This window comes from Macrosteles quadrilineatus, unplaced genomic scaffold (genome assembly GCF_028750875.1).
Source record: "Macrosteles quadrilineatus isolate MER2022 unplaced genomic scaffold, UCM_ALF_1.0 Scaffold_4__1_contigs__length_99947679, whole genome shotgun sequence".
NCBI classification, from domain to species: Eukaryota; Metazoa; Arthropoda; class Insecta; order Hemiptera; family Cicadellidae; genus Macrosteles; species Macrosteles quadrilineatus.
Window position 1 is genome coordinate 23,959,196 of NW_026542597.1, and position 106,461 is coordinate 24,065,656.

At 35.5% G+C, this 106,461-nt stretch overlaps 3 protein-coding genes and 1 long non-coding RNA gene across 5 annotated transcripts in view; 3 read left to right on the forward strand and 1 right to left on the reverse strand.

The window, feature by feature from the left end:
• The window catches only part of LOC128993256 (uncharacterized), an 80,451-nt gene extending 78,677 nt beyond the window's left edge, over nucleotides 1–1,774 (forward strand). The window contains exon 6 of the mRNA XM_054417042.1: nucleotides 1,395–1,774. Coding sequence (XP_054273017.1) covers nucleotides 1,395–1,715 — 321 coding nt within the window. The 3' untranslated portion in view covers nucleotides 1,716–1,774. The remainder of the gene's footprint in view (nucleotides 1–1,394) is intronic.
• A 4,776-nt stretch (nucleotides 1,775–6,550) lies between these two features.
• On the forward strand, nucleotides 6,551–28,517 carry LOC128993417 (uncharacterized). The gene is made up of 7 exons (XM_054417308.1): nucleotides 6,551–6,587; nucleotides 7,041–7,071; nucleotides 8,636–8,701; nucleotides 10,627–10,674; nucleotides 12,193–12,344; nucleotides 23,509–23,835; nucleotides 28,191–28,517. Exons 1-7 carry the CDS (start codon nucleotides 6,561–6,563, stop codon nucleotides 28,290–28,292), a joined length of 753 nt encoding a protein of 250 aa, XP_054273283.1. The 5' UTR covers nucleotides 6,551–6,560; the 3' UTR covers nucleotides 28,293–28,517.
• Nucleotides 28,518–42,571: 14,054 nt separating this feature from the next.
• On the reverse strand, nucleotides 42,572–60,918 carry LOC128993418 (uncharacterized). Of its 2 annotated transcripts, XR_008490756.1 has the most exons (8): nucleotides 60,531–60,918; nucleotides 57,713–57,850; nucleotides 55,669–55,824; nucleotides 53,518–53,800; nucleotides 49,157–49,430; nucleotides 44,531–44,676; nucleotides 44,034–44,162; nucleotides 42,572–42,659 (listed from the first exon to the last, which is right to left on the reverse strand). It is a non-coding gene; the product is annotated as an uncharacterized LOC128993418 (long non-coding RNA). The 2 variants fall into 2 exon arrangements; XR_008490755.1 differs by lacking the exon at nucleotides 53,518–53,800.
• Nucleotides 60,919–94,901: 33,983 nt separating this feature from the next.
• LOC128993408 (uncharacterized) lies at nucleotides 94,902–99,312 on the forward strand. The gene is made up of 6 exons (XM_054417299.1): nucleotides 94,902–94,944; nucleotides 95,381–95,531; nucleotides 96,543–96,667; nucleotides 97,812–97,873; nucleotides 98,062–98,139; nucleotides 98,996–99,312. The coding sequence occupies exons 2-6, from the start codon at nucleotides 95,385–95,387 to the stop codon at nucleotides 99,130–99,132; spliced, it is 549 nt and encodes a 182-aa protein (XP_054273274.1). The 5' UTR covers nucleotides 94,902–94,944; nucleotides 95,381–95,384; the 3' UTR covers nucleotides 99,133–99,312.
• The last annotated feature ends 7,149 nt before the right edge of the window (nucleotides 99,313–106,461 follow it).

Below are 106,461 nucleotides of genomic sequence, written 5' to 3' on the forward strand. Positions count from 1 at the left end.
TATTCATCTACCAAAAGAACCACATAGAAACTACAATTAAGTTTTGGTTTCATTAGTGTTTGTAGATTTGTTGGATGATTTTAGATCCTGTGTTGTAATAAGGCTAACTGTAATATTAAATATTCTAGATGAAACAATAATGCACTTATCAGCATATAATCAATATCCAATCGTCAATGTAGGATTGATATTTACAGGATATCTGTTCGTAGATATCTAGTACTTAATTACAATATTTTTAGGGTGTGCAATATTTTTAGGATATTGCATCTAAACATTATATAAATATCTACTGAGAAACTTTTAATATATAATCTATAGAATATACTCATATCATTTTACTGATTTCTTGAATAAGATATTTTAAAAATATATTTACAGTAATTACATTTAGATATCTTTAGACATATTTCAACCACTCTGAATATTCAATGGATATCTGTTGCTGTTAGGGAAGAATCATTTTTACGTACCAACACATCTCTGTAATTTTCAAATTAGTTATCGTTGGTGTTGCACCTTATTTATTAGAGCCCTATTCAATTTAATATAAGAAGGTTTTAACTGACTACTATAGGATCCCTGTGCGTAGAACGGGCACGCAGCTAGTTTGATATAAACGTGTAAACCTACATTTATTCGATCCAGTTCACGAACCAGCATGATCGGATCATGGGAACGGGGGGTTTATGGGGGGTTTTACGGGGTAAAAATGGGTTTTCCCATTTTTGACCCTAAAAACATAAAATTTTGGAATTTCTAAAAAAAGAAATAATTTAGTATATTGAACATTACTATATGCCTAATGGTTAAGGAAAAAATTCAAAAAAGTATTCCCATGTCATTCTTATGGAGAAAAATGAAACCTTTTTTAGTTTACTTATGTATGGGCAAATATTTGTTGATAAAATTTTGCAATTTTTATTTCGGCCTATACTATTGATTTTTAGTCAAAAACACTTTTAACCTTCCCCGTAGCAGCAAACCTAAGCACTCTTTAAATCTAATGCTATTTAAATTTAGAATAATTATGTCTTATTTATGGAAATATTTTAGTAAAAATGTAATCAGACAAGTTGACATTCGCTTAGTTTGCAGGTTTGCTGTGACGGGGGTATCTATATCTATATAGTTATATATATGTATATATGATATATATATATATATATGCATTTGAACGGATGATGTTTTTAGCCTCTAGGGACCTCAAAACGAAAAAGTAAATCCGTCCTGGGTCCAGATTTTACCAGGAGTACTACGGTAATAGCTTACTCCCTATATGGGAAATTCGCTAAAATGGATTCAAGGTGGTAAATCCTAAAAATATACAATGTTATATTGAATAACAATCATATGAAGCTGTGTCAATATTCTTACTTTTTTCTTTCTTTCAGGGATTGGCCACAGCCGTTCCTTTGGCTACATACTGCACGTTCCAGGCATACCAGGGACCACAACCAGATGACGCAATCACTCAAGACACAGTACTCTTCATCAGAGAAGATAGTAATGAAAAGAAAGTATTGGTGACGCTCAAAACGTATTCAACAGGAAAATGGGTACTCAGTTCCAAAGACATTGATTCCAAATTTTACGCGTTAGACATAACGTATGATGAAGACGGGCGTCCTGTAATCAAAAGCAGTGACAATCGACAGTCATCTGAAAAAAAGTTTAAGCCAGTTGATAAAATGTGTGCAGAGAAGGTAGGCTGAAGCTGCAAAACCTCAACTGTAATTCTTAATAGGATTTTAATAAACATGCTTCTGATTTCCATGGCTGCAACTTATTGACTAACATGCGAAATGTTCCTTACAAAATGGTGAGCAAATATCAACAAAATTTAAGATTGATTAATTAACCTAACCTTCCACACGTTTATGAGGAAAAATAAAGCACGTAATCTATGAAGTCGTTAAATCAAAACGTGGCAAATATAATTCAGTTCTATGGTAACACATGAGACGCGTTTTGATGTGTGTTTCATATACGGTTACACCTTAACTGTGCTTAATAGTTTTAATTTATTTACAGGCACGAGATTTTTTTTCGTAATTGAGTTTTTTTTATCTGGAGTTAAAGTCCCAGAGAAAAAAAAACATTGGTTAGAAAATAGTAAATTGCATCACTAGGGCCTAAAGTGACTCTTTTTGACCAGAGGTCAAGTTTTACGATCGAGGTGAGGCCGAAGCCGGAAACTGAGCGAGGGTTAAAAAGTCACTTTTTGCCCGAGTGGTGAACTATATTTATCGTAATACTGTACCATTATTTGAAAAAAAACTATGTTACAAAAGTTCATTTAGAGTAACCTCACAAAACTACTTCTAACTTGTTTTTAATTAAATTTGCTAATGGAAACAAGCAGCTGTTTAGTAAGTGAATCAATCTTTTCGTCTATTAAGATTGTGTCACAGTAGGGTGAGTTTCTACTGACGCCCATAACTTCGCCAGTGGATTCTACTGATCAAAATGAACAAAAAAGTTGCTATAAACCCTAGTCCGATTCCGAACCGTTTGGTCGTATTTGAGAATTTTGTGTTTTCTAAAAATATTGGACTTTCTGTCACTATTTACTTTATAAAAATAAAACCAATTACTCTAGCGATTTATATCAAAAACCTATTGGGTCTGATGATGATTGGAGTGTCCAATTGAAATCGATCACCACTTACCATCTGTTTTGTATATTTACCGTCTTGTGAGTAACAGTATAAGCGTAAATATATGTTTTAAGTGTTATAAGACGTTTCTTTTATTTACTTTCCGTAAATTTAATAACACGTACAATGCTGATCAAGAAGTTATTTTGTTATATAAATAATATTTTTAAATTACTGATAAAAAAAACTAGTGAAAAGTTGATTCATTTTGGTATGTTTAGTAATGTATGATAACAACTTAATTGGCGTTGCTATCATATAGGTTCGCTAGTTCTCCCGTTCACCACTAGAGTATCGCAGCTGTCGAGGCTCGCAACAGTTCTCCCAATCTCCGCTAGGTGTCTCTGAGAGCGACTTATCCAATCCACATATTTGTTTGTTCATTTATTAAGAATTATTTAAAACCGTTTAACAATATTGTAACATAATTAGCTGAAGATAAAAAGACAATTAGCTACACATTTGAATTAAAGCACAAACTTTGATTTAAAGCAGTGCTAATCAACTAAGAAACCTTTTTATTCGTTGCTTCTCGCGGTGATTATTGGGTTGCTGGTACAAGACTACCTCATCTGGACTCGAGCTCTAATAGATATAGCTTCAATAGAAATCCTACTATCATCTATTCTTTAAAAAGCCGAAAGATGTGTCTCTTACCTGAGACCAATGATTGGCTTATTATTACGGATGAATATCATTGATCGTCTATACAAACCCAACCATCATGATCACAGAAAGCAAAGAAAGAAACCAGTGATTTTTCATTAAAACAATGCATTACTAAATAATAAGATTGTTTCGTCAAATAACACTTCAAAATACAATAAAATATCTACTAAAAAAGCTAAAAAAACACACTTGCTGGGCTGGCAGATTTCATGTTTATTATATTAATACGAAATATTTTATTCTCTACCCTATTTTCTATATTCCTGCAACACTTTAGGATGGCAAACAAAGTATTTTTTTTCAGTTTTTTCTTTATGAAAAATTAAATTTTGACACGATTTTATAACTATATTTCCATGCATTAATTAAATAAAATTCTAGACTTTGCCAGTCCCTACCATTTAAATGTGAGAGGAAATCTTCCATAGTAAGCTCTTTTTTATGAAGATAACGTTTTCTTAGGATTGGAACAAATATAATGAAATACATCCTCATATGTTGCCCTAAATTAACTGCACACATCAGTTTAATTCACCTATCCAAGGCTTGTTATATTTAGATAAATGACTCCAACTAGTGTTTTGTAAATCCATTTTTGCCCTTTAGAGATAAGTTAGCATTCATATAGGACGAGTTACCCAATTCCTAGTTCAAGGGCGCATATGTTTGGTGATAACGCGATCCTACTAGGCTGAGTCACACGTGTAATTTTTTACCAGCGAGATTGTTTTCTTCATTTTCACGTGCGGCGCACGTGGCCCTGTTTGACGTGGGCACACTCGTCGATATAGGTTTTTCGGGCTAACCAGCGAGAGTGACTGATAGAGCATGCCACACTAGCAATAAAATTGTCCGTGATTGATCCGCACCCCCCCCCCTCCACGACCTGCACAGTAAGGTCAGTCAGGTTAAAACTAGAAATATAGTGAAAAAGAATTTAGCGAGATAAGTTGAGCGGGTTCACTCCCATAAGCCGCAATGTCCCGCGACTAGTTTTACGAGGAATGTTAGTAGTGAATACACGTGCGAATCTGTTAATCGCGTGTAGGAAGATTTTACTCTAGTGTGGCCTGCCCCATATACCGTAATGCATCTCCCAAACCCACGGGTAACGCCTGTGGAAAAAAATCAGGTTAAGATGAGGGTGGCCCCGGCAAAAAAAGCCGCCTCCATAGTCAACCAATTTTCTGCTTCTGACCACGTTTCCTGTGCTCTGACTGATTCTAGGACACCTGTAGCGTGTAAAATGCCGATTGCACATTCACCGTATGCATCCATTTCCACCACTATACCATGCGCACGCTCTAGCTTCCGACATTCTTCACACCTTACACATTCTTTTCAATTACCTGTTTCGCAAGTACAGGGTGTGTTTTTTTACTTGCATCTTTATTTATGTAAAAACTGCAATAGATGGAAATATGCAGTTTGCGGGAATCATCTATTGACGTAGGGGGCCAAATTGTTTTGAATTCAACGTTACATACACATTCCCCATGCCTCCAACTTATTACTTTCTCCCCCTATCCCATAGTATATGGAGAAAGTATTGTTTTCGTCAAAATTTTCGAGTTTGAGTTTTGAGTGGATATATTCGTTTTGGGCCCCCCTGGACCCAAAAAAAGTGCTTTTCGAAGTGATGTCTGTGTGTGCGTGTGTGTGTGTGTGTGTGTAGCTAGCCTTTCTTTAGAAGTGATGCAGCTCCTCAGTTTAGTATTTCGTTAAGCAATTGTAGCTTTTATTTTCTGGTATAATTCATCAAAGGACGCAGCAGACATTCTGAAGTAGTTGAAAAACGCAGAAGTTCATCAAAAAGAGTTTGAAATTATCCTGTGTGATCCCTACTTTGATTAATAGGGTGAATCCAATACTTCCGCTTAATCCTATGACGCTTAATTTATTCTGCGCCAAAGCAGCAACATAGCATTATAGCAACAACACGTAACTTATTCATTGTTTGACACAAAAACCATTGTTAAGATATTGCGCAACACACTCACTCCTCCACGGCTACCGAGCAGCTGGCCATTTATCCGATAAAGTGTCGTATAGTGGGGGAGGACCCATCGATATTATCGATGGGAGGACCACACATACGATAAGAATATCGTACGACACAGTGTCGTACGACCGAAATCGTATAGTATGCGAGAGGCCTTCGCAAACTATGGAGCTATTGATGTACGGCCCTCGTAATGACAACCCAGTCTGCTTATATTTCGATAAGGACACGTATTTTATTTTCTTAAACTGCTGATTGAAGACATAATTTCCATTTAAAAGTATAACAATCGAACTGTATCAGCGGTTGTTTTAGGACTAGATTTCATTCTGTTCGTTTGAGGTCCTTGAGTTAGAATGTCTAAGTGGGATATGTGGAATGAATTTTAGAATTCATGCCTTGAATTTTTTTTGTTTCAGTGATCTGCTGTAATAAAATGAACTCTATTATCAAATTTTATATCGCATGGAATAGCTGTAGAGTATGCTTAAAAATGGAGATAAAATATTAGTATTACAGATTATACCAATACGATCGATGCTAAGTCCAAATTATAATAAGTCTGTAAAGCAACAGTTGTCGATTCAAAAATATTGATTGAGTTTTGTTTCTTTGTGTTGGAATGTATATTTCATGTAATAAAACAACCAGGATAAATCTAGATTACATTGCGAAACCTACCATACAAAACCAGAACCAAAAATCGTTTAGTATGGCCGAAATCCAATCTTAAAAAGTAACAGCTAAGCCATTATACTCTGGTATACATTTTTTTACAGATTCCAAAGAAATAAAAAATATATTTAATTTTAAAAGGTTTCAACAAAAGCTCAAAGAGTTTTTGTATAAAAAGTCGTTTATACAGTAGTTGAATTGTGTGCAAACGTCTACAGCTATGGACGGTTTCATTTGTATAGATTGAATATTATATTTATATGGTGGCTCTATTTATTGTACATTTTTATAGCATAAATAAAGATAGTTTTAATTATCTTCTCATCCCTATTCTACTTGTTATTCTGTGTTAAAAACAAATTTATTTGACTTAACAGATAATTTTTTCTAAAACATGAAGAGCGTAAATTATAATTTTTGGTTGATTTTCCTTAACCCGAGACATATGATACCACCAATACCTAGATCAATATCATCATCGCTCTAGAACTAATTTGCCTAATTATTGAACAGCTGTAACTACATACACTTGGTGAACACTCTCACTGCTCACCATGTTCCTAGCCAGTGCTATTTTATTAGTAAGTATAAATTATTTTGTTTAGAATTTTTTTATTAGCTATAAAAGAGTTGCGTTCACACAAAAATATGCACTGATATGCACAGTAAAACTTTTTACTGTGACATAAAAGTTTTTTTTATGTCTGTTTGATACATAAGATGGAGGATTGATGCAGAACATTGCGCTACACGGGTCCTCTAGTATAATATTGTTAATCTACAACTGTAACTATAATTAAAAAAATTTTGTTTATCTTTTAAATTTGGTTTATTTGTTTTGAAGTATTTAAATTTTTGTTTATTTTGGTTATTTTTGGTAAGTTTCTAACTGCAAAAGTGTTAAAGGTTTACAGCACAATTTTAAAATAAAATATTTCGCCATATATTCCTTGGGTTTTGTTTCCTTTGATACAATTCTTTAGATACTTTATTTGGGTCTTCAGGAAAATAAAAGCAATATTGTTTGTCTTTAGGTTTTCATCTACAATGAAGCTGTTCGTCCAGGTACATAACATTTTACTTATTTATAGAAATAAATTCAATTTAGACATACCAAACTCAAAACATCTGTGCTAAACGATTTCAATTTTTACTTTGATAAAACTGTGCAGTATTTGTGATTTATCAATAAGGAGTGTGTCTGGTTGAAACTACTGTACTACAGTACTACTGTTCTTTGATCCTTATTCATCAAATATTTTTTTAAATTTTTCATAACAAAAAATTGTCTTTTTACATTGGATGAATATATAGGTATTTACATGTTAATCTCAATAAAAGGATAATAAATATATAAATTAAACTTATAAACTGCTTTACAGCATTAAATTTCACACGAGTAAAACTAAAATAAAATAACGCTGTAGCAATAATTCAACCGCAACAAACCTGCATACTAAGCGAATTACTATTTTCCTGGTTGAATTTCCAAAAAAATATTTCCTAAAACATACATTCTTTTGGCCCCTAGGAATACTGAATAGAAAAGTAAATTGGTCCCAGACTTGTGGTAATACTAAGCTGTGGTAATACTATCGCAAAAATGATAGCTCAAAATCGTAAAATATTGAAATTAAGAAGTGTAATGAAAAAAATCAAGGGCAGCAAATCATCTAAGTCATATAAAACATTCCAAAGACCAAAATATATCTTAGGGGGTATTACCTTTAGTACATAATTTTCCCGACTCACTAAGTTTAATTTTATTTTATTCTATGACATTTAAATTTAAATTTTTACTGCCTAGTATTAACAGCTAGTACTAATATTTTTTTTATTTTATATTCTGTTATTTGAATTATGAAACTTATGCCATAAAGGATTTGAAGACCAGGCTCCAAGACACACACAGAACTATTTTTTAATTTTACAGCAACTGCAACAATAATTTAATATGATAGAAAGGACAAACATACATAGCCAAAATTGTATTTCCCATGAAATTATATGCTGAATTAATGGAAAATGAAGTTTTGCCGTCTCGAGATAGTTTTTAAGCTCGAGACGAAGTCGAGGACTTGAAACGATCGAGAGCTGCAAAACCATTTCGGTCCGTGGTACGAACGCTATTTTTCACCACACTAAACTCTATTACCACTATTCACCACAATAATAATGCACAATGATAGTCAACACAATTACAACTTTAAGGTTATGTGAAGAAATAATTTGAGGAATCGGCAAAAATAGTAATAAATAGTTGCTAGGCAGCGGTGACAATAAAACAATTCTATTGCAATTCTATGGATACTGATTGTGTATTTAATATGCATTCATGTTTTAAGAAAGCAAGAGCGCAGCTAAAACAGATAAAAACATCATAGTGTGGTGAAAATGTATTTCGACCATTATTGCCATCTTAAAAAATAAACTTTCTTGATTTAACGGTTTTAAATTTTCGCACTATTACATGCCATTTCCGTTGAACTATTTTAAACTGAGAAGTACTAATGCAGTACTGTACACTCGAATACTTAAAATCTAGATATTTTTAAAGTAAAGTAGATGTAAAAAATCGTGTGTAAAATATTTTTGATGAGATGTTTATAAATCTATTCCTTCAATGCAGTTGAATGTCCAGCTACTAGTGACAAGAACAATCTTGTCGACACATATGCTCCACTCAAATCAGAATGTAAGTATGCATTCGTATTTGGTAGTTTTAAAGCAGAAATATAAGAGCTGTTAGGAATGTTCTAAATTTAGCAACAAATATACGTCAAAATACATTTGTAATACTGCTACAAATATAACACAGTATATGCTAACAGTATATGTATGTGCTAACAGTATATGTTTACTGTTATACTGTTTGCTCTACTCACAAGATGGTAAGTGGTGATCGATTTCGATTGGACAAACGAATCTCGAATCATCATCAGACCCAATAGGCGAATCTTAAGAGTGAAAAGTGTAAGTGTAAATATATTATTACAAGTCTGTTATATGACGTATTTTTTTCGTACTTTCATCTAATCCATTGTAATCCAGCTGCTAGGAGGTCACGAATTGTGGATATTTATAGGTATGCACTGTGATGCGATACTAACTGGTTAGGATTAACGTCCGCCCTAGTGAGTACTACGACTTAGCAGTACTATCCTTATAATTGAGAGTTCATAAGAGCTGTGTCTAATGGACTAAGGCACATGCCGGCCTTAGTCAGTAACAAGACTACAAGATCGCCATCGCGCCACTCACCCTCTACTCATCTCCATTCAAACTTGGCCTATAACTACATTCGTATGGACGCTATTTCAAAGTAAAGTAATAAAGTACTTTCAGGTAATTAAACAAGATGCTGATCACGAAGCTATTTAAATTTAGCAACCAGATAGATTTGGGTGCACCACACGATCGAGATGTTGAAACTTTAATACTTTTTCAATGAAATGGCGACCATACAAAGTAGCTATTTTGAGCCAAGTATGAATGGAGATGAGTGTAGGATGAGTGGCGCGATCTTGAAATCTTGTTAGTGACTAAGACCGACTTATTCCTTAGACACAGGTGTTAATTAATAGCCCATACAGCTAATGGTAACTAAGAGACTTACAGTTTATAGTGGAATCCGAACCACATTGTTGCCTTGGTATATCCCTCACGAGTAGAAATCCCACCCTACCAGCATACCTAAATTGGGGGATGTGGAATACTACCCCGCTAGCACATTGTGATTTTATATATTTAAGTTAATTTTATACTTAATAATTAATATTGTAACTTCCTTCGAGTAATTCCGTTTGATAATAGAAAAGGCATGTGGGAAATATCAAAACAGAATTTTGAAATGTTACAGCAAGTTTGGTCATGACGTAGGAACCTTCTTGAGGGGTTAGTTGTCCGGGAGGCAGTCTTCCGGTCACTCCTAAATTGCCTAGAAACTCTTAGAATTCTCGGATTTTAGATCTTAGAATTCACTAAAACTATAGTGAACTATATTACTATAACAAATTTATTTACTATATACTTTATTAATATAGCTTTGTCTACTGAAACCTAATTTTTAAGCACCTCGTTGATTGCAGAATAAGATTGTGATTAGCACACAGCTTTATACAGTATGTATTATACATTTATCATTAAATAGTTACAAGAGTTAATAATCATCCGAAACATGATGAAACCAACCATAGTTTTGAGATACTTATTTTTGAACAACACCTTCAGTCTGACAGTCATTTTACATTGCAGTATAAACTATGGAAGTATATCAGTATAGAACTATCTTCTTAAATTTGGTACTGTAGCTATTAATTATCGTCACACTCCATTAACTTTTGTACTTACACAAAAAAAAATGTAACACTAATAACCAGCCACTCTGTATATATGTATACATTAATATATTTAATATTTATTTAGTCCGTGTGAATTCGAACGGATGGTGTTTTTTGGCCTCTGGGGCTAGAAACGGAAAAGTAATTTGCTCCTGGGTCTAGTTCTTACCATACCACGAGACCAAAGGTAAAAGCGTATTCCCTATATGGGAAATTCGCTAATATTATGGTGTTATCTGTTCAATGTTTTATGTAATATTTCTTTTTTGCTCTATTGCAGTGAACAGTGCTATATTCTATGTCTTCGAGCAGAGTCAGGATTGGGCAAGTGAGTTTGATATGGGTTAATCTTGTTTTTAATTTGTAATAAACCTTTTGATCAATTTTTGGAATATACATAAATGAATGTGAATTCTTGTAATTTAGACTATATGAGGTAACGTACCACATTTTAAGGGGACCATCTCATTGGCAACCCTGCAGTACTGCCAACATTGTCATTGCTGCCAACCCTAAGACTTTCATTCACCGGGTGTACACTACTGTACAGCCCACATCCATCGCCGTCGTCTATTTTTCTTTACGCGCAAATAGGTATAAACCAATAAACAAGGATCCATCTTAAGTCACTGACGATGGAAAAATGAACAAAGTTGGCAGCAATGACCACCCCCACCGCGGGCGTCATAAAAAACTAGCAGATTCCGCTCGGCGGAGAAACTGCAAAGGGACAACAATTCCGCCCGACGATTTCACCCGACCGAAAACGTGCATAAAAGAGGCCTAATCCTGGAATAAAAATTCAGCCGCCAGCACCTATGGTAACCATGGTATCCACAGCATGGCCGACAGTCTATATTTAATTCTTTTTGTCTATGGTAAAAGTAAACTTATTATTTTGTCAAGTTATGATACAACATGCAAATAATTACCAATCACAAAACAATAGAATAGTTAGTGGTTTGTGATTGGTTATTATTTGCATGTTGTATCATGACTTGACTGCTATACTGTGCATATTTTTTGACTGCTACCCTTTGTGGTGTATTCCAAATTGGGTTGGGCGTTTGTGTATTGTTAATTGTAATGTGTTAGTTAAGTTGTTTACCTGAGGACGGGATCAGATTCCAGATCCCAAAACATTGTGTATTGTTTTTTACCATCGTGATGGAAAATGTCCGCAATAAACCTTTGAACAATATTAACTCACCATCGCCAACAATTAACTTCCTACGTATGTCTTTTCATTTTTATCCAAATGATGAATTTGTATCACACACGCTGAATGTTTACAGCTACAGCTGTAATCTTAAGCAAATTATATTACACCATTGTACCAAAAGCTAGTTTAGAATCTTAGCGTCAGGTGCTAGACTTTAAAAAGTTTTTAACTTAATAAAAAAAAAAAAAAAACTGGAACCCTTAACAAGCATAATTCATGAACTTCCCTAGTTCGCAAAAATTATCTTTCTTTCAACACAGAAATCATGAAAATTCGTCGTCAAGTGGTTGAGTCAGAATCGTGAAATAAAAAAAAAAACCCTGTCACCTTTTAATACATACGATTATGATGATGGTGATGGTGATGATGATGATAAATAGAATACCTTATTTATTAATTTTTACAAGAATATTAATATAATTTGTTATCAAAACAAACAGTTCGTTTTTTAAGCTGAGATTTTCAGTACATTTGAATTAATTGTGTTCAATTATTCTGTAAGATTGAATTCCATAAGACCCATAAATCGTTCAACAAGGGCAATACATATTTTATACATTTCACAAAATGAGCCAAACAGATATTACTAAATTTTACTGCAATGATATAATGTTTATTTTCTAGGGGCCAGGAATTATGAACCACTAGAGGAGGTCCCAACCAGAGAAACTTACGTATGTAACGCAGAGGTCTATAGTAGTTTAATATCCAAACTCCAAATAGTGAAAATAAAGAAAGCAGAAAAAGAATTCGTTCGCCTGGAAATCAAATTCGACGTAAGTTTGGTAGAGAAGTTGTTTTTTTTGTGAATAGATAGCTAGACATCTGATCTCATATTATTTCCGTCTTACCGATAAGTGCTAGGATATTATTTGTTCGTTAGTGAAATTCTTTATAAATAGCAGTGTCTGAGACTTTTTAAAAGCATAATGCTTTTTAGTTAATAGTCTATCCCAGAAATTATTAGATTACATCAGTGGCCATTGAATAATAATTAAAATATTGTATTATTTAAAATATTGTATCGTGTTATAATAAAATTAACAGTGTAACCTTAGTATTGCATGAAAAATGAAGATATTCTGTTGAAACCCCAATCTAGGTTTAGAGAGAACTAACTTAGTTGTCCGCTGTAGAATAACAGTTATACACACTTACCATGCGAATTATACAGGCAAATCTCAATCATACTTATTGATTTTTAAACTAAAATCTCTAGTGTATTTGCATACAACTGTGTGGCAGAATCAAAAGATTAACTGGTCAAAATAACTTTTAATAACCATTGTCTTAACAATATTTTGCTACCATTTTGTTAGTTAGTATAGTAGTTCAATGTCAATCTATCTAGTTCAATTTTCTCTATGTTAATTGTTTAGTTTTGTAAGTACCTGTAAAATGATACCAAACTTGACTATACTTCCTATTTAAAAGTTTTGACCTACCCCACCCCCCTTGCACTACCCTCAAGGGCAAAAAAAGGTTGCTGCAAACCGATTTCAAATATCTAAAATAGTAAAAAGGTTAAGGAGGGTGCAATTTAATTTTCAGCCACCCTCATCGTTATTATGATTTGATACATTTAAGGGTACCATTTTGTTTTTAGTGGCCCAATTTTTGGTTTCTTTATGTCAATTGTTTAGTTTTGTTAAGACCTGTAAAATGTTACCAAACTCGACTATACTTGCCATTTGAAAATTATGAACTACCCCCTACCCCCACACCCCTAAGGGCAAAATTTAAAAAAAAAATAGCCTTAATTACTTATTGTAGCCCTCATTTCAAAGAAGGTTGCCGCAAAACGATTTCAAATATCTCCAAAGGCTCAAAAGTTAAGGGGGGTGCAAGTTACTTTTCAGCCACCCTGTATATACCGGGTTATTCAAAAAGGACTTTACAACTTAGAAAATTCATATAAATTTTATAAAAACAAGGTACATAACTGGTTTTGGTGTCATTTTAAAAGAAAACAATTCAAGTTTTTTTTTACCTTAAACTAAAGATGTTCTATGTGACTTCCGTTGGATTTGGGAAAAATAATTGTTTAGGTATGAACAAATAGTGAAAACCGTTAAAAATTTGAGATAAATTTACAACATTTTGAAAGTAGTTCGTTTTTTGGCGGTGAAGGAGTGCGATTTTCGAAAAACGCATAATAGTGTCTTGTAGGAAAGTTAATTCCGAACCTACGTTTTTCCTCAAATCTTTTCTAGCTCTTACCGTTTTCGAGCTATGGCCGTTTGAAAAAAACGTGTTTTGTCGTTTTCAGAGGTCCGCCATTTTGGATTTTTGGTGGGGTTAAAATTATAAAATGGGGCTTTTTGGAATTTTATGGGTGGTTTGGGACCAAGAACTACAAGTGTGCGAAATTTCAACTCCCTAGCACATCCAGAAGTAGGTAAACATTTGTATCCCCAGTCAGTTACACACATGTTCGTACCTCCTTTGCCAGCCACTCTACCTGATCTTAGAGCAAGGATTTACGCTGCTGTTGAGCAAGTTACACCTGAAATGCTAGTGCGAGTCTGGGAAGAAATCGACTATCGATGGGATGTCTGTAGGATAACCAACGGAAGTCACATAGAACATCTTTAGTTCAAGGTAAAACAACTTGAAGTGTTTTCCTTTAAAACAACACCAAAACCAGGTCTGTATCTTGTTTAATAAAATTTATATGAACTTTCAAAGTTGTAAAGTCCTTTTTGAATCACCCGGTATAAAATAAAAATATGAGGCGTCCAGGTCCAAAGTGGCCTATTGCAAAATGTTGGAAAATGGCGGTTGAAGAGATTGCCTCATAAGATGGCTATTGGATTTCCAGTGTTTTTAACTATATTTGGTTGGGTTAATATGTTCCAAATATGCTTATTCTGACAAAAAAAGTAGCACTTAGCTTACTTTGATATGCCTGACTACTCATTTACATGGCACTTAGACCATATTCAGCAGGTGGATAGCTCACTAAGGCGTTACAAAATCTTACTGTGTTTTTTTTATTTGAAATTTGTTGATAAAAGCCATTTTTAGGTCTATTTCAACATCAAATGTCTCTAAAAGAAAGTAGTATTGACCATTTATAACAATAAAACAGGAAATATTGCAAAAGCAGCTGTAAAGCCAAAGTAGTCTAGTCAAGATATGAAAATAAACCCCTTAACCTTAAAAAAATTGCTCTAAAAGGTTTTTTGATGGTTTTCATTTCCAAAAAGTATGTTAAATTACATACTAAAAGTCTAATAAAATCGGAGTCTCGGAAATTGGGTTTTTCCAATATGGCGTCCAAACATTTGAAAAAATAATAAACCATACTATTTTCCCAGTAAATTTTCTTCTGAACCTCCAATTTAGACCGAATTTGGTACAAACCTTTGAAACTGTATCATCTATAAACTATTCATGATTTAAGATAAATAATATACAGTAAACGTGTTGTATGGGGTTGAAAATAGGTAAAAATCTCTCTTAAATTGTTAGTAATAAATAACTTATTTCAATATTGGTCACTATAGGGAACAAAACTTTTTATCTCTAGTCTGTGCTATACCCATGTTGTAAATCCTTAAAAAATATATGCAATTTAGTATTTTTAATCATTAAATTATTTTAAGTGGTGGTGGGATAACTATAAAAAAAACTATGTAATTCTTAAGGAAATTCGGAAAATTACCATATCTTAATTGTTAATTGGATAACAAATCATCGTGGCCTGTATCGTCTCCACAGATACAAACACACACATATTTGTCATAAGCGAATTATATTCTGAGTTGAGATAAGTAATAGAATTTGTTTCAATACCTTTTTTTACGCTCATTCAATTCTTTTATTTTGTAATAGTTCACAAGTAGTTTATAAAAAGAATTATATGTTTAATGTTTACAGGTTTATTTTGGCAATACTGCTGTTAACCAGATGCTTTTTTGACTTCATATGATTCCAATCGTATTGTTGTTCATGTTTACAGTTATTTAGATCAAATTTAGTCTAGTCAAGATATTAAATAAAACCCCTTAACCTTAAACAAATTGCTTTAAAAGATTTTTTATGTACATTTCCAATAAGTAAGTTTTATGTGAAATAATATACTAAAAGTCTAATAAAATCGGAGTCTCGGAAATCGGGTTTTTTTCAATATGGCCAAAATTTCCAAATTTCACTAAAATATTTCCATAGACAAGCAAGCTTTAACACTTTATTTATTCTCCATCCATAAGAATAACATGGTAATTTTAAATGTACACTTTTTTATTTTCTCCGTAACCGTTAGGCATACAAGAACGCTTCTGTAAACTAAATTATTTGTTTTTATGATCTCTTCAAAATGGTATGGAAATAAATTGCAACTTTTTACAGTGAAAAATGGGAAAATCCCATTTTTACCCCGTACAAAATAGGAGATCTTAAGCATACTCAATTTTTGGGCTTAGCCTAGACAAAAATCTTAAATATACACAAATCATAACACAACAACTTTCTTCAGGATTATATGTTTTAGGCCAGTGTCAATAATGTAACCTGGGCATTCTAAAATAACAATATTTTATCTTATGTTCTGGCAATCTATGGAGGAACGCCCAAAAAATTTAGATTCAGTTCTGAAACTCTAAAAATACTATAAGAATCATGCTATGGGCCTACTTAGACAAATGATAACTGTAAAAAATCAATTTTCAAAACTACACATTTTGACTGTCTGATCAATAAATATGTACTATAACTAGTGGCCTGTAGGGGCCATAGCCCCTAATTTAGACTACAATAAAAAACCTTATATAAAAAGACAAATATTCGAAATATGTTTTTAAAATTATCAATTTTATGTTACTTAAAATTAACAGTGTTTCTTTTTTATATCTTTGGTTTCCTTCCGTTGGAGTCGTATATTAGTTGCTTCTGATGTGTCAATGAAATACAATTGTAAAATAATGATTAAATCAATAACACAACATAACAAATGGAAACGTGAACACGGTTTGGCCTGAGCCCGGAGAATGACGAATCAGAGCTGAAATCGTACTGCCAAACATTGCACATCTTTTTTATTTTAAAATTGAAGATTTGTTTTGTAATCTTACGAATTCTGTTATAGTTTCCATTTTGAGAACCAAATGTATGTAAAGGTTAAAATTATTATTAATTATTATGAAGTCAACTCCCCATTTCGCGGTAGTAAGTCAGAAATATATCTATGAATTTGTCCCTGAATTTTAAAACAAAATTTGGAAATTTGAAAAAATGTCCATTCATATGAAACTAGAAATAAAATTTATATAAATTTATCAATCTCAGCTTCTATGAAAAAACTAAAATACCCCCGCCACAGCAAACCTGCAGACTAAGCGAATTTCCATATACACAGCTGGAATTCCACTAAATTATTCCCTTAAAATTGTCAGATTTATTTCCTATTTAAACATCATTAATATTAATGAGTACTTAAGTTTGCTGCTACAGGGAAGAAAATAGGGGTTTTTTATTGAAATATTAATAGCTCAGTATGAAGTAAACAAAATTTCAAAATTTCATTAATATATGTCCATACACAAGCAAGCTACAACTCTGTATTTATTCTCCATATGAATAACATGGCAATTTTAAATTTACATTATTTTGTGATTTTTCCGTAACCGTTAGGCATGCAATAATGCTTCAATATACTAAATTATTTGTTTTTTTGTGCTCTACAAACTGATTTAGAAAGAAATTGCGAAATTTTATGTTTTCAGGGTGAAAAAATAGAAAAACCCATTTTTACCCCATAAAACCCCCCATAAACCCCTGTTCCCATAGTCCGATCATGCTGGTTCGCGAACTCGTTCGAATAAATGTAGGTTTACACGTTTATACCAAATTTCATCAAAATCGGATCATTTTTGCTCGAGTTATCGCGCTAACGGGTGAATAAAAAGTCAAGACCCCCCCCCCTCTAATATTTTTCCAAGTAAATATACAGAGATATCCTTTTGGTGGTCGAGCAATCTTAGCAGGAAGTTTCATTTTATCATTTTGAAATGTTTGAGTGTCTCCCCAAAAGGGGGGATTTGGGGGGCAACTCAAATATTTTAAATGTAAACCCCCTTCAAGTGACACCTCATTTTGAAGTGTTTACAAAACCTTAAAGAATGGTGAAAACTAGAGGTCGCTATCTCTTCTCTATCCAAAATGGTAGCCCGTGAAATGTTGTGGAAAATCAATGGTAAAATTGTTAATATTGGCTGCGATTTTGGATAGAGAAGAGATAGCAAGCTCTGGTTTTCACCATTCTTTAAGTTTTTGTAAACACTTCAAAATGAGGTGTCACTTGATAGGGGTTTCTATTGAAACATTTTTAGTTGTCCCCCGAATCCCCCCTTTTGGGGGGACACTCAAAATTTTTAAATGTAAACCCCCTTCAAGTGACACCTTATTTTGAAGTGTTTACAAAAACTTCAAGAATGGTGAAAACCAGAGCTCGCTATCTCTTCTCTATCCAAAATGGCAGCCAATATTAACAATTTTACCATTGATTTTCCACAACATTTGACGGGCTACCATTTTGGATAGAGAAGAGATAGCGACCTCTAGTTTTCACCATTCTTTAAGTTTTTGTAAACACTTTAAAATGAAGTGTCAGTTGAAGGGGGTTTACTTTTAAATATTTGAGTTGCCCCCCAAATCCCCCCTTTTGGGGAGACACTCAAAAATTTCAAGATGATAAAATGAAACTTCCTGCTAAGGTTGCTCGACCACCAAAAGGATATCTCTGTATATTTACTTGGAAAAATATTAGAGGAGGGGGGTGTTGACTTTTTATTCACCCTGTATATAAATATATAAATATATATATATATATATATATATAAATATATATATATATATAAATATATATATATATATATATATATATATATATACTAGCTGACCCGGCGAACTTCGTATAGCCTAAGTTATAGGTTTCCCCTAAGACAGACCGATGGAAAGAAAGTACCGTTACGTTTAATTTTCAAGATGATCTCGTTCGCATCGCTCAATCACGTCCAAGTTGAAGTTCGTTCGCTACGCTCACTCACCTTTTGGTTGGAGCTCGTTCGCTACGCTCACTCACCTTTAGGTTGGAGCTCGTTCGCTGCGCTTACTTGCCTTCAGGTTAGCTCGTTCGCTACGCTAACTCGCCTCCAGGTTGAAGTTCGTTCGCTACGCTCAGTCACCTTTTGGTTGCAAATTAGCTGTTGTCATAAATTTAAAAGAAATAATAGTGCTGCACCCTGTTGGTAATCCTTGTAACTTTAATGCTATTGAACATCAAAGAACAGAACCAACTTGTTTAATTGAAACAGCTGTTAAGATTCATTAATTCCATTTCTCATAAGGTTAACATGGGAAACTCCAGAGCCACTGGGGCGGAGCCCTTTTAAGAATTTCGAAACGGGAAATAGTTTACGTCCGATTCGCATACCTACAGAATTTACACACCAAATTTCATAACGATCGGTGAAGTCGTTCCGGAGGAGTTTGCAGACAAACACTGTGACACGAGAATTTTATATATTAGATATATATGAATTTGAACGGATGGTGTTTTTGGCCTCTGGGGACCTCAAAACGAAAAACTAAATCGGTCCCGGGTCCAGGTCTTACCATGAAACCTACGGTAATAGCTTATTCCCTATATGGGAAATTCGCTAAAAAAGAAACCTTCATTGAATCAACATTTTTGAATCATTTTCCTACCAAATTAAAAAGTAAAATAAACCAAAATTATTTCATAAATCTAGTGTATCAACTTCTAAAAAAATAAAAGAACTATTATTCATTTGAAGATTTTTTTTTCAATTAATGAAAAAAAATAATGTTGAGATGCTCTGCTGGAAAATATTAAACAATAAAAACGACTCGATGACCCAAAGTGCCGCTCCAGAGATTCTTTTAAGATTTGTTCACTGCAACTACTCCAAGAACGCAATGCAAGAATTTGCAATGCTCCTGCAACAATGTATGGGTTACCTTGTACTACAGCTTGTGGACTTTACCAGCTTTGAGAACAATGTGACAGTTCGTAAAATGATCATAACAGTGTACAACTTGATGAAAATTATGAATTATTATTTGTATAATGCTCTACTACTAACCACAAGAAAGTGTGACTATATTATACTATTACTAATATTATAAATGTCACAGTTTGTTTGTTTAAAGTTCAATCACGCATTAACTACTCGTCGGATTGGGCTGAAATGTGGCTTTATAATAGGTCAGATTCCCTATTAATACAAGCCTATTCTTATCTCAAAAAATCCTTTCGGGCTAAAAATTTATAGATATTTATTTAAGTAAATAAAATATGTATGTTGAATTTTAGCAAGCTTGTGATCTTTATTTTAAGACCTATTATTGGATTTTTTAAGCAAAAAATAGTCCTAAATTAAAATACCCCCGCCGCAGCAAACCTGCACCCTAAGTGAATTTTAATTTGCCTGATTGAATTGCAGGCTAACTACAACAAGTTTTCTTTTTCTCCGTAAAAATAACATAGGCATTTTAAATTTTAATTTTTTGGAATTTTCTCCGTAACTAGGTATTAGGCTCATGACAACGCTTCAATGTACTAAATGGTTTTTTTTCTGAGCCCTAAAATGGTTTCGAAATAAATTGCAAAATTTTACGTTTTTAGGGTCAAAAATGGGGAAAACCAATTTTTGCCACATAAAACCCCCCATGAACCCCTGTTCCCATGGTCCGATCATGCTGATTCGCGAACTCGTTCAAATAAATGTAGGTTTACATGTTTGTACCAAATTTCATCGAATTCGGATCAATTTTGCTTGAGTTATTGTGCTAACGGACAAATTTGACCAAAATCTTGGTCGCCATCTTGAATTTTGGACTTCCGAGACTCCGATTTCATTAGACTTTTTTTCATGGAAAATACACATAATTCTAAGTCAAAATAACAAATAAAACTAAATATTTTTAGGGTTCTCGTACGGATTTACTCGACTAAAAGGAGCTTAAGTGCCACTGTATCAGTCTTAGCTGTTTTTTTACAAAATATCACATCAGAGTTTTCATGTAAAATTATATTATGACTTAAAAGGTAAAAATATACCATTATTGATACAGTTTGGACACTACTAACATGGTACAATAGAGCTATTAGGTGAAAATAACTATCCAGGATGCCACTAACGCAAATAGCCTCTAAAACTTGGTATGATTATTTTCCAATTTATTGTAAATGGAATTCAAAAATTATCTTTTGTATTATTATTTTTCAATTTATTGTAAATATAATTCAAAAACGAACTTTACAATAATAAAATTTGAAAAAAAGTTAATTTGTTTTCATATCTTACACCTCAATTAATAAGAGGATTATAGAACAAAAATATCAAAACAAAAACACTACTTAACACCCATAAAATCTGCATTGCTAACGTTATCTTTTTATTGTAAATCAAGTAAACCCATGGAACTGAACTTTTCACAAAAACTGGTAATCGGAGCACAATCTTCCAATATTTTGTTAGTTCTGTTCTTAAATATTGATTTAGTATGAGTAATATATTATATAACGTTTATCTGACGGCTTGCTGGCCATTTGGAAATCCACATGTATTCTAGGTACTTGAGTCAGTGTGGCACTAGTAGTGCCCAAAGTAAACTTTTCAAAAAAATAATTTTCCCATATTTTTCATAGCTCTAAGGCTATTTTGGCATGGTAATTTAACTCTCAAAGGTTTCAACAGCATCGAAATTTGAATTTGACATGTTTTGGCACTTAAGTCACTTTGGCTCTGGATGCCTCGTATATATACATGCCGTTCAAATGCACATTTATATATATATGTAATAAAATAATTATTAAAAGGGTACTTTGTTAACTATGTTTTTGATTTTTATTATATTAGTAGCCCTAAACATGCGAGAAAATAATATATATATATGAATTTGAACGGTTGGTGTTTTTAGCCTCTAGGACCTCAAAAAAATGTAAATCCGTCCTGGGTCCAGATTTTACCATGAGTACTACGGTAATAGCTTATTATATGGGAAATTCGCTAAAATGGATTCAAGGTAGTAAATCTCAAAGATATACAGGGTGTTCATTTGAAAACTTTCCATATCTGTTGTGTGCAAAGGTAAGGCTTTTAACACTTGTTTGTTCTCATTTCCCCCTAATTTGGACATGCCAAATCCAATAAAATTATTTTCAATTTTGAAAAATGCCCCAAAAGGGCCCAATTTGGGGGGTAGGGGTGTTTTTTGAGAAATTTTCAAATGTAAACATGGGTTGTGTGATACATCAATTTAAAGCTCTAATCACCCCGATTATTTTGGTGCAAAAAAAGTTTAATTATCTTTAACCGTATTTACAGGGTGGGTCAAAACGTTTTAAAAAAGGACTTTGAAGTTAAGTACCGTATTACCCTAACTACTGAACGGAACAGCGCCAAATTTCTTTCCAAGCTTATTCTTGAGCTACTCTTTAAGATAACTTGTAGTAAGGGCATTTTCCATGTTATTTTCTAATTTTAATAAAATCTCAAATTTAAAGAATAAAAGAAAGCTGAAAACTTAAAATTCTTAAATAGCAAGGTATGACAAATTCCATACCACGTGAAAGGTCCTTTTTTAACAAACATTTTACGTATTTAAGTTTTCTTTCTATCTCTTACCGTTTAAAAATTGCAGTAGAAAAACATAATTTTCTATGGAAAAATTGTAACTAGTTTTATAATAAAACAGCCAAAATTCGTCTCTAGACACATTAAATGGTGCAATAACTGAAGGAAACAATTTATAATTATTTTTAGGCAGATAGGCAAACAAGTCATTACGTTTTACTTTGTGAAAAACAAGTTTTATAGCTGATGAGAAAAACCCAAGCGTGGGCCGCTTTCTGTAGTACCATTGACTAGTCAATGGTAGTACTAATTTCAAAAGTACCATTTCCTGTAGTACCTAATCAAATATGGTGTAAACTTAAAAAATAGACTTTATTTTTACTTATTGGTCATAACAAAAGTGTTCCAGGATAACTGCAAAGTGTTTAACAATAGATATCCAGGTATAACATTGAGTCATATGGCTGTAAATGATTTAGTTAGGAAGTTTTCTGAAACTGGCTCAGTTACCAATGAGAAAAGAACAGGATGAAGGGTCCAAGATGAATTCTGACACACGTAAAAGTAGTCGATCAATTTTTTATGAATCCTACTACATCGTTGTACAAAGTGCAATGTGTTTTATTAGAAAACTAGTTATAATTTTACCATAGAAAATTATGTTTTTCCACTGCAATTTTTAAACGGTAAGAGATAGAAAGAAAACTTAAATACGTAAAATGTTTGTTAAAAAAGGACCTTTCACGTGATATGAAATTTGTTATACCTTGCTATTTAAGAATTTTTAGTTTTCAGCTTTCATTTATTCTTAAAATTTGAGATTTTTTTTAAATTAGATAATAACTTGGAAAATGCCCTTACTACAAGTTATCTTAAAGAGTAGCTCAAGAATAAGCTTGGAAAGAAATTTGGCGCTGTTCCGTTCAGTAGTTAGGGTAATACGGTACTTGACTTCAAAGTCCTTTTTTAAAACGTTTTGACCCACCCTGTAAATACGGTTAAAGATAATTAAACTTTTTTTGCACCAAAATGATCGGGGTGATTAGAGCTTTAAATTGATGTATCACACAACCCATGTTTACATTTGAAAATTTCTCATAAAGCACCCCTACCCCCCAAATTGGGCCCTTTTGGGGCATTTTTCAAAATTGAAAATAATTTTATTGGATTTGGCATGTCCAAATTAGGGGGAAATGAGAACAAACAAGTGTTAAAAGCCTTACCTTTGCACACAACAGATATGGAAAGTTTTCAAATGAACACCCTGTATAATGCTATATTGAATAATATATGAAGCTGTGTCAATATTCTTATTTTTATTTTTTATTTCTTTTAGAAATGGACCAAAGCCGTTCCTTTGGTTACATACTGCACGTTCCAGGCATACCAGGGATATCCAGATGACGTAATCACTCAAGACACAGTACTCTTCATCAGTAAAAATAGTATACCAACTAAAATCTCGGTGATGCTCAAAACGTATGTTACAAGAACATTGATAGGAAAAACGTCTAGAAAAATTGAATACATAGTTAACACGTTGACGTTAGAGATGAAGGATGATGAAGACGGACGTCCTGAAGTCGGTATAGAAAGAACATCTCCATCACCAGACAAACTAGGAGAAATGTTTATGCCAGTTGATAAAATGTGTGCAAAGCAGGTAAGGTGAAGGTACAAAACCTCAACTGCAATTCTTGATCGGATTTTAATAAATACGCTTCTGATTTCCATGTTTGCAACTTATTGACTAACATGCGAAATGTTCCTTACAAAATGGTGAGCAAATAAGATTGATTAATTAACCTAACCTTCCACACGTTTATGAGGAAAAATAAAGCACGTAATCTATGAAGTCGTTAAATCAAAACGTGGCAAATATAATTCAGTTCTATGGTAACACATGAGACGTATTTTGATGTGTGTTTCATATACGGTTACGCCTTAACTGTGCTTAATAGTTTTTATTTATTTACAGGCACGAGATTTTTTTCGTAATTCAGCGATCATTAATTAGTGAGAGTAAAATCTGAAGTTAAAGTCCCAGAGAAAAAAAATAGTTAGAAAATAGTAAATTGCAACACTAGGGCCTAAAGTGACTCTTTTTGAACAGAGGTCAATACCCTTCAGATAAAGCTCCGCTTCTCTTACGTAGCTGGTCTGCGTGTTTTCGCTTCAGAAGTCCACCAACCCTGACTTGGTATGATAGCTCACCAGTTCTTAAAGCAATCACTCCTGGATTCCAGCCGGCACCTATTTCTCTTTGCACCCAGACTTCTTCCCCCTCAGAAAATTCCCTACGTCTACTTTTTCGTAATATTTTACCATTATTTGAAAAAAAAACTATTTTAAAAAAGCTCATTTAGAGTAACCACACAAAACTACTTCTATTTTTTTTGTTTTGTTTTTAATTTAATTTGCTAATGGAAACAATCAGCTGTTTAGTAAGTGAATCAATCTTTTCATTAAGATTGTGTCACAGTATATTATACCATCGATATGTCGAGCAATCGACAAAATAGGCTAACATCTTACCTAATAAATCAATCGATAAATAATTTCGATTGATACGATTGCTACAATCGAAATTACAAACGAAATTACAACAGCTGACTTTTACTCCGCAGAGACTAAAAATGATTTGTTCTCCCTAGAGAGTAAAAATGCCACTTTAGACCCGCAACGCATTCATTAAGAACGGCTGTTTTTGCTGCTGTATGACGCAACACTTATTTTTAGCCTGTTTATAGTTTGGAAGTTAATGAAACAACAGGTAATCAATAGTAAAGACCAAATCGCACATTTAATTTTAATTTACGGAACAAAAACTTACCTTAAAATAGTCTTTACCTCATCTTATAAGAAGGATGGATCGGCTGGAATACCATATCCTTGAAAATGGGAAGCGGAGCGAGTGCCGTTCTATTCTTTGCCGTGTTGGTCATAAACTGTCAAAACCGTCAGGTAGGCCCAAGTGCCGTTTGACTCCTCAGAGCGTAAGAGTGATTTAGGGGAGGGGTATTAGTGGAAGGCGGTGTAGAGGGCAGGATGTTACGGAGACCGGGTACAGTTAAGAAACTGTTAAAGTCCCAGAGATGATTAAGGTTTACTAAGATTCGATATTTTAAATTGATATTAGGGTAGCCCAGGTAAGAACCTGGGCTACCCTAATATCAATTTAAAATATCGAATCTTAGTAAACCTTAATACAATGTTTTCATAATCAGCAAGTTTGGTTGGGTTAGGTTAGGTTACAATAGTTTCATTTTAACCCTAAAACAAGTTTTTCTCAACCTGCCCTTCCCCTGGTTGATCTTTCCACCCCCATACCCGCCACACCGTCGAACCGGTCACTGAAACGTTGTCGTGCTTCGAGCGATAAGTGGCGCGAGGGCCGCGGCTAAATTAGTGTTGCGAGCGCCGAAGCCATAAATCCTGTAAGGGTCTGAAAAATGAAGCAGAAGTGACGAGGTTAACACGAGCCTCTGTGGTAGGGCTTATCCTAACTCCGCGCGGTGGTCACTTTGGGTGCCCCACGTAACAAGTTCAGAGAGCCAGCTGTTATGTTAGGTTTGGTTAGGTTAGGTTAGGTTAAGGTTAATAGCAAACGTTTATGCTATTATAATTAGGTATAAGAACGCTCTAAAAACACTAAGTTTTAAAAAAGGTTTTAAAAGCTCGCATATGCAGACACAATTTATCTACAACATGGATTATTTGACGACTATAAGTGTACAGTATACTTGATTAGCGCTGTCAAATCTGTCACAACGTAGCAGGTAGTCCACGCGGCGCTCGCGCCACCCGGCGCTCGGACCACACGGCACTCGCGCCACGTAACCCAATACCGCCAAGCCTCAGACTGTAAAATGACCCTTGTCAACGTTGTTAATACTTAAATATATATTTTCAATGAAATGGTGACCATACAAAGTAGGTATTTTAAGCCAAGTATGAATGGAGATGAGTGTAGGATGAGTGGTGCGATCACAGTTGTCAATTAATAGCCCATACAGCTAATGACAACTAATGGACGTACAGTTTATAGTGGAATCCAAACCACATTTTTTTCTTGGTATATACGAATTGGTCTAATTTTCAGGATAGCACTGCGGATAGTCCTAGTACTCACTGGTGCGGACGTTAGGCAAACGGCACTCGGCCCTGCACTCCTTGAAAATATCACCAATATAATTGAAATATATATGCCTTATGATCGAGCCATCAAGTTAGTTGCTCGTATCAAAGACCAGTTATATGGCTGACTGTCTATCCAAGAAGAAGCCTTGGAAACATGTAACCTAAGCCCTCAGCGCTCTCGCCGTTTTTGGCATTTAGATACTTTATGACCTACACGCATCCCGGTCAAGGTCGAGCTTCTTGGCGCGAAGAATACCCTGGATGTAATGTGACACTCAGGTCCAATTGTCCCCACCCTCCATCATCATCGGTATGACCGTGTCCACTTACAGCAGTCCTACTAACTGTTGAGCCTCCAGGCGGGGCCTTTCCCAACGCTGGCAGTGGAAAAAGGTATGTTCCACGTAGTCGGGGCCCCGTCGGGAATGCCTGGGCAGTATATGCAATCGGGTGACACGGTTTTGCCCATCCTGAACAGGTACGACCGGAAAAAGCCGTGACCCGTCAGAAATTGGTTGAGGTAGAAGTCCACCTCTCCGCACCGCCGATTAACCCAAGGTTGGACTTGCTGTATCAGTCGCCTGGTCTATCGTCCCCGAGTCTCCTGTTCCCAGCTCTCCTGCCACAGCTGGTAGGTGCGGGTGCGTTCCTCTGTTCGTGCCTGGTCCTCCCCACGGCGCTGATAAATTGCCTTTCTCTCCGCCGCCAAAAGTTTGACGTGGATGACTCCAGCAACCACCAGGACAGCCGGTTCGGACACTGTTCGGTAGGCGGATGCAACTCTTAGTGCTGCCTGACGCTGCACTCGGGCAAGCCGCATCATATATACCTCCTTATTGGGAGCGTCTACCCGCACCTCAGCACCGTACAAGAGTACGGACTGGACAGAAGACATTGACAGCCTTCTACGGCTGGACCGAGGACCTCCGATATTGGCCATCAACCGGCTAAGAGAGGAGACCACCCTAGCGGCCGTATGGAAATTCTGATCCCCCAGCTAAGCTTGCTGTGCACCATAACCCCAAGGTACTTTGGCAGAACGAACGGTCTGAACTTCGACGGCCCCTACCCTCAACGGCGGCACGATGGTGTCAATCCGTTTTTTTGTTAATATCACGATCTCAGTTTTGCTCAAAGCAAGCGAGAGACCGTGGTCTGTCATCCATGCGTTTATGGTACGCATAACTCGGTTCAGCTTTAGCTGAGCCAGCTCAACGCTACGTGCAGCTATCAAAACTGCAACGTCGTCTGCGTACCCAACCAAAGCAGTTTCATCAGGCATTTCAGACCTCAGGAGGCTGTCATACATGACATTCCAGAGGTCTGGGCCGAGTATGGAACCTTGGGCAGCACCGGAAGTGACACTCATCGTCCGTGGTCCCTCTGTAGTTTCATACATGAGGAGGCGGAACGGTCAGACATAAGGTATGCTGGCATGGGCTGGACAGAGCGTGTGGTGGCAAGGTGTTGGCGTCCAGGCAGATCTGGCATGTGATGGTCCGTTGAGGCTCCATACGGGGTTCTCGACCTTGAACAGTGTTGTCGTCTATCTGTTGTTCGGTCATAACGAGGATCCGTTCCTAGGACGTCCGGACCTCATTCTTGACGACTGGAGCAAGTCAATCAACTTCTGCCATCTCGGCTTGACAGCCATTCCTACCACGGAATCAGTCGACGTCAGCACCTCCCTCAGCTCTGCCTAGTGGTGTCGAGGTGATTGATCGCCCTCAGCGTTGGCGTCCATTTCCTGAAAACAAATCAGTTTTATTTTTCAGTTTGTGTTCAGTCATAAATATCGTTTTGAAGGGGTATGATTAACACACATTAAATTAAGTGATGAAAATATAAACACACCCTTAGAAATGACTCTGTTCATAGGAGAAGGATCCTTTCTTCCCGCAGACCGTTTCGACAAAGAGGGAGTGGACGGTTTGGCCGAGGTTGGGGATGAACTTCGGCCATCGGTGTTTTAAGGGTTGAAGAGGAGTTTTCTGGCGAAGGACTACGAGGTGGGGATGGTCGTAATACTTCGTCACAGAGAAGTTCGTTCCCCTGTGTTTGTGTTGTGCTGGTCATTCTACAGACTTAAAAAACGTTTTTTTATAAATTATATAAAAATTTCATTCAAAACCTACCGATACCAAAGATTTTTATAATTTTACTAATTGCATTTATAATCTTACCAAAGGATTTATTCTCCTGGATGGTCCGGTTACTGGACTAGACGGCCCTGGTCGAAGACCTGAAACGGTGTCCTAGTGTCCATGAGGCGTTGTTTCTAATATTCCTGGATCCGACTTAGAAGTCCAGGGGTCTCTCCAAATATGTATGAGATGTAGGAACCCTCACCAATCGAGTTGTAATACAAGCGACGTGTGCCTTCTTGTATTCTACCGTTATCCTGAAAAACAAAATTAACCATACAATTACACAATAAATAGTTTGGAGGAAATTATACAATAGTTTTTTTCACACAACTAACCCTACAATAGTGATTATACAACAGTGATATAGCCTTACCTTTTCTGTAATATTTATCCAAAATGGATCATACGGCTTTCTATGGGAATCTGTGTATCTACAGCTGAACTCGACCATTATTTATTTGTTCATCCAACCCGCCATCTTGAACTTCCCTATCCTAAGCGTGATGTAAACAACTTCTTTACTTCACGAGCGAAGTAAAGTTTCAAAAACTCACTAGTGTAATAATTGTCATGAAACCCATTCAAATAACATTGAGTGCTCAACTTAATTGCTATTTGCCTTACAAGAGTAGTAAAAGCGTTTTTCCCGCGAGTTGCATAATTCACCTAAGTGATGTAAACACGCTCTTGCGTACGATTTTACCTGACCCGACAATATACAGGGGGCTAAGTACAATATTTTTCATTGTCCAGTACTGTAACAGTAATGTTCTTTTACAAACAATATCTAGGTTAGGAAAATTCTTTAAAGCATAACAACAAAATTCAAGCGCACAGCTGATTTCTAGCGTTGAACGGCATTGGCTCCATAGAGGTACATTTGTTTAAGTTGAGCACTCAATGTTATTTAAATGGATTTCATTCCTTCACCGGGTGAGTTTTTGAAACTTTACTTCACTCGTTAAGTAAAGAAGTTGTTTACATCACGCTTGGGATAGGGAAGTTTAACATGGTGGGTTGGGTAATAGCTATTTACATTACAAGTGTAGTAGAAGCGTTTTTACATCACGCAGGTGGATCTAAGTGATGTAAACACGCTCTTGCGTAACGTGTAACGTACAAGATTTAACCTGTCCCGACAATATACATTGGGTTACGTACAATATTTTTTACAATACTATGGAGCCAACGACGTTCAACGCTAGAAATCAGCTGTGCGCTTGAGTTTTATTGTTATTCTTTAAAAAAATATCCTAACCTAGCTTTTGTTTGTAAAAGAACGTTACTGTTAGAAGATGAGTGAAATGGATAGTGACAAATATTGTACGTAACCTCCTGTATATTTTCGGGTCAGGTAAAATCTTGAACGTTACACGTTACGCAAGAGAGAGTTTACATCACTTATGTGAATATGTAACTCACTTCCGCTCGTTGCACAACATTCACCTGCGTGATGTAAAAACGCTCTTACTACTCTTGTAAGGTAAATTGCTACCTATTCATTTCATGCCATTACATCATTTGACAGGACAGTGTCATATACAGGATAACTAAAACTAAGAATAACAAAAATATTACTAACTTATTAATCAAACTTAACGTCCCTATTTAAATAACATTCGATAGATTTTTTTTTAACCAGGTCATCCGGGTGGGTCTGAACTCTTTACTACTATCAATATTCTATATGCGGGGTGGTAACTTATTGTAAACTTTTGGGCCTATATATTGGGGAGATAAATGAAAGTTCTCTAATCTATGGGTTTCAGGATTAATATAACTCTTAAATCTAGTGTGCTGGGAATGAAGAGGTTGGGCCATGAATGACCCTTCTTTTGTTATGTCACTCAACCCAAAATGTCGTCATAAAATTATAAGTTCTTAGCTTTTTTCCGTTTTAAAACTATATCCATAGAGCTAGGCCTTAAACATTTTTAATTTTACCATTGAAAAGTAATTTTGAATATTGAAGTCACTAAAACATCACCAGCTGTAAAATGACCCCATTTTCATATGGATGTAAACAAAATTGTTTCATGGCCATCTGTTTTGATGTAAACAAAATGTAAACTTGAAAAGTTCAAATGATAGACAACAGAATTCAGCACAAACTCTGAAATTTTTAAAACCAAGAGTACGAAGGGCTTTTATCGGATATCATCCATACCCAATGTGCATATAAAAATAAATATTAAGGAGTAAATTTTCTGCACACAAAATCCAACAAGTTCTGTTAATAATATAGATTATTTAGATAACCAAGACGTAATTACTCAAACGGATGTAGTTCAAATGTGAGTCAATCTGCCAGGTAGGCCCTATGTTTAGTCTTAATATTTCGCTTGAATTGTTGCCACAGTGGCATTGTATACCAGTGGTGACTTATCCTCCTCATGCAGAACAACGAAATTTGTGTAAAATTATATAATCGTTTAGAAGATAGAAGTTTAGAAGATACAATAATGTTGGTGGACTAGTAGAAACTTTGACTTTGGATACGGTGAATTGAAAATAATATTATTTCAAACCTGGACTATGCTTCTCTATCTTTTTCATGTGCTTTCTCATATTTTGAATGATATTCAAATTCCTTAATTATTGCAAATGCTAATACCTCAATACAATTTGATTTCGAAAAGGTCTAGTAATTAATAGAAAACACTGACTGTTATATAAATACGGAAAGTAAATAAAATAAATGTCTTATAAAACTTAAAATATATATTTACGCTTATACTGTTACTCACAAGACAGTAAATATACAAAACAGATGGTAAGTGGTGATCGATTTCGATTGGACACTCCAATCATCATCAGACCCAATAGGCGAATGTTCGCACACACGAATGTTCGCCTATTGGGTCTGATTATGATTGGAGTGTCCAATCGAAATCGATCACCACTTACCATCTGTTTTGTATATTTACCGTCTTGTTAGTAACAGTATAAGCGTAAATATATGTTTTAAGTGTTATAAGACGTTTCTTTTATTTACTTTCCGTAAATTTAATAACACGTACAATGCTGATCAAGAAGTTATTTTGTTATACAAATAATATTTTTAAATTACTGATAAAAAAACTAGTGAAAGGTTGGTTCATTTTTGTATGTTTAGTAATGTATGATAACAACTTAATTGGCGTTGCTATCGTATAGGTTCGCTAGTTCTCCCGTTCACCACTAGAGTATCGCAGCTGTCGAGGCTCGCAACAGTTCTCCCAATCTCCGCTAGGTGTCTCTGAGAGCGACTTATCCAATCCACATATTATTTGTTTGTTCATTTATTAAGAATTATTTAAACCCGTTTAACGATATTGTAATATAATTAGTTGAAGATAGAAAGACAATTAGCTACACATTTGAATTAAAGCACAAACTTCGATTTAAAGCCGTGCTTATCATCTAAGAAACCTTTATTATTCATTGCATCTCGCGGTGATTATTGGGTTGCTGGTACAAGACTACCTCATCTGAACTCTAGCTCTAATTAACCTCTAATAGATTAGATATCCTAATATCATCTATTCTTTAAAAAGCCGAGAGTTGTGTCTCTTACCTGAGACCAATGATTGGCTTATAAATACGGATGAATATCATCGTCGATACAACAAACCCAACCATCATGATCACAGAAAGCAAAGAAAGAAACCAGTGTTTTTTTTTTCATTAAAACAATGCATTACAAAGATTGTTTCGTCAAATAACACTTCAAAATACAAATAAAATACCTACTAAAAAAGCTAAAAAAAACACACTTGCTAGGCTGGAAGATTTCATGTTTATTATATTAATACGAAATATTTTATTTTCTACCCTATTTTCCATATTCCTGCAACACTTTAGGATGGCAAACAAAGTATTTTTTTCAGTTTTTTCTTTATGAAAAATTAAATTTTGACACAATTTTATATCTATATTTCCATGCATTAATTAAATAAAATTCTAGACTTTGCCAGTCCCTACCATTTAAATGTGAGAGGAAATCTTCCATAGCAAGCTCTTTTTTTATGAAGATAACGTTTTCTTAGGATTGGAACTTCTCTACAAATATAATGAAATACATCCTCATATGTTGCCCTAAATTACATTAACTGCACACATCAGTTTAATTTACCTATCCAAGGCTTGTTATATTTAGATAAATGACTCCAACTAGTGTTTTGTAAATCCATTTTATTGCCCTTAGAGATAAGTTAGCATTCATATAGGACGAGTTACTCAATTCCTAGTTCAAGGACGCATATGTTTGGTGATAAAGCAATCCTTGAGGCCGGGCCACAATTGTAATTTTTTACCAGCGAGATTGGTTTTCCTGTTTTCACGTGCGGCGCACGTGGCCCTGTTTAACCGTGGCCACACTCGTCTTACGAGATGGTTTTTCGGACTAACCAGTGAGAGTGACTGACAGAGCATGCCACACTGGCAATAAAATCGTCCGTGTCCTTGATTGATCCGCACTCCCCCACCCCCCTCCACGACTAAAACTATCAGTCAGGTTAAAACTAGAAATATCCGTGAAAAAAAATTCAGCGAGATAATATGAGCGTGTTCACTCCCATAAGCCGCAATGTCCCGCGACTAGTTTTACGTACAACGCACGTGGAATGTTAGTAGTGAATACACGTGGAAATCTGGTAAACGCATGTACGGACGTTTTTACTCTAGTGTGGCCTACCCCATACCGTAATGCATCTCCCAAACCCACGGGTAACATCCGTGGAAAAAATTCAGCTTAAGATGATTGTGGCCCCAGCAAAAAAGCGGCCCCCAAAGTGGGTGACTTTGGTGGCGGCTTTTTCTGCCTCTGACTGATTCTAGGACACCTGTAGCGTGTAAAATGCCGATTGCACATTCACTGTATATGCATCCATTTCCACCACTATACCATACGCACGCTCTAGCTTCCGACATTCTTCACACCTTACACATTCTTTTCAATTACTGTACCTGTTTCGCAAGTACAGAGTGTTTCGGTAATCGGTCTTCAGCAAGGGATAAAACTCAAACTAACTAATTTAGATTAGTAGGTAAAGTGTACAAAAATACACTGATTCTGCTCCTGTTTCTAAATATAGTGCATAATTAGGTGTATTACTGGGCAATTGAAAAATATTCTTCATAAACATTCTCAAAACACCCTCAATTTTATCATTCTTTTGATATCCTCAAACCTGACAGCCATAACACAAAATTGATTTAACTAAGGCATTAAAGCAACTAAACTTTCTTTCCAAAGAAATTCTGCTATTGACAAAACATTAAACTAGATATTATTGATTGCCAACTTTGCACTCCTTGATTTTGAGCTCATCTGATGTTCCCACGTTAACTTGGAAGTTAACTCTACCCACCCCTAAATATTCATAACTGTTCACTACTCTTCTTACTGCTCTTGTTACTGTTCTCTTCTTTTGAACGTCCATTTTTCGTTTTCCAACAACTAGTTTCGATCCTTAGAACATTGTCAGGTCATTGTATGCAATCACATCATCAATGTATTAATACATTGGTATGTCAAAAGTTGTGATACCGGCAACTGTGGTTGGATAAGGTAATTCTTCTATTTTATCAATTATATATCCCAACCAAGGGTCACAATGAATAACATAAATGTTCAGTTCTCCATATTGCGCCGCAAGACATTTTAAAGCAAATTAGGCTAGACATGGTCAGTAAAATTAAAATAAATGGGACAGCCATCAATATATCCGAGAATCTAAAAACGCTAGGGGTAATTCTTGACGAAAACCTGACGCTAACTGACCATGTAAACGTAAACCTCATGTGTCAGCGAGCCCTTGGCCGGCTGCGACGTCTATATAGATTGAAAGGGATTTTACCTGAGAACGCCAAAATAAAACTAGTAAGGGCCCTGGTATTGTCAGTTTTTACTTTCTCCCCCTATACCATAGTATATGGAGAAAGTACGTAGGCCTACCTACTGTTTTCGTAAAAATTTTCGAGTTTGAGTTTTGAGTGGATATATTCGTTTTGGGTCCCCCTGGACCCAAAAAAGTGGTTTTCGAAGTGATGTCTGTGTGTGTGTGCGTGCGTGTGTCTGTTTGTGTGTGTGTCTGGAAGTGTAGGCCTACAGAGCTAGGGACTACACCTGTGGTCCGATTTCGATGAAATTTGGTATGTAGGTTTTAATCCATGGTATCTCCAGGTACTTTTTTCATTTTTTTTTGAAATTTTGATTTTTAATGGTGATTTTCCCATAAAAAACAGTAAAAATCAGATTTTCTCAAAAATGGCCCGAATGATTTTGATAAAAATGTAGTATGTTGTAGCCCTTTAAACTCTGAACAAAATGGTACAAATCCCATTTCTGTAAAAATTACGGTTCAAAAGTTATTGTAAATTATGTTATTTTCCCATAAAAACCCCATAAAATAAGAAAAAATAGGATTCTAGAAAAAAATCCGGTTTTTGATTTTACATAGTATGTTATGGTCCTTACAATTGTGATAGTTTTTTTTATTTTTTGGAAATTTTGATTTTTAATGGGGAGTTTCCCATTAAACCCCATAAAATAACGGAAAAATAGGATTTTCCCTAAAATGGCCCGAACGATTTTGATAAAAATTTAGTATGTAATTGTCCTTTATATTCTGAACAAAATGGTATAAATCCCATTTTTGTAAAAATTAGGGTTCAAAAGTTATTGTAAACTAGTGTACATGTTGCTCGAATTCGAGCAATTGCAAAGTATTACAGGGCCCTGTTTCATAAAAATACTAGTCTAGTATTTACTAGTACATGGACTAGTAATACTAGTGTATTTTACAAGTCTACGTTTCAAAAACCTACTAGTGTAAAATACTAGTTACTAGTGTAGGGACTAGTATTACTAGTGGTTTTTACTAGTGTAGGCAGCAATGTGTTTCATAAAGTTTTACTCTTGTAAATTACACTAGTAAATACTTGCTATTTTCTACCAACCTCTCTTCACCCGTATTATTTGAAATAGACTAGTATTTTTGGAAAGAGAGTTATTTCATTACTCACATAATTTAAAAAATGAATTATTAAGTTCTTTTTGCAAGTGCGAATTGGCTCACGCTTGCAATTTAAGGTAAAAATAGATCTGTGAGTGCTAAAATGATAATTATTAGATATAAATTACAATCAATAAATGTGGCGTAGTACAAAATGAGTGAAATTGGATTTTATAATGTATGTACAATCGCTCCATTAGAATAATTATTGAATAATTATAATAATAAGTTATCAATTTCTATGAAATTTTAGTCTAATTTTACTTGAGTAAAGTTTTATGGTTATATCAACTATTTAGCTACTGTATCACAGAGAAAAGATTTTTAAGCTTTGAGAGAAACCAAATTAAAACCGCATATCGTATTGCATACAAAGATGTACAAAACTAAAAATGTATCCAACATTGCAACATTAATCAGATTATTTTACACCCAATTAAGGCTCTCAGTTTTATTTAAAGACATTTTAATAGGAAATAATAGTAAGACAATTTTAAAGAGGAGTTGCATTGTATTTTTTGAGGTGCTTATTATTTGCTTCCCTAAATAGCTAAAAACATAGCTAAATAGCTAAATAGCTAAAACCCTGTGATGTACTAACAATTTTGTTAGTACAGTATAGACATCTATATTTGATTTTTGGGCGTTGAACTGAACTGCTTATCATAAAAACATTACTTTTAATCCATTTTGGTATTCTGAATTTGTAATTCAAAGTAATAAAAAAATTAGCTGTTATTTTAATGTAAAAACATGTAAAAGTTTAATTAATTGAATAAAAAGTATAGTGAGTGGGGCAGAATTGAACCAGGGACCCACCACATGTCAATAACTGATAACTCTACCTCTGAGCTACGCCCTGACATAGCACCTAGACCATTTTTTACTATACTTGAAAACTTACTCCTCAATTGCTTGTAACGGCGTTGCAATTATTTGTTACATCAATTAACGTTTAGGCTTATTATTCATGGTTTGTAGACTCAAAATTAGAATATCACCAAATGGTTTTCAACCCAAATACTCTTATGCATTCGAATATTTGAAAACATAGGTTAGGGTACTTAAAAACGTCCCAACAAAAATGTCCTTACACGATTTAATTACATTCAAAATTTGAGCCTTCTTTTCTTTGCTCATAGCAAGCTTAATTTTTTATTTCAGAATAAAACAAAAACTATACAAATCACAGCGAATGCGGCAGCAACAGATCAACTTCCACCCAACTGTTGAAAGCCGCAACTAGGCCTACAACCGGCTACTACAATGACCGTGTTGATAGCAGCGACGCGACGCCGCGCCGGCGGGCTCATTGATGAACATAAATAATAGCGGTTTGATAAATAATGCGTGATTGTTTTACTTGTGTTTCTATATAGTTATTAATTAAAAGAAAACACTACGTTTCTACAACTATTTACTTTTTGTATCAAATTAAAACAAAATTAAAACCCTTTATAACGGGTTTGAAAACCCGTGATTGAGGTTAGAAATTTGTTTGGAGAGTTTACCTTGTAAAGCTGGTCACGTGACTAGTAGTTTTGGTCACGTGACTAGTAAAATACACTAGTATTTACTAGCGTTATAAAAACGTTTATGAAACACAAATTAGTAGGACAGGTAAATACGGGACTAGTATTTACTAGACTAGTATTTTTATGAAACAGGGCCCAGGAGTTATTTAAAAACTAATAACAGTCATATTTACAATGAGTTTAAAAGAGTCAACTCAAAGATTACCGGTGTGTAGCTCAGACCATGTTTATCTTCGTTATTGATAAATTTAAAGCATTCCGGCCGGTTTTCTCCTTCTCAAAATGCCTCGCTGTAAAGGCAACACAGGTCATAAAGCCAACAGGTCGATAGAGGGCCAATTGAAAACGAAAAGTCGTTTTGGGGTGGTGTTATAGGGCGCATTTGTAACCTTAGTTGAGATTGTCCAGGGTCAGGTGCTGACTGTGATGAGTTAAGCCTATTACGCGCCACTGTTCTGTAGCTGCGGTCGTTGTTATCACAATTACGCCTCCTGTCTATGTTTCGTTGTCGTCGCGTCGGAGGCATTCAAAAGAAAAAAACAACAAATAAACAAATTATAGCTACACAAAACAAAGATAAATGCACACATTTAAGTTACAATCACGCTAACACGATCCGTCATAGCGACACAAAACAACGATAGATACATAAATTTAAGATACAACCATACTAACACGATCCGTCCTGGGGGTTATGTTTACATGTGCTCGATGCGTTTCATTGAATTGACAAATAAATAACAGCAATTAAATTATACAGCTGATTAAAATGTAAACAATTATGTTCTTCATAAGGATAACATGGGAACTTTCAAAGCCACTGGGGCAGAGCCCAAGGGACCAGGGACCTTTTCAAAAATGTAAAGCCAGTTTGCAAATCTACACAACACTCTCTTTCCAATGAGACGTCAAGGGATAAAATCGGTTAAGAAATGGCAGAGGAGTTCAACCGACAAAGTTTCATGTAGCGTATTAATTATATAGATTAAGTTATTTTCCCATAAAAACGCCATAAAATAACGGTAAAATCAGATATTCCCAAAAATAGCCAGAAAGATTTTGTTAAAAATTTTGTATGTTATAGTCTTTAAATTCTGAACAAAATTGTACTAATCCCATTTTTGTATATTTACTCTCACCCCTTACACATGATAAAGGTTGTTGACAAACTTATGGGAGAAAGTATGTGTCAGAATGCTGATACCGTTTATTGATTATTGTCTTCTATCATATGGAAATAGCATTACAAAAGACAACCTAAATAAAATCCATCGACTACAAAATGCATAACTTAGATTTATTTATAATTGAACAAGAAGAGATCACATAACTCCTTACAGAAACGCTGCAAACATTATGCAAATTAAAGATGTATACCTAACCTGCAGCCTGATACGTAAAGCTATAGAGCATGGCCAGCCTAAGTACCTGTGTGAGAAACTTCTCTCTCGCCAAGATGTCTCTGTCCGCAGCACGAGACAGGACAAGTTGTTGCACTTTCCTCGAGTCGGACATGAAAAGGGAAGGCGCGCCTTCTCATACTTCGGCCCTACCATGTATAATGCTCTCCCCGATCAAGTAATAAGGGGCGAACTCTTTAAACACTTTTAAAAAAAAGTTAAAGGAATATTTGTTTGGTGAAAGTAGTTGCATCTAAAGTAAATGTATGTTTTTAGCAAATTTCCCTATAGGGAAGTAGCTATTAGCAAATTTCCCTATAGGGAAGTAGCTATTACCGTAGGTGGCACGGTAAGACCTAGACCTGGGACCGATTTATTTTTTCATTTTGATGTCCCCAGAGGCCAAAAACACCATTCGTTCAAATTTTTATATATGTATATATATATATATATATATATATATATATATTTATATATATATATATATATAGATTTATATATATATATATATATATATAGGGTGTCCCACGATGAAGGGGTTTAAACGTTTGATTTTATATTACGTGACCATTCATGCACCGAACATTTTTAAACTTAACACAGTTTACAAAGTAGGTTCTAAAAATATTCTGGAAAAATTTCAACTCCATAACCTTAGTAGAAACAAAATGGCGGCATATTGAAAAATGTACCAATTTGCTTTCTATAAAAACTACTTTCATGATTTATTATCTGATTTGTTTACTACGTTGCGGTTCTAACGCTCATTGTTGAAGAACAGCTGTTTGATTGTAAAATGAGTTTTAAATGAACAGGTTCCACGGTACCAGAAATGAATCAAGCAATCTTTCAACAAGATGGTGCACCATCTCAATTCGCAAATTCTGTCAAGCAATTACTAAATGGCAACCTTCATGGCCGTTGGATTGGTCGTGGAAATGATTTTTTAGATTGGCCACCCCAATCACCTGTTTTAACTGTTTGCGACAGCTTTTTATGGGGTTTCTTGAAGGAACAAGTTTATACCCATAGCTTCAATAATGATGAGGAACTATAACGATCAATAGAAGAGGAACTTCTCCGGATACTGCAGGGTTTCTTTGTAAGAGCTTACGAATAAATTGTTACGCACCGTTTTGCTGTGGATGGGTTACAGTTTGAATAATTTTGGACATTAAGGTTTTCCATTAGGCTATGTTCAAGTTTTTTTTTTTTAAGTCATGCCCTGGAAAGTAACAATAAAAATATTTTATAAAACCAAAAATACCTTCTTTAATGTTTTTAAAGCATCGTTTTTCAATATGCCGCCATTTTGTTTCTACTAAGGTTAGGGAGTTGAAATTTTTCCAGAATATTTTTATATCCTACTTCTTAAACTGTGTAAAGTTTAAAAAAGTTTGATGCATGAATGGGCACGTAATATAAAATCAAACGTTTAAACCCCTTCGTGGGACACCCCGTATATATATATATACGTCCGTGAACGCGATAACTTGAGTAATTTTTGTCCGATTTTGATGAAATTTGGTTTAAAGGTGTAAAGCGAGATAAACTTGAATGAGTTCGCGAACCAGCATGATCAGACCATGGGAACGGGGCTTTAGGGGGGGTTTTATGGGGTAAAAATTGGTTTTTCTCACTTTTGACCCTCAAAACACAAAATTTCCCAATTTCTTTTTAGACCTTTTTAAAGACCTTAAAAAAACAAATAATTTAGTATATAAAAGTATTTTTGTTCGATTATTAGTAACGGAGCAAAATTAAAAAAATTGTAAATTTAAAATTCCCATGTTATTCTTATGGAGAATATTGTCAAATGTTGTAATTTGCTTGTTTATGGATATATTTTGATCAAACTTGGCAAATTTATTTATTTTGTACTAAGCTATCAATATTTTACTCAAAAACACACTTTATTAGGTTTCTTGTAGCAGCAAACCTAGGTACTCGTCAAACCTAATGTTATTAAAATATATTTAATTGAAAATCAATTCAGACAAATGGAAATTCGCTTAGTCGGCAGGTTTGCTGCGGCGGGGGTATTATTGTTAATTGTTTGGTCTAGTCCTAGTTTTACAGATTCTGGTTATTTTAAGTAATGTTTGTTATAGATTTTCTAATATTTTAAGATTGTTAAATAATAAATAGATTGTTGGTATGGATTGTTTTACATTGTTTTCATAGATTCTTTATATATTGTTTTATAGTTGTTTTTTATGAATAGTTTAGTAGTATTAAGGACAAGAGTTGTTTTGAAAAGCAGAATATTGTATCTGAAAAACAATCGTGAAATAAAGACCTTTTTATTTATTTATTTAAAAAACACACAAAACTTACTATTTTGCACCTAAAATTGCAAAAAAAGCCGGTCCCCCCTTTTGCCCAGACCCCCCTTTGGGGCGTTGCCAAGGGCGTCATATACTCTAGCTACGTCCCTGCTGTCAAGAAATTAGGTGTGGTACTTAATACTTTCCTTACATTCTTGAACCACATCACCTATCTTTCACAGCAGGTGGCTTTTTTTGGGAAAACTGTGTAGTCAGTGGTCTCTACTGATACAAAAACCTCCTACAAGAGACAGCCAAGTTGTGGCTGGTACAGTCACTAGTGCCGTTAGTGCTCCTTTTAGGCCGGTATCCACAGTGCAAGGCTGCTCGCTGCGAATGCCTCATGCCCTCTGCCTCAGGGTGAGCTCTTTAGCTGGCAGCTAGTTTGTAACCCACGAATGCTCACTGCGAGCACGCGAACCACCCGCTTTGCTTTCCATTAACACTTAACTAAATCTCTGATCATGTCATGACTATCCATGATGACGCACAGCTCGAAGCGAGGCACCTTTGAGCAATGCTCTGAAACCGACAAGTACACGGCTCGCCTCACATTGTGTAACGTGAGCGCCTCATGGTGCCTCATAGCGAGCAACCCTGTTATCCACAGTCCGAGTCACAGCCGAGCATTCGCAACGAGGCATTCGCAGCGAGCTGCCTCGCACTGTGGATACCGGCCTTTACTTTTTTCCAGCAAATAATATTTAACAGGTTCGCCGCGGTCATTGCCACAGACCGAGGTATACATTTGAATCTTACACATAGACCGGCTGTCACTTGGTTAACAGTACACACAGACCACGGGCGAAAACCTGTAAAACAGTGATCATTTACATTTAAATACGCTACAATCGTGTTTGTAAATAATTTATTATTTTTTTTGTATTTTTTTATAACCTTTTGTAATGTTGCAAATTTGTGATGCTCGGTCTACAGCGAAGACAATAGTGAAAATTATCATAGTTTTCTTGAAATAGACCAAACGTCGCATATATGCGACAGTTCATTTTTGTTTGTGGTTTGAGGTGAAAGTAATTTAAAAAAAAAACAGATTATTTAAGAACAGTTTATAACTGTTCAGATATAAAAGCTACATAGGATAATGCAGCATACATACTGCATACATACATACAGTGATGCAGACAAGTAAAGACCAGTTTTTCCAACTATCATATGACGTCACCAATCATATATCATATCCACATACCAAGCGACACAGTTGTGCATCAGACATCTCTGTAGACCACTGCAGGGAATTCAGTGCCTTCAAATAGACCGTTACAAAGATATAAGCATTTTAATAACATTAGAACCCCGACGCAAATATGCGACGGCAGTCTATTTTAATGTGACTAGCCATCGCATAGATATAGCAGTATATGGGTGAAAACCGGCCGTTGCATATGTGCGTCTCTGGTCCATGTGAATGAAAAATTTCGTACTATTGCAGTAGCAAACGTGTTAAAGAGAATATACCGTAATGCCCTATTTGTGTAAAAGAGCAGAACTCTGATGTTTCTTTTGCTTTTTTTATGAGTATTTCAAACCATCCCAATATGTTTAGTTGTAAGTAGAGTGAATTGAGTTTGTTCCAATGTCAACAGATAACGCCACCAATCCAACATTTCATAAGTGATACCCTTTCTTGAAATTCTGATGTATTTGCACATACATGTGAAAATACCTTTAATTTGACACCTCAAACATTAAAATCTGCCCAGCCGTTATCCAGTTATAACTCTGAAAAGAAAACTGCTTCCATATTCATACATTTTTGTAAATATTATTTTATTATAGTTTTACTTGCGGGACTCTGTTAGGTAGTTTTTGTACTGAGAAACGCTTGGACATTTTCATTTATTTATTTGTAAGGTAAGTAAAAAATAACTTAACTATACATGTTTCATTTTCTTTCCTGTGGTTTGGGGTGTGTAGTGGTTCTGAAACAAATAAGGATTATAATTAGTACCTACCTTATCTATAACCTTTTCTGGTGAGTTTGCTGACAGGTAGAATAAATGCTTAATGCTCATTGGTTGTAACACAATTGCAACCAATTGTATTAAAAATAAATAACCTATGCTGTAATTGGTTAATGTCTTCTAATGCTTTAGTCACATTCCAGCTCTGTCTTTTTCACTTTGCTCTTGGCGATCAAAGGGGGCGAGAGTATTTCTGATTGTCTGATAACATTGTGCAAATACTGCAAATACGTAAAAATAACCTATAACCTGTTACCTATGGTATGTAGTTGAACCTGTAAATATATTAGATTAACATGAGACTTATGTAAATAAATGTAAAATTCATTAGGTCTATACAAAAATGTATTTAAATTTTCTAATCCTCCACATGAAAGTAATGAGATCTGGCAAACCGATAAGGTTGAGTCCAAGTATTTATAGAAACAAAAGGTCAGGCTGAAGTAATCTAATTCTTAATTTATTTGCTAAATCATGATTTACTTTGATATTTCAAAATTTAAAATAACTATTTCTCATTTCTATTAAATTAGAAATGAGCCTCAATAGCCAATATTTTTGAAACATCAATGTTTTTCTATCTATGTTCAATATTTTTTACATCGATGGAAGGCTACTGATGTTTTTGTCAAACATCGATGTATTTGGCCAACAATTGTAGTATCAATTTTTTCCCATAGGCTAACTGAAATTGAATTTTTGTATTTATTCCATTGAAAGACTGATCCAAAAATATTGCAAACAGGACTAGACTTAGACATGAGTAGAGAGGGAGAGAACTATCTACATTGTTTAGTTCTGCTTGTTATAAATGCTGCAAAAAATCAATTAATTTGGATTACATATTGGCGACGTAGCACTCTTGCTCCAGCATAATTAATTAACTAAGACTGATATTTTGTTTTGCAAATGTGAAAGAGGAACGTAGCTAGGTTAATTAGCTAATGCAGGAAACAGACGAAAAACTCAGAATGAAAGAACATTGTTTATCAATAATTTGCCCTGAAGACATCGATAATTTTGCAGCGAATCTGACCGGTACATCGATGGTTGATACCAATGTTACCAGTGATACTTGACCTATCCATGCTCATCCCTATACTAAATTCACTAATGTCCCCAACTTCTACAAAAGCCAGACACCGTTAATTAAATATGGGTCCATCCATCGGTTAACGCACACATTCAGAGGTTCCCAGCCCATCCCCCCCCTAAGGTCAGGAGCACAAATCTCTCCCAATAATACTGCCCCATCCTTCAACCCCTTCCGTCATAGCTTAGCCACCTGCCCCCTCATAAATAACTTTTTAGTACACAGATGAGTTAACTTACTTCCCCAGCTTCCCCTGCCAACTGGTTCCTAAGAAGTTCATGTCCTCATTTCTTGCCTTCTTGCTCCTACTACCAAGCCTCTTCCTCTTTGGCATCCCTTACGTCTTTCCCGAGGTCGGTCATGATTTTCTGACAAAAATACAATTATTAAGCCCATAAGAATTACATGTGATATAAGTTATATAACAGGGTTGCCATACAGTAACTGTTGTCAGGCTTGTGACGTTAAAATGTATATGCCCTACACCTAAACTTGTTGATTAATTTCAACTTAAAGAAAATGAAAACCTTTTAAGACTCTAGTTATCAAGGATTAGTTTGACTAACAGAACGATTTTGAGGTTAAAAAAGGTCAAGCAAGGCTGCGAGGCTCAATCGAGCATCGATGCGGGCGATGCCAAGTCTGGCACAAGTTGGCTAAACAACTGCCGAGACCGAGTACTCCTGGACAGTTTGTGACTGTGGTCGGGCATTAAGTTTACTACTTTACACATTACCTAGATGCCAAACTGGGTCTCCACTCTTCTTGTGTTCACTCTGGGGTATCCACCTTGAATGATCCTTGAGGTCCTCGGTGGAGACTACTGGTAAGGATGGCACCTATCGTACAGCCAACAGCTTTTTGTTCAATGACACCATTGTTCTGAAAGCAACACAGTCTGTTAATAGCCTACACAGATTTAGAAACAATATAAAACATAAAATTATATTTCATACTTGTGTGTACTATTGTACTAAGAATATCTTTAGTACAAGCAAAAGTGAAAAGAAACCACAAGCATTTAACCAAACCCTAAAAGTCCTAATATATAAAATCAAAATCAATATTACAACTCATTAATACATGTTCAATCAATCAATCAAAATAACTTTATTCAAGACGCACATTTATAAATGTACAGAATGGAGTGAGCTGCATTAAAATCAAAATTTCCCAAAAGTAAAACAATTATTAATTTCTTAAGACAAATTTACTGAAGAAAATTCCTATTATCAGAAGAATTAGAATCTAATTATGATAGCATCTCTTTTAGAATCTAATTATCAGCAAAATGTTGGCAAGAAATAATTAATCTCCAGCCCGCCATTTAATTTATCCCTGGAAGGATTAAAAGGTCAGTAGAGAGTTCAGGAACGTATATGCTTTTCTGTAATTAAACTCACTTCTCTGTCATTGGCAATTCTACTAACTTTGGCTACTTTGGAAGATGGAAAATAACGGAGGCTATTAAGAAAGTAAGGAATGTTTCCGTCAGCCGCCAATAGGCACATCTCTGTCACAAGTGTCACTATATTCATTGTCACAATATTGAAGTTTAAAAAGTGTGCTGCAGCTGAAAGAAAACACCCGTTGAGAGGTGCGGTTAGTAATGCGGTGTTTGAAGGCCATCAACTTTAAACCTACAGCATATAAATGTATCCTCAAGGGTGTTAAGTGTATGAAAACAACATAATGAATAAAAGTTCTGCCCAGAAATTGTACAAAAGATGAACTGAACTTAAAAGTACCTATTATTATATTTCAACATTATAATTTCAATTCGATACATCCATATTTAACCAAAATAAAAGAAAATCTGTGTCCTCCTCCTCTATACTATCTAAAAAGAAGCAATACAGGTGTTGCAAGCAATCCGTACTAAACTTTATAATGCAGTCAGCGTCCAACCATACAGGACACCGTTTTTTTAGAACTGGTCCTCCAACCATTAAGCCTAATATAAATTGGACATGTACGGGATTCTACAAAAAAAGTTTCTACAACAACTAAGCTACTATGCCACCGTCAGCTGAACATAAGCACAGCACATTAGTGCTCACAGATGAGATTCAATGATCTAATAGCTAGATATACTCGGACTTAGGTTTTAAAGTTTTGACAACGTAATTTATGAACATTTTCTTCATTGCCTCTCCATACAACCTTCCTCCTTGGAAAAAGAAGTCTAATGTCGTAGTTAGTGGTAGAGGTGAGTCGGGACTGCAGTATCTGATACTTTGTATCGGATACTCACCAGTCCCGTGTGTAACTGTTACTCTAAACCAAAAGTATCTGATACTGGAGTACTCGTTTCTACTATTGAGTACTGGTACTGATAAACCTTCAATCCAGTACCAGGACTCGTCTCGGGTATCAGTTCAGTAGTAGCCTACTCGTTTAAACTTAACTGAGTATTATAGCTGAAAATACATAATCATTTGTTAGTAATAACAAATTCCAAAAATATGAAAACTGCTTTCATTGATCACTATAAATCAATAAACTGCTTAAAAACACATAGTAATCATTTTGTAAAGGAACTGAGTACTGCCAGTGGCATCACTAATGGTATTTGGTATTACATACTGATACAGGAACACTCTACGGGTACCAAATCCCGTCGGCCGTGATGAGTACTCATGAGTACAAAGTAATCATCAAAAGTAACTGATACTCGAGAGTACCAGTACCGGTAGTAATCAGTATTTCGATGTACTCATTTAGCCCATCTCTAGTTAGTGGTGTGGGCCGGGTAAATACCCAGTGGGTAGGTAAATATAAATTGGGTTTTTACCCGGGTATTAACCCCAGGCCCGGGTAAATACCCAAAAACTGGGTATTTATAATCTTTATTAAAGTTAGAGAATATTGAGATTTTTTTTTGCAATTATTACCCTGTAAGGATAGTAAAATGATGATTAAATGTGTTAAACAAAATTTCATATGGTCACTACTAGCATTTTACTTCTGGGTATAATCGCCATAAATATCCAGGACTGAGCATAAATCATAATCGGCATAAAAACCCTGGTCGCATGGTTGCACTGGTCTTGACTACTTGTGATTTTCTAATTTCTATGATAAATAGATGAATTTATTTTATTAAAAGTGAAAAAAAATTTTGCAAAGTAATAATTATTATTTAGAAAGACAGGAAAATTTTACATAGTAGTAGCCTATGTGTAAACAACTTAAGAAAATAGGTGATTAAAATTCAATCCGTAGGTTGGCAGGATTTAATAATAATATTTTTAGACAATAGACAATAGACAATAGACAAAGCTTTATTGTACATAACGCCTGATACAATAATTACAAAAGTAATTCCCAAGCTGGTACATGGTCAATTTATATCTAATTATATCTAGGTTCCTTAATCTAATTATACCCTGACAAGAGTAAAAACTATTACAATTTATCTTTAAAAAACGTCTGAATTTTGTAATACGCTTTTTGGCTCAAAGTCTCTTTCAGTTTATATGTAAAATTTGATTTTGATAAAGTTCTGTATGAATTAGGTAAATGATTGTAGATTTTTAATCCCATGTAAAGAGGCCCAGTTTCAAATTTTGTGTGCGAATGTTTGGGATATTGAAAAGTTTTGTTATTATTTCTCGTTTGATAGTTATGATTTATCTTATATTTCTCAAAAAAGAAAGGATTTGCATGAACATACTTTGCTATTTCAAATATATAAAGAGAAGGTAATGTTAAAATGGAATGTTTTTTGAAAAAAGGTTTACAGCTTTTTTTAGACTTCTGGTGAAAAATAGTTCTGAGAATTGACTTTTGGCAAGTGAACACTTTCTTGGCCTCTGCAGAGTTACCCCATAGAGGGACGCCATAAGCCAGCAAAGAATGAACATACGCATGATATACTGTCAAGCAGACTTCTAGCGGCGTGACCTTGGATAGTACACTTAGTGAATACCTTGTTGACCTTAATTTTTTATTTAGATGATGAATGTGATCAGACCAACTTAATTTTGAGTCTAAATTTAGACCTAAAAACTTAACAATTTTTGTATTACTGATTGTGGTGTCTGTAACTCTGTTTCTGAGTTTAAATTGAAGAATGTTAGTTTTACATTCATTTAATTTCAGGCCATGGCTCTCAAACCATTCATTGATTTGTTTAATTGTGCTGTCAAAAGTTAATTTAAGTTCACTTAGTGTTTTTCTTTTTAAAAGAGCAGTTGTGTCATCGGCATACAAAGTGAAAGCACAGGAATTTGTGGAAAGGCAATTAGGCAAGTCATTAATAAATATAATAAATAATAAAGGCCCAAGTATGGAACCTTGGGGAACACCATATGTAACGCTGGCCCAGTTAGAATAATATTTTATTGATTTTTTTATTACTATTGTGCGCTGCTTTCGATTGAATAGGTATGATCGTAATAATTCTAGTGCCATTCCCTCCAAGCCAATATTCTTCAATTTGATCAGCAGCAACCTGTGGTCCACACAGTCAAAAGCCCTGGATAAGTCACAGAAAACTCCTGCAGTCAACTGTGACTGATCCAGAGCTTCAAGGACACTACTAATATAAGTAAAAAGAGCATTATGTGTGCTTAGATTTCTTCTAAAACCAAATACTGGTAAAAAGACAGTAAAAATCGCCAGTAAAAAGACAGTAAAAAGACCTTTTTGTTCTAGATCTTTTGTTGGTATCAATGGTATCAAAATAATAAAAAAACTAATTTCATAAACTTGTGATACAAAGCATTTGAATCTATAGGCATAGCACAATAAATCTTTCAAAATTATATTAAGTTAGACCAAAAAACAGGAGATATTTTTTTTAGTAGGTTTATCCAAATATATTATTGTTTCCAACTAAGCGGTAACACAGAAAAGTTTAATTACTCTTAGTATTCTGCAATTCTGCCTATGTCAATCAGGCCTTAGGTCTGTCTAGCCTTCCAAGCCATTTATAAAAAAAAATCTTGCATCATAAATACCCACACAATTCCTGAATATTTATAAATTAAAATAATTTTGTTTATGTTATTTAATTAGGTAGTTATAAATTTATAAAATGATAAAAATTGAAATAGCCACAGCCTTTTTTTATATAGGCTGCTATTTTTTAGTAAGTTAAATTTAACTGATGTTACTTGATTTAAGACACGAAACCCCATGCTTATTTAGAAACTTTATGTATTATAAAAAAAAGTGCTAAATCATTAAATAAAAGGTAGGTTAAACGACTACCTAAAGCTTCAAGTTACTGTTAAAGGTGTTATGATAACAATAACATATTTAGGGGTGAATATAAATGAATTTTAATATATTTCATAAATACCCAAAATATGCGGGTATTTATGGATTTTGGGTATTTACCCCGAGTTTTAAATACCTGGGTATTAAACATCACTAGTCGTAGTCAGCTTCAAGAGAGGCATCAATGTCCGCCTCGTCATATGAAATATCGACAACGGCAGCGCCTGAAGTCGAAACTGCATGTGCAGCTCTGACCAGGAACTCCCTAACTGAATTCCTTGTTGTTTCCAACAATTTCGCCACACTTGTTATCCGTTGTTGGCCAAGTATGAGGGCGTTGGGTTAGGATTGCGTCCAAAGCCACTTTGTTATTGAATGTTTGCTATTCTTGAATGTTTGAATTCAGCCATCTGAAACAATAATAAACAATTTAAAAATGGAAAAATTAGAAAATTATAAAATGGCATTAACCATAAATGGTTGTATAATTGATTTACAGGCTATAAATGAAAAGTCATGGACAGTCGCTTTATATTAGCCCCTAAAGACAAGGGTTGTAAAAAAAACATTGATGAAAACCTTCTGAGTAATGCAAACAATCATTGATCTTGGATACCTGCAAAAAGAATAAAGTCAGCGATAGGGATATGAAAAGTGAGAACATGCTAAAAACGCTATATTACACAATGCTTTTATCATTAAAAAAATAGGGGTTTTTGTGTGAGCAATTTAAGTATTCTAAAACGTTTCCACACATTAATTTAGCTCAGTAGAAAGCGGGGTCTGACTTAGGGGAGGTACGAATGAGGCATTAGTTCAAAATTCCTCCGTGAACAGCGCTGTAGTAGACAGCACTTTGGCAATAAAGGTTTACTAATTGCAAAAATAGTTCTGTTCATAAAATAAAAATAAATGCCTCAAATTCAATTTTATAATTTTTTATTATAAAATTAAACTATCATAACCTAACCGAACTAACCAAACTTGCTGATAATGAAATAATCTTGGACAAAAAGTTAATGCTACCAGCGGGATTCGAACCCGGGACCTTCAGCATATCAGCACGACACGCTGACCACTACACCACCGATGCCGATGGCCACAGGCCGTATTGTTACGGTAATGGCGTTCCTTCAGCTAATAAGAAGTCCACAGCTGTCATCGTAGGCTCTTCTACACCTCCCCTGAGTAAATACCGTAGAAAGCGTACATTTCTGTACCACAGTGTTACACCTACCTAAAGCATATGTGTAAGGCTTGTTACTTGTAAACCAAAAGCACAGTCCGACAAAGTACCAGTACCGATATCAGAAATTGAGATAATTCCAATTTTTGCTTCTATGACACAAAGAACGTAAATAGATAGGACCTGTCAAAACAATGTACAGACAAGTAAGTCTTATTTATACATACATCATAAGGATAAAATAAAATACACAAATTTAAGCTGTTGTTGGCAAACATATCATTCTCAGCTGATTATAAAACAGTTCCTGGTCATTGTTGGTTCTTCAAGATTTGTCATATACCAACAATATTGGTCTTGTATATCTGGAAATATTAATCCATAATCAAATAATAAACAGTGTATCGTACAATAAGAGTGACAATTTCACATAGGTTATTTTAAAAGAGACATCTTTGATAAGGCTGTGACATTTAAATTTTTATTTCAATAACTCTTTGACACAGTGAATGATACAAACCATTTTTAACAAAGCCTAAAATACCTTAGGACAAATAAGCTTTGTGTTACAGTGTTATGTTACAGTAAAATGAGATAGAGAGGTTCCTTCGTTTTATCCTACCAATTATAGGCTGGAGTAATTAAACTATGGTGTAATACAGTGATTTAGAGGCAGTTAAAAGCACAGGATTTCATTGTCCATTTTTGCCTTAGTTATAATTAAAAAAACCACAAACTAAAGTCACACAGTTTCCAAAAACATCCATCTTTAATGGACCATAATACTCATATGGAAGGTCAACCAAGTAGTAGTGAGGAATCTTGCTTGATATTTCATGAACCAGAGTCTGTTTTATAAATGATCTTGCATGTGCTAATTTGTGTCTTTCTTGAAAAATGTCATAGTAAGATAGAAATACATATTGAGATTTAGTTGGTGAAATAGCAGATATACGTAGCGTTTGCGAAAATATGGTGTTAACAACCTGAACAGAAAATTTAAGGTACGAGCCTTGACGAGTGTCTTAAAAACTTCTGCGAGTGTTACTTTTTTTTTGATTTGGGAGTTTACGTGAGTTGCGTACACTACTTTACCAGCAACAGTGTTTTGATTACTAAAAATCACTGCTCATTAGTTATAAGAGAGGTTATATTTTCATTTATAACCTCTCATTGCCACTGACAGTGAAGCAACAAAACATTGTCCAAACACTAATTGCACCCCTCAACAGCTGATTGGTTGAAGTTCAAATCGTTACAATTTTAATTTTACTTCTGCTCTCCCAATCCTTGAACCTCCGTTACTCGTGTTGTTATGAGTAAAACTATGCTGTTATGAAAGTAAACAATGCTGTTACGTGAAACTTATTAATTCTAAGACCTGAACTGAAACGGCGGTAGGTAAAAAATATAAATCAACGGCAATGGTATTGACTATTGAGCAGATTAATTTTAATCTGTCCTGAGTTAGGATTGTAAAAATTGTTTGTTTCCAGTTTCCATACAATATCCCCTTTGGCCCTTTCCGAACCAAGCTTGTAACTTAATAATAGATTAAAAAAGTACATGCTACGTATGAACCTACGTGTATGGCAGTGAACAGAAGTTGGTAGGGGGGGGGGGGTTTAAGGGGAAGGTAGTGAGTGGGATGGGGTGGCCCGACCTCACTGGCATTGAATGAAGAGTAGTCATAGCGCGGGCGTGGTGTTATGCACCTCACCTGTAGTAGACACTAGCCAAGCCCAAGCTCTGCGTTGCCTCGTAGGATTAGCACTTTGGCAATGAGCGGACTTGGACTGTGTCATTGATTACATCCTGATTATGCACCGGCGTGCAAAGTTACTTCCACCACTTACTTAGACCTTGTTGTTTTTGCTAACTGCTATCTGTTGTTATTAGTAAATTTGTCTTGGATTTTTTACGGTATTCATTAGAAGAGTTGAAAAAATATAAATATGCAAACATCTAATTTATGTTTGCAATCTGTTATTTAGTGTACTTATTTTTTTAGCTTTGAGCAAAACGGAGATTGTGACAAAAAAACAGATTGACACCATCGTGCTATTGAGAGTGGGGGCTGTCGAGGTCCAGACCGTTCGTACTGTCAAGTACCTTGGGTATATGGTGGACAGCAGGCTTAGCTGGCGGATCAGATCTTCCGTACGGCGGGTAAGGCCGCTAGGGTGGTTTCATCTCTTAGCCGGTTGATGGCTAATGTCGGAAGGCCTCAGTCCAGTCGTAGAAGGTTGTTAATGTCTTTGGTCCAGTCCGTACTCTTATACGGTGCGCATGTGTGGGCAGACGCTCTTAATAAGGAGGTATATAGGATGCGACTTGCCCGAGTGCAGCATCAGGCAGCACTAGCAGTACTAGATTAGCATCTGCCTACCGAACAGTGTCCGAGCCCGCCGTTCTGGTGGTTGCTGGTCGGCCCGCCTGGAGGCTCAACAGTTAGTAGGACTGCTGTTGGTGGACACGGTCAAACCGATGATGACAGAGGGTGAGGACAATTGGACCTGTGTGTCACATTACCTACAGGGTATTCTCCGCGCCAAGAAGCTCGACCTTGACCGGGATGTGGTGTAGGTCATAAAGAAACTAAATGCCAGAAACGGTGAGAGCCCTAAGCGCTTAGGTCACATGTTAGCCTTACTTGAAGTAATGTGACAAACAGTTCCAAGTCTGTGTCCAACAGAGTAGAGGGGGGTTTTAGTGAGTAGTCGGATAGATTCAGGAGTCTCACACTACAGGCTAGCTACCTGTGTGCGTAATTTTAACGAGTTTTTGGGGACGTCTGTTTAACCAGAAATACCGTTATCCGGACTGGCTTCGGTCCCGAGGAGTCCGGATAAGAGGGAGTCTACTGTAGAGATATTTTAAGTTTAATTTACATTTATTACAGCGGGTCTCTACTTCTATAATAGATTTAGCCAATTTTGAAGTTTCCTTTGCTCTTGAGCCAGCAAAATGTGCTCAGGTTCTCAAATAGCTAGACTTCTTTGTCTTGGGTCGATGAGTTTGGGAAGTAAACATTTCATATAAAAAGTTTCTAGTTTTTCTTTCATGTTTACTTCCCAAAACTCATCATCACGATTAATTTTTACAGTTTTTTAAGTATACCTTTTGGTTGGATAATAGCAAGTATGTAGTATTGTCTTTTTGTTATTTGCAGCTGCCCTTGAATTTAATATAAATAAGGGTCGCTTGATTTAATATCATAACTTTCATGACTTTAACTCCTTTATCAAGCCAACCCTATTTCTAATCACTTCCTCGGGCGTAATATTTTCTGCACTTGAGGGACATTTTACCTCAACAATTCCATTTCCTATGAGACCGTCAGGATCTAGAGGCTCCCAAGAATGGCATTTTATCGTTGATGACAAAATCGCAAGGCTGAACTGTGACCTTAGTGATATTTCAAGCTGGCATATTGCATCTCCCTCGTGCGCTTTGCCGTAGATGACGGAGTGCGTGTGGCATACAGTAGCCTTTTTACCACTGGGGTACTAGTATGGCTTTCGGTTGCATACCAGCATGAAGTTGGATGATGTGTCTTTTTTGTCTCAAACCATTCCGGGCTGTTGCTTTTACCTGTTACAGAGATATTAATATATTGTAGTAAATTAACTGTATTGTGGACATAATATACATAAAAATATACCATTTGCAGGCCGCAGGATGGGCTGATTTGCTTGGGTGAGGTGTGGTAAAAGTTACAAAAAGTGTATAGTACCTAATTTATAATCTACACGAGTTATTAGTGAAATCCTATATTTTATGTTGTAGACCTATTTAATTTATCATCCCGAATCATTGCCATGGCTATTGTATCGTGAGCAGTGTGTCCGGTGGATCTTGGTGAAAATAAACATAGGTATTGTTTATAGTGGTGTCCAATGCAATCCAATTCACCGATGTGGTCTCAATACATCGAATCGGCCTTGATGCATGGACAAACCAATGCATTGATTACGTCTCAGGTATGAACACAGGTCAATAATATAATAAAAATTGCTTTGGTTGGTATAGGCTTTAACAAATTGTTTATGAAGTCTGGATTTTATTAGGTGAACAATAAAATCAGCAGAATCCATCAGCAGGAGGGTAGGTCAGCAACTTCCCTAGGTTCACAAAAAAATGTTATTTAGTTTTAATTTTGTTACTTTAATCTTTATTAATTAAGGCTAAATGATAAATTAAAGTAACACAAGGTCAGTGTCGGATTTACCACAAGGCCACGGCCTAGCAAAAGCAAAAGGGGGCCCCAGAGGATTAAGAAAAACATTTTTTGGATGAAAAAATAATTTATTTTAAACCACCAGTTTTCCACGAAAACAGTTGACCATAATGATGTCTCTGCGGACCGAGGAAGATGTTCACGATTTTGCCTCGGCCGCGGGTGCCGGTGATGATGTCCTTTTGTTGCAGCCCGCGGGGGATGTTTACGATTTTGCCACGGTCACTGATACCTATGATGGCTTTGACTTGGTTTTGGAGGGATGTCCACGATTTCATCCACGATCACGGGTGTCGATAATAATGTCCCCTTGATGCATAGGAGATATTCACGATTACTTCCGCGATCGCAAGGAATTTCCCCCACGGGGAGAGGGCCGCTCAAGTTATTTGGCCTAGGGCCGCAAGTACCCTAAATCCGGCACTGCGCAAGGTTAAATGATTTTGAAAGAAAATTATGCCGTACTGCATCAAATCGAGTTACCTGATTAAAAAAAAAATCTTTGAATCACAACAATGCATTGATTTGAAAAAAAAGCTGCATAACACACTCCTAATTGTTTATTCGAAACGTTGCCGTCTCACCTGTCACCTCGTTAAGGTGCATGAGTTCATTACTAACACTTAGAATAGAAATCAAAGCTTGCCTAACGTTTCAACATTCTGCAGTGAAGTAGGCCTAACAGTTTTTTTTGTTTATTCAGGAACGCGGCTTATTTTTTTTATCCTCCCTTTTTCTTAAAATTGTCAACCAACCTGAGAATCAATAATTGAATTTTGCCTGTAAACGATACCATGGCCTCGAAGAGGAAAGTCATCCAAGAGAAATTGCTGTGCTGCCGTGATATGGGCTCGACCTTTTACACATGCATCATAGGCAAACATACGGTGTTGTAGCCTACCGTGCTCTATGGCTACTAAAATATAATAGCCTACTACAGAAATGATTGACACCCCTCCCCCTACGCAACAGTAGGTAACTCTGACGTGTGTACTATACGTTCAAAAACATCCAGTTCCTGTCAATCACCATTTACATTGCAGTTTCATGGCTTTTACAAAGAATTATTGGCCTAATAACTCTTTTTTTCTAAATGCATATTTTCTTTTAAAATTATGACGTGTACCCACCATCACAATTTAGGTGATTTTATGTGATAAAGACATTGTATGAAGAGGTAAATTTTCATTAAATAACATAGAAACTGTTTTTTAACTATTACCTTTCATCAATGTTTGCTGTTGCTACCCTGAAGGGTGGATCCAGCATTGCTTTCTTCTGGATGGCCCCTCTTCAATTCAATTTTTAAGGGAGGATTCCATTGGGTTGCTTATCACCTTATTCACTGGTTCATGATCTCGCTTTCCTCCACCATCACCTAGGATACAATTGTCAAACATTGGAATTACATTAAAAACTCGACCCCCAGTAACTAGACAAGTCAACAGCAGACAGGATGCATGTCTATCTAGCTTTGTCTAGTTCATTGACTAATTGGATACCTACAGAAGTAGACATCCCATCTACTATGGACCAGCTGTCACCAATTTTTTACTTAAAAAGAATGTATTTGTGTGAACCCAGTCACAGAATGGACTAGTGTCTAAAATTTGATTGTCTACCTTATTTTCTGTTGCTGACATAGTTGATGGGTCATAAACTAGTAAAGCTCATGATTAATTAGTCGTTCGATAAGCTTGACTTAGAAAAAACATTGTATATTTGATAGAAATTAGTTAACTTAAGTTATTTAGATCAGCGTATCTGTCGATGGCTCACATCAAATACCGGTACAAGAAATTTGATTAAAAACTGGCGACAACTTTATCATGGGCCGCTCATTGGTTACGTTGATCACACTGACAGATTAAAGGTAGGTAGGCCTATTTTAACCACTAGACTTAAAAATACTAATCTAAGTTTGAAAATTAGTCTGTTATGTAACCGTATTTATGTACTAACTTAGATCAAAACCCATTAAAAAGTTTATGTTCAGGATAACTCGAAAATCTCTGGATTCACAAATTGTCGAAATATTGTGGTTTTACTGAGGATTTTAGGATGTAAAATGTGTTTACATACGCTCAGGTAACTTGAAATACAGGGAATTGCAGGCCAAATTGCTGTGCTAATAGCCTCACGAGAGATTAAAATGAAGCAAGTAGTGGTAAAGCCTCGTTCCCACTAGGCTTGGGACAAAGTTGTGAACCATCCCACACATTCAAGGAATACCCTCCATGGGAATGACGCTTAGTAAGTTTGCCTCTGAGGTAACACGGTGTGGTGAGAGTTCACAAACATCCTTCGGATTAAACTGGATTAAATTTTAGTCGTGAACACTGAACAGCTTGATTTTTGCATTCCTGGGTGGTGTTTACGTTGAGCTCCTAGCAGTTTTTGGTGAGTTTTTTAGTTATTAAATGTGCTATTTTGGAGTCATCGAGGAAACGTGTTTCTTAACCTAATTGATTTGCTAGACAGTGAAGTTCCAGGAGTTACCTAACCCATAGCCCTACGTCACAGCCCAAAACTGGAAAGTGGCAAGGCCGGCAGGCAGCCCTCATCTTTTAAAATTGACCCGTAAAAGTAGGCTTAACAGAATATTGATAAATTATTTACATAACTTACATTGTATGATATATTTTTTGTTATTGTCCTTTATATTGGATAAACATTTAAGAACAAACAATAAGTTAGGCTACATAAATTAGTTTCTTTGTGGAACTGTACAAAACCTACCTAAGTTAGGGCTACATTTTAAAATAAACTCCAAGAGATAGTCTATGGTGAACACCACGGTGCGGCGCTGGATAAATCAAGTATATTCGCACTCGGTTCTTCCGTCTGCACACACTTGGTAGGCCTACAACATCAAAGAACACGTGTTTTGGCTATCGCCATTTTCAATGAGCAGGCCTAGTTCAAAATGGCAAAAAACAAAACGCTTGTTCTACGAAGATGTAACAAGAGGGTGCAGACGGAAGAATCGAGTGCGAATATATAAATGGCCATATATGGACAATAATTCCATATATGGGAGACATAGGCCTATATGGCCATAAATGGACACGGCCATACATGGAATTTTGATATGGTCATATATGGCCAGAAATTACTTTTTTATAAGGGATGGTATTATTGCGTTATTATGTTGCAATTTACGCACAGTTCTTCTGGTTATTAGCTTACGACCAACATGTTACAAAAAACTGTACACACATATTTTATGAATTTGACGTTTTATTTATATTTTTCCTGCAACTTACCAAGCATTCCAACAATGAGCAACGTGTTCGCCCAAGGTAGGCTTTCAGCGACACAATTAGCCAAGAAAACCCGACGGCGAGCCTCTCCGAAGCTACATACATTGAGGCAGCAGCTATGTTTAAATTGGGACTAGGCATCTGTGAAAATAATATTTTCCAAACTTAGTCTTCACTTTTTAAAAGTTCAATATGTTAGTTCCCTGCTGAAAAGTTGTTAGATTTATGAAGTAGGCCTAGGCCAACTAATGTAACTTTTGCTCGAACAGGGGCGGCTCTCCAGAGGATAGGCCAGGCCTACCTAAAATTTTGATGGATATTTCAAAATGATAAATAAATAATGTGATTCAATTATCTATATATATAAAATCCAATGTATGTTTGTATATTTGTATGTTTGTCCTTTATGGACTCCAAAACCGCTCGACAGATTGTAATGAAACTTTCAGGCATTATTAAGCATTATTCAGCATTATTCAAGGATGGTTTGTGTGAAGTTTGGTGCAGATCCGTCAATAGGGCTCCGCCCCAGTGGCTCTGGAGTTTCCCATGTTAACCTTATGAGTAGGCCTACTCATATTTAAATGGAATTTAAGAATCTTAACAGCTGGTGCAACTAAACAATTTGATTCTGTGATGTTCAATAGCAATAAAAAGTTAATAGGTTTACCAACAGGGTGCAGTACTATATTTATTTTTAATTTATAAGAACACAGTTAATTTGCAACCAAAAGGTGAGTGAGCGTAGCGAACGAACTTCAACCTGGAGGCGAGTTAGCTTAGCGAACGAACTTCAACCAGGATGTGATTGAGCCATGCGAACGAGATCATCTTGAAAATGAACGAGCATGTGACATAAAACCACAATAGGACAGGTCGGGCCAGCTAGTAAATAAATTAGGGATGGTCAAGTCTCGAAATTTCGGGAAATTTTCGGGAAATTTTAAATCTCGTTACACGAGACGAGATTTCTTTTTGGCCGAGATTTTAATCGAGACGAGAATAAAAAAAATAAATAAATAAAAATTAAAAACGCCTGCAGAAAGTCAATGCAATACCCGTACAGGAGCGCGTTGTAGTTGCGTTTCCTTTGCGAAGGCGTTCTTGTTTAATTAATTCTTTAAATGTAAATATTACTTTAATTATTTTTATAATATTACTTTAATAACATTAGAAAAGTTTTGTTAAGTGTAAGCAGTGTAAGGAATGTTTTATTACTATAAAAAAAGTCAAAACAAGTAACTATTTTATAAAAATTAATATTACTTTTATTTTATGATTTATTTTATTTTAGGATATGTTGAACTCTATCCTAACTGATATCACTATGTTTCCTAATCGTAGGCATTTATAATATGTTAGGCGTGATTAATAAAAAAAATGTTATGCTGATGTTTTTGAATAAAAGTTTGTAAATATTCTTGCCTATTATCATTATTTTTGTATTTAAACAGTCATCTAACAATGTTACAAAATCAGGTAAAGATTTTGAACGTGCATTTCCCGTTGTGTATGAGAAGGCAAATCCCGTCTCGATCTCGTCTCGAAATTTGATGAGAAATAAAAAATCTCGTCTCGTTTCGTCTCGAACTAAAAATCCAATCTCGTCCATCCCTAAAATAAATAAAGGAAAAATGTTACAAGTAATTAGTTTTGCATTACCTAAGTTAATTTTTCTTAAATTCCCCCTTTTGCAGGGAAGCCCCTCAAACCTCTCGTACCCTGCTAGTCAGACTACTCTTGATCCTTGTAAGCCCTACCCAAAAATTATTATTCCTAGAACAGCCCCTTCTCGAAATCAAGCAACTTAATTGATTAAAAATAAATATGAAATAATTAAGTTACATTATTTGTATCTGGTATATGACCATGATACTGACATGTGCGTTAAGGATGACCTCTTACTCGTGACCATATAGGGATTATGGAGCTCGGCCGTATTTTTCCGCAAAACAACCAGCATCAATAAATTTCGACGTGCGCACTTTGTCATTTTAAGCCTTTATTATGACCCTCACTGTGTTACTGGCATATGACCATGATACTGTTATGTGCGTTAAGGTGTCCTTTAACTCGTGACCATATAGGTATTAAGGAGCTCGGCTGTATTTTCTCGCAAAACGGCCACGAATAGATTTTGACATGCACAGTTTGTCATTTTAAGCCTTTATTATGACCCTCCTGTGTTACTGGCATACGGTAGGCCTATGACCATGATACTGTTAGGTGCGTTAAGGTGTCCTTTAACTCGTGACCATATAGGTACGGTATTAATGAGCTCGGCTGTATTTTCTCGCAAAACAGACACGAATAGATTTCAGCGTGCGCAGTTTGTCATTTTAAGCCCATTTTGTATGACCCTCCTGTGTTCCTGGTATATGGCCAAGATACTAACGTGTGCGTTTAAGTGTCCTTTATCTTGTGACCATAAAATATGGGTATTAGGCCTACGCAGTGCGGCCCGATTAGCCCAAAACAGTGCCGTTTATTGATTTTTGGTAGCGCGGGCACTACTTGTTGGTGAGCTAGGCCTATTGGCAGCTTCACACAAGTCAGTTTCACATCAATAGTAAGTTAAAGTCTGACAAAGAAAAGAAAGCCTAACCTTATCTTTAAGTCTTGTACTTAACATGATAGTTAAGCATAAGTTGTACCATTATTTGGCCTAGGCCTTTGTTTATGAGTAGGCCTACCCAATCGTAACACTGAATTCAGCCTTAAGCTACCTACTTATCACTGATTCACGATCAGGCTACATCATACAAGATGACCCTTGATACTTACTTACGGTACTTTAGGCATAATACTAGGCCTAACTTACTTTAAGATCTCCATAGGCGAAGCAGTTGAAGTCAAAGGTTTGTCAAAAGATTTAAGAGCCTAGGCAATTTGTAAATTTGCAAGTTTTCTGAAGTGTTTGCAGAGCTAATAGCCTACAATTCACAGGCTCTGCTAGAGTGTAGCAGTGTATCAGTATGACTTAACTTATACTCTCTTTAATAAATTGTCCTTGAAACTAAACTAGGCTAAAAGGGAATCTTGGATTTTTTAAAATTACATCTTCAAAATAACTTATTTTTAATTTCATTTGGGATCCTGTTGAAAAATTCTAAACTAATTCTAACAAAAGGACATTTAATTGTAACTTATTTTCTCCACAATGTGCCCAGTTGCAGTGCACTAATAAATAATAACCGAACTTTATATGTTTGTTTAAAAAAGTCCCTAAATCTTTAAACCTATTATTTGCTTTATACACATAACCTTAACCTTAACCTATAACAACAACAACAGAAACAGAAATAATAAAACAACTTAACAAAAAGGCAAAAGGGTTTTTCTTCTTCTTTTCTATTTTTCTTAAAAACTGGCTTAGTTAAAAAACCATGTAACGACACTATTATAACAGGCAGTTCTATATATTTATCGAAATGCGAGTTATAAAAAAAGAATTTTGTTTTTATAATAAACTGAGTTTACCAAGGTTAATAAGTTAAAGTGGGCGTGGTTAGACTTTTCCAGTTCTTTAATATCTCAAAGTTAGATTTATGTTTCTTTTATTTTATTTTTTACTAGCTGTAACCCGCGGGCTTTGCCCCGTTTAACTTCTTAATTTTCAAGATGATCTCGTTCGCATGGCTCAATCACGTCTTGGTTGAAGTTCGTTCTCTACGCTCACTCACCTTTAGGTTGGAGCTCGTTCGGTGCGCTCACTTGCCTTCAGGTTAGCTCGTTCGCTACACTCACTTGCCTTCAGGTTAGCTCGTTCACTACGCTAACTCGCCTCCATGTTGAAGTTCTTTCGCTATGCTCACTCACCTTTTGGTTGCAAATCTAGCTGTTGTCATAAATGTAAAAGAAATAATAGTGATGCACCCTGTTGGTAATCCTTGTAACTTTAATGCTATTGAACATCATAGAACAGAACCAACTTGTTTAATTGAAACAGCTGTTAAGATTCATTAATTCCATTTCTCATAAGGTTAACATGGGAAACTCCAGAGCCACTGGGGCGGAGCCGATTGGACGGATCACGAAATTGATGGTGTATAAGCCTATTCCATGAAATTCTACACGTATGTACCAAGTTTCGTGGCAATCGGTTCAGCGGTGTCTGAGTTTATCACTGCCAAATATATATACAAACATCCTCTTTTATACCTATAGATTTATTTTTATTCTTTCAACGGTAACACCATTTTTACATTCAAAATATACATTAAATAGGATTAATCACTATAACAATAGCATAACTAGGTAAATAATTTATGAGAAAGCATGCACGACGTGCAAAAAGACAACCAGTTTAAAATTTTAACTATAGAAAAAACATATTCTAGGTACTCCTTTCCTTTAGTTTTATCATAAAAAAAAACTTTATCCATGGTTTAGGTTTAGCCAATGGTGGCCATAGCTTGCTATTCTTTTTCCATTGGAGCGTTTGGCCAGTTGGTGGTGATTTTCCTTCCTATTAGCTTTCTTTATTTTTGAGTAAATGCATTATTGTCTCATCTTATTGTAGGCTGGGCACTCATGACTCTAATTACATTAAATCAAATAATTTATTTAGCCAGAATTAACAATCTATATAAATAAAATTAGAGTTTTGTCTGTACTTTGCTCAGAATGATATACTTTTAGGTTATTTTTACGTTTTATACATGAAAGAAGCAGAAACGAGTCTTATCTCTATTTCTGTCTGTCTGTCTGTCTGTCTGTCTTTCCCTTTGTCTGTAACACTCAAGATGGCATTTTACGCAATCTTCTCCGTGAAAACCAAAGTACCTATCAAGATCCAAGTCATTTTAATGTATTCACTGGATTGGCGAGAGTGTCTTTAGTGATTTAAATATAGCCTCACTACTTTGTAAATAAAATTACGGACGTTCAAAAATGCAGTTTTGTGCGATTTTTGTCAAATTTTCGTTCAATTTTTATCACATAATCGTCTATGAAATAACGAACAGCTGTTCGGATCAAGATTATTTTTTCTAGCTGTCAATGATATGTTTACAAATGTTGTTTACAAATACCGCAACCATTTCGAATCACGTTTTGAAAGCAAATCCCAACCAAGTGAGATTAAAAACGTTTTTCTTACATAACGGATTTAATTAATCGCAAGTGCAATAATATAGTCTAATAGTGTAACCGTAAATGGAATTAAATAACTAGACATCGTCCAAATCGGAACCAGAAATTCTTTGAGTATAAAATGTTTCTTGAGTTTTGACAACCAGAAAGAAGACCTTGAATCAGTGTTGTATAGGGCTGGACACTGAAATGATCGTCGCCAATAGCTTACAAAAAAGGTTTCCACTCATTGACGGCGCTTCAATGGCGGTTGTGTAAAGTGTAAAGTAAAAAATCACAACTGCAGTGGGTGATTGTAACCGAGGTTTAACAGAGGAAGTGCTAAACTCGCTTTTCCAATGTGTCATTTTCTGTTTCTACTCACCGTGTGATGCAATCGCTGGACCATACAGCCAATAGGCCCATAGCTCATATCTTGGGTACGTAAGCCTACATATTTATTCATAACAACCTTTTTGACGACGATCCTTGATACCGGTACTTTTCCATAGAATACATGGCCTACCTACTTAAGAAATATAATTACAAATGACCAAAACCCCAACATTGTGTGATTTTCGTCACATTTCCTTCTAATGTTAATAGATATACTATAATCATTGTTTAGAGAATGCGTAATCTATTAAATAACAAAAAGTTGTTTGGGTAAGGTTGTTTTTTTTTTCAAACTGACACCGATAAGTTTACGCTATAACTTTTTACGAGAAAATCCAAAAGCAAGAGATCAATAACCTCGGGACTAGATATTAATGTATTTAATTGGTCGGATGTACTATAGTTCTTAGGTAGGTTCTTACGTAGGTACTGGTTCTTTTCCTTAGAACCGTTGGTAGCTGCTAGAATCACTTTTACGTAGGTACCAACACATCACTGTAGTTTACAAATTAGTTATCGTTGGTGTTGCACCTTATTTATTAGAGCCGTCCGTATTCAATTTAAGTGATGTCTTAACTCTGTATAAGTTTTGCTTTTTCTGTCTGGATTCCAAATCTTAGCTTACCCGGTATGCTAAGAAAATGATAACCTATTTGAGTAAAACATTTGTTGGGCAAACCATCATGAATTGTTTACGCCTTTATATTGTTTATGTATCAATAGTTCGTGGCCTTTTTTGGATTGTTGTGTGTATGTCTGTTGGTAACTCATTTCTCAGTGTTTCACGGAATGGACAAGAGCACCTTTGATACTGAAAATGTCAACCGGAATAAAGTGTTAAATGGTGAGGTTGAGGTAGTACTTTAAATACGTTTAAGTTAACCGATGTGGAAAGTAACTTTCAATTATAGGCCTACTTTAGGGCTACGCTTCATGGATCTATAAAACATTTTTTAGTTTAATCATTGGACATATGGACCATAACGATCCGGGTGACATTTAATTGCGAAGCATTTATTTTGGCTTGAACTGTCAGATACTGTATTTGCGAAGGTTTATGTATAATAGTTTTGCCAGCATATCTGCAAATATGCAAACTAACTGCTGTTCTTAATCTTAATATAAGAAGGTTTCAACTGACTACTATAAGATCCCCGTGCGTAGAACGGGCACACAGCTAGTATATTATACAATTTGTATTGGCTTGGTCTTTTCTTTTAAATAAAGTGGTTAAGAGGTTGGCGGCCTCTTAATTAAATAAAGGTTCGCTTGTATTTACTTAAGAACTATTTACAGAAGTCTTATCTATATATATAAAATCCGATGTTTGTTTGTATGTATGTTTGTTTGTATGTATGTGTGTTTGTTTATCCTTTATGGACCCCGAAACCGCTCAACAGATTGTAATGAAACTTTCAGGTATTATTAAGCATTATTCAAGGATGGTTTGTGTGAAGTTTGGTACAGGTCCGTCAAAAGGGCTCCGCCCCAGTGGCTCTGGAGTTTCCCATGTTAACCTTATGAGTACTCATATTTAAATGGAATTAAAGATTCTTAACAGCTGGTTCAACTAAAGAATTTAATTCTTTGATGTTCAATAGCATTAAAAAGTTAATAGGTTTACCAACAGGGCGCAGCACTATTATTTTTTTTTTCAATTTATGACAACAGCTAATTTGCAACCAAAAGGTGAGTGAGCGTAGCGAAGCGAACGAACTTCAACCTGAAGGTGAGTTAGTGTAGCGAACGAGCTAACCTGAAGGCAAGTGAGCGCAGCGAACGAGCTCCAACCTAAAGGTGAGTGAGCGTAGCGAACGAACTTCAACCAAGACGTGATTGAGCCATGCGAACGTGCTCATCTTGAAAATGAACGAGCATTTGACATAAAACCACATTAGGACACGACGACGTCTGTCGGGCCAGCTAGTACTCTATAATGATCGATGTGTTCTATTGTTTCACGTTGTCTTAGTTCAGCTTTGATGCAATACGGAGATTACCTCTTCTTCATTTGAAATAGCCTTTATGCATTAGTATGCATTATAGTTTGGGGTTGGATATTAGAGACGTGTCAGCACGACTTAGCCGGTAGTTCCAAATCCACGGGTTTTGAGGTAAGCCTATTTTTGGTTTGTACCATTGTCCTTTGTTACTGTTATCAAATTCTCTTGATGCTGGTATTTTGTATTTCTGTTTAATAGGGGCCATTTTTTGGTTTAAGGAAATCATTTTATATACGTATTGATTTAAATTATAGCACCACAATGATCTTCAGGTTGAATGATGCTATACAATCTCCAATTCTAAAAGCTCGGTTATCAAATCAATCATTGAGATGCGGACGCCACCTAGGTGCGTATTCTAACCCAAATATGAGTGGAGGATGAGTGTAGAGTGGTGTGAGATGATCTGTGTAGCTTTGTTACTGACTAAGAGATCAGCTGTTAGTTACGTTAGCCAGGATAATTTAAAGCCCTAGGAACAGATGGGTCCAGTTTCGAACCATTAAAAAGCTACTGACTTTTCTCAGGATCGAACCGGCAACCTTTTTATTATTAGGTGAGCACTATAACCACTCAGCTACCCAGCCAGTTGCCTTTTGTCCATTTAATTTTCTTTTTTTCTATGCCTACCCGTGACTCAGTGAAGATAACCCATTAGTCTTTGTCGGGATATACAGATGGTAGAACTCCCTACGATTAAAAAGTTATTGTAATTTGTGTTATATTTTCCCATAAAAAACCTATGAAATAAGAGAAAAACGGATTTACGAAAAAGCTTTTCTGATTGAAAATAATGTTATTGTTCTTAATTCTAAACAAAATAGTGGAATCCTGAATTTCTGTAAAAATTACAATTAAAAAGTTAAGAAACTTTTCTGCTTTTACTGTTATATTTCATAGAATATTTAAAAAGTCCCTACTCGTACTTATAATATTTCCTAAAAATGTAATAATTCAGAATTGAAGAGCTCTTCACTATAGTGTAGTACTGCATACTACAGTAATATACAGTACAGTACTATATATAGACAAATAAATGTCATTTTTAAATTAATGCTTATTAAAGGGCCGGCTTTTAGCGTTGTCTAAAATTTTCCCCAAACAGATTTCAAGGGTGGCCAAATGGATGAAATACCGCGTAAAGAGGGTTGGTGGTATTGTACAGCACAATCAATCAGGGAATATGTTTTGAAATCCCCAACCCCCTGGCAAAGTCAAAGTTCAAATGGGCAAAACCAATTCGTCAAGTGTAGCGTGAAACGAGTCTTCCATCAAAGCAAAAGCAGAAGCCGACGATTTCGATTGTTGGAGGTCTACTTTGGGATATTAATTTTATCGACCTAATTGTCACAGTAGGATTTACTTTAAATTTCAGTAAATATTTAGTTACCTTTAATATTTCGAATGATACTACTATTATAATAAAAACTATAGCCCTACATTATTTTTTTTAATAATTTAACAGTGCTTTAATTATTTTAAAACACATATAATGGGAGTACTTAAAAATGCTTTTATGTGGGATTTATTCTTAGTTACTTATGAGGACTCAATCTTGGGTTTACAATGTAAAAAATATGGCAAATACATAAATAACTCTAGTCTACTTTATAACAGTTTCTTGAGCCACCATAAATATTTCAAAGTGTTGATCTATATTATATTCTAAGAGTGTCGATACAAATTGATTAAAATACTACCTCAACTGCTTTTCCAACCCCTGTAAAATTTTGGTTGGGTCGAAATGTTACTCATTAGCTTCAACTGTAAAAGCGAGTGGGACGAAGTGTTTCTGTTTTTCTGAGAAATTTGAGTTCGGCCGAGATGATAATGGGCCGAAAGTGTTGCTACACCCCCCTGTTCCTTCTGACCTAAAAGCCTTATGACCAGTTTAATTGAAAATTGTATTATTTAAATTAAAAACATTTGAGCCCATTTGAGAAATATCCGCATCTAAAAATGTGGCCCTCCCAGGTCAAAGGTCACATTGACAGGTCAGGTCACTCCCCCAATCCAATCCGCCCCAACATGCACAGAACTGCCGCCTGCGTTCATTCAATAACCACAATCGTCCATTTGCAAGTCAAAGTCCTCATCGCCAACGACGGACTACCGATAGTATATTCTGGTTTCGTAGTAGTGTAATGGTCACATTTTATTGGGGGGTTCGTTTTAATTATTTAAAGGCCGCGAAGGTTTGAGCGCGCTTGACAACAATGTCACACATGTCCACTGCAGCTGGTCATGTCTCCTAGTTCGAGACTCGGCCGCTGTCACCTTGAAGCGCTGCCGTAGACGTGGTGGGGAGAAGCCGAGACCAGCGGACAGTGGATAGTTCTTGAGACAGTCGGCGTCGAGCGTTAGGTTCGCGCACACTAACCAACCCTCCTTAGGCCGTGCGAGCGAACCAAATAATAAGGTATCCGGACGAAGGCGAGAGTAACCTGGATGCAAATCTGGAAGTGTCGTGTTACGTAAGTACACTGTATATAGCTAGCGTATACGTTGTATTCATCCCCGTATCCACTTTGGCGAGGGAAATTGCGTTATTTATTAGGCTATTCTAGGACGTTTATCGTAGTTTATTATAGAATAACGTAGTTTATCGACCGACGCTGCGAGTGTAGTGTCGCAGTCACATACGCCGACTTTTAGTCATCCAAAGTGGTTTTGTTTTATTGTAATCAGGAGTTTTTATTTATTTTCCTTAAAGCCAAGAAGAATTGGCCTAGGTGCCTTCTACGTTTTGTTTTATTTCATTATTTACTTATCGCGAGTTAGCGTCGTTTTCTTTTAATTCCGAGAAGATTATTTTAGTTTTATTTCGAGAAGTGAGATCTTTCGTTAAGCCTAGGAGCTGGTTATTTATTTTATTTCCTAATCGTCGCCTATTTATCTATCAGCCCTAGTAGTTAGCTTAGACTTGGCCTTGTCAGCGCGTCGCTGTGCTGACACCAAGTTATAGGAGTAACCATAGTTAGTGTATTCCTTAATAGCAACTCGTGTACGGTGCGTCGACGTGCCGAGGTACACAGTGTGTACTTGTGTACTAGCAGATCGGCGCGACATTAACATCTACGAAGATCTAGAAGTGGTAAGCGAGCGACGAGGATTGTCAGCGAGACCCAACGATATAAACAACTCATGGATCGCTGGCTCAGTGTTGGCCGCGCGGTCGAGCTTCCCCCACCATCTACTGGCAGAAGCCGACGCAGCCCATACATTCACCATTAAAAAACACACTTTTTATTTGCTGCTCTGTTGAAGTTTATAGGGATAAAATATTGCTAACGCTTGTCAAACTCTTTTTACTAGTTAAACCTTTTATGTATGTTTTGTTTCTTGCAGAAAATAGCCCATCTGAATTTTTTAAAACTACAAATTCACTAAACCCGTTTTGTATATGTTTTTAGACAACTGATATTGCTAGTTCCAAATTGTACATGGTAAAATAATAAGTGATTACAAAGGAAAATAGAAAGTACAATATTTGTAATTGAAATTCTATTTTATTAATCAAAAAAATAGTACATAAACATTTAGAATAATTTTAGAAAATTTTTGCCGCAGTGGTAACGTTATGTTTGACGTAAACGCGATATTTTTTTCTTTTAATGTTTAATGACAATGTATCTTACAAAATAGATCATAAAAAAGTATGACTATCACGTTAATGTCAAGCATAGATTTGCGGTAATAACTGGACAAATGTAGTAGGGTTTTAAGAGTTCAAAACTGTGTTATTTTTTGCAAGAAAAGAAGAAGACAGAAAGTTTAGAATAGTAAAAAGTGTTTGGCATGCATTGGCAATATTTTATATCTATATATTTAAACAGAGCAGCAACTTGAAAAGGTGCGTTTTACAATGGTGAGTGTATGGGCTGCGTCGGCTACTGCCAGTCGGTGGTGGGGGGAGATAGACCGAAAACAGCGCCCGCAGTGCTACTGAGACCGCAATCCAGTAGTTTTTACATCGTTGGCGAGACCCTGGACTACTCGAGCTGTCCGAGCAAATCGGAGGTAAGTTTACGATAGGTGCCCTACCCGACATAAACACCTCACAGTAGTAAAGCCATAAGACAACCCTACTCAATACTTAACACTCAAATTATTATTTAGTATAAACATTTACAGCCAATACTTATGTTTAACTAGCAGAGTACCCGCCCTTTGTACGGGGTTGGCGTATAAGTATAAAATGATAATTCCTGTTACATGTGCTGAGTTTGCAATATGAGAGGACACGGTTTGAGAACATTTGGTTCTTTTGATTTACAGTATACTATAAGTACAGCATATATACCATAGCTATAATGTTCTACCTCTGCACCTAAACAATAGAGAAAAGTAAAGTTCTCATCGTTTACCACAGCTTTTTGTTGCTGCTTGGTTCAAATTAGCTGCATCGATCTCTATTGTTGTAGTAATAGAGATCGATGATTAGCTGCTGTCATAAATGCAAAACAATTAATAGTGCTGCACCCTGTTGGTAAACCTCTTAACATTTTTATGCTATCGAATATGATATAACCAACTTGTGTAGTTGAAACAGCTGACAAAATTCTTCAATTCCTTTTAAATAATTTATTTTTGTAAAAAAAAATACAACCTACTTCAAATGCTCTAAAAAGAATGAAATAATTTCAATAAGGTAAACTTTTGTATTAGTCAAGCTCTCGTATTTTAAGTCGGCGCGGCTCTATGATGATTTTTGATACAACATTTAAAGAGGATGTCCACATTGCAGGTGACTATCTATAACTAAAGGTGATTATAATCTTATAGTGGTATTAACGAATATCTTTAAAAGATTATAATGTATTTACATTTACATGTTTCTAACTTGGAAAAGTAACGCTTTAATTCTAAACTAGCTTCTTTTCCTATCATAATATCAAAATAAATTATTTTCCTATTCATATACAACATTTGTGTGTGTTATTTTCACTATGCAATCATTCTGAAGTCTACATAAAGTACAAGAAAATACTTCCTTTGATATATATAAACAAAACAGTTAAGTATTTTTTTATATATTTATGTTATCCAGCTACAATTTATTGATTTTCAAAATACACTCTCAATATCTTTTATTTTATTCGTATTTGCAGTTAGAGCCGCGCCGACTTGAAATACGTGAGCTTGACTAATACAAAAGTTTACTTTATTGAAATTATTTCATTCTTTTTAGAGCATTTGAAGTCGGTTGTATTTTTTCACAAAAATAAATTATTTCATGATTTTAAGTTACTGTATAATTTTTTATATATATTAATTACTTGAAGTTTTTTCATAGGCAAAACTTTTTGAAACAATCAAAAGTGCCACAGAACAATCATTATTTTTAAACTGCTTGAGTCACCTGTTCAGGTTAAATAATCAATAGGTATAAAAATTAACATTTTTGGATTTTCCTTAAAAAAAGCAAAGAGTTGTCCATTACATTAGGCCTAATGAAAAACTAAATGTCTTTCCTAGGGACATTGAAATGCCCGACATCGTCGTTTCCTGCAATTGGTGTACTCCTACATTATAAAACTAAATACAGTAAGGTCTCAAGCCTTTTGGAACAATAAGGAAGTTATTCCTCAGCCGCCAGCACTAAAAAATCTCTTAAAAGTAGAAAATCGGTTGTTATCACGTATATTACCTTTGAAAAATACGTATATGAAAGATTGGTTCAGTTAAAAGTGGTGTAAGGGGTAGGTGGTTTTGTTTGCTCAAGATGTAGTCGAAATTGCAAATCAGCTTCCCATTTCCGAAGCAGGCATAATATTATTGACAGTGAAGAATATTAATGAACGTTCCACATCTTCAAATGCATGTTTAGTAATTAAAATATTTAACACTTTTAAGACGATTGACGATTATGCAATCTCACGCCTCTTATGTCGTTTAAGGAATAATTGCATCTAATTTATATTTGGACCTCTTTTACGAATGCTTTGGTTTTCACAATACACCTTAAATTGTCAATATCATGCAGCTATTCACTATGTTTTTATAAGTCAGAACATTCAATACTCAAAACAGAATCATACACAAATCAGGTCAAACGTTTAAATACCTTTTTTATAGTAACCAAAACAAAATGCATTTTTTCAATGTAACTTATGTAGGCTCCATGGCAAGAAATAGTTTATTAATCAATATGAAGCAACTGTTTCATGAAGAAACTGGCTGTAGCTTCATTTAAATGGTTTTAACTAACAGCTGTAGGAATGTTATTTTTCTTAAACATAATGCTATATATGGTACCAAATAGAAACCCTCCTGGTTAATTTGGTGGTGGAACCACACTGATCGGTAAAAGAATCACATAGAAATTGGTGAACATACATAGAAAAAAAAAACATCGCCACAGACAACCTCCTTCTTGTGTTGGTAGTGGGGAAGTCGGTTAGTTATGAATACTCACAAGGTTAACATGGAGAACGACAGAGCCACTGGGGTGGAATCCGAAAGGCTTTTTGAGATAAGTATAAGTCTATATGTTAATATGTTAATAGGGATTGTGAGCTATCATCATACCAAATTTCAACCCAATCCGTCCAGTAGTTAATGTGTGATTGCACTTCAAACAAAGACTGCTAAATTTGTGTTTATAAATGAGGACAAAAAAAATTAAATAAGGATATATACAAAGGAATAAATAATCAAATAATGACGTGTTGACGAAACATTTCTTACATTTTACGCTAAACACCTGTTTAAAACGCTGCTTTTTCTTTCTCAAATGTATGGGATTACGCTTAAAAAAATAAAAAAAATAAATGAAAAGATAAGTACCTACTTTCTTCTATTGGGCATTATTTCAGTCATTTCATTCGAAACCAAATTAAAGGGTTTATTTCTTATTGACTATGAGTGGTGCCAAATCATTTGTCAAACCTTGAAATAATTAGAGTTCTAAGCCTTCATCTTTTCATCTTCTCAAATAGACAATATAGTAACCTCAGACTATATTGTCATACTTAAACTTACGCAACATAATCTTTACTAAAATGCTCACTTTTTTAATGGCATTTAGTAACAAATTATGTAAAAAAATAAACACCTTCGTACATCTTACGAAAAAACGATGACCACCATTATTAAACCATTATAAAAAGTTTAAAATTCTCATGACTTTAAGATTGTTTTAAGGGGAAATAACAATGACAGTTAAACGGAGAAGAGATCCGAATCGACAATTTGTTAATAGTGATCATTTTAATTAGAAGGGCGTTTGACTCAAGGATTTTCCATCCCATTGAATAATTTTCACCCTCACAATAAGTTTCTAGTAATGTTATTACAGCCGGAGAGGGGAGAATAAGACAAATTAAGTAAATACTTGACAAACTTAAGCCAACGAATCTTAGAGAATATCCTTTATAGTGAATAAACTATTACCGTAAGTCCCATGGACCTAGACCCAGGGCCGGTTTACTTTTTTATTCTGTTGTCCACTCCCCATAATGCTAAAACACTACACCTTAAATATATGTATTATTATATACGTGTCTTCATGAATACGATAACTCAAGTAACTTGGGTCTAATTTAAATTAAATTAGGCAGGTCATGTACACTTGAATGATTTCTCAAGATCGTGCTATAGGAACGGGGTATTAAACAGTTTACACAACTTTTCAGAAAATTGATTTGTTTTAAACTTTTACCCTTAAACATGAAATCCCTAGTTTTTATTACTGCCACTGTACACATCGGTTTACATCGAAACATTGCTGTAATAAATAAATCATAATGAAATAAACGGACCATACCCGTTTCACGACTATCACTTCATTTTTAACATATTCTAATTAACAAAAAGTCCTGTTTAGCGCTGTTATTTTAGGTTAGGTTAGGTTAGAGCCGTGACATAACCTAACTTTTATTTATATTGTTACATACAACTAAGTTCCGGTGTATAGGAGTGGCACTCGTACAATGAAAAAGATCCGAATAAACTAATCTTTTAAAATCCTAAATATTAAAAAAATATTGGTCATTTAGTTCGCGCAGATTGCGAGACAACCGCTTGACGGATTTTGATGATTATTTTTTTTATTTGAAGGTCATTTTGTGTAGAAGGTCGTCACGGAGCCAGCATTTTGATTTAGACCTCAGGGCTCTGACCACGACACTTCCGAGTTCCCATATGGAAGAGATTTTGATTTATATTTATGGTTTATCAATACAACGAACACATTATAGATAGTTATAGATAGTTTTTGGATAGTTGAATATACTATCTTTTAGAAAATTTTTATTTAAAATATCTGTCTCAAAATGTTGGTTTTTGTTTATTATTTACTAAGATTAAAATATTTCTAGGTTAAGCTGTTTTGGAAAACCATAAACTTCTTAAGGGTCGTGTGCTTGGCTACTATGGTTTTTACTACTTCTATTTGATACTACACAGCTTATTATTGTGTAATTTTCTATTCTTGTATTCTTTCTTTTAGAAATATGTATCTTGGATTTTTACTTCTATGAACAAAGTACCTACACCTTTTTGGTGGCGTTAGGACGTCTCTTCATATGGAAAAAGGTTCATGCCTTCTTTATGCAATCGCATATTTGATCTATGGAAGGTATCTCAATGATTGCATCATGTACGTGAGTCAATAGATTAATCAAAGTTTTACAGCTAAGCCTATATTTCTAATTTATTTTACAAAATTTATTTCGCGAGCGAAGAGCGGGCCAACCAGCTAGTAAAGTAATAAAATAGACCACGCAGCAAATCAAGAAATAAAAGGAAAAGTAAATACCACATGTAAGAAACAAGGGGGAGAAAAGTGTCGTTAAGTTGGCAGCAGTGAAGTTTCTCTGTTGGCAGCACTGTTGATTAAAACCATAACCTGGCACGTGACCCACAGGTGTCCAGCCAATAACACGTGGCCAAGTTACGACTGTGGTAGTGGTAGACCTGTTGTTATGTACCTGCTAAACATAAGGAACACTTAGACTTTATTGTTTATTTTATCTTCGAAAGGCTTTTAGTGGGATCTTTAGTAGAGAGTTCTTTCTCCTTAAGTGGGCTATGTCAGTAGTCTAAAGATTAGACGTGCTAAGAACAGGTGTAGAGTTAATAAAACGTAGAATTTTATTTTTATAGTTGGAATGTGTATCAAAATTAGTTCTAACAAATGCACAGACATCATACTCAGATACCAATAGCATGCAGTGTAAACTACAGTGTAAGGCTACATAATTTAACATGTCTATAAACACTTTTAAGCTAATGAAATTGAAGTGGAAAAGCTAAAAAAGAACAAGATTTTCTCCGTTATTATTTCTTTGCTGTTCCATTCCCTCTGAATCCCTACAATAGCGATCGGTTATTGGGCCAAAGAAACCCGAACAAACTCAATTTAATCAGTACCGTCCCTGAGCTCAATGTAGTGGGTAATCTGCTGTATTCTGTTCAGAAGATCTCTGATAAATAAATGTTATATGGCTCGGATGATTTCAATTACTGACTTTATGGTGTTCTTTATTGTATTTTCGGATATAAAATGTATATGTAGTAAACTTGATACTCATTTGGGAGGTGACTTTAAAACAATTAAAACAATTTGGGCCAATCAAAGAGAAATAATACAGTATTACTGCCATGTGGCAAACCAATTTTCAAACGATTTAGATAATATTTTAGACACGATTGTATTGTTATTTATTTATTCCACACGACCAAAACCCATTTATTATGTTATAAGTTTGGATAGTTATAAAAAGTTGTAAGAAACTTATTGTAAACGGTTTCTACAAACAACTCTAAAATGATTATGTACACAATATTTTGTAGGTCTGATGAAAAAAGTTCAACCTCTTTCTTCCTCTTAGTTTTATACATACACAATTCATTACTTTATTTCACGCAAAAATGCAAATGTAAATTGAATTATAGCATAAGAATGCTCAAAGTAATGTTTACAAGACATACTTTATGTGCAAATTAATTACAATAACAAAAAACAAATATTCGTATTCTGGTGTTAGCCTTGATACAAAATTTACTTGAAATTAATTACATGTTCTAAGAAGGGCTGTTTTAGGTTGTTATATCTTGTATCAAAAGAGGAAATGAATACTTTTTTTATGTGTACCGGTACACAAGTTTTTGGTCTAAACACTTACGTATTATAATTTTTAAATATAATTTTTAAAGATAGAATGAACGTGTTCAAGCCATTATAAAAGGGCCAAAAATATTATTTCCTCAAAATCCTGCCCGTTGTGCTCAAGATATCCATCCCGGACTCTAGACTAGACTGATAGTACGGAAATCATCCCCTGACCATCGGTTAGTCACCCTTCAGCATGATTAATAGAAGGGTCCAGTCCAAGAAGGGAGGCTGACGGATAAGGCCAATAAAAGTATTAAGCCAGAACCTCCCTTTGATTATAAGACCGATGACACATGTCACTGAATTCGCCTCACTTACCCAATCTTCATAAATTTTCTGGGACATTTCGTATAAATGGGCTTTATAACTTTTCAGAAGGCGTTTTTCTTACGTCACTATGACGAGGAGGATTTTACGATTCAGGACGTTTTATATGCTTATAGATTGGTTTGTTGACTTATTTATTTAGTTTTGTAGCTTACAATGATTTGTACATTGCACAAATGTTTAAAAGATAAATCGTGTAATGTAACCTTTATGGACTAGGTTGTTAAAATTGGTTTCAGGCATTTAATACGTTTTGTCATCCAACAGTCAATTTGATTTCCAAGACTGCAAACCGATATAATGGATTTTTATTTTGTGAACCTCAATTTCCAGCAAAATTAAATTTACTTTCACATCACATCAATTTCTTTATACCTACCACACTTCTTTTCAAATAGTCATATCGTAAAAATTATTTCCTAATAGAATATTTTTTTATTGAAAATACGAAATATGAAATATGAAGCATCAGTTTCTAACTTAAATGGCGTTTTCAATTTTCTTGCTCAAACACTGACTAAATTTCTGTATTTTATAGGTAGGTAATTTCATATAGTGTACTTGGTTTTTCTATTCTGTATCGATTGCAGATACCATTGGTAGATTGATGTCTCAGGAAATGTCTATAACTAGATGATAACCACAATTTCGTCTGCTGAGGGATTTTTCGTGCCATCATAGATCAAGAGAGTAGACACCCTCTTACTACTTAGCTTGTCTATTTCTCTATGGTACCATCTAATGAAATAGCTCCTTCCCTTTAGGGGAATACTAAAAAACACTTAGTAAATGTAATCTTACAATTGTTATAAAACCGTATAAGATTTTATTTTCAAATTTTATTTGAACACGGTCGACTGGAGATTGGTTTTATTTTTGTGTTGTTTACGTAAAGTCGATCACACATTTCACCGCAACAAGCCGCCATTGAAACTTTTATTTGTCGGGATCGCAGCAAACAAGAACTGTGATTACGGTTTATGTATGACAATTTCGGAACATGTTTGTCAGAGCTGGTTGTTCCGACTTTTTATTTTTATGTCTAGACCGAAAACATCGGCCCGTGATTTGATGGTTATTGATACAAACACCGTTCTTTGCTTAGCTATATCCTTTGTCATAGGTAAAATAATATATTTAGGAACACTTGTAATTGAATTACACATAATTTTTAATGAATTGCCACTATTTTTATATTACGTAGGAACCACATTAGTGAAAGCCCATTTGAATTATTTAGGTAAAATATTGTTTACATCATTTGTATTTTTATTATATACGCTGTAGAGTAATGAAAATAAATCGGTTAGTTGTATACTCTAACCTAAAACTAATTTAGCTCTAACTTAAAACTAGAATTTACACCTCAATACTACTCTTTTAAGGATTTATTACCGCATAATTATTACCTCATATATATGATAGAATTTATGAAAAGTCCGTTTTAATATTAAATGCGAAACAACTGCTTGGATTCTAACCAACAACAATATGACGATCAAAAATAAAATTGTTGTGGCAGTTACAGTATGTAAAAGATTGTAAAATTTAATCTCATTTTTGTTTCAGTGAATATGATTTTAATTACAAATAAAAGTGAGTTTTAAATTGCATCACATCGAAACATATTTGTCTGGGACAAAAGGGTTGGCAATGTGATGTGTTTATTCGTAATCGTTTGACGTTGCATTCCATCCAAAATGGTTATTTAAATTGCTGCACAAACCACACAACAATTGCACTGCCAAAATTTCAGTGACACCTAAGATCATCCGCAACTTCCCAACGAATCGCTGCTCAAACCACCTCCAATCTTATGCCAGAATATCACAGACATTAATGCAATACATTTCTCCGGAGTTGAGATGTATTTATTTGTCGCGATTTAATTTCACGCAGTGTTGAGTCGCTACAGTGTGACGATATGACTGTGACAGATTCCCCTCTTCTGTTGAGACATCGCTCACTCTGATTAAATGTCTGTCCGTCTGTCCGTTTCTGTTTTTGCACAGATTTCCAGCCTCCAGATCCAAAGGGGAGATTTCGACAGTGAAATTACGTATATCTTTATTCTGTTTACAGTACTCCTACACTCGCCCCTTCTATAAATAACCCTCTTCAAAAACATCCCCATACTTTAATCCCCATAAAAGCTTTTTTGCAGTTGCAAGAACACTACACGCGGAAGTGGACACGGAGATTTATTCCCAGATATGTTTTGAAAATGGATTTCAAAGCTATTTGTTTCGTGAATCATAACAGGGAGAGTGGACTTTGTAGCTAAAAGGGTGCATAAATAAAAGCGTTAGGATACACAGTTTGATAAGATTGTGTTCTTAAAAAACATAATTTTATATTTGTCAGGCAATTGTTTTTAATCAATATAATGGGACAATATAATGAGCATGTGGACGATAAAACTGAAGACAATGTAATGAGCATGTGGACGATAAGACTGAAGATAACGAGCATGTGAACGACTAGACTAAAGACATTGTAGTGAGCATGTGGACGATAAGACTTAGGACAATGTAAGAACATGTGGACGACTAGTCTGAATACAATGTAATGAGCATGTGGACGATAAAACTAAAGACAATGTAATGAGCATGTGGACGATAAGACTGAAGATAGTGTAACGAGCATGTAAACGACTAGACTGAAGACATTGTAATGAGCATGTGGACGATAAGACTTAGGACAATGTAAGAACATGTGGACGACAACGTAATGAGCATGTGGATGATAAGACTTAGGACAATGTAAGAACATGTGGACGACTAGTTTGAAGACAATGTAATGAGTATGTGGACGATAAAACTAAAGACAATGTAATGAGCATTTGGACGATAAGACTGAAGATAGTGTAACGAGCATGTGAACGACTAGACTGAAGACATTGTAATGAGCATGTGGACGATAAGACTTAGGACAATGTAAGAACATGTGGACGACAATGTAATGAGCATGTGGATGATAAGACTTAGGACAATGTAAGAACATGTGGACGACTAGTCTGAAGACAATGTAATGAGCATGTGGACGATAAAACTAAAGACAATGTAATGAGCATGTTGACGATAAAACTGAGACAATGTAATGAGCATGTGGACGATAAGACTGAAGATAGTGTAACGAGCATGTGAACGACTAGACTAAAGACATTGTAATGAGCATGTGGACGATAAGACTTAGGACAATGTAAGAACATGTGGACGACAATGTAATGAGCATGTGGACGATAAGACTGAAGACAATGTAATGAGCATGTGGACGATAAGACTGAAGACAATGTAATGAACATGTGGACGATTAAACTGAAGACAATGTAATGAGTATGTGGACAATAAGACTGAAGACAATCTAATGAACATGTGGACGATTAAACTGAAGACAATGTAAGGAGTATGTGGACGATAATACTGAAGACAATGTAATAAACATGTGGACGATAAGACTAAAGACAATGTAATCAGCATGTGATTGATCAGACTCAAATGTAATGAGCATGTGGACGATCAGGGCTCAAGACAATGTAAGAACATGTGGACGATAAGACTGAAGACAATGTAATAAACATGTGAATGATAAGACTGAAGGCAATATAATGAGCATGTGGACGATTAAACTGAAGACAATGTAATGAGCATGTGAATTATAAGACTGAAGGCAATATAATGAGCATGTGGACGATTAAACTGAAGACAATGTTACGAGCATGTGGACGATAAGACTGAAGAAAATATAATGTGCATGTGGACGATTAAACTGAAGACAATGTAATGAGCATGTGGACGATTAAACTGAAGAAAATATAATGTGCATGTGGACGATTAAACTGAAGACAATGTAATGAGCATGTGGACGATTAAACTGAAGACAATATAATGAGCATGTGGACGATAAGACTGAAGAAAATATAATGTGCATGTGGACGATTAAACTGAAGACAATGTAATGAGCATGTGGACGATAAGACTGAAGAAAATATAATGTGCATGTGGACGATTAAACTGAAGACAATGTAATGAGCATGTGGACGATTAAACTGAAGAAAATATAATGTGCATGTGGACGATTAAACTGAAGACAATGTAATGAGCATGTGGACGATTAAACTGAAGACAATATAATGTGCATGTGGACGATTAAACTGAAGACAATGTAATGAGCATGTGGACGATTAAACTGAAGAAAATATAATGTGCATGTGGACGATTAAACTGAAGACAATGTAATGAGCATGTGGACGATTAAACTGAAGAAAATATAATGTGCATGTGGACGATTAAACTGAAGACAATGTAATGAGCATGTGGACGATTAAACTGAAGACAATGTAATGAGCATGTGGACGATTAAACTGAAGACAATATAATGAGCATGTGGACGATAAAACTGAAGACAATGTAATGAGCATGTGGACGATTAAACTGAAGAAAATATAATGTGCATGTGGACGATTAAACTGAAGACAATTTAATGAGTGTTAAGACGATCAGACTGATGACAATGTAATGAACAACTCAACAAATTAAGAAAGATTTTTTACTATAATCCTTATATATGATGATACGTGAAGGCGATTTTTACGAAACACTACTCCTCCGTTAATATTGGACGGATATTTTACAAACGATTTGTGAAAATTAAGTATTTTTTGTAAAGACGCCCTTTTCACCAATTCCTGTAATAAAAGTCCTCGGGCTTTGCCCCACAGGCTCTAAAATCCCATCGTATTTCTTATGAAGAAAAGATTTTGTTTACTTAAACAGACGAATAATTTGTATTTTTCTAGTAATCGTGGTATTGATTTATAGTTTATAATCGCTGTTCGTAGTAAACACATGATACATACAAGAACGTTCGTTTAGAGAGAGTTAGTTTTTAGTTTCGATAACTGGAGTGGAGTGAGCGTTCGTTTTGAGAGCGAGTTCGTTTTCAGTTTCGATAACTGGAGTGGAGTGATTGATTACATTATCTTTGAGTTGACTCTTTTAAGTCATCGAAAATTATGACTTAAGCCATAATACTTTAGGCCTGTAATACTTAGTAATTGCTCGAATTCGAGCAACAGGTGCACTAGTCAACTAAAATACTGTAACAAACCATTAAAATATACAAACTATTCTACATCCACCGCTGTGGTTAAAGGTGTAGATGACATTGACAAAACTCATATCACACCGCCAAAATGTGACATTTACGTCATAAAGTTTCCAATGAAAACCGCGAACACCTTCCCGTGACAATGACGTTTAATTCCAATCTTATGACGTTGACTGTCACCTGTCATAAGTGTTAAATTATATATTTCACTTCAGAAAATATCTGTTGTCTGAAAAGAGTAGAAGTAGGTGTACTGTCTGTTCTATTGTGGTTTATGTATATTTTTTATTTTGAGATGTTTAAGCTTTACAAATATCATCAATAGTTTTACGATTGGAAAATTAATTTGACAGTTGACGTCTAGTGCTCATTTCTGATGGAGATCAAGCCAAATTGAGGGTTGGTTTACACAAAAACATGAAACAGTGTGTAAGATTCTCCAACTTATTCAGAAAATCCTTTAGCAATTTTTTAAACGACTTAATAGTATCAACAAAATGTAATATTAGTTTCATTAGTTTCTTGCTTCTTGCCAGGAGAGGTAATATTATACAAATTAATATCACCAATACTTTTAAGTGGGCAGTTAGGGTTTGGGGGGGTGGGGTACTGATTTGGTATGTCTGGACAAGTGGACATGTATGTAACCAATCCAAAGCTCCCCCCATGACGATTATTCACAAGTAGAGCCCTAATTAAAGCCCGAACCCCGTATGAATGCCAAAAAATGTAAAAACTCATGTTGATAAATAAACCAGAGTTTTTTATCACTAAGAAACTGATGTATGTAGATATTATGTAGTTTTAAACTGGTAAATAGACTCCGCTCTGAGAACCTAAGGAAGGATTCTTTCTCACACAAAGACTTCGTGGGGAAATTTCCACAGTGCATAGTTCTGTAACTTATTTAGGCCTGTGTATTTTTTTCTGAAAATAACATCTTGGTCCCTCTAAAAGTAACACCAATTTCTAGGCAGGAGCCTCGGACTAGGGACTGAATCAGGTATATAGTTACTTTTTTGACATATTCGAATCTTTGTACTTCTTCGAAAGTTAGCGTATAATTAAAAACACACACGTGCTGAACACGGTTCTTATTATTTTATTTATGAAAGAAAATAAGGAACACTTATATAAATAAAAGTACAAAGGAAATGAAAAGAGGTTTAGCACGGTCAGTGGATCTGTCGTTCAACGTTAACTTTCTGTTATGAAAACAAGTAGAAGTGACAGTCACTGTCATAACATCGAGTTCTTGTCACAACTGAGATTTCTAACAGAATTAAATTAAGTTAATTTTATTTTCACTAAACTGTTTTAAAATTCAACTCGGACTGTATTACAAATAACAACTATATTAATCTGTCATTTATTTTTATATTTTCGAACTTTAAACCAAATTGTGTGATTCTAATTTAATTTCAATCGCACTTTTATGTATTAATGATATCTTAATACATGTTTAACGCTCGGTAAACGTAAAAAAACTCGTCCATACAGCTTACTTTGAAAATATTCATTAAAGAGTTGTGGCAGTAGTAACACCCAGTTACAAAAAACAAACTTGACTCCCTTTGTCATGTTATTAACTCCTTTTCATGCAATCAAAATTTTTTTTATACACATAAATACAAGAGCATTTTGAATTAGATGTTTTTAGCGAATTTCCCATAAATGGAATAGGCTATTACCGTAGACCTGATAAGACCACATAAACATGGACCACGGGACATGGTAGGACCTAGACCCGGGACCGATTTACTTATTTGTTTTGAGGTCCCTAGAGGCCAAAAACACCATCCGTTCAAATTCCTATATATGTCCGTTAGCAAGATAGCTCGAGCAAAAAAGATCTGATTTTGATGAAATTTGGTATAAACGTGTAAATATTTGTTATAAATCGGACTATGGGAACGGGGGTTTATGGTTTTATGGGGTAAAAGATAGGGTTTTCCCATTTTTGACCCTAAAAACACAAAGTTTCACAATTTCTTTCCAAACCATTTTGTAGAGTTAAAAAAAAACAAATCATTTAGTATATTGAAGCGATGTTATGCGCCTAATGGTTACGGAGAAAAATAAAAAAATGGAAAATTTAAAAATCCCATGTTATTCTTACGTTGAAGTCAACTGTTGTAGTTTGCTTGTTTATGAACATATTTTGATCAAATTTGGAAAATACACTCATTTCTTTCTTAAATATTTACATTTTGCAATGAAACACACTTTTTGACCATCCCTTTTGCAGCAAACCTAAGTACTCGTTAAACCAATAATCCTATTTAAACAGGGAATAAATGTGATATTTTTAAGGAGGCATTTTAGTGTAAAGCCAATCAGGCAAATGGAAATTCGCTTAGTCTGCAGGTTTGCTGTGGCGGGGGTATTTGAACTACCATACTTATATTACGCTAAAATAAACATATTCTATTAAATTTACTTTTGTTGTTGTGGCCCGAATTCTTCTAGGTAGAGTGTTTGTATCACCCCATGCATTTCACCACCACAACTAGTGACCACGTATGTGTAAATATTTGTGTATACATTATAGACTGTAGTGTTGTTTATAAGAAGAGGTTTTCACAAGAAGAACCCAGATGATGCCACAAAAGGTGGTGAAATGCATAGAGCGACACACACATCTTGGCTAATAGAACTCAGGCAACAACAACAAAGGTAAATCAAATATAATGCAAGTTCATGATACTGGGATAACGAAAAAGCTATGTGTGTATTAAGAACGCAAAGTACTTCTTGCTGCTGGAGAACTGTAGATAACCTGGTTGCTTTAGCCTGAGTGTGGCCATACATTTCGAGACCGGAAATGTCTGTTTGGACTCATGATACACACAAGATTTTTTCATCTTATTTTACTTATAACACGCAGATTACCTTTTTATTTGTATATAAAAAGTAATTTAGGTAATGTTCGTTCTTTTAGGTAATGTCATTTGTTTACCGAATGTTAGTGTTCAATAGAATAGTGACTCAGGGAGCGGGAATGGTTATTCCCGCTCTAGTGCGGAAATTCGCGATTTTTTCGTACTGTTAACAAGTGTGGAAATGTGATAATTTCTAATGCAGTGGAAGGAAAAACACTTAAACTTACTCATCAAACGCAAATTGAGTTGATATTTTTCACGTGCTCACATGTTACTTTAACGTTATGTTAATTTTGTGTTTTGATATGGTTGAAACAGGCTATTACAGTCAGTAAAAAGGACATAATTGTTTGATAGACTTTAAAAAAGTTCTAAGCATTTCGGTGGCCTCCGAAAATTAACAGCTGGAAATACATAGAAAATTTCTAGACTGAATTTCAAGGAACTTATAAACATAGAGAATACGGAATTACTCACATAAAGTTTTGACTACAATCGACATTCCCCCTTGCTTTATTATGAGGAGGGGTTTCTAGGAGGTTTCAGTTAGAGTAGGGAGGTGGACTTATTCAATGGGACGGAAATTCGCTGAGCCAAGGCCCTTCTGTTAATTACACTAATCACTACAAACAAATTGAAACCACTTGCCCTTAATCCATAAAGATGAGTGGCCTTCAGAGGCCATTCTAAGGGTTTGAAAGTAAGCGGGGTACTCAGTCGATTCCCGCAAAGATTAACATTTGACAAAACTACTTTCTTTTGTTTAAGCTACTTTAGGTTAGATTATATTGGGACTTAGTTGTATAAATTTCATATTTGTGTTGGAAATTATGCTAAAATTAAGCTTTCAGTTTATATTTTGGAAATTTAAACAGTAAGCTACTTTTACATAAAAAATGCATTTTACTCTCTCCCCCTATACCATAGTATATGGAGAAAGTATAGTTTTTGTCAAAACTTTCTGAGGATCGTATCAGATTCCGAATTCCAAAACTCCGGGAAAACTCCCTTTTAGGAAATGTCCTCAATAATCCCCAAAAATGGGTTCTTAAATTCTCTAAATTCCTATTCTAAGGCGAAAATGAGATAAGATTTAAACAACCATTACTCATAGTGATTTCCTTGTCACTTATGTTAAGCTATAAACCAAACCCAAGTCTTCGAATAATAAATGATATTAGGTTCAAAGGTCCTTCTATGCATTATGGTAGCAACAATAGGGTCCATTACGCCAGATGGTCAGCAATTGATTGATAGGGTCCGCATCACAGCTGGACCATAGAATAATCGTATGACGTTTGAATGCTAAGACGAGTTGATGCACTATGGGTGAATCCTGTAGTAATGTTTTTTCGATTTCTCCCTCTAAACAAGGTATAAAGAAAACGTATTGTTTTCGTCAAAATTTTTAGTTTGATATTAGGTGCAAATATTTGTCTTAGGCCCCTGAACCCTACGGACTACACTAGTGGTACGGTTATGATGAAATTTTGTACATGCATCTCATGGTATCTCTAGGGTTTTCACATTTGTTCAAAATTTTTGTTTTCAAAGGCAAGTTTTCTTTAAAATACCATAAATAATTAATAATCAAAAATATGTACGAAGGTGGAATGAACTATTTTAATTAAAATTTAGTACGTTACTGTCTTCGGTTTTACTGACAAAAAAAATGGTACAATGGTACATGTGAGTGTGTGTGCATCTGTGGATGTGTACCGAGCTACAGTTAACTCACCTGTTGTCCGATTTTGATGGCATTTGTTATGTAGGCATTAATCCATTGTATCTACAGGCATTTTTTAGAAATTGAGATTTTTAATGATAATTTTCCTATAAAACCCCAGAAATTAACGGAAAAATCGGTCCGAACTATTTTGATAATAAATATATTATATCTTATAGTATTTTGAATCTGACCAAAATGGTACAAATCCCATTTCCGTAAAAATTACGATTCAAAAGTTATTGTCACGTATGTAATTTCCCTATAAAAACCTGATAAAAACAAAAAAAATGATTTTTGGAAAAAGCCAGTTTTGATTAAAATTAGTGTGTTATGATCCTTGTAATTATAACAGAAAATAGTGCAACCCCCATTGCTGAAACAGTTACGGTTCAAAGATTATTGCAACTTTTGACATTTTCCCCATAGTTTCTCCCACCGCTTCATAATAAAATTCGTTCACAAGGAAATGGAAGAAAGTATGTGTCAGATTGCTGATAACGTTGATACCGTTTATTAATAATGTTTTCTGAATTAGCTAATAGCATTTTTTAAACTCGTTTTTACTCCTGAAAGTGTAAGCAACGCAGGAACTTTCCATAAAATGTGCGCATCCACGCGTGAGTATAAAGTTCATCTACCCCTTCCTTACGTTATATTAAATTCCTGGATGTAATTACATGAAGATGAATTTGAGCCGGAGTAGGTTTCAAGCCATCTCGTGTTAATTTAGTCTCTTCTGATATTACCACGTTACATTATAATTTGCAACGATACGTTGTCAGTTGATATTTTGAACTTTTGAAAATAGGAGTTATGTAGGAGGAAATGTAGAATAAAGACTGGGTATAAGGCTGTGTTTTTAACTTGAAGGAACTTAAATGTTGGCTCGGTCAGTATAATTTTATTCACAAAAATATTGTAACATAAAAGCTTACTGTATGCGTACCTAATTGGGATGTACCACACAATTTAATTTATATATTTTCTTATAACGTTGAAGAGTACATTTTATGAAAGAGTTGTATAGAGATAGTTTTGGTTCTCACAAACAATCCCATAGAGGTTGTAGAACTGGTTTAATAATCCACATTTTGTGTTCCTGTGGAAAGGCATTAACTATGGATTCTATTTAATAATAAAATTAGGGAAGGTTTAATTAATTATGCGTGTCATTATACAAGGTGTTATAGCAAGAATAAATTAATTCATCAGTTAATTTTTTTAGAATTTGTTGTTGTGAAGTTGAAATGTCCAAAGATTTACTAAGATTTATGTTTGTAGTAATTTTGGCTGGGGTTTACTGTTTTTGTGTAACATTCTCGTAATTTTTAAACAAGTTTCGAAATAGCGGCTATTTTAAATATGCAATGCCATGATATTTAAAATAGCCACAATTTTGAAACGTTTAGATTGTTATTCACATTTTGCTCAAAGATAGCGGCTAATAAGGTGGATATTTTTAAAGAATCTCAACGATGTGGCTCAAGCCGTTATGAGTGTAATAAAAGTTATGAATGTTTTTTGAAAAATAAACGCATACACACAGACTTGAGTCAAACGAAACTTAATGGGATATAATGTCTATATTAACTAGAATATAATATTTTGTTTTCCCAATTAATAATAAGAACTTACAATACATTTTTCACAATAATGTACATTAGAACTAGATAGCTTATTTTGACCGAATTATGTACACATTCTTTTTTAACACACTGTATACTGCATCATTTACTTATTCTGTCACTAGTAGTGTTTTAATAAACAAAACAGCTGCAATAATGATCAAAATTAATATTTGCTTTTCGAAGAGGCTTTTACACTAAAATTATCAAATTTACCACACTAGCAAAATTACTTATTTGGTATGGATTATTAACGTAGATAAAGTTATCATTAGCATAGAATCGCTTGCTTATTGGTCGGTGAAGATTTTTATTAGTTTGATTTATAGAACAATCTTCACAGTTAAACCAAGGGACGTTCTATCGGTAGGCGATTGTAATCTTTATTTAAACTTGACGAAGTGTTAACATTTGGAGCTTATTGTCAACTGCTTTATGTTCGAAATCGATTGAATTGGAGTCAAAAAGGGGCCTAACAGAAACTAGCTACCATCCAATCTTTTCTTTTTGAATTCCTTTCCTGGCGACTGCTCCCTGTGAAAAGAACAATTTTGTTCACGAAGCTTTCAATTTTTAAGGCTTGGGGGTTTCTTTACAATACAAATGGAAATGTTTAAGTTGGTGTCTATCCAGTGTGCAGTACTGTTCGATTTACCGGTAAAATTTGTGTGGATACAAATACTACGTGCAATATTTTTTCTTTTTATTAAAAAAAATTTCTATTCTTTCATATTTGGATTTAAAAATTATGATCCAACATTTTTTTATTGTTAAATAAAATACGTGAAGTTATGTTGCTAAAAATGTCAATGTTGTTGGGCTGTAGTTTAATTATATTGAAATAGTTATTTGTGTAACTAGTGGTGAAAGTGGCACTTTGCTGCACACGAGAGCAATGTTTACGCACGAGCCACAGGCGAGTGCGGAATGGTCTCGAGTGCAGCAAAGGCCTTTTTCACTCGTGTTACACATTATATTTTTCCTACAGTCACTATAAGGCATATAAATAATTAGTCTTTCAAACGCTATACAACACGTTTTTAGGTTCAGCTGGCAACACAAATGGTGCCCTAGAGAAAGTAGTACCCGTGGTCCGTATCACTCCGCTATTTTTCCTCGGCAATAAATGTGCTCCGCGTTTTGAGAATATAGTTCCGTATGTTTTTGTTATTTGAAGTGGTTTCCGCGCCTGAAAAAAATGTTTTAAAGGTATTTTCTTGTTTATTAAGATCGTAGGAATGTTTTAAAAACGTTTAAAAGAAAAGTCAAGAAAGTTCAGAAATACCGAAACTATAAACACAAAATGACAGGTTAAATCGTAGTTATAATAGTCAATCATTGTATCTTTAAGTGTTGCCAACCTATTTCCAAGCGTACGCGGATTACGTTCATAATAGAACCACGCTGTTTTGTGTTGTTTCGTTGGAATCCTGGTGTGCGGCAAAGTATAAACCGTGCGGCAAAGTATAAACCGTACGGCAAAGTATAAATATGCAGCAATTAGCAGCTTTCTGTACTATAAATAGTACAAGGAAGCCAACTTTGTCGGGTGACTGTAGGAAAAATATATTTTAGAAATAGATTATCCGTTGTTTAACCTAATTCGTACATTTTTTTACCTACGAACATGTATAGGACTCAAAACCATTTATGGGAATTTTCTGTAAACTATACATATAATTATCTTTTAAAACAACCACCTCAAATTTGTACCAATAAAATCACTTGAAGGTTATTCCTGGCTGTTAACTAACCTGGAAATTCATTGATTAACTAAATGCAAACATTAACACTGTAAAATGCTTACGATAAACATAGTATTAGTTATGTCGTCCTTTATTAATATGTTCATTTAAAGTAGGTCCTTTTGGATCAGTTTGAGTAGACCAAAATCATATAGTACATGCCAATGAGAAGAACAATAAGTACTTATGTAAAACAAAAACTTAATTAAAAACCCTTATTGACCAGTCTACTGTATAATTTTGTACTTTTCGACATTACGGCTGGTCCATAACCTCACTTTGTCCATGTGACTCACATCCCCAGGTCAAAGGTCACATCGACAGGTCAGGTCGCGACTTCCCCCAATCCAATCTGCCCCAACATGCACAGAACTGCCGCGTTCATTCAATAATCACGGACTACCATTAGCAAGTCAATGTCCTGATTACTACTAGTGGACTGGAATATGCAACAAAAGCTGTCTAGGGTCCAAGAATGCTTATCACTCTGGGATACTTAATTGTTTAAACAATTACTAACTACGGTACGCTAGCAAATAATGGTATATGTTACCAGATTTATTTTTTTATGATTAATGTTAAACTTAACAATATTTATGTAGCCCTAGAACCTGTGACTATTGGATACTGAAGTAGACGTTCTATCTATATGGACCAGCTGTTACTAATTTTTTATTAAGTAAGAACGTAGTTGTGTGTGAGCCAATCACAGAATGCGCTAATGTCTAAAATTCAATTTAATACCTTGTTTTTGGTCGCTGACCAAGTTAATGGGTCACAACAGTTGATATTTCTTACCATAAGGCATTTGGACTTAGTTAAATAGTTTGTGTATTCGACGGAATTTAGATCAACGCAATCTATCGGTGGCTCACATAAACTAAGACGGTTTCGATTAAACTTCTTAACATGGAAAGGAAATGTCTAGTTGTATCAACAGTCAAAGGTAGAAAGTTGTAGAACTTATTTTTAGCTTATTTTGCGTCCTAGTAGATATAAAAATTAATGGTTCTCAGTAGTAATAGCTTTTTTGTATTAAGCGAATGAAATTCACAGATAGGTTAGGATAGGACATGATTAAAAATTCTCATTGTTTTCTAAAGGGAAATCCTCTAGGTCTCCAAAGGCAGGCTTTTTTTACTATTCAGTGGGCGCTAAATATTTCAATAGATTCTGACAATGGCTACAAAATCATATGATTGAAAAAAATATATATTTTAAAACCCCTTACAAATTTCATTGGATTAAAATCCAAAATCGTACTAACAAATACATTTCTCGCAACCAATTACAGAGTAAACATTTATTGAGACCCAATCTCCAAAAGGGCAATCTTAAAGGGCGCGTGGGCACTCCAGAGTGCAGCAGTCCAAAAACAACCCTAACCCTCTATAACCCACGGAGGGCAAGGTTTGTATTTGATGAACAACCCTTCAAGTACAATGCAATAACGGACGTACCGCTGGGGCAGTCAGTGAATCAATGAATCACTGACCACTCAATCATGCACTCACTGACATTGAGTGACAGGCGGACCACTTAAAAATTAAATATTGCCAATTAGTGGAGTGTTCTGCGGTCTGTCTGCTTGACAATCTTCATTAGAATATTACTTGGAACTACCCTTGTGCTACAGTGGTTAGAGCGCGGGATTTCGGTCCCTGGGGTCCCGGGTTCAAATCCCGCCAAATCACCTATGGATTTTATCTAAGTGATAATGCCGCAACCCCTAGGTCTAGACTGAAGTAATGTGCAAAACATTCCCGGGCTCGTGCCAAGAGTCCTAGGAAAAAAACCCCTTGCACTACAACGTGCAGCGTGCTTAGTGATGTACTTTAAAGTTTATACAAGGAGAGTTTATGGACAGTATCGCAGTTTTAAAATCGAATTATATAAAATAAATTAAGGTAAAAAAGTCTTACTCGGGTCGATTTGGAAGATACACAACTTTTTTATAACTGAAACAAAAATTGAGCCTAAAAACCGGTTACCTACTATTTCATAATATTAATCGCTGATGTTAATAAATATTTTAATAAATTAATCAATTAAAAGTAAGCACCTATACTAAATTATGTATTGGTAAATATTGTGTTAATTATTCTATCCATGATTTTAAGTGAGTTTGTTTATTTGATTGAATGCAGAAGAACATATTTTACTCCGAGATACGATAACAAAGCAAGCAAAAAAAACCTACAATTTATTAAAGTAGAAAATGTATTTATTGGACCACCATGTCGTAAAATTAACTTTTGTATGTTGAATAAGATTAGTTTCTCTAGATTGGTCGTCCATGCCAAAAAGGTACATCGACTGTGAAGGCATTTGTAATTAACAATTAATAAGCACATATATAGTATTCAATTAATTGTTAAGAAAATAAAAAGGTTTTTTTTACTTTAAACCAAAATGCATTGGATTAAAACATATTGTTGCGATTACTAATAGTGTCTAGAAAGATAAGATTAATTCGGATAAATTTAATAAAAGTACGAATGGATATTAAGTTCTCCATCTGTATTATGAATTTATTGTAAGCTCCTGCAGCCAATGTGATGCCGTTTTCTTTACCTTACTGCACATCCATTGCTACTGTCGTTTTCAGGCGTTTTAAACGTTTAATGATGTTTTCATAATTTTAATATTTGAAACCAAATATACCACCACATATTAATTATAACCACATATTAACCACCATTTAACCGTTTAAGTTGTAAAATCAACTAAACACGTAAAACCATAAGTTTGACCATACTAACCACACAAACTACCTAGATAATCAAGAATAAGGATTTTTTCTGTAAAAACTAAATAATAAATACATTTCATTAGAAACGGAAATTGCTTTAATTAAATATCTTTGACCTAGAATTTCAACCTGCTGTCTTTAAACACTTCAAGTAGACTTTTAATTCAATTGTAAACTTGAAGCCTTTTTATGAGTTTTCTTTCATCAAAACGTCCCCTGCCTTTACATAAACCAGAAACAACCCTTTTAAATTGTCATTACAAACCAATAAAGATATTTTAATAGTTTACTTAAAAATGTTCACATTTTATTGAAATGGTGACCAAAGGTAGGTATTTTAAGCTAAGTATGAATGAAGATGAGTGTAGGATGAGTGGCGCGATCTTTGACTGTTAATTAATAGCCCATACAGCCAATGACAACTAAAAGACCTACAGTATATAGTGGAATCTGAGCCCCATTTTTTCCTTGTAATTTACGAATTGGTCTAATCAGGATGGTACTTATTATAATACTTTCAAACCCTTTGTTTAGGTATTTTTGATAGTTCTGTGTTTTTCAAATGATGTTTAAATATTTATTTTCTTGTTGTCTTTGTTATATTTAGTGAAGATTCCATGTTATAGACCATGTTATACTACATCTAGAATCTATGGCCCTTTTTGGCACCTTTTTATTGATAACGAGGTCTATTGTAACTATGTTATTTAATGACCAATAAGGATTATGATTTTATGATTTTACTGCGTATAGTCGTAGTGCTCACTAGTGCGGACGTTAATCCTCACAAGATGACAAATCTATGAATAAATATGTTAAATACACGCTTCATCCTTGTAACCCTACACTGTTTTAAAGGGTAGTTTCAATGGAGGTCACTAGCGGCGCATCTGGTGACCATTTTGATTCTATAGACTGGTGCCACTCGTTAGTCTGTATTCATATCCACAATTTATGCTGATTCCTGCGTGTTGGAAACATATGTGACTTTATGTAAATTGTGAACGAACGAAAACAACCAATGGAGATGATTGATGTTTGCTACTGAGTCATACAAACTATAGGTGTACTATTTGCGTTTAAACTGCTTAGAATGACAAACATGCTTTAGTTTGTTGGCTAATTTATTAGTAAAAAAGTTATTGAATTTATTTTCATGATTGAAATTGTTAACGAATATTTCTTACCTTTACACCATTACGTTAATTTCATGACTACGTTAACATTTTATAAATTTGAGGGTTTTAGTGTAATTTATAATGTCACAGGTTTTGGAGGGTTGTTGTTGTTGAGGTGGCATTGGATGCCAGGATCTGAAAAATATCTACTTTACATTGATAATTTTTTACAGATTTATTTTGATGGTCTTTACATTTAGACTCAACAGTTAACAAACTTAAAAACATAGAAACTGTAATTTGTCTGGAATAACAATTCTGAATCAAGATTTTTCAAAAGTTATTGTATACGGGCTAACAGCATGTTAAGTATCCATCAATACTTTTACTTAACTGTCTTATTTTTAGATCTGAGAATAACCTATACGGTTAGCTTCTGAATCTTATGATTGGTTTTCATGACATTTTATTTGGTTAGTAACAGTAGACTACAGTATAAGTATAGTCACTAAAACATATCCCTAACACGTATAAAAAATATGATTTTACATTGTGATAAAAATAAAACTTCAAAACAAAACTCTGGGTTAAATTTAAGATTAAAATTTGAGATTTTTTTGTGAAGATTAAATCTTGGTTATTTTACTTATCTACTGTATTTAGTTTCTCGTACTTTGAACCGTAAGCAAATTTTACTTTACTAAAATAACTCATTGACGTACAGTTTAGGTTTACAAAAAAAGACCTCCATCAGTTTCTTAAATACAATATTTTCACATATCGTGCGATGAAAAACCGATGCCTTTTAATCAAAATTTCTAATTTTTTTCAATTTTAATTCTACTCGTCAACCACATCAAAAATCTATATTAAGAGATATAATCACTAGCCGAAATCGGAAGCAAGCCTATATAATATAAACAATCTAACTTGATATCACAGTGTATATTCGCCGAGTTGATAACTCAAGTAACACACGAGCCTAGTGGAGCTCTAAGGGAGCTAAGGGAGGCTGGGTACGTGATCCCTAGGCCCTAGGGAGGATCAGGTTACCCTTGCACTCTGCCTTATCTTACCCTACACTGCTGTTACAATTACCATCTTCATCTAATCGTTACTACCTGTTATTTATTGCCCTACGTGTAGTGTTGTGTTACGATCCCGTGTTGATTTCAATAACAGTTTCGATGTCAAGGATGTGATAAGAAAATGGTAGGGTATGTTTAACAATGGCTATAGAATAAAGTATTATGCTGGGATGTACTGAACGGTTCTCAGTTTAGGATATACTGACTGGTTATTGCATGCCAATTAAATACTATAAATAAATACCATTGACTTTTGGTTTGATTCTGAAGTTGTATGGAAAGTTCCCTTTGGAAAGCAATTACGACCTTGTAGGACAATTTATGAAATAATGGATAGTTTTGCTCAAGGTTTCTCGTCATGACGAACATTTTAAGTATATGGCTAAGGGGGATGTAACTTGTAGTTTTCTCAAAAGTTCATGGGTACTTTGGGCTTTATATGTATATGGATACCAAAGACTTTTGGTTTGATTTTGAAGTTGTATTCATAAAGCCTGGGCTATTCTCTTTTTTCATAAAATAATAATATGTTTTGTTCCTAGGGCTATGTGGGAGCGAGCAAGTCTAGTGGCTAGTTTGAAAATGTACAAACAAGAAAATCGCATGAAGGTAGAACCATTGACTATTGGTAACTGAAATAGACATCCCATTATATGGACCGACTATAGCCAATTTTGTATTAAAAAGAACGTAGTGATGTGAGCCAGACACAGAATGCACTAGTGTCTAAAATTGTATTTTCTTCCTTATTTTGTGTTGCTGATCAACTTTATGGGCCGCAAAAATTGCTATGGCTCACAATAAGTAACTCAACCAGTTTGACTTCGTAAAAAAGTAAATGTATTCCTCAGAAATTAGTAATTGATCACCCCAATCTGTCGGTAGCTCACGTCAACTACGACGATTTTGATAAAAAATCTGGCTACAAATTTAAAATGAGGATGGAATGTCTGAGTAGAATTAATTAAAAAATGCTCAGTCTAACTTTAATATTGTAATAATATGCTTTATTGTTGGAGAGAGCAACTATTTTTTATTATTTTATTTTGTGTACCCAAAGAAATTTAACACTTGAATGTGTTTGGCTTAAACCTATTGTATTGTTGTAAACATCACAGCATAATTTTTCCGACCCATAGCTACATACATGGTTGGTGTTTTTGTTTGCCGATTCATTTAGAAACACATGTCTTCTACTTGGAATAATGAAGGTGAACATGTGTACCCTTCTACACCTCTTGCATTAACCATTCGCCTTTCTTACAACGGTAAGGTTAGTAGTAGCATTGAGTATTTTATACTCAATGGTAGTAGTCTTTATAGGGCATAGAGTGATGTTTTTAACCAAACATAGGCAACCTATTTATAACATTTTGTGCGTGTACTTTTGTTTATTTGTAATACATATTAATATTATGCACAGTGGGTCGATGAATACTCATGTATTTCAACTAAAGATCACGGAAAGTAGTTTAAATAACTTAAAACACGTTTAACATACGTAGTTTTATTAATCATATCTCTCAATTACTTTAATTATTTCAATTACTTAAATTACTTTAATTCAATAATCAGCCTAAATGTAGTGAAAGCGTCATGTAAGGGAACTGTGAGGATATATTCTGCTTATTTTAGAACAATTTGTAACATCCAAAGTTTTTAATGGATTTATTTGGTTTAGTTAATGCTTGATTTTGCTTTCAGTAAAATGAAGTTGTATCTCGTACTCACTATCGTCTTTGGACTGGCTCATGTAGAACATGTTGTGGGTGTGCGCAAATGTAGCCTAGAGGTCATAGCGAAGATAAACCAACTTTGGGCGGATGAAGGAATACCAACCGATTTGATCAAACAGGTGAATAAGCAACGTAGGGTTTTGTGACTGAGACTTTACCTTCGTGACATTTAACAGGCATAATATTATAGTTACGCTTCAATAAGAGTTGTTGCAATTATAAAAGCTTGTACCATTTATATGTTTACAATTAAATTTATAATTCGATAAAGTAAGGATTCAATTTAGTTAAATAACCTACTATTTACTTAAACTGGAGGAATTTGTATGTTTTGGTTAAATATATGAAACGAGCCTGGCAGTATGGGACACAGAAAAAATCTGCATTTAACTCAATCCATGTATAGGAATCGTCCTGTTTTGTATTTTGTTTTTATTTTTTGTTTTCTATTAAACTTGTTTCTTCCTGACTAGTTTTACAAGCATGAGTTGTCACCTTTCATTTCCAATATGTAATTTAATGCCTTTTTCTTTAATGAATTGCAAAACAATATTATTAGATACGATTTTCATTTATTTTATAACCGATTTTTACTTATTATCAGCTTAAAATCTGATTTTTACTACAATTTCATAAACAAAATAAATTTACTTTATTTGGTATTAGAATTAACTAGCTGTTACCCATGAGCTACACCCCATTTGACTTCATACGTATTAATAAAACTATTGATTGGTTAAGTTAAGCTGAAATAAACAAAACAGAATACAGTGTAATACAAACAAATAAGTACAGCTGAGGTATTTTTAACATTAGGTATATGGAAAGTTCCCTTTAGAAAGAAATTACGACCTTGCTTAAAAGGCAATTTATGAAATAATGGATAGTTTGGTGCAAGGTTTCTAGTTATGACGAATATTTTAAGTACCTAGGCCTATATGGTTAATGGGGGTGTGACTTGTAGTTTTCTCAAAAGTTCATGGGTACTTTGGAATTTATGACGGTTAGTTTTAACCATAAGTTTAATTTAAACTAATAAATATAGACCACAGAGTTATTTTTGAATAAAGCACGTTTAAAAAAAATCATAATTTCAACATTTAAATACATTTTTATTGTCCCCTTTTTAGGCTGTAGCAGCAGGAAAACAAAACATTATACTAACCAGTGCGGGCTACTATCCTGAAGGTACCACTTGTGCATACACACTTTTCGCTAAAGATGGTAAAACTGTAAAACTGACAACTGTCAAGGGGTAAGTAATTTTACGAAAATTAGTTAAGTTTTAAAACATGACATCCCTTGGAGTCAAATTAGGAACAAACTGGAATGAGTAGATCTCCTAAATATGTCGTGTATGTACAAAATAAAACCAACATTAGAACCCATTTAAAAAGTAATTATTTTTGACGTATTAAAAAAATCAATTTAGGAATCAAAGAAGTGGTACTCAATACTCTACCCGCCACTTAAAACTCACTTCAAGTAGTTACGTAAAATTGTTGTTATCGTTCTTGTAAATAAAAACAAGAAATATTCAGGATATAATATTAAGAATTATTGAAAAAGTGATGTTGTGGCAAAGGAGAATCATTTTTGTATGAAGGTATTTGTAATTTTATTAGTACCAACCCATTTACCTCACGCAGTTCTTGTCAGGTCACGGCTATTTTCAGTCGTACCTGCACTTGATGGCCAAAACGAATTCACCTGACTGCATTTACTGCCCATGCATTCCCGACGACGCGGAACACACTTTTTTGCGCTGTCCACAATGGGATATGCTTCGCCAGGAGGCCATTCAACATCTTGGGGTGCTGTCGATTGAATCGATCTGTGAGACCTTGCTGAAGGGTGAGGACAACTGGGACTGCTGGTCGCACTTTGTCCGGAATGTCCTTCAAGCTAAAAAGAATGATCTAGATCGGAACATAGTCTAGATTTGATAAGAAATAAACGGCTAGACACGGCGTAAGCCTCTCGGGCGTAGGCAAACTCGGCCTAGTTCTGATGAAGTGCGACAAGTGTTCCCAGGCTAGTGTCCGAAGAGTAGAGGAGGTTTTTAGTGGGTAGTCTCTGGGCCTTAAGCCCGTTGGAGTCCCACACTACAGGCTAGCAACCTGTGCGCATAAATGCATTTTCCCACCTCTCCCTAAAAAAAAAAACCCATTTAATGTGAATCTATGTTCGGATATCTCAGCTGTTTTAAACCAGCCATTCTTAATGATGCCTGGAAAAGTTTATATACTTTTCATAAATACTTTCAAAAACCTACAAAAATATTTTCCCAATCCTCAATAACAAAGATAGTACTTTCAAAATTAATCACAATAGCCCAGACTATACGTTAAACGGAAAATAATCACAATATCCAAATCAGTGTTTACTTCTGTTTTCAGCAAAGAGGCCTCGGAAAGAACCGAAAAGAATTATGAATCAGGTGGAATAGTCATGGAAGAGGGTAACGATATACATTTTTACATACTTTTACGAGATTTCGTTTTTGTAGAGTGAGAAAATACGGAATAACTAATTGATGTAATGTATTTAAAACATAAATGACAAAAGATTCTATCTTCAAATTGTTTTTTATTAACTGTAGAGAAAGTTAAACTAGTTCACAAGGTTAAAAAGGAATTTTATTTTTAGGCACTGGCATCAAGAGGTATCACGTATTCAGCCAAGACGGCGTAGCTGCTTGGTACAAATGTGGAAATGGAGATGATGGTGAGAGTTTGAAAGAAATTACAAATCATATGTTAATAGCTTATAGACTACTTGGTTTTGATAAGTTGATTTAAATAAAGTTTTGTTAAATGTAAATGTTTGAAATTATTAACTGAGAATAATTTAAACTATTGTTATATAGTCAATGCTTAAACACTAACTTCATTTCAGTTCTTCATATTCTATAATTAACTCTTGTACTTGTTTTTCAGGTATTTTCTGTATTTTTCAGGTACTTGTTTTTGTTCTTGTCATCATATGTTCAATTGATTCTTGTGTGTGTTTGTGTTTGTATATACCTGTTTTAGGGTTGAGGGGTTGATTATATACCATTGATAGATCATAGAATATTGATTGGGCCTTAACACTACTTTAGCACCAATATTTGTATCTTCAGAGTAATCTAATGGCATCACAAAGTAAGCTCAGGAAGAATTTCCTTTTTGTTTTCAAAGACAAATACTTTTAATCGTACGCAAAGTTTACAATACACTAAACTTATAAAACTATGCACCAACGATTGGCATTTTAGGGTTAGACAATGAATGAATAACTAACTGAACTCTAATAAACGTGGTTTATAATTTTCTCCCAGTCAAACAAAAGATTTCATCAAAATGACAGTATGCAATACAATATTTACAAGAATAGGCAAAGGGTGTAATTAAGTTTCTGATAATTTTACAGAAATAGATTCTTCAAAATTCCGAATAATTTTTAGACCTTCACCAATTTTAAATTGTGTACGAATCAACACTGGAGAAAATAAAAAAAACCCACAATTTAATTACACAGAAAATACTATTGTGTTGTTAACTGTGTTTGTAGTTTGTAGAATAAAATCCAATTGTTTCAGCTACTGTTGGAAAACCTGAGGGGGCAATCAAGGTTCCTAATGGCCCGAAGTACAACAAAGAACTTGTCGCTGATGCCAAAAAGAAACTAGAATCTGTCGGTGTTGTTTTAACTGACAACTACAATTCGTACTGTTAACGGTGAAGAAAATATAATTGGAAAAAATTCTCATTTTGTTGTTTATTTGGTTGGTATTGTTTACCATCTTAACATACAAATTTCCTTAACTGAGTTTACAATTACTACTGATGGTAATAAATATTAACATGGTAATCAAAATTGTATCGTAACTTTACAAATAAACAAATTTGCACATGAAAATAAGGTCTAGTTTTGGATTGTGTACGATGAAGGAACCATAATGCATTCATTTCTACTTGCCAAATTAACGAGTTAATTATAGTGATGGAATTTAGTCCAAGTCGAAAACGATCATAACGTAAAATAGTTATATATTATGTTGCACGTTTTGTATATTATTTCAGTATGAATTAAATAATAAACAGTAATTTTTATTACTTTTGATCTGTTGATTTTCGTGTATCTAATAAAAATGATTGTGTACTATCTTAAATGTATATACGTGTTTGTCCTATGTTCACATAATTCGGGTCAAATCGATTGATAGATAGACATTTGCCTGCTGGAGTTAGGTAATTATAAAATTAGTATTTCATCGTAGTCGTTAACCATTTTACACGTTTTCACTGGTACAATTCAGTGAGCTATAAATATATTTCGAAAGTTGTATTTTTAAAATTAAAAGAAAATATCATCTACCTGAGATCATCCAAGACCTTAAAATCATCAAAGACCATCAAAAGCAGAAAAAAACAATACCCTCATAAAAATTCCACTGTCCCCAAACGTCCAAAAACACGATGAGTTCACCTTTAGGCCCAGACACCGCTCATGGAACGTACGGAATAGTTGAAATGTCTCACAAACGCAAAAAGCCCCAGACTTTCGGAAAGCACGGAATGCAGATTCATTACTTTTAGTACGTAATTGTCAAATATACCACTTTACGTGCGTTGCCCTCCCGCAAACAGGAGTTGCTGTAGACAGTGAAATGTTTTGAAAAACCAGACAGGAAAGTCGGCTCGAGAATCCTTTTGTCTGGTTCAATTATCGTTTCCCCCTCAATTAGAAGACTTTATTGTTATTGTTGTGTATTGAAGCTACCGCACTGCGTTTGGTCGAAGAAACGCAGGAGGCCTACATCAGAAAGCCCTCCAAAAAGAGAAGAGGTTGTTCAGACAGCAAAGCCTAAAGTTAAGGTCAAGGCGACCCAGACTTCTAGGTCCTTCTCTGACGTAGTTGCCGCTCCAGCGAAACCTCAACAGCCACAGCAACCTGCGACACCCATTGAGGGTAGCTCCCGAAAGGGGTCAGTCGTAGAAACACCATCTGGGACTGTGTGGGAAAAGCGCCTTACGAAAAAGGAGAAGAGGAAATTGAGGCACGCGGAAGTCGGCTCCAAGACATATGTGGCAGTGAGGGCGCAATCGACCGGCGTGGCCCAAGCTGTGCCTGGCTCGGCACTCGCTAAAAAGTCGCGGCCCAAAAAGCCCAGGACTGAGGCAATTTTGGTCAAGCCTTTGGAGGGAAGATCATTCGCCGAAGTCTTGGGTGTTATCAAGGCCAAGGCTAAGCCAGAGCAAACCGACACGGTTGTACGGTCGATTAGACAAACCCGGGACGGGGACGTCCTCCTCGAACTGGGTAAGTCTAAAGATAAAGCCGCCTTTGCTGCCGAACTAAAGGCAGCTGTGGAAGGTCAGGGCACCGTTCGTGCTCTCGAACCCAAGACGTCCGTCGAGGTTCGGGATATGGATTGCGTGTCAACGGAGGATGACGTCATTGATGCCCTAAAAAAAGCTGTCCCCGAGCTTGCCGGACAAACGGCTAGTCTGAGGGTGTGGCTCACGAAACCAAACCGGAGTCAACAGCGGATGGCGGTCGCCGAAATGGCAGACGCAAACGCCAGTAAGGTTTTGGCACTCCAGCATTTGAGGGTTGGATGGGTTAATTGCAGGTTGAGACGGAGGGTGGAAGTAACGAGGTGTTTTAAATGCCTTGATTTCGGCCATTCCTCCCGAAACTGCGAAGGGCCCGACCGAGGCAAGAACTGCCTTCGATGCGGGGAGGTGGGTCACACTCGTAGGGACTGTAAAGTTGAGACCTGTTTCCTCTGTAAGGAGAAAGGCCTCAATGATAAAAACGCTAAACATATAGCTGGGTCTGGGCAGTGCAGTGCATTTAAAGGCGCACTACAACAAGCGAAAGCCCAACCACGAAGATAAGGATCCTCCAGTGCAATGTAGATCGATCCAGGACGGCTGACGCGCTTCTCAGTCAGCTTGCCCTCGAACACGGTGTTGACGCGCTCTTGGTCAGCGAACAGTATCAGTACCGGGACAGGGACCCATCTCTTTGGTTTCCCGATACACTTGGTACTGCTGCGTTCTGGGTTCGTAATACAGCTAAAGTGCAGGTAAGGAGTCACGCGAAGGGCCGAGGATTCGTTTGGGTCCGGTGCGGGGATGTCACTTACTTTAGTGTATACCTCACCCCCAACGAGGCTATCCGTGACTTTCGTGGAAAGATAGACCGCCTGGAAGAGAGCGTGCGCGATACCGCCGGGCACGTTGTCGTGGCGGGGGATTTCAATGCTAGGGCTGTCGAGTGGGGAATGACTCTCACTAATTCCCGGGGGAAGTACATCCTGGACTTTGCTGCCAGGGCTGGACTTGTTGTCATAAACGAGGGCAACACGCCAACTTTCCAGCGTCCCGGAATGAGGGGAACGATCCCAGACATCACGCTTGCATCTGAGTCCCTCTTGCCGAGGATACGAGCCTGGAGAGTCCTAGAGGATTATACGGCCAGTGACCACCAGTACATCATTTTTGATGTCATGGATAGTCATCAGAGACAAGCTACCGTGTCTCGGCAGGTGCCCGTTCGGTGGAACACCAAAAAGCTGGACGTGGCCAAATTCACCGAAGTCATACTACGGGGAGAGCCAGTGGTACCTGCTGCATCCGGCGTGGCTCACGCAGAGACATCAGTTACATCATTGATGAGGCTGATAGTCTCGGCCTGCGAAGAGTCAATGCCTCGCAGGATATCCCGGTGCGATAAGCGACCTGTGTACTGGTGGACAACCGAGATCGCAGAACTACGACGGGCAGCATTGAGAGCCAGACGTCTTGCTACCAGGGCTAGAGAACCTGAAGATAGACGTCTTAAGTCTGACGCTTACAAGGTGGCAAGGAAGTCTCTTCGCCGGGCCATTAACCGGAGCAAACGCAGTTGCTGGGAGAAATTAAGGGACGATGTCGATTCCGATCCGTGGGGCCTTGGTTACAAGATAGTAACCAAGAAGCTTGGCACCCGCTCTCCACCTTCCGTTATGGACGGGGCCTCTATGGAGAGGATCGTAAAGTCCCTTTTCCCGACTCACACACTGCGTCCATTGCGGGAGTTCGGAAGGGTGGACGACGTACCGCTTTTCAGTCTCGAGGAGTTGGAGGCGGCCGTTCTGTCCCTGAAGAACAACAAGGCTCCTGGACCGGATGGGGTACCTGGTGAGGCCCTGAAGAAAGTCTTTTCAATAAACCCACAAATCCTTTTGAGCACGTACAATGCCTGTCTGGCCGAGGGGAAGTTTCCCTTCTGCTGGAAAACAGCTAGGCTTGTGCTCGTGGGGAAGGGAAAAGGAAACCCAGACCTACCCTCCTCTTACAGACCTCTCTGTATGTTGGACACTGCTGGGAAAGTCTTGGAAAAGTTGATCCGTTCCCGACTGAATTCAGCCGTGGTTGCTGCAGGGAATCTATCCCCTCGTCAGTACGGTTTCAGGAAGGGACGGTCAACGGTTGACGCTATTGAGGAGGTAAAGCGAGCCGTAATGAGAGCTGAGGAGTTTAACAACTATTCTCGTCGGGTTGTGCTGCTTGTAACACTTGATGTGCGAAACGCATTTAATTCCGCGAGGTGGTGCGATATGCTCGACGCACTGGAGAACACTTTCCACGTCCCGGCATACCTCATGCGCATGATAGAGGACTACCTCCGGTACCGCCTCATCATTTACGACACTACAGAAGGCTCCAGGACGATGGATGTAACTTCTGGTGCTGCTCAAGGATCCATACTGGGCCCGGACCTCTGGAACGTCGCCTACGACAGCCTCTTGAGATCCGAGATGCCTGAGGAAACCGTCCTAGTTGGGTATGCAGATGACGTTGCGGCTTTAATAGCTGCACGTAGCATTGAGCTTGCCCAGCTGAAACTAAATCGAGTCATGCGAACCATTAACGCATGGATGGCAGAACATGGTCTCTCGCTCGCTCTGAGCAAAACTGAGATTGTCATTCTGACTAAAAAGAGGATTGACACCATCGTGCCTTTGATGGTGGGGAACGTTGAAGTCCAAACCACTCGTGCCGCAAAGTACCTTGGGGTCATGGTGGACAGCAAGCTCAGCTGGCGAGACCAGATCACCCGTACGGCGGACAAGGCCGCTAAAATGGTTTCTTCCCTTAGTCGGTTAATGGCCAATGTCGGAGGTCCACGGTCCAGCCGCAGAAGGCTGTTGATGTCTGCGGTCCAGTCAGTGCTCCTGTACGGTGCGGAGGTCTGGGCAGACGCTCTCAATAAGGAGGTATATAGGATGCGGCTCGCCCGAGTGCAGCGTCAGGCAGCACTAAGGGTAGCATCTGCCTATCGAACAGTGTCCGAACCCGCCGTCCTGGTGGTTGCTGGAGTCATCCCCGTCAAACTTTTGGCGGCGGAGAGGAAGGCAATTTATCAGCGCCGTGGGGAGGACCAGGCAAGTATTGAGGAACGCACCCGGACCTTCCAGCTGTGGCAGGAGAGCTGGGAACAGGAGACAAGGGGGCTCTGGACCAGGCGACTGATACAACAGGTCCAACCTTGGGTTAATCGGCGGTGCGGAGAGGTGAACTTCTACCTCACCCAATTTCTGACGGGTCACGGCTTTTTCCGGTCGTACTTGTTCAGGATGGGCAAAGCCGTGTCACCCGATTGCATATACTGCCCAGGCATTCCCGATGACGTGGAACACACTTTCTTCCACTGCCAGCATTGGGAAAGGCCCCGCCTAGAGGCTCAACAGTTCGTAGGACTGCTGTCGGTGGACATGGTCATACCGATGATGATGGAGGGTGAGGACAATTGGACCTGTGTGTCACTTTACATCCAGGGTGTTCTCCGCGCCAAGAAGCTTGACCTCGACCGGGATGCGGTGTAGGTCAAAAAATAAATAATGCCAGAAACGGTGCGAGCCCTGTGGGCTTAGGTCACATGTTGGCCTGACTTGAAGTAATGTGACAAACAATTCCAGGTCTGTGTCCAACAGAGTAGAGGGGGTTTTTTAGTGAGTAGTCTGTGATAAACTCAGGAGTCTCACACTACAGGCTGGCTACCTGTGTGCGTAAAAGCATTTTCCCTCCTCACCCTAAAAAAAAAAAAAAAAAAAAAAAAAAACTGCGTTTGGTCGTCTTGAAATAAACAGAGTTCGTTCTTTTGAAATGCAGAAGTGAAAGTATTTCTACAAAGCTGTTTTAATACGAAATAATTCAAAGAATTAACAAAATATATTTATTAAATCAAGATTTTGTGGATACTATCTTGTAGGAGTAAACTAATCAGAAATACATAAAAAAAAACTCAGACGAATAATACAAATGGAGACAGTAACGTATTTTAAAGAGTTAGACATTTATTGTAATACAATTTTGGACAGAAACCATTCAAAGTGACTTCGTCGCAATTACTGTAAAGCAGTGCAATTATAAATGATCAGTACTATAACTCATTATCCTATATAATAATTAATCAAATGTTTTTTTTTATTAGTAGTGCTTTCAATCTTTTTAGAGAGTTTTTTTTAACTCCACAATAAAAACATATTTTAATTGATAAAAAGGCTATTAGACCTGAATTACTTAGGTTCTTGGTTATACAGCGGTCTTAATTAACTACACTAAGACATGCTGTGAGTTATCTTGTAATAGTGTTTTCCCATTTGAACAAGGATTTAATAGTGTTATAAAATAAATGTTTTTTTTTTGTGTAAAGGATGGCAGTAATTGTTTTTGTTAACCCCTTTTTACCCCAATATCAATTATTTTCACACTAATTAACAAATATTTAGGATATTCCATTCAAGGGGTGTAATTTTGACGTAAAGGGGTATTTTTATCCCCTCCCCCTGTAAAATATTCGTCTCTCACACCTCCGTCACTGTTTCTATCTTTCCTTTATTTTCAGTCCAATAATTGTGGAAGTAAGCTATAAATATCCTTTCGACTTCAAGCGTGCGATGAAAAAGAGCAAGTGTCGTCTTACTTGTGTCGCATTTTTGTCGACACGTCGTCGCATCTGATAGTAAAACCGTCCACATGTCCTAGTAATAAACATCCAGCATCCACCACCTACTTTGAGGCTCCCATGGCGATAGTAAACTGCATCTACAAATTATGAGACTTTATTGAGTGCCAACGTGTTTCTGAAAATAGCCTTCTCTTTGCTCTCTAGCCTAACTGACTAACGTCGGGGACGTAGAAAGGAGTAGAAATTCTCTACTAATGATTGTATAGTCTGTATGATGTAACCTGTCTCCTGACCCGTCGTATACCTGGGCTTGGCCTGGTTCTTTAATATAGACTATAGAGTTTTAATGATTATCTAGGTCTGATTTGGTGAATGGAACTAAATATCTCACCAGATGTTGTTTGTAGTCAATGTAAGTAGCATAGCACTTTTAATATTCTTCCATACTTAATAATACTAATACTGCTTTGAAACATACTTCATCTTGAAAAACCTAAAGTATTTAGTAATTCAGCAGTAAATTAATTTATACGAATTCAAAAGTAATTTTGGATAGTTCAAACACAATATGACTTGTGAAAAAATGGCAAAAGATAGATGTCCGGAACCAGTTTGTTAAGTGAAATGAAATAAATCAATATTTCGTAGGTTAGGATCAGAGGTAAAATTGGTGTATAAATCTTGTTAATTGGAGTGGCGAGCGGAATGCGCACAAGACTCTTCGGCCATTCGTCGTTTTGTTATCACAGTCATCTAAGCCATAAATCTTTTTATATTTTATTTTAGCCTGAAACAATTTTTACACACAACCTGTAAACATAACCTCAGGCTATATCTAAAGGATTGCATATCACATAAATTAAATCCATTTGTGATTGCTGGAATTTAAACACGGGACTTCTGGGACTGAAATTCTGCGTTATACACTAGAGCAGTTAGTTGCCCTCTGTAATCCATTGACATAGGTTTAATTTAATACCACCAGCCTCTAGGAGTGTGACACACAGTGCTGTTAGAGTCTCTCCCACACCCCACCTGAACACCATCCTATTTGGCATGACCGATACCATTGACAATAATGAACAAAATGTGGCTACGATC

Coding starts and splice junctions, on each gene's coding strand:
- LOC128993417 (XM_054417308.1), top strand. CDS start 6,561: ATGTTCCTAGCCAGTGCTATTTTATTA. Junction 6,588..7,040: donor TAGCCAGTGCTATTTTATTA/GTAAGTATAAAT, acceptor GTTTGTCTTTAG/GTTTTCATCTACAATGAAGC. Junction 12,345..23,508: donor GCCTGGAAATCAAATTCGAC/GTAAGTTTGGTA, acceptor TATTTCTTTTAG/AAATGGACCAAAGCCGTTCC.
- LOC128993408 (XM_054417299.1), top strand. CDS start 95,385: ATGAAGTTGTATCTCGTACTCACTATCGTCTTTGGACTGGCTCATGTA. Junction 96,668..97,811: donor AAACTGACAACTGTCAAGGG/GTAAGTAATTTT, acceptor TTCTGTTTTCAG/CAAAGAGGCCTCGGAAAGAA. Junction 97,874..98,061: donor TGGAATAGTCATGGAAGAGG/GTAACGATATAC, acceptor TTTTATTTTTAG/GCACTGGCATCAAGAGGTAT.